Source organism: Pipistrellus kuhlii, unplaced genomic scaffold, assembly GCF_014108245.1.
Source record: "Pipistrellus kuhlii isolate mPipKuh1 unplaced genomic scaffold, mPipKuh1.p scaffold_m20_p_95, whole genome shotgun sequence".
NCBI lineage: Eukaryota > Metazoa > Chordata > Mammalia > Chiroptera > Vespertilionidae > Pipistrellus > Pipistrellus kuhlii.
In genome coordinates this window covers 499983-644161 of record NW_023425601.1, presented here as the reverse complement: position 1 = coordinate 644161, position 144179 = coordinate 499983, and the positions used below count along the sequence as shown (strand labels likewise).

The 144179-nt window shown below is 41.9% G+C and overlaps 2 protein-coding genes across 2 annotated transcripts; one reads left to right on the top strand and one right to left on the bottom strand.

Moving 5' to 3' along the window:
• Window positions 1-27216: 27216 nt before the first annotated feature.
• WNK3 (WNK lysine deficient protein kinase 3) lies at window positions 27217-136777 on the top strand. Its single transcript, XM_045578305.1, has 24 exons — window positions 27217-27580; window positions 52855-53499; window positions 64271-64443; window positions 66060-66280; window positions 67668-67825; window positions 69736-69824; window positions 75873-76092; window positions 81581-81875; window positions 83382-83572; window positions 83683-83823; window positions 104884-104948; window positions 105980-106124; window positions 108469-108585; window positions 111180-111335; window positions 111417-111468; window positions 113249-113386; window positions 114004-114944; window positions 124442-124532; window positions 125069-125199; window positions 127039-127613; window positions 129994-130208; window positions 131147-131260; window positions 132672-132874; window positions 135762-136777. The coding sequence occupies exons 2-24, from the start codon at window positions 52972-52974 to the stop codon at window positions 136095-136097; spliced, it is 5295 nt and encodes a 1764-aa protein (XP_045434261.1). The 5' UTR covers window positions 27217-27580; window positions 52855-52971; the 3' UTR covers window positions 136098-136777.
• LOC118714032 (40S ribosomal protein S15a-like) lies at window positions 133477-133968 on the bottom strand. The gene has a single exon (XM_036428886.2). The coding sequence runs from the start codon at window positions 133910-133912 to the stop codon at window positions 133529-133531; it is 384 nt and encodes a 127-aa protein (XP_036284779.2). The 5' UTR covers window positions 133913-133968; the 3' UTR covers window positions 133477-133528.
• Window positions 136778-144179: the final 7402 nt, after the last annotated feature.

Genomic DNA, 144179 nt, shown 5'->3' with positions numbered 1-144179 from the left:
TTGATGTAGACTGTGAAGGAAAGGGTGGTATCAAGGATGACTCCTGGGTTTCTAGTCAGAACAACTGGGAAAATGGAGTTGTCATTAACCAAGCTGGAGAATACTACAGGAGGAGCAGGGTTGGGGTGGTGGGAAAACCAAAATTCAATTTTAGATATGCTCAATTAGAGACATCCAAGTAGAAAGTTCAAGTAGGCCACTGAATTTACAAGGGTGAAGTTTAGGGTATGAGGCAAGGGATATCTATTTGGGAGTAATTCGTATAGATGATGGTATTTACAGAGTGAAGAACAGACGAGATTATCTGGAGAAATGTTTGAGGATATTTGGAGACTGGGGGGAAAACTGGAGTCAGCAAAAGGTAATGTGAAGGAGCGGCCAGTGAGATAAGAGGAAGACTATGAACTTTCAGTGCCATGAAGACTAAGAAAAGAAGTATTGTAAGCATAGAAGGGTTAACTCTGATGAATGTTCATGTTTTAGGTCCAACTGCTATAACAGAATAGCATAGACTGGAGGACTTATAAACAACAAAAATGTGGGTTTTTAAAAATATATATATTATTGATTTTGGAGAGGAAGGGAGAGGGAGAGAGAAATATCAATGATGAGAATCATGGATCAGCTGCCTCCTACATGCCCCCTATTAATCGAGCCCACAACCTGGGCATGTGCCCTTGACCGGAATCGAACCTGGAACCCTTCAGTCTGCAGGCCGATGCTCTATCCACTGGGCCAAACCGGTTAGGGAGCCATACAGATTAAGAGAACAGATTTTCAAGTCATATTGCCTGGTTCTGACTTAGCCAATTGCTAAGTAGTGGGATATTCCTAACATATCACACTCAAGCATTAGTAAAATAATCAACCCATAACAAGGTTCACTGAGAGCTCTCAAAACAGGGAGTCAAAGACCAGAAATTTGGCAGTAAATAATAGTGATACAATTGGTTATACATAAGAAAAAATAAAATTGGAGCCTTATATTATATCTCATACACTATATCATATAGAAAACCCAACTCAAGTCCTAACCGGTTTGGCCCAGTGGATAGAGCGTCGGCCTGTAGACTGAAAGGTCCCAGGTTCGATTCCGGTCAAGGGCATGTACCTGAATTGCAGGCACATCCTCATTAGGTGTGCAGCTGATTGATGTTTCTAACTCACTATCCCTTCTGCCTTCCTTTCTGTAAAAAATTAAAAAAAAATATTTTTTCAAAACCAACTCAAGATTTATTAGACACTTAAAAATAAAGGCACAACTTCAAGGAAGAAAACAAAGAGCAGCCCCTGACATTCAGAAGTTGACCTGGCACTCACATCTAGGCCATGTTATTCTCTTATTTAGACATAAACACAGAATACCAACCGCAGACAAGGTTACTGTGAGCCATAATAAATGGAGACAAAGCAAGGTCACTTCATAATTTTGTCTGTGCACTGTGCCACTCATTAAGTGCCAAACACCACTTCTCTTGGCCAAAATAAGTGACTTCTACTTCCTGACCAATTATAGCTGTAGCTTTAGACTTTTCTCTCCTTCCCACAAATAAGATTTATTGAGCTAACCAATCATAGAATTGTCCCCACTTCTGATGGTGTCCAATCTAGACCAGGTTTCCACTTTCTTAGACCCTCTTCCAAATCATTCAACCAAGGTTCAATTCCAATAAAAGGTTTTTTCTGTGCAGTCTTACTGAGACACCCCTTGGTTCCTCTTGGAGTGTGTTCTCCCTTGTACAGTGAGTAACAAACCCAACTTGTTCAATTACAGGTGTGTTAACAGTGGTCTTTGATAACTTACTAGTAAAAACATTTAGAAGACCCGGGTCAGGGCACATACCCAGATTGTGGGTTTGATTTCCAGTAGTGGCATGTATGGGGAGGCAACTGATCGATGTTTCTCTCTCTCCCTCCTCCTCCTCCTCCTCCTTCTTCTCCTCCTCCTCCCCCCCCCCCTTTTCTTTCTCAAATCAATAAAAACATATCCTCAAGTGAGGCTTAAAAAAAGCATTTAGAAGAAAATAATTGGAGAATGTATTTTTACTTTTAGGTAGGGAAGTATTTCTTAAGCAAGACACAAAAGTACTAAGCATATAAAATAAAATTGATATATTTGAATGTGTGGTAGGCAGCCTCTGAGGGTCCCAATGATCCCCCCTCCTCACAGTTTAATTTTATTTTTAAAAATATATTTTATTGGTTTTTTTGGTGGTTTTTTTTTTACAGAGAGGAAGAGAGAGTTAGAAACATCGATGAGAGAGAAACATCAATCAGCTGCCTCCTGCACACTCCCCACTGGGGATGTGTCCACAACCAAGGTACATGCCCTTGACTGGAATTAAACCGGGACCTCTCAGTCCACAGGTTGACGCTCTATCCACTGGGCCAAACCGGCCAGTGCCCCTCCTCACAGTTTTTACACTCCTGTAAAATCTCCCTCTTTGGACTGGCTGGTGTGGTTCAGTGGTTGAGCATTGAACTATGAACCAGGAGGTCAGAGTTCGATTCCCAGGCAGGGCACATACCAGGGTTGTGAGCTTGATCCCCAGTCAGTGGTGTGCAGGAGGCAGCCAATCAGTGTCTTTCTTACCATTGATGTTTCTATCTTTCCCCCTCTCCCTTCCTTTCTGAAATCAATAAAAAAAATTTAAAGAAATAAAAAATAAAATTCCCTCCTTGGAAGTAGGCTGGATGTAGTGACATATTTTTAATGAATATGATAGGGCAGAAGTGATAAGATGTTACTTCTGATATCAGGTCACAGATACAATGTGGCTTCTGTCTTGGATAGTGTCTGTCTGTCTCTCTGACTGACTGCTCATCCTGAGAGAAGCCAGTTACCATGTCATGAGATGACTCTAAAAACAGGCACTCAGCCCTAGTTGGTTTGGCTTAGTGGATAGAGTGTCAGCCTGCGGACTGAGGGGTCCCGGGTTCATTTCTGGTAGGGATACATGCCCAGGGTTGCAGGCTCGATCCCCAGTAGGGGATGTGCAGGAGGCAGCCACTCAATGATTTTCTCTCATCATTGATGTCTCTATCTTTCTCTCCCTCTCCCTTCCTCTCTGAAACCAATAAAAATATGTTTAAATAGAAGAAGAAGAAGAAGAAGAAGAAGAAGAAGAAGAAGAAGGAGGAGGAGGAGGAGGAGGAGGAGGAGGAGGAGGAGGAGGAGGAGGAGGAGGAGGAGGAGGAGGAGAATTTGGAAGTGCTTCTTCCCTCAGTCAATCCTTCTCCTGAGCCCCAGTCCACAGATTCACTGCAGCCTCCTCAGAGACCTTAGCCAGAGGCTAAAGCACGTTTGAATTCCTGACTCTCAGAAAATGCAAGATAAAAGTTCGTTGTTTTAAACGGTCACATTTCGAAGTAATCTGTTACGAAGTTGGTAAATAACTAACGCAAACCACATTACAATGAAGAACTCTGGTTCATCAGAAGACATGTAATTCAAGTGAAATCACCGTGCTGGGAACGGTGAAGAGAGTATTTGCCATATACACCCTTGATAAAGGACTGGTAGCTAGACTATAAATCAAGAACTCCACAGACCAAAATGGAAAAAATAAAAAAAGGAGTCAGTAGAAAAATGGACAAAAGACAAGGACAGGCATTTCAGAGAATGGGAAACAGGAATGTCAAATAAACATATGAAAGAACACTCAACCGCATCAGTAATAAGAAGGTGGTGAGTTCAGACCTCAATGAGATACCACTTTTACTCATTAGATTGCCCTAAGTTAGTAAGTCCACCAACACAGAATGACAGGGAGGAGAATGCTTATACTGGTATACTGCTGGTGGGAAGGTAAACTGGGAAATCACTTCAGAACACTGGTATTACCTAACTAATAAAATTGAGCGCACCCATATCTTTCAGCCTGAATGTTCCAGTTTTAGGTATATGCCCTGGAAAGTCTTTTATGTATGCACTAAAAGACATGCTCAGCCATGACTGGTTTGGCTCAGTGGATAGAGCGTCAGCCTGTGGACTGAAAGGTCCCAGGTTTGATTCCGGTCAAGGGCATGTACCTTGGTTGTGGGCACATCCCCAGTGGGGGGTGTGCAGGAGGCAGCTGATAGATGTTTGTAGCTTTCTATCCCTCTCCCCTCCTCTCAGTAAAAAGTCAATGAAATATATATTTTTTAAAATGACATGTTCATAGCCACATTTTTGGTGGTAGCAAAAACAAGAAAACAAGTCCAATGTCTCCTGAGAGAAAGATAAATTGTGATAGGTACACAGTAAAAACTATTATATATCTTTGGAAATGAGTGAACTGCAACTCTCTATAACAAAATAGTTGAATCTTAGAAACATAATGCTGAGTGAAAAGAGCAAGATGCATTTCTAACTCTCTATCCCTCTCCCTTCCTCTCTGTTAAAAAAAAAAAATCAATAAGATACATTTTTTTAAAAAAGAGCAAGCTGCAGAAGACTTAACTAGAGCACATTATATTTATAAAGTTTAAAGTAAATATAACTTCATAAATTCAAAATAAGAAAATATTAAGCAATGTATATATTTTTAAAACTTGTTATTTATTGAGAAGAAAGAGAAAGAGAGAGAGAGATCAATTTGTCATTCCACTTATTTATGCATTCATTGGTTGATTCTTATATGTGCCCTGACCGGGGATCAAACTGTGCCCTCCTCGTTCATAGGTTGATGCTCAACCACTGAGCCATAGCAGCTGGGCAGAATTTTTTAAACAAATGACAAATATAAAATTCAAAATAGTGGTTAGTTATGTAGAGAGACAGCTTTTGGGATGGACAGAAACATTCAGATAAATGCAAGTTACTAATAATATTCTAGTTTTTAAGTTGGGTGGTAGATTCATAGGTATTTATTTTATTAAGCTTTACAACAAAGTTACAAACATTATTTTGTATGCATGAAATTTACTTCCTTTAAAATATTTTACAGATGAATTGGTATTTTAATCTGTTATAATGTAAAATCAAGAGCATGTTTTTTCCATCCAACGAAAGCAACCAAGTTCATTTTGTCATAGAAAGGAAAAACACAGGAGGAAGAAAAGTTGGGTGAGCTCCTAAGAGGATCAAGAAAAGGAACAGAATTCAGGGAAAAAGAAAAAAAAATCTCCTGTTTTAAGCCATGTTATTATTTTAATCCTAGATCATTCAGGAAGCTATGCTGGCTGAAACTGGAATTTATTAAGAAGATTATACTTTCACCTGCGGTTCACTTCAAGTCATTTCCATCCATGTTCTGCATCTCGATCTTTAAATAGTTCATAATGCTCTCCATTCTCAAATTAATCTCAAACTTCAGAAACTGCCATATAAGGAAGTAGATAGAGCTACTTCTGTTGGGACTAGAGATGGGGGTGGGGTGGGTCAGTCTAAGTTATATTCTTGGTCTTCCTTGCCTGGTTCTGGGGTCTTATGCAATGCCAAGCCTTGGGTGGGGACTGAGAAGGACTCTCCCAGGTTATTACTGAGGAACATTGCCCAATGGGCAGCTACAGTCTGTGGCTTCTATGGCAGCCTTGGGTCCCAGAAAGTTCTTATAATGTTTGAAACCCCAGATCTTGCATCCCTGTCCCTCAAGTTCATTAAAGCAGCCATTCCTCTCTAGGGCCTCACCAGGAGGCTGTGGGAAGCAAGGTCAAGGTCCCAGCTGACTTCTCTCACCTTCTCTCCCCGCAGCTCAAGGGACATTTCTTTTGAATTTGGTGGGAGTCCCATTTGGTCGAAGAACACAATTCTCCTTAATGTGCTTGGGCTTTTAGAAAAGAATGTTCAAATATATATATTTGTATTGATTTCAGAGAGGAAGGGAGAGACAGAGAGAGCTAGAAACATCAATGATGAGAGAGAATCACTAATCGGCTGCCTCCTGCACAGTCCACAATGGGGATGGAGCTCATAACTGGGGTACGTGCTCTGACTAGGAATCCAATGGTGACCTCCTGGTTCATAGGTCGATGCTCAACCACTGAGTCATGCTGGCCAGGCAAGTTCAAATACCTTGCAATCTTATCTGCTTTCAGCTCAGCCACATACTTCCTAGAAAGCGATGAAGCAAAGAGTCTGCTATTTGTCAGAAAAGGAGAAAAGGAAAGGGTGAAATTCAGGAAGAAAAAATCATAATACTTTAAAATATTATCTAGAAATGAGCAGAAGTTTTAAAAATAAGACTCAATATGTGCTAACCATAGAGGGGAAAATCGAACTCATTAAAATAAAGAACCGTTATTTATCAAAAAATACTATTAAAAAAGTGAAAAGGCAAGACAAAAACAAGATATTTGAAATATGTATATCCAACAAAGGATTCATGTTAAGAACATCTTATAAGCCAATAAGAAAAATGTAGACAATACATTTGAAAATTGACTTAAAACCAGCACTTCACAAAGGAGAACATAAAATGGCCAATAAACATATGAAAGATTGTTCAACTTCATAAATCATCATGAAAATGCAACAGCACCACACACTTTACCGGTATGGTTAATGTGGAAAAGACAGACAATATCAGTTGGTGAAGATGTGGAATATTTTGATGGGAAACATAAAATAGTACAATTATCTTGGAAAACTGGCAATAACAACTAAAGCTAAAGCTAAACACACACATATCCAATGGCCCAGCAATTCCATTTCTAGATATATACCCAAGAGAATACATACATACATACATACATACATAGGGTGTTCCAAAAAGTGTATATACACATTTGAATAATTATAAAGGCAGTGTATTAAAACACATTTCATTTTCAAAATTGAACTATCAGCAGTTAAAGTGTGTATACATTTCTAGGGACACCCTGTACATAAGAATATCTGTGGCCCAGCTCGTGTAGCTCAATGGTTGAGCGTAGACACACTTGAACCAGGAGGTCCTGGTTTGATTTCCAGCCACTGCACATGCCCTGGTTGCAGGCTCAAACCCTAGTATGGGGTATGCAGGAGGCAGTCGATCAATGATTCTCTCTCATCATTGATGTTTCTCTCTCTCCCTCTCCTTTCCTTTCTGAAATCAATAAAAAAAATATTTTTTAAAAGAAGTGTTTGTGACAGCACTACTTATCATATTCCCAAATGGAAAGTACCCAAATGCTCATCAATGATAAAATAGTTAAGGTATATGGTAGTATATTCATACAATGGAATAACATACAACAACGAAAATGAGTAAACAATTTCTATATGAAACAACTTGAAAGACTCTTACCAATGCAACATTAAATGAAAGAAGCCAGATTTAACAGTATATTCCATATTATTCAATTTCTATATTTTTTTTAAAGAGGCAAAACTGACCGTTGGCCTTAGAAATCAGAATAGTGGTTCTCTTTGAGATGAGTAGTGACCAGGAGGGTACATTAGGAGGGTTCTGAGGGACCGGTCATGTTCTGTTTTGAGGTCTGCATGCTAGTGACACAACTATGTTCTCTTCATGAAAATTCATTAAACTTTACACTTAAGATATGTGTACTTTTCATGTTCATGTAATACTTCAATAAAATTTACCTAAAAACTTTTACCTAAAATGTACCCAGCCACATTGAACTGCAAGTCTGAGGGCCAGACTCTGAAATGTGATTCACGAAGGGCACAGATGTCACCAAGAAGCTTCTTTTCTTTCTTTCTTTCTTTCTTTCTTTCTTTCTTTTTTAAATCCTCACCTGAGGATATTTTTCCATTGATTTTTAGAGAGAGTGGAAGGGAAAGGGAAAGACAGAGAGCAAGAAACATCAATGTGAGAGAAACACATCGATTGGTTGCCTCCTGTGCAAGCCCAGATGAGGGCCCGGGCCTGGGAGAAGCCTGCAACCTATGTACATGCCCTGGAATTGAACCTGGGACCCTTCGGTCCTCAGGCCAATGCTCTATCCACTGAGCCAACCCAGCTAGGGCACCCCTGAAGCTTAAATACTTGTCCTGGTGATATCCCTGGGCAGGTTTTCCTGGAACAGAGGGGACTCAGCAAAATTTCTTCTATAAGTTCTGTTACCAGAATTCTGAATAAAGTAATCTAAGCACATATGTAGATTTTTAAAATATATATATTTTATTGATTTTAGAGAGGAAGGAAGATAGAGATAGAGAGATAGAAACATCAATGATGAGAATCATTGATTGGCTGCCTCCTGCATGCCCCTTACTGAGAATTGAGCTGGAAACTCAGGCACGTGCCCTTGGCCAGAATCGAACCCAGGACCCTTCAGTTCACAGCATGACGCTCCATCCATTGAGCCAAACCAGCAAGGGCCATATGTAGATTTTTATTAAACATGGTGGGCTATCACCCATGGGAAACTTGCTCTGTACCTACCTCAGCTGAGGGACAGCCGTTCATGAGCCTATGTGTCAAACTTTACTTGAAGGCAAATCTTACCCAGTGCTACAAATCCCACTGACCAGGAATAACCAGAGTTAACAGATTAATGAGTCACTCTACAGGATGTATTAAAACAGCAAAAAGGAAATATAAATGAGTAGCTAGGTAGTGAATGCATAGAGATAATTTTGTGAGCATTTAAGCTACAAATTGGGCGAAGATAAGTTGTTGTAAATATAATAGCAAAAAATTAATATCCAGTGTATATATAAAGAACTCTAATAATAAAAAATAAACAACTCAATTAAAAGGTGGCCAGCGTGGCTCAGTGGTTGAGCATCGACCTATGAACCAGGAGGTCATGGTTTGATTCCCGGTCAGGGCATATGCCTGGGCTGTGGGCTCGATCCAGAGTGGGGAGTAGTGCAGGAAGCAGCCGATCAATGATTCTCTCTCATCATTGATGTTTCTATCTCCCTCTCCCTTCCTCTATGAAATCAATAAAAAATATCTTTTCTAAAAAGTGGGAAGCTAATATGAAAATAATTTGCACAAAGAGAACCACAAAAGAGGCAATAAACATATGAAAAGGTGGCAAATATTACTAGTACAGTAATCAAGAAAATTAAAAGTAGAGTGACACAGAGTGAAAGAAATGGGACTTATTCCCACATCTATGCAATCTGGTTTTTAATACTTTACACCCACAAGGTTGGAAAATTTAATTAAATTTAAAAAATTAATTAGGTCTGGTAATACCAAGTATTATATTATTGGTGAGAATGGGAAGAAAGCCCTAACTGGTTTGGCTCAGAGGATAGAGCATTGGACTGAGGACTGAAGGGTCCCAGGTTCCATTCTGGTCAAGGGCACATACCCAGGTTGTGGCCTTGATCCCCAGTAGGGGGCGTGTAGGAGGCAACCAATCAATGATTCTCTCTCATCATTGATGTTTCTATCTCTTTCCCTCTCTCTTGCTCTCTGAAATCAATAATAATAATAAAAGAATGGGAAGAAAAAGGACCTCAGATATGAATGGTGGCAGTCTAACTCACTACAACTACTTCGCAGATTGATTCAGAAATAGAAAATGGAACTTAGCCCTACTTCTATGCATAACACAGCCTATCTCTTTAACACCTCAAAGATTGGAAGTACTGCAGCAAGAGACACACCCATAATACAGATGCTGTTCTCAGGATGTGTTAGCCACTCTTGGGAGTTGAGTTGTATGCCCAAAAAGGTATGTTGAAGTCCTAGCCCCCAGTACCTGTACCTGTGACCTTATTTGGAAATAGGGTGTTTGCAGATGCATTCAAGCTAAGATGAGGTCACACTGGATACTCCTCTCTCTTGCCCTTGCATGTTGCTAGGCATGTCAGAGAACAGTCAGAACTCCGCTGACCCAAATCCTTGGCTCCTGAAAGAGTTATGCTAAAAGCCCATTCCAAGTAACTGTGCCTCTATCTGCTCTTTTATAACCATGCACCTAATACAGTGAAATTTGAAAAAATTATCCCAATCTCTTTGATGTCATAAAGACTGTGAGTCACTCTGGGCAGATTTTTTTTATTCTAGAAAAAATAATTTGGCTAGTTCCCTCAGTCATGGACATGAAAGGCAGGAAGGCACTCTTAGCCAAGGCAGAACAGGATCTTTTTGCCGTGTTGTAGCAATGTTATTCAGAGTTCTGGAGAGTCCTGGGGAAGCGGCCGATCAATTTGCATAAGAATACGAGAGGATTTCTAAGAGTCCAATCAGCGCTTTCTACCCTCAAGTTTTAAAATTCTGTTAGGGTGGCAAGAAAGGGCCCCAGAGGTCCCCAAAGAGAAATGACCTGCCTGGAAGGCAGCAAGAAGCTAGCTGGGCAGCTTATCCGGTGTCAACACCAGGGCCTAAGGGTTCTTGGGGGTTGGGCTAGTTCTAAGGTTTGAAGTCCTAAGACTGAACCTGGCAGGCCCAGCGGTATGTTTTGAGGGTCAACAGCTAAACATAAAGAATTAACTCAAAGAGTCCCGGCTGGCATAGCTCCGTGGTTGAGCATCAACCTATGAGGTCACAGTCCTATTCCCTATCAGAACACATGCCTGGGTTGTGGGGGGGGGGGGGGAGCATGCAGGAGACGGCCGATCAGTGATTTCTCTCTCATCTCTATCTCTCTCTCCCTCTCCCTTCCTCTCTGAAGTCAATATATATATATTGTATTTTTAAAAAGAGTTAAAGACCCATAACCTTGGTACTCTGAATCCTTGCATTGTGCAGGACCAAAGAAGATGGCAAGAGAGCTATAAGGCCAGTGGACAGACTGGTATTTCCAGTTCTCTCTCCCTCTGCCTAGAGTTTTGAAATAGGACTCATCACCTGGGAATGAACAGCTACCTAGGTTATTTACCAAGTTAGGGGGGAACAGGGACTCCTATTAATAAAGGCAGATGATTCCTTACACGATTCATGGAGAGAGAAGACAGCCATCATTTATCCTCTTAAGTGGTAAAGCTGGCCATAACTTCATCAGCTGATTATTTATTGACTTCTCTTATGCACCAGGTACTACCAGACTCTAGGACTACGGGGGTGTGCAAAGGAGACATGGTTCCTGTGCTCTTTGACTTGATAATCTTGTAGAGGAGACAGATACTAAACAGACCGGATGAAGACTCCGTGTCTCCGCCAGCTCATCAATCAGTTCCTGTAGCCCAAATGTGGGCTGTAAAACTCCAAATGTGTATCCTTATCAGTCCGGAACCTGTAGCTAGCTCACTGGAGTGTCTGAGTTCCCTTCCAAAATCTTAGGGGCTCATCAGCTCAGCTTAGGTTAGGTGTCTGCATGGTCCAATCAGTTGCAGCCTGGAATGAGGTGACAGTGGCCTATTGCTCACTTAGTGGGGCTGTTAGAAAGTTCTGGAGGAGTATGGGGGGAGGGCAGTTGAAAACAATGGACATGGACCAGAGTGTGGAATCTCAGAGGGAAGGGTGGGGAAGGTGGGGGGAGAAGGTGGGGGAGAGGGTTTGGAGAGGGTAAGGGTGGGGGTGGGAGGTAAACAAGAACCTTGTAAGCATATATGCATGGCTCATTGACACAGATGAGGCCAGGGGGGCAGTGAGAGCCTGGGATGCAGGGGGGTGAGGGGGAAGGGGCAGGCTGGAGGGGACCAATGTGGGGGAAAGGGAAATATATGTAATATGTTCAACAATAAAGAATTAAAAAAAGAAAACAAGGGCCAAGACCTGTTTGGCTCAGTTGGTAGAGCGTCGGCCTGTAGACTGAAGGGTCCCGGGTTTGATTCTGGTCAAGGGCATGTACCTTGGTTGCAGGCACATCCCCAGGACGGGGTGTGCAGGAGGCAGCTGATCCATGTTTCTCTCTCATTGATGTTTCTAGTTCTCTATCCCTCTCCCTTCTTCTCTGTAAAAAATCAACAAAATATATATTTTTTAATAAAAGAAAGAAAACAAGGACATGTTGCCTAACTCTAAAACGCAGCTCTACATACCAGATCTCACCATGTGCATCCAGTAATTACAATGACCTATACAGTGCTCAACATAATTGAATAATATCAAGTCCTTTCCATCAGCAACAGAGGACTTCCTGCCCAAGGAAAAATTAAAGCCCAAATATATCCAAGACATCTTCTCTCTTCTCTCACTTTGTTCCATTTAGAGGAAACTAACGTGGGTACTGGTGGGGGCCTGAGTTCCTAAGTCTGTTGCTCTGGCCAGGCTGCCTCCCACTGATGTGTGTTGACTGACTCAGGAAGAGGCCAGGTCTGGCTCCTGCTGAGATGAAGCCGGGGTTGCCCCGGTATCTCCCATCCTGATATGTGCCAGATGGCAAGATCAACAAACTGGCCAGGGAGAGGTCATCATGCCCCCGTCCACGATCTCTGCCCACCCTCTACACCTCCGCAGGCTACTGAGAGGCATTCCCTGCCATTTCCCAGACAGTAAGCAGAGGTATTGGCATCATCGCATTGCATATGTATGTGCTTACCGCGGGTGCTGAGTCACAGTCTATGTTAATTGTGCTCTATGAGTAGAAGCTTTGCAATGCAAGATCAGCAAGGTCTGGAGATATAACTCCGATAAGAGGAACTGGAGTATGTGTGAGCAACAAGGAGTCTGAAAGGAATGATTCTTTCCAGCTTAAAATCCAAACTAGATACTGGCCTGTTACCTTCCTTGGTCCTTTCCTCTGGACCCACACTCTGGGTTCTGTCTCTCTCAATCTTATTACCCAGACTATGAGCAGTAAGAGGTGTAAAAAATCTTTCAGCCGAAACTGGTTTGGCTCAGTGGATAGAGCGCTGGTCTGTGGACTGAAAGGTCCTGGGTTCGATTCCAGTCAAGGGCATGTACCTTGGTTGCGGGCACATCCGGGTGTGCAGGAGGCAGCTGATCGATGTTTCTCTCTCATCGATGTTTCTAACTCTCTATCCCTCTCCCTTCCTCTCTGTGGAAAATCAATAAAATATATTATTTTTAAAAAAACTTTCAGAAGTCAACCAGCGGCAATGTTGTCCCTTTCCTCCATGTCCAGAGGACACGTGGTAATGCCTGGAGGTATTTTTGGTGGTCACAAATGTGTGTGTGTGTGTGTGTGTGTGTGTGTGTGTGTGTGTGTAGGGGAAGGTGATACTGGCATCTACTAGGTAGAAGTCAGGATGCTGCTAAACAGCCTACAATGCAAAGAATAGTCTCTACAACAATGAAAAATGCCCATAGTACTGCAGTTGAGAAGCTCTGGCTTAGAGTTCAGAGCGGAAAATGCCTCACTTCCTCTCCCCATTCATTCCACTCCTCATTAACAGGCCTCCAATCTCTTGGAATCCATCTGAATTCCCACTTAGCTACCTCAGTGAAGGACAGTAGTCTAGGAATGGACATTCTGCCCCATGACCTGCACAGAAAAAAAAGGCACAATCCACCGAAACCGGTTTGGCTCAGTGGACAGAGTTTCGGTCTGCGAACTGAAAGATCCCAGGTTCGATTCCGGTCAAGGGCATGTACCTTGGTTGTGAGCACATCCTCATTTGGAGTTGTGCAAGAGGCAGCTGATCGATATTTCTCTCTCATTGATGTTTCCAACTTTCTATCTCTCTCCCTTCCTCTCTGTAAAAAAATATCAATAAAATATATATATTTTTAAAAAAGGCACAATCCAACAGTTTAACTAGAGAGAGAGAAAGATGTCCAAGCAAGGGGAAGATCAAGAGATGCCAAAGGAGATATCTCCAAAGCAAAATTTTTAAATATATATATATATATATTTTTTAATTTAATAAATCTTTATTGTTCAGATTATTACAATTGTTTCTCTCCCTCCCCCCGAGACCCCCTCCACCCATTTCCCACCCTCTGCCCTTATTGTCCTTATCCTTAGGTGTACAATTTTTTAAAAAAAATTTTTAATATATTTTATTGATGTTTTACAGAGAGGAAGAGAGAGGGATAGAGAGTTAGAAACATCGATGAGAGAGAATCATCGATCAGCTGCCTCCTGCACCCCCCCCCACTGGGGATGTGCCTGCAAACCAAGGTACATGCCATTGACCGGAATCGAACCCGGGACCTCTCAGTCCGCAGGCCGACCCTCTATCCACTGAGCCAAACCGGCTTCGGCAATTTTTTAAATTTTTTTTATTAAAGTATTATATGTGTACATATCTTACCATCCCCCCCCTCCACTCCCATACATGCCCTCACTCCCCAGAGTTTTGCGTCCATTGGTTATGTTTATATGCATGCACACAACTCTTTCGGTTGATCTCTTTCTCCAGGTGTACGATTTTTGTCCAATCTCTTCCCGTACCCCCCACACCCCTTTCCCCCAAGAATTATCAATCCACTCCTATTCTATGCCCCTGATTCTATTATATTCACCAGTTTATTCTGTTCCTCAGATTTTTAATTCACTTGATTTTTAGATTCACTTGTTGATAGATATGTATTTGTTGTTCATAATTTTTAATCTTTACTTTTTTTCTTCTTCTTCCTCTTCTTAAAGAATACCCTTCCGCATTTCATATAATACTGGTTTGGTGGTGATGAACTCCTTTAGCTTTTTCTTGTCTGTGAAGCTCTTTATCTGCCCTTCAATTCTGAATGATAACTTCATACACATTACTTTCTACTTTGTATTCCGGTTATTTGATTTCACTGTAGGTTTTCAGTTTTTATACAATCGACTTTTACAAAATATCCAAATCATCTTTGGATATATTAATATATCCGAACCATCTTTGGACATATTAATATATCCGAACCATCTCTTGGGGGCTGAATTTTGACTTGAATACACCAGACAACAAACATTTCAAGCTATTGCCAGCCAACCCTCCAGTTCCTACAATGAAGCCATCTTGATAGAGCACATTTTGTGATTCAAACATTTTATTTCATTTTTTCTTATTATTTTCATAAAAATCCTAATGGGAAGCCAAACAAAGTGAAAGGGCTCATACTATAATTTAAACAAAGACTAATAACATTAAATGTATCAAAAGCAGTGGCTCTTGAGATAAGCATACTAGAGTAGATGGTCAACAGGAGATTGAATTGTGAAGGAAAACAAGGTAAAGGAATAAGTAGAGATGACTGAAAATACATCAGTGAAAAATTAGTCAATATATCTTTATGAACATATGTTTCCAAATTTTTCAGGTAGATACCCAGAAGAGGGATTTCTGAGTTATCTGGTAGTTCTATTCTTAATTTTTTTGAGGAAATTTTGTACTATTAACATAGCGGCTATAACAATTTATATTCCCACCAGCAGTGCATGAGGGTCCCTTTTCTTCACCGTCTCATTGGTAATAGCCAATCTAACGGATGTGAGGTGGTTTCTCACTGTAGTTTTGATTTGTATTTCCATAATAGCTAGGGAAGTTGAGAATCTTTTCAAATACCTATTGGCCATTTGTATGTCTTCTTGGGAGACTTGTCTGTTTAGGTCCTCTGGCCATTTTTTAATTGGATTGTTTGGGTTTTGTTGTTGAGTTGTCTGAGTTCCTTATGTATTTTGAATGATATATTGTTTGCAAATATCTTCTTCCATCCAGTAGGTTGTCTTTTTATTTTGTTAAGGTTTCTTTTATTGTGCAGAAGCTTTTTAGTTTGATGTAGTCCCATTCATTTATTTTTCTTTTACTTCCCTTGCCTTTGGGGTCAAATTCATAAAATCCTCTCTGAGACTAAGATCCATAAGTTTAGTATCTATGTTTTTTTTTTCTATGTGATTTATTGTTCCGGTCTTATATTTAGGTCTTTGGTAGATTTTTTAAGTTAATTTTTGTGTATGCTATCAAATAGCTGTCCAGTTTCAATAGCTGTTGCATGTGGCTTCCCAATTTTCCCAGCACCATTTATTGAAGAGGTCTTCTTTTCTCCACTATATGTACCCCTATGCTTATAGCAGCATTATTCATGGTAGCCAGTATATGGACACAACCTAAGTGTTCTTTGATGAATGATTAGATCAAGAAAGGTAGAGTACATATATTCAATGGAATACTACTCAGCCATTAAAAAGATGAAATACTGCCATTTGTGACAACATGGATAGATCTTTGGAATAAGCAAAGTAAGTCAAATGGAAAAGGGTAAGAACCATATGATTTCACTCATATGTCGGATATAAAACAGAAAGCAGCAAATGAATAAACAAATAAAACACATAGATACAGGCAATAATATGGTGGTTACCAAAAGGGAAGAAGAGTTGGTAGAGATTAAAGAGGGTAATTAGGGTCAAATACATGGTGATGGAAGGAGACTAAACTTTGGGTGGTGAGTATACATTGCAATATACAGATGGCGTATTATAGAACTGTGCACTTGAAACTTATATAATCTTATTAACCAATGTCACCCCAATTAATTAAAAAAAAAGAAAATTGAGTAAAAAAGTTACAGTGTAATGACAAAGGAAATGAAGTAATTTTATTTAGATTTTGGACTGATATATATATATTTCCAGAATCAGAGAAGCTCACAGCTCCACAGAGCTATTTTTTTAAATATATATTTCATTGATTTTTTTACAAAGAGGAAAGGACAGGTATAGAATGGATGAGAGAGAAACTTCGACCAGCTAGCTGCCTCCTGCACACCCCCTACTGGGAATGTGCCCGCAAGCAAGGTACATGCCCTTGACCAGAATCGAACCTGGTACCTTTCAGGTTCGGATCCTGAAACAGGTTTTGGCTCAATCCACTGAGCCAAACCGGTTTGGGCTCCATAGAGCTATTGATTGAGGTACAATTTATACATTGCTATCAAATGAAAAAGAAGGATGGTGTCAGACTTCCTTTGGACAAATTTGTCAAGAGAGTTCAAAGATACCTCAAAATCAACATAAAAATATCCTGTTTAATCTTTTGAAAGCCCTCATCTAATAAATGCTTCTTCCCAACATTTAAATGAAAAATGTTTGAAGAACAGTGCTCGCTTCGGCAGCACATATGCTAAAATCGGAATGATACAAAGAAAGAAAAAGAAGCTTGAAGAACTAATGGTCAACATTTTTCAAAATATGTTGAAAATTATAAAGTCACAGATCATTTGGGGGGGGGGGGCCTGATTAAACTGTCAGGTCAAATGTTGGGACTTGGCTTAACTTAGCCTTCTGTCCTGGCTTCTCACTTCAGCTGAGCACAGAATGTGTTAAAATGAATGCAATAAATAAATGAACCTCATTGTTTTCCAACAAATGTTTGCTAAGGTCTATGGAAGAGGGAGCATAGTTCTTGAAAGTAGGAAGTGTAAGGCTTACTGGGAAGGGAGCTTCTGTTCCTAGTAGGTTTTATTGTTTGAAAGGAGAAGTCTGCTGTCATCCTTATCATTGTTCTTTACCTAAAGGACAATAATTAAAAGCAAACTTCCTGGGCCTGTTCCTCCCGGGAGCACACCCTCGCTTTTCCCCTCCCCCTCTTCCACCCTTCTCTCTCCAGAGCTTCTAGGATCCTTCTGCGTCTGTAACTTGTTTCCTGAGCCTGTGTCTTTTACAGCTCACTTCTACCCCTGTGACTTTCTAAATAAACTTTCCCTTATAGTTTAAAAAATATTAACTACAATGTAAAATAAAAACAAGCTTCCTGGACCAATTTTCAACAAATTTTGAAAAATTTCAGCCAAGCCGAAACCAGTTTGGCTCAGTGGATAGAGCGTCGGCCTACGAACTGAAAGGTCCCGGGTTCAATTCTGGTCAAGGGCATGTACCTTGGTTGCGGGCACATCCCCAGTGGGGGGTGTGCCAGAGGCAGCTGATTGATGATTCTCTCTCATCGATGTTTCTAACTCTCTATCCTTCTCTCTTCCTCTCTGTAAAAAATCAATAAAATATGTATTTTATATTAAAAAATTTTTTTTCAGCCAATAGTTCTCCAAATTTTTTATGTCTCCTCTTTCTTTCTGGGACTCCAGTTATATGTATATTAAGGCCTCTTGAAGGTTTCTCACAACTCAATACTCTTCATTTTTTTTCAGTCTTTCAGTGTGTTTAACTCTGGATAGTTTCACCCAGTTGGCATGGCTCGGTGGCATGCTCACCTATGAACACAGAGATCAGGGTTCGATTTCTGGTGGGGACATATGCCCAGGCTGCAGGCTCGATCCCCAGTGCGGGGCATGCAGGAGGCAGCCGATCAATGATTCTCTCTCATCCTGGATGTTACTATCTCCCTCTACTTCTCCCTTCCTCTCTGAAATCAACAAAAATATATTTTAAACAATTCTGAATTTTTTTAAATACATGACTCAGATCTATGACTATGTTTTCAAGTTTATTTATCTTTCTTCTACAATGTCCAAGCAAATCGTAAAGCAGCTTGTTTTTAACAATATATTTATGTACAGAACAATGATAAGGATGGTAGGAGACTTCTGGTTGAAAACAACATAACATACTGGGAACAGAAGCTCCCTTCACAAGTAAACCTTCTACTTTCAAGGACTGTGTTGTCTCTCCTATGGACCATAGCAAATATTTGTTGGAAAATAATGGGGTTATTAATCCCATCTACTGTATTTTTCATCCCAATGAATTTTTCATCTTTAGAAGTGTAATGGGTCTTTAAAAAATATCATTCATCTTTCTCCTCAACATGCTCACTCTTTCCTCTACCCTCTTCAACATATAGAATATATTTATAATAGTGGTTTTAATGTTCTTTTCAATTAATTTTACCTTCTGTGTCATTTCTGGGTCTCTTTCTATTGATTAATTTTTCCCTTTTTTGGTTGTATTTTCCGGCCATTGTGCATGCATGATCATTTTTTTGTTTTGTTAATCCTCACCCAAGGATATTTTTCCATTGATTTTTTTTTTTTTTTAGAGAGAGAGACAGAAGGAGAAACATTGATGCGAGAGAGACACATCAATTGGTTGCCTCCCACACATGCATGCCCTGACCAGGGCTGGGGAGTGAGCCTTCAACCGAGGTATGTGCCCTTGATCGGGGTTGAACATGCCTGATCATTTCTTATTGGACCACAGACATGGTGAGGTTTACCAAGTTGGGTTCTGGATTTTATTTTTTACTCTTTTAAGAGATTCTGAGCTTTGTCTTCGGATACAGATAAGTTACTTGGAAACAATCTTATCCTTTAGAGGCTTGCTTTCAAACACTGTAGATGGGACAAACATAGTTTTTAGTCTAGGGCTAATCTGACCTTACTATTGAGGCAAGATGCCTCTTGGTACTCTTCCTGATGTGCCTGATGGGGAATGCGAATGATGCCAGCTCTGTGTGAGCACCAGAAATTTCCCCCTATGCTCTTTTCAGGTGATTCTTTCCTCAGCCTTGGGTAATCTCTTCACAAGCATGTGCTGACTAGTAGTCATCTGAAGATTAGAGAGGAATCCTCTGCAGGTCTCTGAGACCTTCCTCCGCGCAGCTCTCTACTCTCTCTGCAGCTCTCCCTTCCCTGGCATTTTGCTCTGTGAATCCTAGCCATCCTGTTTACCTGAATCCTCAGCTCCGCCCTTCAGCTCAGGGAGCCGAACATCAAGCTCCATTGGAGTCCCCTCTCTCTGTACTGGGGTCTGGAAGCGCTCTTCAGGGGTAAGCTGGGGCAATTGCAGAACTCACCTCATTTGTTTCCTATCTCTCAGGGCTGGCTTCTCTGTATTGGTTATTGGTGAACACCTGAAAACCTTTTTGTTCATATATTGTGTGTGTGTGTGTGTTAGTTGTTTTAGGCAGAGGGTAAATCTGGTCCTTGTTCTTTTATTGTGGGTGGAAGTCGATGGAAGGGTTGTGAGCAGGTTAAATGACATGGATGGGTCTATGGGTTAGAAGAATCATTGATGGCTGATGTGAGATGGGCTGGTGGTACTGGAACGTAACTGAGATATGGACCCCTACGCTCATTGTAGTGTTATTTACAACAGCTGAGATAGAGGAGCCACCTAAGAGCCCATTGATAGACTATTAGATAAAGAAAATGTACATCCCTGGCTGGGTAGCTTAGTGGGTTGGAGCATCATCCCGATACGCCAAGGTTTTGGGTTTGATCCCGGGTCAGGCGCATACAAGAAGCAACCAATGAATGCATAAATAAGTAGAACAATTGATCTCTCTCTCTCTCTCTCTCTCTCTCTCTCTCTCTCTCTCTCTCTCTTTCTCTCTCAAATCAATAAATTTTAAAAAATGATTTGGGACATATATACAATGGAATATTACTTGGCCTTAAAACAGAATGAAATCTTACCATTTACAATAGCATAAATGGACCTAGTCAAATTATGGGCTAAGTAAAATAAGTCAGCCAGAGAAAGACAAATACCATATGAATTTCACTCATATGTGGAACCTAAATAACAAAAATAAACGAACAAACAAAACAGAAACAGACTCATACATACAGAGAACAGGCTGATGGTTTCTGAGGGGAAGGAGAGTTGGGGGACTGGGTGGAAAAGGGATTAAGAAATACAAATTAGTAGTTACCCAGTAGTCATGGGGACATAGACTACAGCACAAGGAATATACTTAATAGTTAATAATATTGCAATAACTATGTATGGTGCCAGGTGGGTACTGGAAATATTGGGGGAACACTATGTAAAGTATGTGATTGTCTAACCACCATGCTGTACACCTGAAACTCATACAAAATGACACTGAATGCAAACTGTAATTGAAAATTAAAAAAATTAATTAAATTAAATAGAATCATAGACAATAAAGAAGATATAGCAAATGGTTAAGAGCATGAACTCTCAATTAAACTAACCAGATTCAATTCTAGCTCTGCCATGTAGTTGCTGTGCTATTCTGGGCAATTTTTTAACCTCTTTCTGACTTGGTTTACCAATTTTAAAAAATGGTGTTAATAATGGTACTTACCCCACAGGGTCCAATGAGTTTGTATAAAGCACATAGTAAATGTTCTTTAATGATTAGCTATTATTATTCATTTTTAAAATTATTCTACATCTTAGTGGCAGACTCTGATTCATTTCTGCTACATGAAGGATTTGCAGCAAGACTGTTTTTGAAAGATTATTATGGAATGTTGGAACAGATTCAGAGGGATTAGTGGAAGGGAGAGAGAGAAGGAGAGATAAGGAAAGAGAGGCAGTCAAATGCAGCCTGTTGCTATCCCAGGTGACTGAATTCTCTGATTCCCAGAAGAATATACTATATGTTCAACTGTACATTTCTTTTATTTAAAATATATTTTATTGATTTTTTACAGAGAGGATGAGAGAGAGAGAGAGTTAGAAACATCGATGAGAGAGAATCATCGATCAGCTGCCTCCTGCACAACCCCTCCTGGGGATGTGCCTGCAACCAAGATACATGCCCTTGACTGGAATCAAACCTGGGACCCTTCAGTCTGCAGACCGACACTCTATCCACTGAGCCAAACCGGTTTCGGCACATTTTTATTGATTTTTTAAGAGAGAGTGGACAGGAAAGGGAGACAGAGAAACATCTGATGTGAGAGAGATAAAATCCATCCGATGCCTCCTGCACCCACCTTGACTGGGGACCAAACCCGCAAACTGGGCATGTGCCCTGACTGGAAATTGAACTAGCGAACTTTGGATGCTCAGGACAACAATCGACTGACTGAGGCACACTGGGTGGGGCATGGGCTTACTGCTTTTAAAAAAATATATGTTTATTTTATTGATTTTTCATAGAGAAGAAGGGAGAGGGGTAGAGAATTCGAAACATGGATGAGAGAGGGGATGTGCCTGCAAGCAAGGTACATGCCCTTGACTGGAATCGAACTTGGGACCCTGGAGTCCGCAGGCTGACACTCCAGTTAGGGCAAGAGGTACATTTTCTTTGCTGAGATGCTAAGATAAGGTGACCAGACATCCGGATTTTTAACAATTTGGCCCGCGGCCCGCGGCATTTTAAAAAAGTCCCGATTTTTGTAAAGATTCTTTTAAATCTTTTGGACCTTTTCTTAAAACACCGCGGGACTCGGGACAAATTGTTAAAAATCCGGACGTCTGGTCACCTATGCTAAGACTTAATTGAGGGAGAATGTGGCTGCGATATTACTTTGAGATAGAAATGGATTTTTGTCTTTCCTGACTTTCCCCCTTTTCTCTGCACACACCCCCTCTTCAAAGTAGTCAGCTTGGTGGTGTATCTCAGGGAAAGGAGGTGGCAAGTCAGGAAAAACAAACACACAGGTCTGTTGCTTTTGTGTTCCAAAAGTATAAGCCTGCCCGGCCAGTGTGGCTCAGTGGTTGAGCCTCTACCTATGAACCAGGAGGTTATGATTCAATTCCCGATCAGATCACATGCCAAGACTGAAGGTTCCATTCTCAGATGGGGCATACAGGAGGCAGCGGATGAACGATTCTCTCCCATCATTGGTGTTTCTATCTCCCCCTCTCTCTCCCTTCCTCTCTGAAATCGATACAAATTTTAAAAGTATAAGCCTTAGGGAAGGGGGGTTAGGGTGCAGGGGCAGAGACAAAGTATCTTGGCCAGAAAACTAAAAGGAAGAAAGCTGCAAAGCCTATAAAAAGATTCTTCTCTTCATCACTCCCCCTCCTTCCCGCACCTTTGGGGAAAGAGGCAGAGAGCTCTGTGGGAGCTCAAGTGGCTCCTAAAAGCCGCCCTTGGCTGGCTGGAAGACTCCAGAGAGGAAGGGCTGGCCGAAACCAGTTTGGCTCAATGGATAGAGCGTTGGCCTGTGGACTGAAGGGTCCCGAGTTCGATTCTGGTCAAGCGCATGTACCTTGGTTGCGGGCACATCCCCAAGTAGGGGTGTGCAAGAGGCAGCTGGTCGATGTTTCTGGCTCTCTACCCCTCTTCCCTCCTCTCTGTAAAATATTAATAAAATATATTAAAAAAAAAAAAAAAAGGAAGGGCTGTGGGGAATGTCTAGGTATTTGGATCATCGGTTGACCTTGGCAATGAGTCCCATGCCCTAAGCGTGGCAGAGATGTTAAAGGGGACCACAGCACTTGAAAATACCCATGTGGGGAGAGGGCTCCGCAGTAACTGACAGAATCTAAGAACCTGCAAGCAGATACATTGAATCCGTCCACATGTCTGAGCACTACCTAAGATCCCCCAGACATGGCATCACCTGGGATAAGGGAAATGAACATCAAGAATGACTTACATCTTTCTTGAGCCGAAGTCGGTTTGGCTCAGTGGAAGAGCGTCGGCCTGGGGACTGGAGGGTCCTGGGTTCGATTCCGGTCAGGGGCATGTACATTGGTTGAGGGCACATCCTCAGTGGGGGGTGTGCGGGAAGTGGCTGGTCGATGTTTTTCTCTCATCGATGTTTCTAACTCTCTATTCCTCTCAATTCCTCTCTGTGTAAAATCAGTAGAGTATATTTAAAAAAAGAAAAAAGAATGACTTACATCTTTCTTGAAATATGAATGTTTATTCCATGTAAATTGCTAGTTATTTTGTATCTACAATCTGGTAATAGATTTATTTTGTATATTGTAAAAAAATAACAATACTGGTAAAAAAACAAAACAAAACAAAAAAAACCCGACTTACATTGTTTTCCTAGTAGCTTAGTCAAAGGAGTCAGAAACAGAGTTCTAGAAACAGTAACAACTCTACTCACGGCTGCAATTGTAAACTTTGAGGTTCATCTTGGTTCCATCTCGATAGAAGGAGTTACTATCCTCCGTTGTAAGAAAAGATCAACAGCTAGCAGGGCCATGAAACTACCCCCATGCCCACTCCTGCAGAATATGGGGGTCTAAAAATGGATCCAGTGCCAGGCTGGCATGGCTCAGCAGTTGAGTGTCAACCCTGCAACCAGGAGGTCACAGGTTCGATTCCCGGTCAGGGCACATGCCCGGGTTGCGGGCTCCATCCTCAGTGCGGGGCGTGCAGGAGGCAACCGATCAATGCTTCTCTCTCATCATTGATGTTCCTATCTCTTTCTCCCTCTTCCTTCCTCTCTGAAATAAATAAAAATATATTTTAAAAGAATATATAAAAAATAAAAATGGATTCAGTAAAGGCTTTTGTAATTTCTTGGCACCAGAGTCTTCAGGTAAGTTGAAGTAGATTATTGGAAGGAAGTTTTCATGGAATAATGTAAAGCCAAATATAACTGGTTAATATAAGTCAAATTTTCTATTTGATGACTACAAACAGTACACAAATTCCGTTTGAGAATCAGTGGAAACCAGTGGGTAAGAGGAGATGTTCTCTGTTGTATGTTTGCTGTTGACTATATATCATTGCCCATGCCTTTTTCTGCCTATAGGCATTTGTGCTGAGTTATGGACAGGTTGTTTCAAACACAAGAGCACATCTATACATATATAAAAAGTCAGCGACCAGAACGCCATAATGAAGGGTCATTATTATGCCCACTGAGGCCAGCAAATTGGCTGAATTGGGGGTGGGGTCAGCCGGCCAACCTCCCTCGGCCCCTCCCCCAGCCAGTCCCACCCCTGATCGGCCTTTCCCACCCCCATTAAGGGCTGGGCAGCTGGCCAACTTCTTCCTCCTGGGGCCTTTCACGCAGGCCTGCATCGCCCCTATCGCCCGCCCCACCATGATCTACCAGCAGCTCCTCCTCCCAGCCGACCTGCCCCTGATTGTCCCCCCACCCCAAGAGGGGGTGGGGCTGGCCAGCCAACCTCGTGCAGCCCCTTCCCTGGCTACCCTACCCCCATCAACCCCCACACCCCCACTCCCAGCGAGCCCCACCCAAAATCGCCCCCCTTACCCCAACAGAGGCTGGGGCCAACCAACTAGGGGTAGGGGCTGCAGGAGGTTGGCTGGCTGTCCCACCCCTGATGGGCCTCCACAACTCCAATAGGCCTCCCCCGACCCCCCTCCCCACACCAATCAGGGGCAGGGTCTGCTGACCAATCTCCCATAGTCCTTCCCCTAGCAGGCCCAGCCCTGATCAGGCCCTAATAGGGGTGGGTCGGCCAGACAGCCTCCTTCTGTCTCCTCCTCCCTACAGCCCCCCGACAATCCACCCCAATTGGGGCCAGTCAAGCCACACCCCACCAGTGCACAAATTCGTGCACTGGGCCTCTAGTATGTCAATAAAAGGCCTACATTGAGACGGCCTTTACTTAGATGGGGGGCGGACTTGTTTGATTTTCTAATCTCTAAAGTTTATAAAACTCACATGACTTTAGATTTATTTAGCAAATGTTTGCCTGTCAAAGAGGGACTTCTTAGATAGGTTCACCTCTGAACAGATTGAGGGGCTACTGCTTCCAAATACTGATCTGTGTTGATTAGATATCTTCAGGCTCAGAGACAAAGAAAAGAACAGGTGACTACTGAGGGAGGTACCTGTTGCTTTTCCTAAAGGTGGGTTGTATGTGGTGGTGGTGGGAGTAGAGTGACATTGAAAAATAAAAATGCGGACAGTTTCTAGTTACTGTCTCAGTGGGAGTGAGGACCTATAAAGACTTGGAATAACGTGGTAACCTTTAATATTGTTCCTAAGTGGTTATTTGGCTATGCATCCCAATTCCCCAATAATTTAACAGGGAAAAGGGACTATCTTCAGGAGCAAGTAAGTAAAGAAGGATTTGAGAGACCTCATCCATTCTACAGCTAATTTGGAATGCAGAGACCTCCAAGGTAGGGAGGTGGCACTATCTGGAGAAACTTGTTCTTCCAAGAAACTTGATCTTCTTATCCAGGAAGATCTCCACAGCTGGAATATATAACCCTGAATTTCATTCCCTCAGTTTCCCTCCATTGTCAAAATTGAGATATGGGGATTTCAATCTATTAAGGGCAAGGTCTGGTTTCCTTGCATGTTCTGGCAATATTGCGATTCAAATTCAACCTTTGAGAGGAAAGGTGCAGAGACAAGACGCAGGGCCACCATCCCACTCCATTTGGATTAGAAAGTTACGTTTATTGATAGTTTTTTTAAAGAGCTGAAAAGGGCTGAGGTTCTGAGGGCTACAGTAGGAAAAGAAAAAAAGTGTTGGAGATAAGAGGCTGGTAGAGCTTAGTGATAGGGCCCTTAGGCTACAGTTGAAATTATTAGCTCTGCATTTTCCAGCGTCTGCCCCTCAAGGCATCCTAAGGCTTAAAGGGGTCTTGAGAAAGCAATCCCGCCCTTAGGAGCTTTCCGTCTAGGGCAGTGACGCCAGACACACCTTGGGGGGTTGAGAAATGCCTGAGCTCTGGACTGAGCACACTTGGGTTCAAGTTCTGACTCTTCAATACATAGTTGTGTGAACTTGAGCAAGTCATGTGCATTTTCCTCTCCTGAGCCTCAGTTTCCTCTTCTGTGGAGCCAGGATTGTTCAGGTAAGAATGACAGAAACAATTCTGATACTTTGTAGGAAGCAGTCATAAACCAAGTAGCTGCCCGAGGTTAACATGTAGTGACTGCTCTAAGGAGGTAGTATTCATACCAACTAGTGGATCTGGGAGGAGGATGGTGGGAGATGGTGAGAGCCAGTCTCAGGGGGGGTGGAATGTAGCCTTTCCGCATGCGCACAGGCTAGGAGCCCTGCGGAGCAGCGAGGGGGGCGGGGCCAGGTTCTGAAAAGGTTGCTATGGCACCGTGGGGCCAGGGGAGGTTAACAGAACCCTTAAAACCTTACTCCCTCCCCCACTCGCCACCGCCTGGCCCGAGAGCCATTGTTCGTGGCAAAATGGCGTCGGTAATCCCCCTCCCGGCCCGAGGCCTAAGTAAGGCAGAGGGTGGGAGTGGACCTGGAGGTGGGAATAAAAACTACAATTCCCAGAGTACCCTGCACCTGCCCGCGAGGCGCAGGGCACGTGCCCAGGCCTAGCGGTTACAAGCCGTCAAAAATCCCTTTCATAGCTTCCCTCTCCCATCCCAGCTTTTGCTGCTGCTCAGCCCCCGGCGGGCGCGCACTGCAGTCACCGGGGGTGGGGGGTACATGCCGTGGCCGTTGCCCTCGCAACGTAACTGGGAGACCGGTATTTGTAAATCTGTGCTTCGACTTCTAATCCCAAAGCCGGCAGGTACGGGTCTCGCGAGAAGAGACGGGAGTTGGCAAAAAAGGGACTTCGGGGTGGTAGTTGGAAAGGTGCGGGCGGGTACCACCTCTCGGCGGGGCTCCCGCATTTACAGTCACGTGAAAAACTGAGAATGCATGGAGGGCGGCTAGCAAGTTGTGCGTGCTTGGGACTTTTTTTGTTCTCAGCAAGCAGCCGTGGAGAGAGGGCTTTTGCACCCACGGGAGGTGTCACGCGTGGCTCCTTACTGAGATCTTCCTCCCGGGAGCCTTTCTCCTCGACGCGCATCCCTGCCTCCCGCCGCGCCGAACGGGGCGGGGGAGGAGCGCGCACCCTCCCGCTGGCCGGGCCGCTCGGCACCTCGCCGCGTTCGGGGCCGCTCGGAGCCGGGGCCGCTCGCTCGGCTTTCTCCGCCCCTCCCCCTGCCCTCTCCTCCCCTCCCGTTCCCGCCCCCTCCGCCCCTCTCCCGGCTCCGACTCAATTCCCCGGCCGGAGTACGCGTGCGCTTGCTCAGCTCTCGGGCGAGCGCGAGCTCGGGCTCGCTCCCCGCGCTCCGAACCCCGCCCGCCCCACACCTACCGGCGGCGGCCGGCCCGGTGGGCTCGCGGGGAGACGCTCGCGCGCGCGCACGCGCACACGCCGCCGAGCGGAGCGCGAGCCGCCGCGGAGGGGAGTAAGTAGCATCGGAGGAGGCGTTAGCAGAGGAGGCGGCGTGTGCGTATGTGTATGCTCTATGGTGCGGCTCGTCGAGGGGCGAGCGGAGGCTTGGAAGGGGACGGAGGAGAAGCGAAAAAAGAGTCCGAGGCTCCATCTCCTAGAAGCTCTGGTCCGGTGAGGGTCCCGGGCCGGGCAGAGCGCCGGGAGAGAGGGAGGAGGCCGGGGGGCGTGTCTGGGATCGGGCTGCGAGATGAATGGGCCGGGGATGAATGGAGGGAGGCAGCGGCGGCCAGGAGTCTGTTCGGAGTAAAGCGCCCTAGCGGGGGGCGCTTTGACCCAGGCGAGGTGATTTCGCCGTCCCCCCCAAGAGGTGCGGGACGAGGCCGGGCTCGGGTCCTCGGGGTTGTCGGGCTCGGCGAACGGGCGGAGAGGAGGATGAAGAGGGGAAAAGTGGGCAAGGGCTGGTCCCGGGTGGAGGTGCGTCTTTTTTGTCTTGTTTGTTTTTGCTGGGGGGTGGCAACTTTGGGAGTTGATGGGAGACGAGGGGACGGGGAAGGTGAGGAGGATACGCGGCGGGGCGGGAGGCGGCTGACAAAGGGGCTGAGCGGTCCTTTAAGTTAGATCGAGGCTCCGGGCAGGGAAGATCGCTCCAGGTATGGGAAGTTGGCTTTCAGCGGGGAACGGGGTGGGGGCAAGCGGATTTCATTTCGAGATTCAGGGGATGCGTGCGGGTCCGGAGGACTGGATCGGGGCGAGGGATACTGCGGGCTCGTTGTGTAAGTGGGTTAGGTTCAAAGAGACTGCGATCTGGTAACTCGGGACCGGGTGGTGCGTTCTGTTGCTGACAGGTTCGGGGTGTGGAGGAGAACGGGCTAAGGGGGTCAGGAGAAAGCGGCGAGCTGGCTTCCCTGCGCCAAGAGCGGTGAAACATTTATGCAGCGGGCTATGGCCGGCAATCCTGCACGTGTGTCTCGGTGCCTTAGGAGTTGATGGACCTTGTTAAAATGAAATTGAACCCTCAAAACAGATGCGCGTGGTATGGCTGGTCCTTACGAGTTACCGTTGGCTGAAGCAGTTATTTGAATAATCGCCCTGAAAACTTGTGAAAATGTTCGGTACAAGAGTGATTGCATCCAGTTTGGGGAGGCATTGTCACCTGCTTTTTCATCCATAGTAAGTGGTAATACCAAGGGAACTTTTGAAGAGGTCTCGGTATATGACACAGAGCAGCAGGTGTCTTTCAGACAGTCTCTATACTCCGGGTTATCCAGTTTAAAAACTGTTTCAACTCAACAGCGCGAAGGAGGAGGTACCTTGCATTCAAGAGTAACTAAAACCGCTCGAGCTGATCTTGAGTGCCACAATCCTTCCTATATGATTTCTCCGGTGTCATTCTGAATTTGCCTGGTTTGCAAAATAGGAACTTGGTGTGTTTTTTTTTTTCTTTTTAATGTGAGTTTCAATGACAGCAGATTACTTGAACATTATGTTCTGGGGATACATTCCTTATCTGGTAAGGATGCCTTGTGATGGTCTCATTCTGTTCTGGGTCAAGATGAATACTTTATGGATTTTTAACTTTCCATGATTACTTTCGACCAACTTGATTGACATGCACCCATTTATCTGGGAAATATTGCGAACTGGAGGACATGCTTTCATTCCACTTCGATGTCGAGGCAATGTTCATAGCCTCTTAGATTAAAAGGAATACTACTTACTTATTAAGTGGCAGCCTGGAAATGGTGCACTCACTCTGGCAGGCCAAGGTAGTGTCCCCATTTTGAGCTGGATGTTCCTGGAGTGGAAGAACATTCCAGTATCGAGGCTGGTAAGAGTAAGCATTGTATATTTGGGGACTGGAATGAGATAAGGCTAGAGTCGGGGTGAAGGAGTCGGAGGTCGGAGTCAGGAGCCCTGGACCCTTAAAGAGAGGGAATGACATAAGCAGATTTGTGGTGGTCCTCTCACCACCTTGGCTTCTGAGCCCCTCCCCCCACCCCCAATTTGGAATGCTCTCTCTCCATTTCCCTTTGAATTTCAGTTCAATAGCTGTTTCTGAAAGTCTCGCCTGCTCCCATCTTTTTTCCTTTCCTCAGCATCCTATACTGTTAGATCCCTTTAGTGGGACCAGCCACCTAGAACATATTTTTTTTTTAAATGTATTTTATTGATTTTTTTTACAGAGAGGAAGGGAGAGAGAGAGAAAGCTAGAAACGTCGATGAGAGAGAAGCATTGACCAGCTGCCTCCTGCACACCCCCCATCGGGGACATGCCCGCAACCATTGTACATGCCCTTGGCAGGAATCGAACCCGGGACCCCTCAGTCCACAGACCGACGCTCTACCACTGAGCCAAACTGGCTTCGGCGTAGTACGTGTTTTTATTACTATACTTCTGCTGGGAGACAAGCAGGAAAGTTTTCCTTCTTATACCTGAGAGAGAAAAGAAAGCTCAGAAAAGATTTGCCCTAGCGAAGTAAGTGGTAGACCCTGGAGTTTTGACTTTTAGACCAATGTTGATCCTCATATCACAAGTCTACATGCATTGATATAATTATTCTGTAGTGTTTTAGGAGTTAAATTTCTGTACTGTGGACCGTGACTTTCTTCTGTAAAGTAGAGGGGTTTCTTTTTTATTAAGATGTCCCATCATTTAGCCAGTCAATGATGAAGGCAATGGTCGCAGTGTGCCAGAATCAGAAGTAAAGAAAATGGTCATAAGGTCCTGGTGGAATAGCTCAGTGGTTAGAGCATCTCCGCCATATGCCAAGGTTGTGGGTTCAATCCCCTGTCAGGGCACATACAAGAATCAGCCAATGAATGCATAAATAAATGGAACAATGAATTGATGCTTCTCTCCCTCTCTCTATAAAAATAAATCAATACTTTAATTAAAAAAAATATATATATATATTTTAAATTTTTTACAGAGAGGAAGGGAGAGGGATAGAGAGTTAAAAACATCTATGAGAGAGAAACATCTATCAGCTGCCTCTTGCACACCCCCTACTGGGGATGTGCCTGCAACCAAGGCACATGCCCTTGACCGAAATCGAACCAGCCAGGGCATTTAAAAAAATATTTTATATATATATATATATATATATATATATATATATATATATATATATATATATATATATATATATATTTTAGAGGAAGGGAGAGGGATAGAGAGTTAGAAACATTGATGAGAGAAACATCGATCAGCTGCCTCCTGCACACACACACCCCCCCCCACTGGGGATGTGCCCTCAACCAACGTACTTGCCCATGACTGGAATCGAACCTGGGACCCTTCAGTCCGCAGACCTACGCTCTATCCACTGAGCCAAACCAGTTAGGATTAGGGCATTTTTAGAGACAGAGGGAAGAAGGGAGAGAGGGAGACAGAGAAAGAAGGGAGGGAGGGAGGGAAAGAAGGAGGGAGGGGAAAAAATAATCGATGTGAAACATCAATCCATTGCCTCCCACGGGGCCTCAACCGGGCATACAACCCAAAGCTTTTTGGTCTGTGGGATAAGCATTCAACCAACCGAGCCGCACTGGCCAGGGCTCCTGAACTTTGGAAGACAGAAATGAAGCAACATTGTTTCCTATGGTTTTGCCTGGTAACTTTTTATTGCGATAAAATGCACATAGTATAAAAGTTACCATTTAGAGCTTACAGTGCCTGGCATGAAGCACCTTCATGATGTTGCATGTGTAGTTGCAAACGTTTTTATCCCTCCAAAAGCAGACCCTGTACCAATAAGCAGTGGCTCCCCGCTGCCCTTTCCCACCAGTCCCTGGCAACTGCTAACATGCTATCTCTATGGGTTTGCCTATTCTGGGTATTTTATATAAAGGAAATCATACAACACATGGCTTTTTTGTGTCTGGCTTCTTTCACTTTGCATGTTTTTGAGAGCGGCATATATCAATACTTCGTTCCTTTTTTATTGTTGAATAATACTGCATTGTATGTGTATACTGCATTTTGCTTATTCATTTGGGGTCTTAACATATTTTGACTTCTTTTGTTTCCAAGTATCTTAATTTTTCGAGTTTTAAGTTGTTATTTGCAAAAAAAAGATCACTAAAATACATAGAGATATGTTGTTCTCTTTTTTTGAAATATGCCATTTTCATTGGATTTTGTATATTTGATTAAAAACTGTTATGTTTATTTGTGAATTTAAATATCATATCTCTATTTTAAAAGTTTTCATTGTTGAAAGTATTACATATGTCCTCCCTTTCCCCTCCATTGATCCCTTCTAGCCTGCCCCCGCCCCAGACTTTCACAGCCCTATTGTCTGTGTCCATGGGCTATGCATATGTGCATACAAGTTCTGTGGTTGATCTCTTCCCACCCACCCACCCTCCTCCACCTTTCTTCTGAGATTCCGAAGTCTGTTCCATGTTTCTCTGTCCCTGGATCTATTTGTTCATCAGTTTATTTTGTTCATTAGATGCCCCATATGAGTAAGGTCATGTGATATTTGTCTTTGACTTATTTCACTTAGCATGATAGTCTCCAAGTCCCTCAAAGCTGTCTCAAAGGGTAAAAGATCCTTCTTTAAAAAAAAAAAAAAAGTATATATATATATATTTTATTGATTTCAGAGAGGAAGGGGGAGAAAGAGAGAGAGAGAAACATCAGTGATAAGATAATTTCTTTTTTTTTAATATATTTTATTGATTTTGTACAAAGAGGAAGGGAGAGAGACAGAGAGCTAGAAACATCGATGAGAGAGAGTCATCGATCAGTTGCCTCTTGCACCCCCCCCACTGGGGATGTGCCCGCAACCAAGGTACATGCCCTTGACCGGAATCGAACCCGGGTCCCTTCAGTCCCCAAGCCGACGCTCTATCCATTGAGCCAAACCGGTCCCAGCATGATAAGAGAGAATCATTGATCAGCTGCCTCCCGCACACCCACCTCCCCCACCCGGGCATATGTTCTTAACTGGAATCAAACTCAGAACCTTTCAGCCTGCAGGCCGACTCTATCCACTGAGCCAAACCAGCCAGGGCAAGATCCTTCTTTTTTACTGCTGCATACTATTCCATCATCTACTGATGGAAAAAAAACTTTAAAAAAATATATTTCATTGAGTTTTTATAGAGAGGAAGAGAGAGGGCTAGAGAGCTAGAAACATTGATGAGAGAGAAACATCGATCAGCTGCCTCCTGAACACGCAATACTGGGGATGTGCCCGCAACCAAGGTACATGCCCTTGACTGGAATCGAACCCAGGACCTTTCAGTCCACAGGCTGATGCTCTATCCAATGAGCCAAACTTGTTTCGGCAGAAAAAAACTATTTTATATTATGAATTGTAGTAACCAGATTAGGAAGTTTTCTGTCAGTTTTTCAGATAGGTTTGAAATTCCTTTCTCTCACTCTTCTCCTTCTGGCACCCCCCACCCCCATTTGAATGATGGTGTACTTGAAGCTGTCCCAGAAATTCTCATTTATAATATCCTCATTTTTTCCCTTTTTATTGAATGTGTTGGGTGATACTGGTTAACAAAATTATGTAGGTTTCAGCCCTAGCCAGTTTGGCTCAGTGGATAGAGCGTCGGCCTGAGGACTGAAGGGTCCCAGGTTCAATTCCGGTCAAGGGCACATGCCTGGGTTGCGGGCTCGATCCCACTAGGGGGCGTGCAGGAGGCAGCCGATCAATGATTCTCTCTCATCACTGATGTTTCCATCTCTCCCTCTTCCTTCTTCTCTGAAATCAATAAAGAAATATATTTTAGAAAATTATGTAAGTTTCAGGTGCACAATTCTACCACATATCATCTGTACACTGTACTGTGTGTTCACTACCCAAGTCAAGTCTCTGTCCATCACCATTTATATTCCCTATACCCTCCGCTCCCACCCACTACTATCCTCATTTTTTAATTTTCCTTTTTGCTGTTCTTATTGGGTGTTTTCTGTTTCCTTATCTTCCTCATCACTAATTTGTCCTCTGCTTCATCTGCTCTACTGTAGATTCCCTGTAATGTATTCTTCATTTCATTATTGTGTCCTTCCTTTCTGACTGGTTCTTTTTTTATGGCTTCTTTTTATCTCCATTTTTATGTTTCCTGTCTCTTTGTTGAAGTTCTCCCTGAGATCATTGACTATCCGTATAACCGGTGTTTTGAACTCTGCATTTGGTAGATTGCTTATCTATTTTGATGAATTCTTTTTCTGGAATTTGGTTCTTTGAGTTCATGTGGGGCATGTTTCTTTGTCTCCTCATTTTGACCGCCTCCCTGCAGAGTTCCTGTGTCTCCTGGTCTTGGCAGAGTGGTCTTACGTAGGAGGCGTCTGGCAGGGCTCAGCGGTGCAGCCTCGCTGGTCACGTGAGCTGGGTGCTCCAGGTGCTTTCACCATGTGGGCTGTATGCACCCTCCTGTTGCAGTTGAGCCTTGATTGGTGTTGGTGCACCAATGGGAGGGGTTTACCCCCAGGCTGATTGGCTATAAGAACTGGTCATGAAGCATATGCTGTGTAGGGATCAACCCCATGAAGCAGGACTGGCTTTAGTGAGACTGGTGCCTGCTGAGTCAGCCCCTTGAGTGTGTCGCTTGTGGAGGTGGTTGGGCTGTGGTTTGGCATGGTCTGAAGCTGTCCACTGTGCGCACCGGGTCCGGGGCCTCCTGGAAGGTGCAGGCTAAGGTCGGCCACCATCTGTGTCCTCCCTAGAGCCACCTGGCATGAGCTCCATAGCCACGTGCAGATGGCTACCACTTGTGCTGGGCTTGTAGTTGCCTGGGAGTGGTGTAGCTGCTAATCAAGGCCGGCTACCCACGAGGGGCTACTTAGCAAGAGGTACCGGGCATGTCAAGCCCAGATACTGCTTGTTTGAGAGATTTTAGGAAAGTCTGAAGCATGAACCAAGACAGGCCATTTATATAGAAAAGCCCCTGGCAGTGGCTTGGGTGGGCCCACGAGTTGGGTGGAGCAGGGTCTGAGGGAACCGCCATTGCAGGGCTAACGGTGTTATCCAGGTTGATAGAGACTCACATATGGCACCCGCCTGCCAGCAAAGGGATAATGGCTTCTGCCAATACTTTTGTCCGGGAGAAAGCTGCTCCTTCAGTCCTCACTGGACAATTCGGTTCTTCCCAGTAAGCTCCTGGCACCTTCCGAGTTACTGTGAGCCCAGGTACATCTTTGGGACAGGCCCCCTTTAAGAGGAATGCCTGGACTCCAACAGCCTCTGTCTCACAGTCAGCGTTAAAGGGACTTCCTGGCACTGGAACCCTGGGCTGGGGGCCTGGTGAGGGCTTGGGACCCCCGGGTCCTTAGAGGGGATCTCCACAGGCAAGTTATCCCTCCCAATTTTTATTTTTAATTGTTTTTCTTTTTAATCCCCGCCTAAGGATATATTTATTGATTTGAGAGATAGAGATAGATAAACATAAATGTGAGCGAGTAACATTGATCAGTTGCCTTTTGTACATGCCCCAACTGTAACCTGCAACATACCGTGTTTCCCCGAAAATAAGACATCCTCTGAAAATAAGACCTACTTACAGGTTTCCTTCTGAGTGAAATATAAGGCATCCCCCCCGCAGACAAGGCCCCTCCCCCCCAGGCTAAATGAGAGATTTGGTCTACTGATTCTGAAAGAAATGGAGTCACAAGAAACTCACCAGGAAATTCAGGAATTGGATTGTTATGATGATGTTCCAGAAGATGATGACATGATTGTCATTGAATAAATGAGTAAATTCTTGATACTGTAGGATTCAGTTTGTCTGGTTTGTGTTGACAACTAGCGTACTACCGTAACGTATACAGGGTAATAAATTTCCTTTATTTTCATTTAACAATAAATGTGTACTGTATTCTTCTTCGTGGAAAAATAAGACATCCCCTGAAAATAAGACCTAGTGCATCTTTGGGAGCAAAAATTAATATAAAACACTGTCTTATTTTTGGGGAAACAGGGTAGGTATGTGCCCTGACCAAGAAGAGAACCTGCAGCCTTTTTGGTGCACAGGACAATGCTCCAACCCACGGAGCAACCCAACCAGGACCTCCCTCCTGATTTTTTTTAAAAAATATATTTTTTATTGATTTTTTACAGGGAGGAAGGGAGAGGGATAGAGAGTTAGAAACATGGATGAGAAACATCGATCAGCTGCCTCTTGCACACCCCCAACTGGGTATGAGCCTGCAACCAAGGTACATGTCCTTGACCGGAATCGAACCTGGGACCCTTGAGTCCACAGGCCGACGCTCTATCCCCTGAGCCAAAGCGGTCAGGGCTCCCTCCTGATTTTTAAATTTCACACATGAGTGTGGGACCAGCCCATTCTGAGTCTCACCCATCTTATAAGTCTCAATGTGGCTTCTTTTTTTAATATGCTTATTTCTAGGACTCAGCTAAACTTCAGGTGGTGCTGAATGATGGCTTAGTAGTTTTCATTGTGATTTTCATGTGGTTGGGGGGCAGGGCGAGGACAGCGGTTACCTACCCTGCCATCTTGACCGGAAGCCTCCTTTTTTGGCTTTTGTGAATGCAGACAGCCCTCGGGTTACATCAGACTCAACGTACATCGTTTCATGGTTATGTCACCATATCCCATTTATTAAAAAAAAAAGTTCCATCATTCCGATATATGTACGTATGTGCTTTATGTTTTTTATTATTTACTTACCACCATTAAAGGTCAGGAATTGGTATCTCTCTTTTAATTTCCTTTTACTGTTTCACTCCATTACTGCTGTACCTGTGCTCCACGTGAGTGATGTAGGTGGACTCTGACTTATGGCAAAAATCGCGTTACGTCGTCATAACGGATCTCTGACATAACCCGAGGACTGCCTGTAATTCTGATATGAATATTTGTCCCAGGTTTGTTTGAAAACCTGCTTTTAACTTTGTTGGGTGTGTAGAATTTCTGGCTCATATTATGTTCTGCACCTAATTCCATGATTAACTTGTTAAAGACCCACAAAACTGTTTTTACATCGCAGATAACAATGTATCAGAGTATCAGAGTTCCAATTTTTCCACACCTTCACCAGCATTTGTTACAGTGTGTGTGTGTGTGTTTTGTGGCCATGCTGGTAGGCGTGAAGTGATACTTTATTGCTGTTTTGATTTGTAATTCTTTCATGACTAACGATGTTGAGCATCTTTGCATGTGCTTGTTGACTATATGAATTTCCGTTTTGGAGAAATGTTTATTTAAGTCATTTTCCCATTTTTATTATAAATCTGATTGCTCATCTCTTTATTGTCATTTAAGGAGTGGTTGCCAAATCTAAGGTTATGAAGACTTACTAATTCCTTTGTGGAGTTTTATCATTTTAGCTCTAACATTTAGTTCTTTGCTCTGTTTTGATTTCATTTTTGTATATGGGGTGTGTAAGGGTCCAGCTCCGTTGTTTTGCAAGTGGGTTAACTTCAAGTTTTTAAACTATAAAATACAGAGTACGCAATACTTACTATATGTAGTGTATTAGTTAAATGAAGCTATTTTGTGATGATATCTAGTCACTCTGAGCAGTTGTGGAGGAGAAAAGCATTTTTTAAGGTCACACCTGGTATTTGAAGTGAGAGACATTCTAAAGCTTTTTATGAGTCAGTGAGACTTTTATGATCAGGAAACTTGAATACAGCAAGCAAGACAATCTTTATGCTAAAGTTACATAAGTGATTTTTAAATAACGAGTATTATTTTTGTTTTCAAATTGTTTGTCAAGGGTAAAGTCCTTGCTTAAAACAAGAGAAAAAGCCCAGCCGGCGTGGCTCATTGGTTGAGTGTCCATCTGTGAACCAGGAAGGAGGTCACGGTTTGATTCCTGGTCAGGGCACATGCCTGGCTTGCAGGCTGGATCCCAGTGTGAGGCTTGTAGGAGGCAGCTGATCAGTGATTCTCTCTCATCATTGATGTTTCTATCTCCCTCTCCCTCTCCCTTCTTTTGGAAACTGTAAAGCAAGGTCTGATCAACTTTTTCCTATAAAGGACCAGGTAGTAAATATTTTAGGCTTTGCGTGCCATGGAGTCTCCGTTGCAAGCACTCAGCGGCTGTTGTAGCAGCCTTGGGCAATATGTAAATGAATGAGTATGGCTATATTCCCATAAAGCTATTTATGAACACTGAAATAATTAGTTTTGAATAACTTTCATGTGTCATAAAATATTCTTTTTCTTTTTCCCAACCATTAAAAGTGTAAAAGTCTTTCTCAGCTCACCTACTGCACAAAAACAGTTAGTTAGGGGAGCTGGCTTTGGCCTGGGCGCCATATGTATTAGTTTGGCTGCCACGTTTTATTTCAAACAAAACAAAACTGGATTCTTAAGTCCTTGTATGATTTTTGATGGGCTAAAGGAGAGAGGAGATGCACACATATGTCCTACCATGTTTCTATGCTCTTAGATTTCCTAAGAATTTGGGTTTCTCTGACTGCTCCTTTCAGAGAAAGTCATGGCTATCACTTTATCTATAGTCCCTACTTCAGTGATCTCATATAGTCTTACTAAAGGCCCACTGCACGAATTCGTGCACTGGGGGGGTCCCTCTGTGTGGCCTGCAGAAATCGGGCCAAAATCCGGGGTGCAATGCCACCTGCAGCTCCCACCTGCCGCACCCACTCATCCGGGCCCCACTGTGCCTGCCCTGGGCTCACACCCATTCAGTCCCAATCAAGAGAGGCAAAGTGCTGCAGCCATGTGCCCTGCGGCTGACAACCTCCCAAGGGGAGTGGTCTGAGGGATCGGGCTGAAACTGGCTCTCCGACATCCCCCAACGGGTCCCGGATTGTGAGAGGGCGCAGGCCAGGCTGAGGGACCCTCTCTGGTGGTCAGTGCACGTCATAGCAACTGGTCAAACAGTTGATTGTCTGCCCCTGGTGGTCAGTGCATATCATAGCGAGTGGTTGAGCATCCTTAGCATATCATTAGCATGTTACACTTTGATTGGTTGTTTGGTTCTGCCATTCGGTCTATTTGCATATTACCCTTTTATTACACAGGGTGGCATAACATACCGTTTCACACCAAATTCACATCTCCTGCCTAAACACCTATCTCATGAACTTCAGCCTTGTTCCTGACATTGGGCCTTTGCAACTGGCTGTTCCTTTAGACATTCTAACATCCTAACCTCATCTTTGCTAAAATGTTGCCTTTTTACTAAAGCCTATTCTGACCATGCTACTTAATGTTGTAATCTGTTTCTTACTCACAAACTGCAAATACTAGATATTTTATATATTCACTAGGGGCCCAGTGCATGAACTCGTACATCTTAAAAGGAACTGGGTTGCAAGGCTGCAGTAGTAGGCACAGGGGCAGCCCCCGCCTGGCCCCTCCCACCTCGGCCTCTGTCCCCTGTCTACCGGCAGCCCTGCTCCTGCCATAGCCACCGCTCCCACGCACTGACCCTGCTCGCACCTGCTGAAGGTGCGGAGCAATTGGGGCCAGTGCCAGCAGCGGGTGCGAGTGGCAGCTCTGGCGCTGGCTGTGGGTGCAAGTGGGGCCATTGCCTGCCGCTGGTGCAAGAGTTGGCTGACAGCCTCAATCTCTCCTCAGGAACAGGGGGAGGTGGAGAAGCCTTGAGGAGCGATTGGGGCACTGGCACTCGCATCTACTGATGGCACCGAGCGATCAGGGCTGGTGCTGGGCACTGGCAGTGTGTGTTAGCAGTGGCTCTGGTGCCAGCAGCAGTGCAAGCGGAGCCAGCGCCGGCAGCAGGTGCAAGCGCTGGGTGGGACCGAGGTGTGCGGGAGCCAAGGGTTTTCAGTAAGCACCAGAGTCTCATCTCGATGACAACTACTGGCACCCCTCTCCCCCCTTGGTCTGGCACCCCTTGCTCACCTGTTCCACCATCCTGCCGTGGCTGATACCTGCCATGTTCTGCACACGCCCCCTGGTGGTCATTTCATGTCACAGTGACCAGTTATTGTTTGGTTGTTCCAGTTCCACTCATTTGGTCTATTTGCATATTAGCCTTTTATTATGTAGGATTATGCTTATTGTTTCTCTTTACTAGTATTTAAGCTCTATGAGGGTAGGGATCTATTTTTTTAAATAATTCTTTATTGTTGAAAGTATTACATAGGTCCCCTTTTCCCCCATTGACCCTTTCCAGCCTGCCCCTGCCCCAAGCCCTCACTGCCCCATTGTCTATGGCCATGAACCATGCATATATGTATACAAGGATGATTACTTCCCACCCCCCCCTTCCCCTCTGAGATTCCACACTCTGTTCCATGCTTCCATGTCTCTGGATCCACTCCAGTCATCAGTTTATTTTGTTACTTAGATTCCGCATGATGAGTGCGATCATGTGATACTCGTCTTTCTCTGACTGGCTTACTTCACTTAGCATGATACTCTCCAGCTCCCTCCATGCCGTCTCAAAGGGTAAGACATCCTTTTTCAATGCTTCATAGTATTCCATTGTGTAAATGTACTACAGCTTTTTTATTTACTCATCTGCTGATGGGCACTTGGGCTGTTTCCAGATCTTGGCTATGGTGAATTGTGCTGCTATGAACATAGGGGGGCATACCTTCTTTCTGATTGGTGTTTCTGATTTCTTAGGATATATCCCTAGAAGTTGGCCACCACATTTTAATGGGTTAAGCAGAATAAGGTGTTAATTAAGGATTTGAGGGAAGGTGATTGGTAAATAGAAATTGTTTAATTTTGATGATGAAAAAAGATAGAGATGATTTCAACCCCTGTTCTAATTTGGATCCAGACATATTTTCACATAAAATGGGCATCTTTAATTGAAGAATTGACCTTGCCAAATCAAAGCTGGAGGATGGGAGTGAGGAAGAAGATGGTTTTAGTGTTGTAAACTGCCAAGGACTGTGATGGGGTTGTGCAGTATATGTACCTATGAACGTCAGGGTTGTGTCCAGTGTGTGCATTTGGCTCCAATTGATGCATGGTCTCCTGTTAGGAGTAGTTAAGATTGGACTGGGAGTCAAATGCCTGGGTTGAATTCTGGTCCTGGTTTTTACTAGCTGTGTAATTTAGTTAACTTAATTTTTTGAGCTTAGTTTCCTCATTTGTAAAATGAGAATAAAAATATTTACCTCAAGATTCTTGTGATTATTATATGAGAAAATGCCTGCAGTGCTGGGCACAAAGCATTCACTACATGTTAACTGATGGTATTCATTTGAATATATTTGTACATAATTATTAGTTTTGTCTTTCCTTTAGATATTGTAAGAAATTATAATATCCGTAACTGGTTCTCTTGTACAGGTTGTTGATGGATAGTTCCATTTTAAAGGGTTAAAGATAATATGGAAGTAGATTAAAACCTTAAGATTCCTCTTTACCCAATGTCCTGCCCTCTCAGCGGGTAACTGTTAAGAATTGACTGTGAGCCAAAACGGGTTTGGCTCAGTGGATAGAGCGTTGGCCTGCGGACCAAAGGGTCCCAGGTTCGATTCTGGTCAAGGTTGGTTGCGGGCCCATCCCCAGTGGGGGGTGTGCAGGAGGCCGCTGATCGATGACTCTCTCTGATCGATGTTTCTAGCTCTCTATCTCTCTCCCTTCCTCTCTCTAAAAAATCAATAAAATATATTTAAAAAAAAAAAAAGAATTGACTGTGAAATTGTGCAGTCTTTTTTCTCTCTCTCTCTGTGTGTGTGTGTGTGTGTGTGTGTGTGTATATATATATATATATATATATATATATATATATATGTTAATATGTATATGGCCACTTCATTCTTTTTAATGGATACACAGTATTTCATACTACATGCTTTTTGGTAAATAGAAATTGATTAAAATCATCTCTTTTTTCATCATCAAAATTAAACAATTTCTATTTACCAATCAGTTTTAGAGTAGTGGTCTGCAATCTGCGGCTCTCGAGCCACATGCGGCTCTTTGGCCCCTTGAGTGTGGCCCTTCCTCAAAATACCACGGCCTGGGTGAGTCTGTTTTGAAGAAGTGGCATTAGAAGAAGTTGAAGTTTAAAAAATTTGGCTCTCCAAAGAAATTTCAGTCGTTGTACTGTTGATATTTGGCTCTGTTGACTAATGAGTTTGCCGACCACTGGTTTAGAGCATATCCTGTCAGACATATAGAAATAAAAAGTTTTGGGGGGATTTTTACATAGATATGTATAGATGTAATGTATACATAGTACTAAAACTTGTTTTTCTCAGTACATATATGTAGATTTTTATATATTAGTATATATCCATCTCTCATTTTTAAACAGATACATTTTATTACATAGTACAGATATACCTCTGTTCATTTCACTATTCTCTTAAAGATAGATATTTAAGGTGTTTTTCTTTAATTCTTTATTGTTGAAAGTGTTACATATATCTTCTTATTTAAGGATTTTTTCAGAATTTTTTCAATTTCAAACCATGCTTCATTTAAAAAAATCCGTGTACATATATATTTGTACATATATAGGGATATTTCTCAGGTAAATACTAAGAAGTGGAATTGCTGGGTGACAAGTTTGCGCTAAACACTTGGAATTGGAATTGCTATATGAAAAGGCTATTCCAGTTTACCTGCTAACAGTGCGGGATTTCTCGCATACTTCCCAAAACATGGTATTAGCATATCTTCTTATTCTGCTCATCTGATGGACAAGAATGACATTGAATTTTTTGAATTTACCTCTCTCTGCTTGCTAATTAGTTTGAGCCATCTTTCTACCATCCATGTATTGGTCATTTGTATTTCTTCTTCCTGATTTTTTTTGTTCTTTATATATTCCGGATATTGATGCTTTGCTATACCTGTGGCAAATGCTGGTTCCCAGTCTGTTGCTTATTTTTTAACCTTGCTCATGGTCAAATGGCAAAATGTGTTAGCTTTTTCGTTAATGATCTCTGCATTTTGTCTTTTTCAGAAGGTCTTTCTTCGGGTTAGAAATATATTGTCATATTTTCTTTAATAATTGTAGTTTTGCTGTTTATGTTGAGCTTTTGAATCTACCTGGAATTTCTTTTTGTGACTGAGTTTTAAGTAGGGCTTTGACCCCTTTACCCCAAAGTGGGTAGCCAGTTATTCTGATACCATTAGAAATGCCATCTTTATCATGGACTACATCCCCATATATTGTGTCTGTTTCTGTACTCATTCTTTTTTTAATTAAAAAATTAATTTTTTTTATTGATTTCAGAGAGGGAGAGAGATATCGAAACATCAATGATGAGAGAGAATCATCGATCAGCTGCCTCCTGCACACTCCCTACTGGGGATGTGCCCACAACCAAAGTACATGCCCTTGACCGGAATCGAACCTGAGACCCTTCAGTCCACAGGCCGATGCTCTATCCACTGAGCTAAACCAGCGAGGGCTGATTCTTTTGTTTTATTCTTCATTGGAGGATATAGTCATTGACCCTAGAGAGAAGGGAAGGAGTTGGGGAGGGGGTGAGAGAGAGAAACATAGATGTGAGAGACAACATCAATTGGTTGCCTTCCAAATGTACCCTGACTGAAGATCAAACCCACAACCTTTTGGTGTATGGGACAACGCTCTAACCAATAGCATCAGGACTCTGTACTGATTTTTCTACTCTATTAGTCCATTTGTCTGTTTCTGTCTGAAACTACACTGTAATTTACCAGGTGTACTGGTTAATAACGCAGATTTTTGTAATCGAAGTAAACTCGATAATTTCCAGAGAAACACCAAAAGTGCTTTATTCAAAGTAATGACCATCGCTAGCTACACATTTTCCCATCTTTCAGGTAATTTGTGGATATCGTCCCAATAGAATAGAACTTTTCTTGTTTTGAGGCAAACCATTTAGAGGCTGCGATTTTCCACTTCTTTGTTTTGAAGAGCTGCTCAGAAAGTGCGTGTGACATCGATCGGAACAAGTGGTCATCTGAAGGAGCAAGGGCTGGTGAATACTGCGGGTGGATTAATACTTCCCAGGCGAGCCGAGACTGGTTTGGCTCAATGGATAGGCTTGGAGACTGAAGGGTCCTGGGTTTGATTCCGGTCAATGGCATGTACCTTGGTTGCGGGCATATCCCCAGTAGGGGGTGTGCAAGAGGCAGCTGATCGATGACTCTCATTGATGTTTCTAACTCTCTATCCCTCTCCCTCTCTGTACAAAATCAATAAAATATATTTAAAAAAATACTTCACAGGCAAGATCTTTTAACTTGTCTTTAACTGGTTTTGAAGTGTGTGATGGTGCAATATTAACCCGTACACCTAGTACTATAGCTGCATGTAGTATTTGGTAAGGCAAGTTCTCATTGTTTTCTTTTTCAAGATTTTCTTGTATTCTTTTAGAATCCGCTTTTCAATTTTGGACAAAAAATATCTTTGAGATTTTGATTGGGTTTGCATTGAACTTGGAATAATCTGGCGGGGGATATGAAGATGCTGATATTGAATCTTTTGACAAAGGAAAAGGGTTTTTCATGTACTTCAGTAAAATTGTACAGCTTTCTTTATATGTGTTGCATACTTCTTCCTGAGTTTATTCCCAGATGAATATTTTATAGCTTTGCAGCTCTTATGAACAGGATAGTTTTTTTTGTTTGTTTTGTTTTTTATTTATTTTTTTAAATGTATTTTATTGATTTCTTACAGAGAGGAAGGGAGAGAGTTAGAGAGCTAGAAACATCGATGAGAGAGAAACATCGACCAGCTGCCTCTTGCACACCCCCTACCGGGGATGTGCCCGCAACTGATGTACATGCCCTTGACCGGAATCAAACCTGGGACCTTTCAGTCTGCAGACCGACGCTCTACCACTGAGCCAAACCGACCTCGGCTTGTTTTTTTTTTAATAGCTCTTTTGCCCTAGCTGGTTTGGCTCAGTGGATAGAGCTTTGACTTGCGGACTGAAGAGTCCCAGGTTCAATTCCCCTCAAGGGCACATGCCTGGTTGCTGGCTCCAACCCCAGTGGGGGGCATGCAGGAGGCAGCCAATCAATGATTCTCTCTCACCATGGCTGTTTCTCTCTCTCTCCTTCTCCCTTCCTCTCTGAAGTCAATAAAAAGTATATTTTAATAAATAAGTAAATATATTTTAAAAAATCAACTGACTTGCCTTCCTTCCAGGGTACCCAGCTCTTCCTGCCCCACTTGAGGGGTTGCCTACCCCCGTGCTCTAGCCCTCACCTTAGTATAGTTTTCTTTTAAATTCCACGTAATTGATTATTGCTGATGTCTAGCAAAGCTGTTGCTTTGTTTGTTGATATTGTCTTTGGTTTTTCTGCTGAGCTCGGCTGTTTAGTTCTTATTATAGTTTTGTGGTTATTTTGCTTGGATTTTCTAGATAGATAATCATGTAGTCCTGAGTTTTGTCTCCGACTTTCCAATATTTGTAGGACTTGTTTTATTTCCTTAAAGTGGCAGCAGTGATAATAGGAATTCCTGCCTTATTCCTGACTTTAATTATTGTTTATGTGAAAGATGTTTAAGCTCACTCATAAGATAAATGCTAATTGAAACCATCCAGAGATTCCTTTATTAAATCTATCAGAGCGTTAAAAATCAAAACATTTGATCACACCCTTGTTATTGTGAAGGATGTGGGGTAAAAGATACTCTCACACATTGCAGGTGGGAGTTAAAATTGGTTCAGTGCCCGTGGAAGGCAGTTCGGCAGCATTATATAAAGATGCATTTGTATTATGTGTACTCTTCTGGATATATTAGGATGTTTCGATACAAGCTAAATATTCAAATTTCTTTTGATCCAGCAATCCCATTTCAGCGAATTTACATATATGTGTACACACATAGGCAAAATGAAATACGCAGTGTTATCTGACATAGCAAATCACTGAATACATCTATATAGTTAGTAAAAATAAGAATGAGGGACAGTTATGTATGGACAGGGAAAAACATACCCTAAAATATTGTGACTATAGCCTGGTAGCTCAGTTGATGAGAGCATCGTCCCTATATGCCAGGTTTGCATGTTCCATCCCCGATCAGGGCACACACAAAAATCAACCAATGAAGGCATACATAAGTGGGATAGCAAATCTTTTTCCCTTTCTCTCTCTCAAATAAATCAATAAAAATATTGTGACTATAAAAAATTTAATACATACTATGCTACTTTTTGTATAGAAAGGGGAGAGAGAACATGTATTTATATTCACTTATTTTTTCCTAAAGAAACTCTGGAGGGCTATAAGAATTGAGTAAGTGGTTACATGTTGGAGTGGGGGGAATTAAATGGCAAACAGGGTTAGGAGTGTCCATATATAACTCCCTCTTTCTTTCATTTTTGGATCTTCTATATATTTAAGCTTTTTTTCTTTTTATTGATTTTAGAGAGGGGAAGGGAGAGAAAGAGAGGTCGAGGGAAACATCAATGTGAAACATCAATTCTTTGCCTCCCACACGCACCCTGACTGTGGATAGCACTTGCGACCTGGATATGTGCCTGACTGGGAATTGAACCATGACCTCCTGGTTCATAGGTGAATGCTCAGCCACTGAGCCATGCTGACTGGGCTCAGGCCTGATTTTAAAAAATATATATATTTTTATTGATTGTTTACAGAGAGGAGGGAGAGGGATAGAGAGTTAGAAACATCGATGAGAGAGAAACATCATCAGCTGCCTCCTGCACATCTACTGGGGATGTGCCTGCAACCAAGGTACATGCCCTTGACCGGAATCGAACCTGGGACCTTTGAGTCCGCAGACCGACGCTGTTATCCACTGAGCCAAACTGGTTTCGGCTCAGGCCTGATTTTTGTAGACTATTTCACCGAGCTGTGTTTCTGCATTGCTGAATGTAGAAGAGATATTACTGTGGTCACTGAAGTATACCCCAGTAGCAATGCAACTGCAAAGCTTTAAAAGAATGCATTATATACTTTTTGGCCTTATTAAAAATAAATGCAATGTCCTGAAAATAATTTACTGTTTGGAGTATTGTTGAATAGTGCTTTAATATAGGGCTGCCACTAGGGGTTATTAAGAGATAGAGAATAAAGACTTCCATTTATTGATTATTATATTATGCCAGGCACCATGCTAAATAGCTTATATGTGTTTGTGTATCAGTCCTGTGAGATTTCACAAATGAAATCAGGGTTGAATGAGGTTAAGTAATTTGCCTCAGATCTCCTCTGCGAAGTGAGAGGCAGAGCCAATATTTGATTCCAGGTTTCTCGCACCCCAAAAACCTGTGTTCTGAAACTGTTTTCTGTTCCAGAAAGCTAGTGGATCCACAGTGAAAAGGCCCCAGATACACTCTGCGTAGTGAAGTTCTTGGCCTAGTTAATTTTTTTTCTTGTTCATTGTTTACCCTAAGGCTACCAGCTATTACATTTTATTGTTGTCAGTAGTTTCCCTTCAGAACAGCAATTCTCAACCCAGGAGGCCAGGCTAAGATAAAGAGAGTGGACAGAAGGGGGGTGGGTAGAGAGTATGGTTTTAGAAAGGCATATTTGATATTATGATTTTAGTAAAAATACTTTAGGATCATAAACAGGGATATCATATTTTATTGAGATATAATTTACATACCATAAAATTCACCAACATAAATGTCCATGATTTTTTAGCAAATTTATAGAGTTGTATATTCTTTTTAAAAAATATATATTTTATTGATTTTTCTTACAGAGAGGAAAGGAGAGAGATAGAGAGCTAGAAACGTCGATGAGAGAAACATCGACCAGCTGTCTCTTGCACACCCCCTACCGGGGATGTGCCCGCAACCAATGTACATGCCCTTGACCGGAATCGAACCTGGGACCCTTCAGTCCGCAGGCAGACGCTCTGTCCACTGAGCCAACTGGTTAGGGCAATAGAGTTGTATATTCTTCTTCTTTTTTTTTTTTTTAATATATTTTATTGATTTTGTACAGAGAGGAAGGGAGAGAGATAGAGAGTTAGAAACATCGATGAGAGAGAGTCATCGACCAGCTGCCTCTTGCACACCCCCTACTGGGGATATGCCCGCAACCACGGTACATGCCCTTGACCGGAATCGAACCCGGGACCCTTCAGTCCCCAAGCCGACGCTCTATCCATTGAGCCAAACCGGTTTCGGCTATATTCTTGATTACAATCTAATTTTAGAACATTTCCATCACCCCAGAAGATCCCCTGTACTGGTTTGCTGTCAGTGTTATTCCTGTGTCCCAGCCCCCGCCTCCAGGCAACAACCAATCTATTTTCTGCCTCTAGATTGGCATATGCTAAACATTTCATATAAAGGAACTCTACCGTGTCAGGCCTCTTCCTCTGGCTTCTTCCTCTTAGCATAATGTTCTCAAGGTTCATCCTTGTAGCGGGTTATTATACCTCATTCCCTTTTATTGTGTGAATAGTGTTCTATTTCCATTGCATGGATATAACGCATTTTGGTTAGCCATCAATTAATAGGCATTTGGATCGTTTCCACTTTTTGGCTATTGTGAACAGAGCCGCTGTGAACACTTGTGTACAAGTTTCTGTGTGGACATGTGTTTTCATTTCCCTTGGGTAGATGGTATCATATGGTAACTCTATGTTGCCTTGTTGAATAACTGCCAGATTATGTTCCGAAACAGCTGCAATGCTTTACATTCCCCCCAGCAATGCATGCGGGGCCATTTTCTCTCCATCCTCACCAACTTGTTGCTGTTCATCTTTTTATTGTAGCCAACCTCGTGGGTACAAAGTAGTCTTTCATTTTAGTTTTTGATTTGTGTTTACCTAATGAGCAATTATGTGGAACATTTTTTTTCATGTGTTTATTGGCCATTTGTATATCTTACTTTAGAAAATTTCTATTCAGATCTTCAACCCATTGGATTATTTATCTTTTCATTATTGACCTGTAAGAATTTTTTGTATGTTCTGAATACTAGTCTCTTATCAGAAAAATGATTTGCACATATTTTCTCCAAGGCTTTTGTGTTTCACTTCCATCTTTTATTTTTTTAATATGTCTTTATTGATTTCAGAGAGAGCAAGGGAGAGAGAGAGAGAGAGAAACATCAAAGATGAGGGAGAATCATCGATTGTCTGCCTTCTGCATGCCCCCTGCTGGGGATTGAGCCCATAACCTGGGCATGTGCCCTGACTGGGAATTGAACCCGGCAACCTCTGATGCATGGGACAATGCTCAACCAACTAAGCCATACCAGTCCGGCTCTTATCACTTTTAACTTAATGTATTTTGGGGCTTTGTTGTTAGATGTATTAATATATAATTTTACTAGAGGCCAGGTACACAAAATTCGTGCATGGGGGGGGGGTGTCCCTCAGCCCAGCCTGCACCCTCTCCAATCTGGGACTCCTTGAGTGATGTCCGACTGTCTGTTTAGGTCTGGTCCCTCCCAACTGCCCTCCCCTGCTGGCCAACTTGTGGTGGCCATCTTGTGTCCACATGGGGGCAGGATCTTTGAACACATGGGAGCAGCCATCTTGTGTGTTGGAGTAATGGTCAATTTGTATTTCACTCTTTTATTAGGATTATTCTAATGAATTAATCTTTTCATACTTATAAAATATCCCTCTTTGTCTCTAAAACATTTTTCGTCTTAAGATGTTTTGTTTTGTTTTTAAAGACTGAGGGAACACTCCTTTCCTCATCCCTCTTATTTTCTGCTGCTTATCCCATGGTTTGGAAAACCAGGTGACCAAACATGTTAAAATTATACTAGAGCAGGACAACTTGCCCCTCTATTTTTATATTAGGGTTCCAAGTAAGATTTCACTTTTTAAAAAGAATTTCTGCAGTTATTTAAGTTCTCTTATTTTACCTATGTTTTATCTTTTAAGAAGTCCTTTTGGCTTATGGATCTCTGTTCTTGAGGTTTCTGGATAATTGACCTTTAGCTAAGTGAAGTGAGTAATATTTTTAAGAATATCTCACCTAAAATGTTAACATTTGGGAAATTTAAGTGAAGGGTATATTGGATTCTTTGTGTACCTTTTTCCAAGTCCAAATTGTGTCAAAATAAGTTAAAGAAAAAAATCTTCACCTAAGTGAGGTGTTACTAGTTACCCTTTCTTACTTACAGGTAATACTAGTCTCGTTCATTGACTTTCGAAATACATTGATTTGGCAATGTAACCTCATAAAGCGGTTCATGAGTCCTTAGGTTGCAGTCATGCACCATTTAACAACAGGGATAGGTTCTGAGAAATGCATTGTTAGGTAATTCATCTATGTGAACATCATAGAGTATACTTACACAAGCCCAAATGGTATAGCCTACTAGACACATAGGCTGTATGGTGAATGTGGTCCGTCTTTGACCAAAATGTCATTGTGTGGTACATGGCTGTAATTCTTATCTATGTCCTAGTAGTGTTATAGGCAAATTTCTGAGGGTTATCATAGATCCTTCCTTTCCCCTCAAAACCATATTCACTCAGGCAATAAACCTCAAATTTAGAACTTCCTTTCTTGAATCTATCCCTCTTGCCAATATTTTCATTCACACATCAGCATCTCTTTCCTGGATTATTGCAGTAGATTTCTAACTGGTCTTATTTTATATCTGCTCTCTGTCTTCATCTGCCTGCTTCTAAAGTATGTGGTACCATTCATACACTTAATCCATGCTGTCTCATGACTTTGCTTGTGATCTTCCTTCTGCTTGCATCGGGGAATTTTCTTTCTTTGAGACTCAGTTCCAGCAACTCTTCCCGTAGACCTTCCTTAGAGTGTGGACTTCATTCTTTTGCATATAGATATTTGATGAAAAGAAGGTTCTTTCCCCATTGAAATGTCTTGGCACCCTTATTAAAGATCGATCATAAATATGTGGGTTTATTTCTGGGTTCTCTGTTTCATTCCATTTATTTTTACATCTATCCACATGCCAGTACCACTCTCTCTATATTTTTTTAATATATTTTATTGATATTTTACAGAGAGGAAGGGAGGCCTGAAACATCGATGAGAGAGAAACATCGACCAGCTGCCTCCTGCACACCCCCTACTGGGGATGTGCCCGCAACCAAGGCACATGCCCTTGACCGGAATCGAACCCGGGACCTTTCAGTCCACAGACCGACGCTCTACCACTGAGCCCAGCCGGTTTGGGCTGTACCACTCTATCTTAATACTGTAGCTTTGTGGTAGGTTTTAAAATTCGAAAGGATGAGTCCTCCAACTTTGTTCTCTTTTCAAGATTGTTTTGCCTTTGGCTATTCTGGTCCCTCAAAGTTTTATGAGTTTTAGGATCAATTTGTTAATTTCTGCAAAGAAACTAGGTGGATATTGATAGGATTTATGTTTAATATGTAAACAATTTAGGGTATTTCTCCCCATTTTGTTTTAGTTAAGGATTGTTATTCTCAGGTTTCAAATTTGATATTTCTCCGTATTTTTTTTTTATTGTGACAAAAAGTGCCTTCTAAGGTGTGTGACATAATAATAGACAGAACTTAACTTTGGGATGCATGTTTATGGTGAGAAGAGAAGAATTTTCTTTCTTTTTAAAAAAAATATATTTTATTGATTTTTTATAGGGAGGAAGGGAGAGGGATAGAGAGCTAGAAACGTCGATGAGAGAGAAACATCAACCAGCTGCCTCCTGCACACCCCCCCCCGCAACTGGGGATGTGCCCGCAACCAAGGTATATGCCCTTGACTGGAATCGAACCTGGGACCTTTCAGTCCGCAGACCTACACTCTATCCACTGAGCCAAACCAGTTTCGGCGAGAAGAATTGTCTTATTGGTAGTTAGACTATTCATTTGAAAAACCTTTTTCTTAGACGATCATGTACTTTACAAAGTGGTCCCTGAAATATTTTGCTATACACTTGAAACTAATGCAAAATAATATTGAATGTAAACTATAATTTTAAAATAAAATTTTAAAATAACTTTCTTTATATGTTCCACGTATTTCCACATATTCTTTGTGGAAAATGTAAAAAAATACAGAAAAGCAGAAAGTCCATAATTATACAATTCAGAATTAATATCATGTATGTATGTATATATGAAGGCTTATTGTATATATTTCATTTAACCATATAATATATAGATGTCTTTTAATATTAAAAGATAGTGGTTTTTAAAAAAATACTGTATCCATCTCATTTTGAGATATTTAATTAAATCCCTACTAGGTTTATGTTTAGTTACAGTTTTTTTCCAAATTATTAAGTGCTGTAATGAATGTCTTTATAATTAAATCTTTGCACAAATTGACTATTTTCTCAGGCAAGTTCCTGTAAGTAGAATTGCTGGTTCAAGAGAATGTGTATTTTAAAGTGTTTCTTAACAGATTTAGTATAGTGTTTTAATTTTTTCGTATTTTATGTTAATGTTTTACAGTAGTTTCTGCTAAAATCGAAGGCAAGCTCATAAACATGTATTTGTGTACCTCAAAGCTACAATTGGATGTTCATAGCAGCATTATTCATAGTATTCAAGAGGCGGGAACAGCCAAAACCGGTTTGGCTCAGTGGTAGAGCATCGGTCTGCGGACTGAAGGGTCCCCGGGTTCGATTCCGGTCAGGGGCATGTATGTTGGTTTCGGGCACATCCCCAGTAGGGGATGTGCAAGAGGCAGCTGGTCGATGTTTCTCTCTTATCGACGTTTCTAGCTCTCTATCTCTCTCCCTTCCTCTCTGTAAAAAATCAATAAAATATATATTTTTTTTAAAAGGAGGTGGAAACAGCCCAATCCATTGAGCAGATGAATGGATAAACAAAATGTGGCATACAGCATACACACAATGTAATATTGTCCAACCTTAGAAAGGAATGAGATTCTGATAATATGCTACAACATCAGCGAACCTTGCAAACATTTTGTTGAGTGAAGTAAACCAGACACAAAAGGACAAACACTATATGATTCCACTTAGATGTAGCACCTAGAATAAACAAATTCACAGAGACACAAAGTAGGATCGGGATTACTAGGGACTGGAGAGATGAAGAGTTATAGTTTAATGGACACAGTATTTCCATTTGGTATGATGAAGTGATCCAGGATGGAGAATTCTATTAATAGAAACAAATCATGGTGATGATTGTACAACATTGAGACTATACATAAAGCCACCGAAGTGTATGGTCAAAATAGTAAATTTGATATTAAGTATATTTTGCCACAATAAAAAGACTACCATCGGATTCCAGAATTTTAGACGAAAAACAATTACTGAGGAGCAATGTGCTTGTTTTAATTATCGTGTGTTACCTTTTACCTTGTAGCTAAGTGAACTCAGGTCTAGATACTTGTTTTAAATATGATGGATTGATAGATGGCACTGAGAACTAGGTTCCTAACCAGTATCCATTCAATCTGAAGACTTACTGAGCTGTATGCCAAGCAGCCTGCTAGGCACTGCAGGTTACAGTGGTAAACAAGATAAGACATAGTCCCTGGAGCCCGCTGGTTGCTAAGCTTGGACAGAAAAAAAAAAAAGAACAAACTTCTTATTAAGAAAAAATGGATTAAACAATCAGGTGACTTGTTTTCTCCTTAATGATTTCCTTTGTGAGGTAATTTTAAAATATCCCTTTTTCCCCCTTTCAGGTTACTATGGAAACGTGACCACATAAAAAGGAAGTCCATTCTGATCATTCTGATACCTGAGATGTAACTGGACTGAAGGACAGCGCAGGGAAATTTGCAGTGCCAACCTTAATTACCATGGCTACTGATTCAGGGGAGCCAGCCAGCACGGAGGATTCTGAGAAACCTGATGGGGTTTCGCTGGAAAACAGAGTCCATCAGATGGCAGCCACGCTGACCGTGGAGAGCAGACTGAAGGAGAAAGGCAGTGCCATCTCCGCCGGGGGCGAAACCGTCGAAAGGAAGAGATTCTTCCGAAAGAGCGTGGATGACAAAGTTGTGGATTCTCCCTCCAAGGATGCCGAGAAGGCGAAGACAGCAGCAGCTACTCCAGGAGGAGAGATGCTCCCCGCAAACGTGCTAAGAAGCGAAAAAGAAGCCAAATTCTCGCAAGGGTCAAAAGCAACCTCAGAAGCCTCCAAAGATTGTCCCAAGGAGAAAAATGAAAAGGAGATGGAAGAAGAGGCGGAGATGAAGGCCGTGGCTACTTCTCCTAGCGGCCGCTTCCTGAAATTCGACATCGAGCTGGGCAGAGGAGCATTTAAAACCGTGTACAAAGGCCTGGACACGGAGACCTGGGTTGAGGTCGCCTGGTGTGAGCTGCAGGTCGGTATATATAACCTTCCTGGTTTTAATCAATCCCAGCTTTAGTGAACCCGGTCTTCTGAGCGATCCAGGATCCAAACGCATCCGAGATTAAAATAAAATTAAGCGCTCATCTCCCCACCTCCCAAAAACGATGCCCTTTTCCTAGATCCTCTTAGAACCTCACGCCAACTATTTTTCTGTTCCATGGCTTTGCCCCCTGGTTTAACAAGGGAAAACGCCATGATGTCTTTCTGTGGGAAAATGCTCTGAATTTATCAACGTTAGGAAATTCCTGAAACTCTCATTTTTACAACTTCTTCCTAAATCTGTGCCTCCAGACTTGATATTCTAAGTGCTGGAGACTGTGGCATGTGAGCCATAGATTCTGCGATATCTCCCTTTCCTCTTAACACATTTTTGGGGGTTCGTGGACTGTTTTTTTAGAACAGGAAATGCTTTTCTTGGTTCTTGGAGGGCTTCTGTTAGTCTAAACTCCCACATGCCTTTGTGTTTTCCTTGAAGAGGATCTCTGGAAGAAATAATCAGCAGAATTCACTGAGGTTAGTCCAGTGCAATGTGCTTAGGAAGGAGAAACGAAAGCAACAGGACTGCAGTTGGATCAGCTTGATATTTGGTTCCGTAACAGATGTTTATGTGGACTTCTAACTCACGAATGACTACCGAGGGGGTCAAGTATCACAGAAGGAGTTATAATAACAGATGTAGGTCAAATATAAGGAAAACCTTTGTGACCTCCGTCATCTCCAGAGAAGTGGTCAGTTTTCACTGGAGATGTGTAAAATTAACAGAATAAAGCCAGTAATTCCAGGCAGGTGATTGTAGTTCAGATTCTAGTGGGTGTGTCTGATTTCCCCCTTTCTGAATATGCTACAGGTTGCCATTGAGATAGGTTTGAAATTTAAAGCTTTTTTGTTTAACACCAAGTTTCCAAACTGTACTCTTTGTGAAAGTCAATGATTGCTTCATATGCAGACTCAGGAGTTTATTGTCAGAGATTCAAATTCAGCAGGTCTAGGTGGAGCGCTAGACGGTAATTTTGGTTAAGGACTTTTACCTAGGTTGCAGGTTCAATCCCTAGCCCTGGGGCCCTGGTTGGGGCAGTTGTGACAGTAGATGTGTCTCTCTCAACTAGGTCTCTCCCTCCTTCTAGCTTTCTAGAAGTGCAGAGACTTACACAAAATCTCCAGGAGATGGGACCTAGGAAGTTACTCTCTCAACTAGGTCTCTCCTTCCTTCCTTCCCTCCCCCCTCCCTCCCTCCTTTCCCCTCTGTGTAAAAAAGCAATGGAAAAATAGCCTGGAGTGAGGATTAACAAAAACAAAGCAAAAAAACAAAGTGTTTTGAAAGTGGGAAATCCCTTGATGACTCTTTGGAATGCAAACAATTTAGCAGTAGAGCCGTTATAGTAGTTCCTGAAAAGTGCATGCAGGTAGGGGGTTTGCTTGAGTTTCTTCTCACCCCCTTTTTAATCCTTGAAGAATTTTATCAAGTCTGTGTCACAGTAGAAATATTAGATAATGCGAGGAAACAAACATGAAAACCACCTGAGGCCCTGGCCCGTGTTGCTCAGTTGGTTGAGCATCCTCCCATGTACCCAGAGAGTCCGCTCAGGGCATTCCTTACCCCCCACCCCAGCCAAAGGAAAGACAACCACCTTAAATTCTAGTACTCTGAGGACGCTTTAAACAATTTAGTATATTTTTCTGGACCCTTTTGCATAAATGTATATATGGCTTTTTGTGTATTTTTCTCTAGCACAAATTGGAATCAAACGATAAGCTTTTATAAAACCTTTTTAAAACCTATCACTGACATCTTTTCATTACCAGTAATTACACATTTACGTCATTATTTTACTAGGTGCCCTTATAAGTTATTTAATCAGTCCTCTATTATTGGACATTTAGATTTTTCTCCAGCGTTTTACCATTATAATCATGTTGTGGTCAACATCCATATATATTTATTGGGTATTACGTACATTTTAATCTCACCTCTGCATCTTCAGGGATACTCTGTAAATGGGGAAAGTCATTTCCATTCCCTTGGTAGCAGGCCATATAGTAAAGCTAGGTCAAGTTATTTTGCAAATTATGCATCTATCTATGCTAAAGGATGTTTAGGTAAAAGTTGAAGAAAATGTTCTAGCAGTAGACCTGCCTCCTATCATTCGCCTGGGGAAAGACTGAAAGATCCTATAAGTCTTCCTAGCAAAGCTTGTTGGAATTGTATGTTCCCAGGCCTCATTCCAGACCAATGAATCAGAATCTGCCGCTTAGTCACATCTGCAAATGATGAACTGCAGAGTTTGAAAAGCACTGAAATAAGGGACCAGTTCCAAGAATTAGCTGAATCAGAGGAGGAAATCCCTGAGTACACTTAACATGAGCTTTATATTTTATCCAATCCTAGAGGCCTAGTGCACAACATTTGTGTACTGGAGGTTGTCCCTTAGCCTGGCCTGCCCCCTCTCACAGTCCGTTTAGGGAGCGGGCCTCAGCCAGCAGGCGGACATCCCCCGAGGGGTCTTTAGCACTGCCACAGAGGTGGGAGAGGCTCTCACCACTGTGCTCCCCAGCTGTGAGCCCGGCTTCTGGCTAAGCGGGTTCCCTAATGGTCAGTGCAGGTCATAGTGACCAGTCATTCTGCCATTCAGTCTATTTGCATATTAGCTTTTATTACATAGGATACTGACTCCTGGCACTTACTCCAAACTTTCCAAATCAAAATCTCCAGGAGATGGGACCTAGGAAGTTACTTTTTTAAATATTTTTTTTTTATTGATTTAGAGAGAGAGGGGAAGGGAGAGAGAGACAAACGTTGATGAAACAGAAACTGATCAGCTGCCTCATGCACACCCTTACTGGGGATGAGCGCACAACCCAGGCATGTGCCCTGACTGGGAATTGAACCTTTGACCTCTCAGGTGCCTGGGATGATTCTCAGCCAACTGAGTCACAATGGCCAGGGCCCAAGAACTTATTTTTAAAATGTTCCCCAGGTACAATAAAGATTTAAAAAATAAATTAAAAGTTCCCTAGTAATTGGATACAAAGCCAGATTTGAGATTCTCTCATGTGCAGCAAATGTTATAAATTATATAAAATACATTCTAATTTAGACAGAGAACAATAATTGCAATTTTCTATTATGAAAGGAATGTCAGAATTAGTGAACTTAGTTGATAAAATTTTGGGATATTATTAATATTTCATTTCCTGCATATTTGGAACTAAGAAAAACTAACTTATTTTTTTTTAATTTCTTTATTGATTAAGGTATCACGTATGCCCCCATTCCAATCCCCCACCTCCCCCACTCATGCCCCACCCCCCTGTTGTCCTTGACCACTGGTTAGGCTCATATGTGTGCACATAAGTCCTTTGGTTGATCTCTCAAAACTAACTTATTTAGAATATCAGAAGGATATGCTTAATGATTTTTAGAGAGAGGGAAAGGAGAGAGAGAGAGAGAGAGAGAGAGAGAGAGAGAGAAAGAAAGAGAGAAACAGCAGTGTGGGTTGGTTGCCTTTCATACGTGCCCAGACCAGGGATCAAACCCCAACCTAGGTATGCGTCCTGACTGGGAATTGAACCCCCAGCCTTTTGGTTCAAGGTCGATGCTCCCACCCTGGCCGGGGTGGGGCATCACTTTTTAATTACTTTCCTGTGAGTACTCTGCAGTTTATAATGGATAATTTCTCATATTTAAAAAAAATAAAGTGTTCTTTATCATATAATTAAACCATTTTATAGAAAAACACCCCAGCTAGCGGTTTAAATTATTCTAGATTCTTTTCCATCTAAGTTTCTATATGTGTGTGTAATATAAAAAATTGGTATGTCCACTAACAACGTGGCATACACTGAGTGGCCAGCTTATTATGCGTTCAGAGGTCATCATAATCGGGCTACTGAGTGTATATTCTATTCACTAATATCATTTAAATTGTAAACCATATTACATTCACACCACCTCTTCTTATCCTTCTCCCCTGAAATTAGGCAATTCCGTTCTTTTTAAAAAAATTTTTATCTTTTGCATGTTTAATTTGAAATTCACAGATCAACAAAAAGTTTGTATACCTTTTCTCTTGGTGGCTTGTCCCCTTCCTGGTGGACATTTGAGCCTTGTGTGCAAATTCTTAAAAGCACCAGCCACATCCATTTGTTTAAACGACATGGGCTTTATGGCAGCGCCAAGAACCAGGAGAGAGATTTTTACTGCTGATACTTGACTCTCAGGATGTTAGAAACAAGCATGCAAACAAACAAACCCTTTGATGTAGGTCAGATGTAGGATTAGGCCATCCACAACTGCCTTTGAACAGTTTGTCATTTTTTAGGGTTTCCATTCTTGACTTTTTATGCATTCCCTGGAAACTTTGACCTATTGTTCTTTGTAAAGAACTTGCTAAATTACTTGGTAATTCCTTGGTAAATTGGTAATTTACTGCGAGTGAGGGCTTTAAGACCTACTTCCTGTTTACAATGCTATTTATCTAGTTCATGATATTGAATGACCTGGTCACATGTGGCTGAAACTGCTTAGTAACTCTCAGGAGGAGTCAATCACAGGTTGTTGTTTTTTTTAATTTCCTTTTTAAAAAAAATATATTTTATTGATTTTGTACAGAGAGGAAGGAAGAGAGGTAGAGAGTTAGAAACATCGATGAGAGAGAGTCTCTCTCATCTCTCTCATCATTGATGTTTCTATCTCTCACTCTCTCCCTTCCTCTGTGAAATCAATAGAAATATATTTTTAAAAAAGTATACACCAAAGGCAGATGCTTTCATAAAATGACAGTGTGAGAGCAGCAGGAGACAGACAGACTTGGTCTCTGAAATATTCATTTTCCCAGTTATATCAAAGGGTTAGTTTTGAGCTATCTGCTTGATAGATAACAAATTGATACATGTATTAGGCTGAATAATTGCACCTGAAAGATGTCTGTGTCCTAATCCCTGCAACCTATGAATATATTACCTTACAATGCAAAAAGGACTTGCCGAAACCAGTTACGCTCAGTGGATAGAGCGTCAGTCTGTGGACTGAAGGGTCCCAGGTTCGATTCCGGTCAGGGGCATGTGCCTTGGTTGCGGGCACATCCCCAGTGGGGGGTGTGCAAGAGGCAGCTGGTCGATGTTTCTCTCTCATCGATGTTTCTAGCTCTCTCTCCCTCTCTCTTCCTCTCTGTAAAAAATCAATAAAATATATGAAAATGCAAAAAGGACTTTGCAGTTGCAGTTAAATGAAAGATCTTGGTAGATTTCCCTGGGTTATCTGAGTTGGTCCCGTGTAATAACAAGGGTCCTTATAAGAGAGTGGGAAGGGAGGCCATAGTCAGAAGGAGATCTCATGATGGAAGTGATGCAGTTGTTGGAAGCAGGCAATGAGCCAAGGAATGTGAGCAACCTCTAAAAGCTGGAAAAGGCAAGGAAACAGATTCGTTCTTCCCTCAGGCATCCAGTGGGAATGCAGCCTTGCCAACACTTGACTTTGGTGAGATTCATTTTATTTATTTTTTATTTTTAAAAAATATATTTTATTGATTTTTTTACAGAGAGGAAGAGAGAGAGAGATGGAGAGTTAGAAACATGGATGAGAGAGAAACATTGATCAGCTGCCTCTTGCACACCCCTCACTGGGGATATGCCCGCAACCAAGGTACATGCCCTTGACCGGAATCGAACCTGGGACCTTTCAGTCCGCAGGTAGACGCTCTATCCGCTGAGCCAAACCGGTTTCAGCAGATGAGATTCATTTTAGACTTCTGATCTACACAACTGGAAGGTAGTAATACATTTGTGTTGTTGTAAGCAACCGAATTTGTGGTGATTTATTACAACAGCAATAGGAAATGAATAAAATGCACACAGCTGCCATTCATTCATTTGTTCATTCATTCATCAAATAAATATTTAGTGTCTGTAATGTGCCAAGACTGTGCTAAGTGCTAGGGACATAATGGAGAAAACCAGACCCATGCCCCATTTTTATCAAGTGTAAGTAGAGGGAGTTTATAATTGGTAAGAAGACAGTTTGGAGATTGGAATTAGTGAAAATCGGATGAAAGGGTTGTTAGAATATAGGTTTGTTGATGGAAATGGTAGGGTTGGGAGTAGCAGGCAACAGAGTAGCTCTCCATTACTACATGGTTTTCTCTCTTTAACTTTTTATTCTGAGATAATTTGCTACTAACAGAGGAGTTGCGAAGATAGTCTAGAAAGTTCCTGTGTGCCCTTCACTCAGTTTTCTCTTACGTTAATATCTTAACCAGAGACAGAAATTATTGTTAGTGCAATACTATTAACTCAAGTTAGAACTTATTTGGATTTCCCCAGTTTTTCCACTGATGTCCTTTTTTAAAAATATATATTTTTTGATTTTTTACAGAGAGGAAGGGAGAGGGAAAGAGTTAGAAACATTGATGAGCCGAAACTGGTTTGGCTCAGTGGATAGAGCATTGGCCTGCGGACTGAAAGGTCCCGGGTTCCATTCTGGTCAAGGGCATGTACCTTGGTTGTGGGCACATCCCCAGTAGGGGGTGTGCAAAGGCAGCTGATCGATGATTCTCTCTCATCGATGTTTCTAACTCTCTATCCCTCTCAATAAAATATATTTTTTTTAAAAAGAAACATTGATGAGTGAGGAATATCAATCACTGCCTCCTGCACACCCCACACCAGGTATCGAGCCTACAACCTGGGCATGTGCCCTGACTGGGAAAGAACCTCCTGGTTCATAGGTCAGTGCTCCACCACTGAGCCATGCTGGCTGGACCCACATTGCATTTAGTTATGTCCCCTTAGTCTCTTTCCTTGTGTTCCATGATCTTGAGCTTTTGAAGAGTATTGTTTAGCTATTTTGTAGAATGTCCCTTAATTTGGGTTTGTCTTATGGTTCCTCACGATTAGATGTCAGCTATGAATTATGGCATGGATTCCACAAGAGGGATAATGCCTCTCTCAGTGCATTATAGTAGTGGGTAGATAGTGTCGACTTGGATCACTTGGGTAGGGTAGCATATGATAGATTTTCTGTACTATTAAATGCATATTTTTATATTAATATCTTGGGGTATATACTTTGAAACTTTACAGATATCTGTTTCTCCTCAAACTTTCCCCTGTTATTTTGGCCCTCATTGGCGTATTTCCCTGTAGTGAGATTTACTGTGGTATTAGAACGGTGATTTTCTATTTCCCACATTCCTTCTACATTTATCTTTGGAATTACCTCTGTTTTATGTGGTCTCTTCCTAAATATGAAAGTTATTAAGATGCTTTCCTTTTATCATATACTAGAGGCCCGGTGCACGAAATTCGTGTGGGGAGGGTGTCCCTCAGCCCAGTCTGCATCCTCTTCAGTCTGGGTCCCCTTGAGGGATGTCCAGAATCGGACCTAAATGGCAGTTGGACAGCCCTCTCACAATCCAGGACTGCTGGTTCCAAACTGCTTGCCTGCCTGCCTGCCTGCCTGCCTGATTGCCCCTAACCACTTCTGCCTGCTGGCCCAATTGCCCCTAACTGCCCTCCCCTGCAAGCCTTCCCCCACAACCTCCCTCCCCTGCAGGCCTGGGTCCTCCCCTGAATGCCTGGTTGCCCCCAACTGCCCTCCCCTGCCTGTCCAGTCACCCCTAACTGCCCTCCCCTGTAGGCCTGGTCCCTCCCAACTGCCTTCCCCTGCCGGCCTGATCTCCCACAACTGCCCTCCCCTGCTGGCCGTCTTGTGGTGGCCATCTTGTGTCCACATGGGGATGGCCATCTTTGACCACATGGGGGAGGCCATCTTGTGTGTTGGAGTGATGGTCAATTTGCATATTACCTATTTGTTATATAGGATAGCCAGACTCTATTATATGCTGATTTCTTGATTAATTCTTTGGCGTTACCCTTTACTAACTGCCATTGCCCTTGTGTGTGTTTATTTCATTTGACTGTAGTTCTGGGGTGCTACTTAGTCTCTCCATGGCAAGTGGCTTGTGAGTGAGGTATCTGCAGTCCTTCTGTGAATATTGTTTCTGAGAGGCAGAGTGATCACCTGGAAAGTGCATGGGCTTCAGAACACGGCAGCCCTGGTTCCAACGTTGCCTTTCCCGTTTGGTACCCTGGACAAGCTAAGCTACTTAACATTTTGAAGCCCTAGTTTTTCCCTTAAAAAGAACGAATATTTCTAATATACAAAAATACTAAAGAATAACACAGTGCAGCTTGTGTACTTAATACTCAGCCTGAGAAACAAAATCTTAAGGGTTAGAGATAATGCTTATAAAGCCTGTGATACATGTCTGAGTGGTCATTAAATGACAGCGATAAAATACTGAGCAATGTCATATTTATCCAGGCTAGGCATTGACTGACTGCTTTGTAAAGTGAGTGGTGTGTTTTGAAGCCTTCGTAGTATTCATCCTCATTTGAACAAGTTCTTTTGTAGTACAGCCTTTAGAATATGTTGATTTCTCCCCCCTCTTGCGTTTGCAGAAACGTATCCATGTGCCCTCTGACCTGATTCTGTACTTCATTGTTGGTGTTTGCATTAAGACATAGCTGATAAGGCTAGAGTTTACCTTTTGGAAATGAAATGCTTCTTATCTTGAATAAATACATATGCAGGTTACTCATGTTGGTTTTGTGCCTTGCTTCAGGAAAGGTTTTGTGTACCTTTTAAGCATGCCATATATTATGATAGATTAAGTGTTTAGTTAACATTCATAGAAGGACAGTAATTCTTTTTAAAGTAGTGTTGGAGTAGTTGAAATCTATTCAGTGAATTTGTATTTGACCTCTTATTATATTTATCAGCCATATAAATTAATATCTATAACACTAAAACATTGATACTTTTTTTTTGGGGGGGGGTGAGGGCTGACATTACCTAGAGACAGTAAGATTAAAGGATCATTTTTGTAGACTGTAATTTTCCTAGCTTCTGACTATGTCAACTCCATTATCTTTCAGTGATCTCTCGTTTGCCATTTGTGGGTCATCATTTCTTTCTTGTGTAAGAACTCTTCATTGGCAGTGTGTGAAGGTTACTGATTAATGAGAGAGAGAGAGAGAGAGAGAGAGAGAGAGAGAGAGAGAGAGAGAGAGAGAGAGTTTGAGTTTAGAGGAGAATTATTATAGTAGCTGAAAGCACTCCTCTGGATTTGGGTGTGAATTTGACAGGTTTACTTTCCACTCTGAATTAGAATGGACCTTTGAAGACCTTGGCCATACCTTTTTTAAAGAAGATTTTTAAATTGATTTTTAGAGAGAGAGGAAGGGAGACGGAGAGAGAGAGAAACATCGATGTGAGAGCAGACAATGAACCCACTACCTTCTGCACACCCCCTACTTAGTCTCAAGCCCATAACCCGGTCACATGCCACGACTGGGAATCGAACTGGCAACTTTTCCTTGCACGGCAGGATGCCCAACCAACTGAGCTACACTGGCCAGGGTTTGGCTGTACCTCTTTAGTGGAATTTTACCTTTTGTAATATGTCTGAGACAGCAGTTACAATTTTGTAAAGTTGTTTACCCTGAATGCTGACTCCTTTAAATTCATAGGATCAAAGGATAAAGTGAAGTATGTAGCTTATCTTGGCACATGACTTGTGCTTGCTAATTTCATCAGAGGGCATCAAAATTTGTTCATTATTCTTCAGAGCAGATCTGCTGACCTAACACAATGGAAAGACTTCTAGCTAATTATAGGGACAGTGAGGACTTATTCGTCATGTTAGGTTAGACAGAAAATCATAAACACTTGTTTTTAGACACCTTCTAAGTTGAGCATTTCTTACTTTTCCTTTGAGTTCCTTAACTTTTTAAGTTTTTTTTTTCTTCCAGAAATACAATTGAAATATAATATTGACATATGATAAGCTTAAAGTGTACAGTGTATTGATGTAATATATTTATCTATTGCAGTATGATAGCCACCATAGCATTAGCTAACACCTCCATCATGTCACATAATTATCATTTTATTGTGTTGAGAACAGTGAAGATTTAGTCACTTACTAATTTTATTTTTAAAATGTTTAAGGCGTGAACTGGTTTGGCTCAGTGGATAAAGCGTCAGCCTGCGGACTCGAGGGTCCCAGGTTCGATTCCAGTCAGGCACATGTACCTTGGTTGCAGGCACATCCCCAGTAGGGTGTGTGCAGGGGGTAGCTGATTGATGTTTCTCTCTCATCAATGTTTCTAACTCTCCCCCTCCCTTCCTCTCTGTAAAAAAATTAATAAAATATACTTTTAAAAAATACTTAAGGAGCTTGTACAGTGTTTGTCTATGTCTGTCTAATTTATCTCACTTAGCATGCCTTCAAGATCTATCCATATTGTTGCAAATGGTAGGATTTCCTTCTTTCTTTTCCAGCAACAGAAATTTTATTTATTTTTACAGTTTTATTGAGATATAAATGACATATAACAATGTATAAGTTTAAGGTGTACAACCTAATGACTTGTTATATGTATATATTAAAAAATGATTACCATAAAAAGTTAACTTCCAAGATATGTTTTTCAAGGTATTGGTTTATTATGCAGGTGGGTTTATAACAGTTATTAAATGCAGCAACTGCTGCATTGCTGTATGGGAGGAGTCATAATCACTAACAAGGGATGTCTATCAGTGATTGTATAGAAAAGAATTGTCAGGCAAAAATAAGTACATATATCAATAAGTACAATAAAGTAAAGCACTCATTTGAGTGGTATTAAAAACGTGCATGAGAATTCCCACGCTTTAATTTGGAATTTATTTCTTCATTCAGGATCGGAAATTAACCAAAGCTGAGCAGCAGAGATTTAAGGAAGAAGCAGAGATGTTAAAGGGTCTCCAGCACCCCAATATAGTTCGATTTTATGATTCGTGGGAGTCTACGTTGAAAGGAAAGAAATGCATTGTATTGGTGACTGAACTTATGACATCAGGGACATTAAAGACGTAAGTTGATCCTGATAGTGTTAATGGTCATAGTTTTTGGAAATAATTTTCAGAACCATAAAAGTTGCTTGTAAAATAACAGTAATTGATTAAAGAATTTGTAGCCGAAACTGGTTTGGCTCAGTGGATAGAGCGTCTGCCTATGGACTGAAAGGTCCTGGGTTCGATTCTGGTCAAGGGCATGTACCTTGGTTGCGGGCACATCTCCAGTAGGGGGTGTGCAAGAGGCAGCTGATCGATGATTCTCTCTCACCGATATTTCTAATTCTCTATCCCTCTCTCTTCCTCTCTGTAAAAAAATCAATAATATATTTTAAAAAAAGAATTTGTAGAATCTGAATTTAGAGACTATGTATCAGAGCAGGTTAAAAATTATGATAATGAATTTTGTTAGAAAATACAATGTTGTGAAATTATTTGTGGGGTAGCATAGGATTTTAGAATTAGAAATCATAGAAATAATATAATGTGTAAAAGATACTGAAAAATTGGCCAGGTTCACATATCTAATGAGCTATTTACTATGTGATTATAGTCCATTGCTTTGTTTCTGGCTAGTTTTTCATTTGATGGTTTAATCACTTATTTGTAACTATTAAATGTGGGGTATACTTCCTCTGTTTCCTGGCATCCTTGCTCTAAAATTTTACATAGTTAAAGCCTCTAGTGATCTATATAAACAGTTATTAGGAAGTAGAAGTGGACTTTTCAATATATATAATTGATTTCAGAGATGAGGGGAGAGTGAGAGAGATACAAACATCAATGATGAGAGAGAATCATTGATTGAACCTGGGACTTTCAGTCCACAAGCTGAAACTTTATCCACTGAGCCAAACCAGCTAGGGCGAGACAGACTTTCTTTCTAAAATTGTGCTGCCATTTCACAAAAGGCCACTCTGCTTAGAATGATTCTTTTCTTTTTTTCTTTTTTTTAAATATTTTATTGATTTTTTACAGAGAGGAAGAGAGAGGTATAGAGAGTTACAAACATCGATAAGAGAGAATCATCAATCACCTGCCTCTTGCACACCCCCTACTGGGGATGTGCCCACAACCAAGGTACATGCCCTTGACTGGAATCGAACCCGGGACCTTTCAGTCCGCAGGCCGACGCTCAATCCACTGAGCCAAACTGGTTTCGGCTGATTCTTGTTTTGAATTAAAAATACTAAACTTGGTAGGATTCTTTTCTAAGAATGAGGCCTTAGATTTAGAATTTTCTTGCCATAATAAACAATAAAAAACAACTTGGTGCCCAGCGGCATGGCTCAGTAGTTGAGCGTTGACCTATGAACCAGGAGGTCACGGTTTGATTTCCAGTCAGGGCACATGCCTAGGTTGTGGGCTCGATCCCCATGCAGTAGCCAGCTGTTCAATGATTCTCTCTCATCATTGATGATTCTCTCTCTCCCTATCCTTTCCTCTCTGAAATTAAAAAAAAACAACACACAACTATATATTTTAAATAAATAAATAAAAAACCAACAACTTAGTGATGGTAATAGTAGTATGGCACATATAATTTCTGCTAGCTTAAGTGATTTACCCTAATACTGCTCATATAGTAAGTTAGTTATGTTTATTAACGTGTGGTCTTTTGTTTCTTTATATAGGTACTTAAAGCGATTTAAAGTCATGAAACCAAAGGTCCTAAGGAGCTGGTGCAGGCAAATCTTAAAGGGGTTGCAGTTCTTGCACACTAGGACTCCTCCTATTATCCACCGGGATCTCAAGTGTGACAATATTTTCATCACGGGACCTACTGGATCGGTGAAGATTGGTGATCTAGGCCTGGCTACCTTAATGCGCACATCATTTGCTAAAAGTGTCATTGGTGATTAACATTTTCTAGTTGATTGGTTGGGTAAAAAGAGTTGTTGATTGTATTTGTCTAGAACAGGGAGCAGCAAACTACAGCCCATGGGCCAAATTTGGCGCTGCTGCCTATTTTTATAGATAAAGCTCTATGGAGCACAGCTATACCCACTTGCTTGTGTATTGTCTGCGGCCGCTATTGTACTACAATGGCAGAATTAAGTAGGTGTCACAGAGACCGTATAATGGCAGAGCCTGAAATATTTACCATTTGTGTCTTAATGGAGCAGTTTGCTGCCCTCTGACCTAGTATGTGAATTTGTTTTGAAATATTATATATTGCCTTATTTTTGAGATATCCTACTGTATTTTTTCTTTTGTGAGATATATTTTAAATTATTGAAAGTTTCTAAGGACTTAAGAAAGCTAATTTTCTAATTTAATTATGAAAATTTTCAGTAACTAAAAAGGTTAGAAATGAAAACAAATTTTAGTGATCATGACCTAATCTTGAGCATTACAGATTGTACTTTATCAGTACACAAAATTAATGAAATTCTTTAAGTGCTTTATGTAGATACTAGAGGCCTGGTGCACAAAATTTGTGCACAGAGCGGGGGAGGGGGTGTCCCTCAGCCCAGCCTGCACCCTCTCCAATCTGGGACCCCTTGGGGGATGTCCCACTGCCGGTTTAGGCCCAAAACCAGGGATCCGGCCTAAACTGGCAGTGAGACATCCCTCTCACAATCCTAATCGCTCGCCTGCCTGCCTGGTTGCCCCTAACTGCCCCCTGCCAGCCTGATAGCCCCTCACTGCCACTGTGTGCTGGCCTGGTCACCCCTAACTGCCCCCTGCTGCTGATCAGGTCACCCCCAACTATCCCCGTTCTGCCCTGGTTGCCCGCAACTGCCCCCCTCTGCTGGCCTGGTAGCCCCTAATTGCCTCAACCCTCCCCCCCTACTGCCAGCCTGGTCGCCCCCAACTGCACCACCCCCTCCCCCGCCAGCCTGGTCACCCCTAACTGCCCCCCCCCCCTGCTGGCCTAGTCTCCCCTCACGGCCCCACTCCCCACCGACCTGATCACCCAATGCAGCCTGCTGTTCAGTCATTTGGTCATCCCTCACTAACCCCCCTGCTGGCCTGGTTGCCCCATGCAGCCTACTTGTTCAGTTGTTTAGTCATCCCTCACTAACCCCTCTGCCAGCCTGCTTGTAGGCAGCCATCTTGTGGGGGCACGAGGGTTAATTTGCATATTTTTATAGGATAACAAGTGTTCAACAAATTTTATATTTTTTAATTTTAGGAAGTAGAAATTAACTCAAGTAATTCTTTTTGCAAAGGGAAAGTAATTTGTGTGAACACATTTTTCTTTTTAATAAAAGTGTGGTTGTGGTATTACCTTGTAGGGACTCCTGAGTTTATGGCCCCAGAGATGTATGAAGAGCACTATGATGAATCTGTAGATGTCTATGCTTTTGGAATGTGTATGCTGGAAATGGCTACTTCGGAGTACCCTTATTCTGAGTGCCAAAATGCAGCTCAAATATACCGTAAAGTAACTAGTGTGGGTATCACTTTATTCCTTTTACTTCACAAACTGCCATATTTCATGATGAAGTTGGTTTAAGTAAACTGAGTAAAACCTAATTTTGGTTTAGTTCTGTATAACAGTGCTAAATTAAACACAATTGTAACAACAGAAGCTTTAGATATATGTTGTATATCTATATTCTATTGGGGTCATATAAAATGCTCTGTATTGGTATCATTGGGAAAACGTAGACATATCATCTATATCCATTTGTTTGTAAAGAATTTTTAGACACTTATTAGATGGTTCTTATTTTCCAAACCTAAATAATAAAGATTGGCTAAATAGTTCTGAGGGTCTCTTTCAGTTCTAAAAGCCTGATTAAGAAAGGGCATTCAAAATATAGTTCAACAGATACAGTATTTGATTCTTACTATGCATAAATTTTTAGAAATTGCAAGGAATGCAAAGATGAATAAGAAGTGTCTGCTACCCACAAAGAGCTTATATTTTTAGCAGGACAATAATATAAATTCACAAATAACTATAAAAATAACAGCATGGGAGTATTTATTCTAAGGGACATAAGGAAGGTAGAAGCAAAGTGTTAGAATTGTTCAAAAGAGGTCTACATCATATCCAATTAGTGACTCAGGATAGGCCAGTAGAGTGAGTGTTAGACTGTTTCCAGTAACTAATGCCAATAGGTACTGCTTTTAAATGTATGCTGTATGCCACATGCTTTCATCTTTATATCCCTACAAGATGGTGCTATCCTCAGTTTATAAATGATGAGACCGAGTATCAAGAGATTGTGACTTATCCACATTCACATTGCTACTACTAATGGATTTTTATTCTATTTCATTGATTTTTTTTTTTTTTTTTACAGAGAGGAAGGGAATGGGATAAAGAGTTAGAAACATCCGTGAGAGAGAAATATCTATCAGCTGCCTCCTGCATACCTCCTACTGGGGATGTGCCCCCAACCAAGGTACATACCTTTGATCGGAATCGAACCTGGGACCCTTGAGTCCGCAGGCCAATGCTCTGTCCACTGAGCCAAACCAGTCAGGGCACTACTAATGGATTTTGATCCCAAGTCTGATTTCAGAGGTTTGTGTAGGTAGACAATAAGAAATAATGCCAGCCCTGGCTGGTATAGCTTACTTGGTTTGAATAACACTGCATACACCAAAAGGTGGCAAGTTCCATTCTCAGGCAGGGCACGTACCCAGGTTGCTAGTGCCATCCCCAGCTGTGGTGTGTGTAGGAGGCAACTGATTGATGTTTCTCTCACATCAATGTTTCTCTCTCCCTCTCTCTAAAAAAGTCAGATTAAAAAAAAAAAAAGAAATAGGCCAATGTCCAGAATATGGGATATTCTATAGGAAAAATGACCTAGTTTCTCCAACAAATCATCAATTTGATTGTTTATTGTTTCTAGCCATTCTAGAAGACTTTGAAATAATATTGTTTTGGAATATTTGCAATAAAGCAGCCCTTCTTAGCTCTTTAATAACATTGAATGTTTTTCTGATTCAAAAAATATTTATTATATTTTGCTAATTGGGGTAGTACTATTTCTACATTTTGGGGTCTTGTTTTTTCCCTACTTAATGTTGCTGTGTGAGAATTTCCCATGTTAATAATTACTTTGAGAACAATTTTAATTTCTTTATAATATTGGCACATATATATTACATAATATGCAATTTTGGCTCTATTGTTGATTTAAGTTCTTTACAACTTTCACTGTTATCTGTAGAACTAGGACAAAATCCTTGTCAAAAAAAAGTTGTTAAAGACATGCTGTATGTATATATTATCTCATTTAAAACTTGAATATAGTTTAGGGTAAAAACCATTATTGTAATAAAAGTCATGTTGATTTGGGCTTTCAGTTGCTTCATTTGTAACTAGAAACCATTTTTTCCTCCCAGGGCATAAAACCAGCCAGTTTCAATAAAGTCACTGATCCTGAAGTGAAAGAAATCATCGAAGGTTGTATTCGTCAAAACAAATCTGAAAGGTGGGTACCAATTTAGTGAAATGACAAAACTGATGGATCCATTTTTCTCTTACCTTGCACTTGATCATTTTTTTGACTTTTGCATGGAAGCCAAACCCAAACCATACTGTCTTAGTAAAGTGTATCAGTGTATCTTGTTTGCCATTTTAGACTTTAATATCATCTGCTAAATTTTCTTTGAAGTAACATTTGGGGTGCTCGCACATGCGTGTGTGTGTGTGTGTGTGTGTGTGTGTGTGTGTTGTGACAAGCTTGAGGCATCAGTTTAAGTCAGTGGGTTCTTCCTCCCCCATTAACTTACTTCTGACAGTTGATTAAGTAGAGAACTTCTGTGCGTCACCTTCATGTAAGTACTTAAATGGTTTTTTAATGGTAGTTTTAAAAAAATGTGACCATCAACTCACCAGGTTTTTAAAATTTAATCCCATGTCCTTATAGTATGACTAGAGGCCCAGTGCACGGATTCGTGCACATTGAAAGGAAATTAATTAGAAGAAAAATTTTAATAGTGCTATTCGCCCTTTCTCTATAATGTATCAACCAAATTCATGATCAACAATGACAGATCAAAACACACATGTGCAGTTGGCACCAGCGAGAGCTTTATATGTATTGTGCATGCATGAGTCAACTTAGCCATTTATATACACACATGCTATATGTATAGATGGAATAAACTTGCTTAATTAGACATGCTTTCTGATTTAGCTAAACGTTTTCCAGCCCAGTGAAGCACCCCAACTTCTCTTTCTGATAATTGTCAGCAACACAGCAGGTTATTATTGTATATCACACAGGGAGAACAAAGGGTAAAATATTTAACTGCAGTAGTGTTTGACTGTATTCTGTGCAGTGAGAAAACCTGAAGTCAATTTCAAGGTCCATCATTTCTTACTTCTTTTCAGTTGGGTCAAGTTTCTAAACTTTCTAAATCTCTGTTTTCTGGCTAATGAAAAGAAAATAGGATTCCACTGAGTCTCCTATCTACCTACTCCAGGACTTGTGAGTATCAAATGAGATGAGGCACAGGAAAACGCTTCACAGACATTTGGTTAAAGTGTAAAATGTTTGCACCTGACTATAATGCAAGTCACGTTCCTGGGCTGAAGAAACTGCAAGGAGGCTAGTCAGTAGGGAGAGGAAGCTGGGTATTGCTACCTGACATTATCCCATGCCCACAGCAGCCGTTGCTGGGCTGGGCTGGGCTGGGCTGGGCTGTGGGCTGCAAGCACCATGGGTTCTTGGCAGCGTTTTTGCCATTTGGTGGGCTGTTGCTCTATGGTGGTGGCAGGGCCTCTAGAGGTCCCACTTAGGGGAAGCTGAGTGTTGCTTTGTCGGGCACCAAGTCCACAGTGCCATTTCTTTGTAAATGGCCAGTGCTTCATGACAGCTCTTATGTAGTGTCTGCCCTCTGGTGGTCAGTGCACATCATAGCAACTGATTGGATGGTCAGAGGGGCACTTAGCCTATTATATATTGTATATATAGTAAAGTTGTTAGGGCTGTTTTTGTTCAAGAATTGGTATTCTAGATCATTTCTATCACAGTTTCTGTTTTTCTTGTGGAAAACATCCTTTAGTTTTAGCTTATATTTCCCTTTCATTTGAGCTTTAGACAGTTGCTGACTTAAATTGAAAATTTAGTCATTTGATTTTTACCTCCTTATTGATTATGGTTAATAAAGATAACAGGTCCTGCCCTAGCTGGTGTGGCTCAGTAGGTGAGCATAAACCTATGAACCAGGAGATCATGGTTCAATTCCTGGTCAGGACACATGCCCAGGTTGTGGGCTCAATTCCCAATGGGGCTATGCAGGAAGCAGCCAATCAATGATTTTCCCTCATCATTGATGTTTCTTTCTCTCTCCCTTCCTCTCTGAAATCAATAAAAATATATTTTTTTAAAAAGTGATAGGTTATTTATAGAAATTATTTCCACCAGCATTTGATTGACAATTGCCTACTTTTATTACTTTTCCATCTAAGATTAATGTTGCTTATCTGAGAGTGCATAAAGCCATTAAGGTAAGGCCTGTGTAATTATAGCTTTATTACAGAATAATCTTTGTGTTTGTACCAACAAGCCATATCTAGGTATGTATTTGTTTTCATTATGGTAAAATTTATATAACATAAGGTTTACTATTTTAGTCCTTTTTGTGTGTTATAATTCAGTGGCATTAAGTACATTCACATTGTACAACCATCACCACTATTTCCAGAACTTTTTCAGCAACCCAACAGAAGCTCTGTACCCATTAAACAACTCCTAATTCCTTTTTCCTTCAACCCTTTGTAACCTCTCTTCTACTCTCTATCTCTATGAATTTGCTTATTCTAGTTACCTCATATAAATGAAACCATACAGTATTTCTCTTTTTGTTTCTGGCTTATTTCACTTAGCGTAGTTTTCAAGTTGTAGTATGTATCAGAATTTCCTTTTTAAGGCTGATTGATATTATAACACATGCATATATACACACACATAAACATGCTACATTTTGTTTATTCATGTATCTGCTGATGGACACAGGTTATTTCTACATTTGGTCTGTTATGATTACTTCATGAAAATTGGTATACAAATATTTGCTTGAATCTCTGCTTTCAATTTTTTTCAGTATAAACCTAGGAATGGAATTACTGGATAATATGGTAATATAACATTTAATTTAAAAAATATTTATTGATTTCAGAGAGGAAGAGAGGGATAGAGAGATATAAACATCAATGATGAGAGAGAATTATTGATTGGCTGCCTCCTGCCCGCCCCCTACTTTGGGGGAATAGAGGCCGAAACCCAGCCATGTGCTCTTGGCTGGAATCGAGCCTTTAGTCCACAGGCCGATGTTCTATTCCCTGAGTCAAACCAGCTAGGGCTACATTTATTTATTTATTTATTTATTTATTTATTTATTTTTATATTTTTATTGATTTTTTTTTACAGAGAGGAGGAGAGAGGGATAGAGAGCTAGAAACGTCGATGAGAGAGAAACATCAACCAGCTGCCTTTTGTACACCCCCTACCGGGGATGTGCCCACAACCAATGTACATGCCCTTGACCGGAATCGAACCTGGGACCTTTCAGTCTGCAGACCGACGCTCTACCATTGAGCCAAACCAGCTAGGGCTACATTTAATTTTTTGAAGAACCACCCAACTGTTTTCCACAGTGGCTGCACCATTTTGCATTCCCTACAGCAATGTAGGAAGGTCATAATTTCTCAACATCCTCACCAACCCTTATTTTCTGTTTGTTTGTTTGTATATTTGTTTCTATGATTTTTTATAATAGCCATCCTAGTGGGTGTGAAGTGGTATTTTATTGTGGTTTTTATTTGCATTTTCCTAATGAGTAATGATGCTGAGTATGTTTTCATGTGCTTATTGGTCATTTGCGTATCTTTGGAAAATTATCTATTTAAGTCCTTTGCCCTTTTTAAAATTGAGTTGTCTATTTTTGTTCTTTTTTGAGTTGTAGGAGTTTAGGCTTGCTCTTTTTAAGCAAGGCTAAAAATACTATATTGAAGTATCCATTTTAGTTTGGATTCTGATTATTGTTTGTACAGCATTTTAATTACGATTTATCACGAACAGTGGAATATTCAAAAGGATTCATGGCATATCAGTTTATTGGAAAGAGCACAGGCTTCAGTTTGAGACTAAAATTCAAATCTGGACTCACTTAATCGGTGTGATACTGATTTAACTGTTACTCAAAACAGGCATTGTTGCCGGGACTGATTTGGCTCAGTAGATAGCGCGTCGGCCTGCGGACTGAAGGGTCCCAGGTTCGATTCCGGTCAAGGGCATGTACCTTGGTTGTGGGCACATCCCCATTGGGGGGTATGCAGGAGGCAGCTGGTTGATGTTTCTCTCTCATCGACATTTCTAGCTCTCTGTCCCTCTTAATTCCTCTCTGTGTAAAATCAATAAAATATTTTTTTTAAAAAAAACAAAACAAAACAAAAAACCACAGGCATTGTTTTGATGATTAAAAAGATAATGAATGCATATAAAATACCTAACAGTGATATGTATTTAATGAATGGTATCTTCCGCGATTGCTATAATTATTCTTAATCAAATGGGCAAATTTTCCATTGAAGGCAGAGGTTTTAACTTGGCTGTGCTTTCTTACACACATTTCTCCTTAACCTTAAAACTAATTAGTCAGAGGAAGATTATTATTTTTATATCACTGCCTTAGTTACGTATTTGTTTTGTTTTTTTCTTTTTTCTTTATTGATTAAGGATTATTTGTCTTTTGATCACTAAATATGTAGAGGGTTTAAGTCCTTAATTTACAGGATAACGCTTTGTCAATATGCTTTATCTGTTTTAAATAGCACAGCAGAGGCTTTCTACGTAGACATTATGGAACACATCAATTTTAGTGCTCCCTGGCCTGTAATACAGATAGACTAGATATTACATATCTATTTTGGAAATTGATCAAAGGAAAGGAAATTAACTCCCCAGCTTGTAAAAGAATTTTTAGAACCACTGTACTTTTTTCTTTTTTTTCTTCAAAGATGGTTAATCCCTGATATTAGGCTAGTCTTGTATCCATTGTATGTATACTTTGGCCTCAAACACTAGACATAAATACTTCAAGAAAACCATGGGACTTTGCTGAACTAAATTATAAATTATAAATTTATAAATTAGCTTCGCCTGTGGCATGCTCTAAAGCTTGACATACACTGATTATGGCTAATGAAGCCTATGAGCTCTATTTTTTTTTTTTAATGTTCTTATTGATTTTAGAGAGAGAGAAAGCAAGAGGGAGAGAGAGAGATAGAAACATCGATGATGAGAGAGAATCATTGACTGGCTGCCTCCTGTATGACCCCTACTGGGGATCAAGCCTGCAACCAATGGCCAGGGCTATGAATTCTATTTATAACATTTCAAAGAATTTGAACTTCTCATTTACTTTAGAGTTTACATGTCTAGAAGAGTTTTTCATTTCCTTGGCAGACAATGTGTTGTTTGAGTCTTAAAAAATTTGAGCCAGTAGTTTTATTGCTAGCTTTACCCCGTGGCCGGATAAGTTTCTATTGAATGAGTACAAAAAAACGTTTTACATCAATGTTACAGGTACGCCTTAAAATTAAATACCCATTGCATTTTGAAGTTATTTATTACACGTTCTTATAAGATACTATCTTTTTATTTTTTATTATTTTAAAATATATTTTATTGATTTTTAGAGAGAAAGGGAGAGGGAGAGAGAGAGAGAAACATCAATGATGAGAGAGAATCATTGATTGACTGCTTCCTGCACACCTCCTACCTGGGATCGAGCCTGCAACCCGGGTATGTGCCCTTGGCCGGAATCAAACTTGGTCCTCAGGCTGATGCTCTATCCATTGAGCCAAACCAGCTAGGGCTATCTTTTTAAAGTATGATACTTTATAAAACACCGTCTAATATGAAAACACGAGAATTCGCATGATCCGTCTACAATGTGTTTTAATAACCTAAGCCAGTGGTTTAGGGAAACTACTCAATTCCCGTAACATGAATTGCAGCACTTCTCTAAATCTCTCTCTGTCTCTTTTAATAATTCCTTATTGTTCAAAGTATTACATATGCCCCCTTTTCTGCCATTCACCCCCTCCAGCCCACCTCCTCCTGCCCTAGGCCATCACCGCCCAGTTGTCTGTGTCCTTGGGCCATGCTAAAGGCATCCATGGTCCTTGGCTGATTACCTCCCCCTCACCCTCCCTCCACGATTCAGTCTCCAGCTTTCTTTAAGGCCTACTTCTAGGTATGTAAAACTTCAGTATCTATTAATAGATATGTTGCTAGTAATAATCTTTAATTAAGGCCCCTACGGATGCATGTTAGTTTGAAATTTTTTTGCATCCTTGGTAATAATAAGTTAGAGAAAACCTTTTGTGTTTATGACAAGGCAGATTAATAGTTTAATTAACAGAAAGTTTAATATAGACCGTTACTTTGATACAATCAGTTGGAAAGGTCCTATATGTTGTTTATGATTGGAAGGATTGCTAATGAGCTATGCATTTCGTTCATTAGGTTGTCCATCAAGAACCTACTAAACCACGCATTTTTTGCTGAGGATACAGGACTGAGGGTGGAGTTAGCAGAGGAGGATGATTCCTCAAATTCCTCTCTGGCTTTGCGGCTCTGGGTTGAAGATCCTAAAAAATTGAAAGGCAAGCACAAAGACAATGAAGCTATTGAATTCACTTTCAATTTAGAAAAAGATACCCCTGAGGAAGTAGCCTATGAAATGGTAAGTGAATCCTACTGCTATCCATCCCCCGCCCCTTTAGAAGTATCAGCATTGATTTCCTTTCGCATTACTTTCTTTTTTCATTTTCTCCTTTTCTTTGTTTAAATGGATATTGTACTATGAAATGCATTGCTACAGCAGAGTATATTAAATTTGCCCATACAGCATAAAGACGGATAATACACTACCTTTGTTGAGAAACAGAACGCAATTGGTATGTTAGAAGCCATCTGTGTGCCCTCCAGGTTGCATCTCCCTTGCTCATCACCACCAGCAATATCTCTTCTGACTTTTGTGTTGTTCATTCCTTTGCTTTTCATTGTGGTTTACCTAAGTAACACATGGTTTTGTTTAAAAGACCCGAGTGGCAAGCACACCCCCCGCTGGTTACTGAAGTTACTCCTAGGTGAAGCTGCTCAGGAGAGGAGGAGTGAACACAACCCCTCAGTCATTGTCTGGCTTCAGCTTCTCGTTTACAAGACTTCTGGGAAGTTAAGGGGTGAGGTCACGCGAGATTCCAGGGAACTAAACACGTGGCTCCCCGCAGTCAGTGCATTAGTGGGGCTGTTGTGTGGACCAGATGAGTTGTCTGGGTCCCCAAACAGGGCTGTTGCAGTGTTTGGAGGGAGGGTTTGCAGGAGCTTCATTCAGCAGCACGTGGTCAAGGTTAGTGAAGTACAGATTCTGGGAAGCAGGCTCATCTGGACATTCTGTTCTCAGGTTAAAAAGATGAATGAATCCTAGCCGGTTTCTCAGTGGTTAGAGCATCAGCCCCTTCTGGTCAAGGGCACACACACATACCCCAGTTTCAGGCTTGATCCCTGGCCACAGTCAGGGTGTGTGTTGGAGGCAACCAATCGATTTGTCTTTCTCACATCGATGTTTCTCTCTGTCTCTTCCCCTCCCTTCCATTCTCTATTCTAATCAAAGGAAAAAAATATCCTCTGTTAAGGATTAACTAAAAAAAGAAGAAGAATGGGACAGTGGTGGTGGAGATCTTGGAGACGACAGTTCTGTCTTTCTAGTCACACTTTAATCTGGAGTGACTGCCTTGAACATCTGGTGCGCAGCTCTCATCCTGGCATCTCCCTTCACTGTCCTCATAGACTTCTCTGCCTCTCTCCTGTATTGGACTTCATGTTCCCGAATCACACACCTTTCTCTCTCCCATGGCTTACTCTTTTGCTATGGTTTCATACTTCCTCTGTTAGCGTCTTCAGAAAAGGTACATGGGAGATAAATTCTTTTGTTCCTATCTTCATATTTAACCGATTATTTGGCTGGCTAAGACATTTTAGATTGGCAGTTAAAAAAATTAAGAGTCATCCTAACTGGTTTGGCTCAGTGGATAGAGCATCGGCCTGTGGACTGAAGGGTCCCTAGTTTGATTCTGGTCAAGGGCATGTACGTTGGTTGCGGGCACATCCCCAGCAGAGGGTGTGCAAGAGGCAGCTGATTGATGATTCTCTCAACGATGTTTCTAACTCTCTATCCCTCTCCCTTCCTCTCTGTAAAAAATCAATAAAATATATTTTTTAAAAATTAGAGTCATTGCTTTTCTAGCTTTCCATATTGATATTGAGAAGTGCAAAGTTGTTCTGTTTTCTGGATCTTTTGCATGTGATCCATTTTTCCTCTTTGGAAACTTCTAATATCTTGGCATTCTTCTCAGTATTCTAAAATTTCACAGTTATGTCTTGATTTGGGTCTATTTTCATTTACTGCCTTGGATACTCAGTGGACCCTCTCAATCTGTCAACTCAGAACCTTTATTTATTTTTAAACTTATTTATTGTTAATCCCCACCTGAGGATGTTTTTCCATCAGTTTTTAGAGAGAGTGGAAGGGAGGGGGAGAGACAGAGAAAGAAACACCGATGTGAGAGAGACACATCGATTGATTGCCTCCTGCATGCTCCCTGACCAGGGCTGGGGATCAAGCCTGCAACCGAGGTGTATGCCCTTGACTGGAATCAAACCTGGGACCCTTCAGTCTGAGGTCCTACCCTCTATACACTGAGCCAAACTGGCTAGGGTCAGCTCATACCCTTTAGTTTCTGGAAGGTTTCCTGAAGTATTTTACTGACGAATTCTTCCCCCTTGTTTTCCTCTTTCTGGAACTGTTATTATTTGGACGTCAGACCTCTTGAACTGTTTCTCCAATTTTCTTATCTTTTTTATGTTCTATCTTTTTGTCTTTTTATTTTGCTTTCTGGCAGTTATTATCAACTTTATCTTCTAACCTTTCCATTGAGTTTTTCATTTCTGCTATCATGTTTTAATTTTAAGAGTTCCTTTATACTTTGGTCTGTTTCTTTTTTAGAGTAAAAATCATGTTCTTTGTTGTGTTGATGCAATATTATCGCATCTTTCTGTAACCTTAGTAAATGCAGTGCTTTTGATATTTTTTCTCCCTGCATAATCTCTTGACTCCAATTTGCTGGTGTTTTTTTTTTTTTTTTTTTCCTTTGTTAGTTTTGTGCTCCATCTTCTTGTTAGAGGCTTTTCTCATATTTCTGGTAATTCTTGGCTGGCTGTTCATGATTAATAGTGGGAAAGTGTATGAGTTTTCTGTTGCTGTGTGACAAATGATCACCAACGTCTTAGTGGCTGAAAACAACGCTCATTGATCTCAGTTCTGTAGGTCAGAAGTCCTCGTGGGCTTCACTGGATTCTCTGCGTGGGGTTTCCCAGGCTGAAGTCAAGGCGTTGGCCACCAAGGCGCTTACGTGGAGGCTCTGGACAAGAATCTGCTTCCAGGCTCATCCAGCTTGTTGGCAGAATGTGATGCCGTGCAGCTTTAAGACCAAGGTCCCCATTTCCTCTCTGGCTGTTAGTCAGGGGCCACATTCTGTTCTTACAGTCCCTTCACCTGTCCCCACTTCTCTAAGTTAGCAATGGCATGTTAGATTCTTCTAGTGTCACCCCTTCCTTCATGTCAACTGTGCGTAGCACAGTGACATCTCATACGCTCAGGTTTGAGGATCAGGATGTGACATCTTCCAGGGGCCATCATTTTGCCAACCACAGAGACTGACAAGCTGATCACATCGTACGATTGCTTGTGTCAGACTTATTAACCTTGACCTCTACCACCAGGTATCTGGGTGGGCCATTAATTGGGGAATCTCTGACATCAATATTTGTAGGTTTTTCTTCTTGGATTGGTCAGATTCCCTAGAGAAGAACCTTTCAATGTCCTTCCTAGAAGGTAAGGGTCTGGTTACTGGCATTTTGGTAGCCAAGTGGGGAAGAGGGCTGGAAGTTTCTGCATATGGCGTTCGGCATGCATATAATCACTCAATTTTTTTTTTATAAGCTATATCCTCAACTGTGCCTGGTATTCCATAGTCCAGAGAACTAAACTAGACTCCTTGGGTAGGGGAGAAGCAGTCACTGAAAAGTATGGCATGGAGGGCAGGTACAGGATCTTACATATCTGCTTCTCAAAACCCTTTTCCTTAGTCTTTCTTATGTAGTCATCTCTTTGGATTATATCCAGTTTGGGAAGTACCCTGCACCTTGTGAGTAGTGTTGAGTGTTGAGTGTGAATGGGAATGAGTCTCAGCTTTCTCTAGTTTACCTTTTTGAGGTTTGCTAAGTCAATTATTATCTATTTGTTTTCCATATTCAAAAGACTCCCAACTATTGTTGCGTTTGTCTTTCTCTTATTCTCCCTCTCCTTGTGGGCTTATAACTTAAAAATCCATTTCCTATGGGGTTTGTTTGGGTGTTCTTTTAGCTTTCAAGGGAGTGAACTTAAATATATGAACTGCCGCCCTAACCCGTTTGGCTCAGTGGACTGAAAGGTCCCTAGTTGGATTCTGGTCCAGGACATGTACCTTGGTTGCGGGCACCCCCCCATTTGGAGGTGTGCAAGAGGCAACTGATCTATGTTTCTCTCTCATTGATGTTTCTAACACTCTTTCCCTCTCCCTCTCTGTAAAAAATCAATAAAATATATTTTTAAATCAATAAATATATGGACTCCGTCTCACATTTTAATCATCTTTCAACTATCATGAAATTCCCCCAAGTCTGCAGACTCCCAAGACATACCGTATTTTTCGGACCATAAGACGCACTTTTTCCCCCCCAGAAGTGGGGGGGAAAAGTCCCTGCGTCTTATGGTCCAAATATAGCCTACACATATACTTTAAAAAAAAAAGTTTTTTTACTTGCCCGGCTCTGTGTGGTCTCTGTGTGCTTGCCCGGCTCTAAAATGGTTCTAAATGCTGCTGTTTACTTTACAGGGTTGATTACATGTGTTTATGACTGTAATGTTGGGTTTTAATGCACATAAAATATTTTAGGACACTATTTGTTTCAGAATCTTTTTTTCTTCATTTCCCTTCTCTAAAAACTGGTGTGTCTTATGGTCCGGAGCGTCTTATAGTCCGAAAAATACGGTACTCTAAAATGCAGATAGCAGCCAAAACCGGTTTGGCTCAGTGGATAGAGCGTCAGCCTGCGGACTGAAGGGTCCCGGGTTCGATTCCTGTCAAGGGCATGTACCTTGGTTGCGGGCACATCCCCAGTAGGGGATGTGCAGGAGGCAGCTGATCGGTGTTTCTCTCTCATCTATGTTTCTAACTCTCTATCCCTCTCTCTTCCTCCCTGTAAAAAATCAATAAAATATATTTTAAAATGCAGATAGCAGGACTGAGAATGGCAGGCCATAGCCCCTCCCCAGGTCTTTTCTGCTCCTCAGCCCCGCTCCTCTCAGACAAGCCCTTAACTTCTCCTCACTCCTCTAACACCTAGCGAGCAGTTGTACTTTGCTGTTAGCATACCTCCCCAGGCCTGGAGTGTTGATCTGCAAACGTCATCTACACTCAACAGCCTGCCAAGTTCCTCTTTTGTTTGTTTGTTTTAATCCAGGTCAGAGTTTATCTTCTGTGACACTTTCTCTGCTTCCTCCCCATAGGCAGGTGCTCCTTTAGGGTTTTTACAGCAGCTGTTCCTGCCTCTGATTTCCTTTTAAGTTTGTATCTGTCCCTCAGCACCAGATCGTGTGCTCATGTAGGACAAAGGGCCAACTTAATCACCGCTCTGCCTCTAGAGCCCATTGTAGGCACTTAATGTTGCTGATTGTGCAAACCCTTTTAATGTCACAAAACAGGGCGGTCATAAATGCCCTGTAATAAGACTGCATGTACCGAAACATCAAGTTATTTGCTTGTTTGATTTAAGACCAAAATTCTTTGAACAATGCTTGGTGATAGTATTGTTTTCCTCATGTTGATTAAAGACTCTGACATTTACCTACGTCTAATTAAGAAAGAACATAGAAACTGTTATTTAATAGCATTTGGGACTTGGGGGCACTAAATAACTCCACTGGTTTTTTTTGTGTGTTTTTTTTTAAAGGTTAAAATCTTCAATGTTGGATGTGAGGGCAGATCTTGCCGCAACATCCCGTCACCCCATCATCGATCCCCAGGGTTAAACATTAAAGACACAGTTTGCTGTTTATGTTTTGTTTGTAGGTCAAGTCCGGATTCTTCCATGAAAGTGATTCCAAGGCTGTCGCTAAGTCCATCAGAGACCGGGTGACCCTGATAAAGAAGACGAGAGAGAAGAAGCCAGCCAGCTCTTCAGAAGAACGCAGGGATTCGCAGTGCAAGTCCGTGGGGAGCGCTCTCCCTCCACCCCTGAATCCAACTTTGCCCCCTGCTCCTGCTCCGCCCGCTGCGGCCGAATGTGAAGACACTGAAGCCGATCAACAAGTTCGGCAGCAGCTTCTGCAAAGACAACCACAGCAGCAATGCTCCTCTGTTACAGGTAACGTCCTTATGACTTTTACAAATAAGCAACGCCTGGCTGGTGTGGCTCAGTGGTTTTGGCCTCATCTCATGCATAGAAAGGTTGCTGGTTCGATTCCCAGTCAGGACACAAACCTGGGTTACGGGCTTGATCCCTGGTAGGGGGTGTGCAGGAAGCAGCCGATTGATGTTATGCGCTTACATTGATGTTTCTCTTCCTCTTCCTTAAAAAAAAGTAAAAAAATAAAAGCAAACAAATGTGTAATTATATTCCCTTATCTTTAGATACTACTTTTTTTATTTTTCAAAGTATTGTTATCTATTATTTTATCAGTCCTTTTACAAATTCCCTGAAATACAATAGATAAGCCAGCTAGTTTTATTTGAATCTGTTCTGTTACTGGACTTGCCCAAGGTACTACCCTGTTTCCCCGAAAATAAGACAGTGTCTTATATTAATTTTTGCTCCCAAAGATGCGCTAGGTCTTATTTTCAGGGGATGTCTTATTTTTCCATGAAGAAGAATACAGTACACATTTATTGTTAAATGAAAATAAAGGAAATTTACCTGTATACGGTACGGTAGTACAGTAGTTGTCAACACAAACCAGACAAACTGTGAATCCTACAGTATCAAGAATTTACTCATTTATTCAATGACAATCATGTCATCATCTTTAGGAACATCATCATAACAATCCAATTCCTGAATTTCCTGGTGAATTTCTTGTGACTCCATTTCTTTCAGAATCAGTGGGCCAAATCTCTCATGTTTAGCAATAGCATTCTGAGACAGAGCCTAGGGGGGCCTTATTTTCAGGGGGATGCCTTATATTTCACTCAGAAGGAAACCTGTACGTAGGTCTTATTTTCAGAGGATGTATTATTTTCGGGGAAACATAGTAGTGGCATAAGGATTATAATCTTTCTACTATTTTAGGGGACTAAAATAAGTCCTTTAATATAGAAAACTAGGAATTGAAGAGTATGATTTTTTTCTGTAAGAAGGAATTTTTCTATACTTTAAGACTCGTTATATTTTTACTCAAGTATAAAATTAACACAGTGCCTCTTAATTTTTCCATTGTAATGCGTTCTGTTTTCTAGAAGGACACAGCATTTTCATAGTAATAGCTAATTGTTGTATAATGACAATATTATTCTCTAGCTAAGTTCTAGGAGAATAAAAAAAGAATATGACATTTAGATTTCACTGAAACCCTATTGAAAAGTATAGGCTAGTTAGGGATATGCATGAAATGGCCAGCAAATGGATCTGGTTTTTTATGTGATTATTTGTTTTTAGCTTTTGCTTTACTAAGAAAAAATTTGCCATTCTACTATGTCAGCACAGAGCGTTCACACCGAGGGTTTTTGATTAATTCTGCATTGTGCATATTTTATTTGAAGCTGTCTCAGGTTGTCAGCGTAAAAGACAAAATGAGAGAAACACCATTTCCTATGCCATTTGGACCTGGTGCTTCAAGTTTTCACTTCCACCTGTTGCTTATTTTCTTTGTTCTAGGTGACAGTTTATCCGAGGCTGGAGCTGGATCAGTTCCACACTCAGATGCAAGTCAGCCCAGCAAAGGCTATTCCTCCGACCAGATGATGAGCTCTCAAATGATTTCTAACATCTCACAGGCTGAAATGAATGTTCCAGGGACGATTTACCCACCCCAGCAGCTAGTAGGACATTACCAGCAGATTTCAGGGGTGAGATGAGCTGTTATATTTTTAAATATATAATCAGTATATTTACTGTAAATGGGAGGGATTATCTTTAATCTGTGTGTGTGTGTTTTTTTCTTATTTGACTGTTACAGACGCAGCCACAGCTGACTCAGCCCCAAATTTTGCCCTTGGCTCAAGGTCAGTCCACTGTTTTGCCTGTACATGTCCTTGGACCACCAGTCTCACAACCCCTGGTGTCCCCATTAACTGTCCAGAAGGTCTCCCAGACAAAGGTAAGATACATTTTAGAAGCCCTGTATTCAGTTAAGCATATCTAACACTGCCTAGATTTTTCTGCTAGGCAAAGGCTCTCTTTCATAAACTCACCATCTCTCTATATAAAAGCCTAAATGCAAATTGTCCCTGCGGAAGTTCCACTGGGAGACCAATCACTCGCTATGATATGTGCTGACCACCAGGGGGCGGCGAGAATGAAGGCCCTAATTGGCCCTGATTGCTGACCAGGCCTAGGGACCCTACCTGTGCACTGGGCCTCTCGTGGTTTTTCTAAAAGTCACTGAAAGCCGAAAGTTTCTGCTTTCCTTCACCTATGACATTCTTCTTGAGGATGCACCTAAACTAACATTGTATAACGAGAATCTAGAGACATCGCTCATATAATTGCCAAAGAAACCACCCCGAAGCTTTGTGAAGCCATTCTTCCGCTCAGTATGTGAGTACAGCACAGCTCCCTTCTAGTTCCATTAAAGGCCATCAGCGGCCCATCGGGCTTCACAAAAGACACACTGAGTATGCCAGCCATACCCAGTGGCACATCAGGAGTCTCTAACTCCAGGTTCTTCTGTGCCACAAAATCAGATGATGCATTTGGAGAAGCCTTGTTTCCAAGCCTGTATTCAGCAGCAGCCATTAACTTGACAACCTAAGATTATGGCATCACCACAGAAAAATGTTCATCAGGGCTGTATTCTGCAAGAGTCTGAAGCTCATGCAACTCAGTGGCAGCCAAAGGGTGGTATTGAAAGCGTGATGCAGCCTCTGGAACAGCCATCTTACTCTGTCCAACCCGCTTATCCAGGACCATCGCAGAACTTCCATCCTTCTCCCCCCCCCCCTTTTTTTAAATATATATTTTATTGATTTTGTACAGAGAGGAAGAGAGAGGGTCAGAGAGTTAGAAACATCGATGAGAAAGAATCATCGATCAGCTGCCTCTTGCACACCCCCTACTGGGGATGTGCCCGCAACCAAGGTACAGGCCCCTGACCGGAATCGAACCTGGGACCTTTCAGTCTGCAGGCTGACACTCTATCCACTGAGCCAAACCGGTTTCGGCATTATCCTTCTTCCCTTGAAGACTCCTGGGCGGCTGCTCTTTGGGTTACATCCCCAGGAACAAGCTCATCATAGTCAGCTTCCCCAATCCAGGCTCCGGCACAGCCTGTTGATATACTGCCAGCCAGAGAGCATCCTCTTTACACTGTACAGCCATTGGGATAGCAGCCAGCTCATTCTTTGCAGCCTTCTTATCTATTCTCCCCCACTGGTACAACCCTCTCATTCAGGCCAGGCCAAGAGAAGCCTGCTTCTCCAGTGCAACTTCCAGTTCAGTCACCTTTTCCAGACCAGGGAGCATATAGGATCCAAGCAGCTTAACCCATGCAACCTCTGGAACAGCCCCCTTACCAGGCACCGTCTCTATAGCATGCCCCTTATTCAAGACAAACTTATTATACCGTGCAGACAACTTAACAGGCAACCTTTATAACCCAGCATGTATACACTGTAAACCCTTCTAATAGCAAGAAAACACACATTACAAATTCTGCAGGTCAGATGTTGTACTCGGCACCACCTTATGTAGCACAGACATCTGAACACAGCCTATTTAAGACCGCGTTAAGGTAATTCTTCAGCAAAAGACATTTAACATCAACCTTAGATACACAGGCTTATTCTTTTATATACACTGAGCGGCCAGATTATTATGATCTCTGAACGCATAATAATCTGGCCATTCGGTGTGTGTGTGTGTGTGTGTGTGCGCACGCATATATTACGTCTAGTAATAATGTCGTTTTCTAATACTTTTTTTTTAAATCGAATTTATTTAAACAATACAACAAAATTTAATCAACAATATAGTTGCCGTTGTTTTCTACTACTTGTGCCCAACGCTCAGGAAGCATTTTAATCCCTCTGTTGTAAAATTCTTGTGATTTTGATGCAAAAAATTCGGTCAGTGCATTTTTGAGGCATTCTTCATTATTAAATTTTTTTCCAAGAAGAAAGTTTTGCAAAGAACGAAACAAATGGTAATCGGAAGGGGCAATATCAGGAGAATATGCAGGTTGAGGGAGAACTTCCCATTCCAACTGGCGCAGTTTTTCAGCAGTGATTCTTGCAGTATGCGGTCGTGCGTTATCGTGGTGAAGAATTACGCCCTTCCGATTAATCAGCGCGGGTTCTTTTTCTCTTAAAGCTTGGGCTAACCTTTCCAGTTGGGCACTATACACTGCACTTGTAATGGTTTGGTTAGATGGTAAAAGTTCATAATGAAGAATTCCTTTAAAATTCCACCAAACACACAACATCACTTTTTTCGCATGCAAGTCAGGTTTTGGCGTGGGCTGCGGAGCCTCATTTTTGTCCAACCATTGAGGCCGCCTTTTCAAATTAACATACGGAACCCATTCTTCATCTCCGGTAACAATTTGCTCTAAAAACGGCAAACGGTTTTGACGAGAGAGGAGCGAACTGCAAATTGTGACTCTTTGATTACGGTTGTTGTCGGTCAATTCACGAGGAACCCATTTTCCAAACTTTTGGACTTTGCCAAGTGCACGCAATTGATTGGAAATTGTTTTTTGTGAACAATTTAAAGTTGTCGCAAGCTCTTGTTGGGTAATTTGAGGATTTTGCACCAAAAGAGCTTGAAGAGCTTCTTGATCAAAATTGGACACACGGCCTCGACCACTCTTGTCATCTAACGAAAAATTTCCCTCGCGAAATTTCTCAAACCAACGCTGGCATTTTCTGGTGCTAACTGCATCTTGACCAAGAGCACTACAGATGTTTTTTGCAGCCTCACTTGCTTTTCTTCCTAATTGGAACTCGTAAAGCATGCAGTGCCGAATATGCTCTTCATCCGCCATCTTCTTAGCCCTAGTTTTGCAACAAAAACCAAACCAAACACAAACTTTTTCAAGCAAAACTTGTTAATTGCACTTCACACGTTCTGTAGATACCACGTATTTGAAGGTTATGTCAATACAAGTCAACGCCAAGCAAGATTTTAAACGAATGTTTCAAAACGACATTAATTATTACTAGAACCGATATATATGGGGGAGAGGGGGGCGCGGTCCGGTGCACGAATTCGTGCATGGTGGGGTCCAGCCAGCCTAGCCAAGGAGAAGGGACATGGGTGGTTGGCCAGCCTGCCTGCTGGTCCAACTCCTGGTCAAGGAGACAATATGCATATTAGCCTTTTATTATATAGGATATACACTGAGTGGCCAGATTATTCCGCGTTCAGAGATCATAATATTCTGGCCACTCAGTGTATATACTAGTGACCCGGTGTATGGATTCGTGTACGTTGAAAGGAGATTAATATTTTTTTAAAATATATTTTATTGATTTTCTACAGAGAGGAAGGAAGAGGGACAGAGAGCCAGAAACATTGATGAAAGAGAAACATAGACCAGCTGCCTCCTGCACCCCCCCCCACCGGGGATGTGCCCACAACCAGTGCACATGCCCTTGATCGGAATCGAACCTGGGACCCCCTCAGTTCACAGACCGATGCTCTATCCACTGAGCCAAACCGGTTTTGGCGAAATGAGATTAATTAGAAGGTATTCAGCGGGCTGGGACTGGGCGAGAAGGACAGGACACGCCCTGGAACCAACCTCCTGCAGTCCCTCCCTGGCTGGCTGTATCTGTGGTGGCACCGTGGCTCAAAGGGCATCTGCGGAGTGAGCAGGGTCCCTCCGGCAGGTGGGGTCCCTTGGCCTGACCTGCAGGGATTGCCTGCAGGGATCAGGCTGAAATTGGCTTTCTGACCTCTCCCAAGGGGGCCTGGAGTGTGAGAGGGCACTCTGCAAAGTTGTTGTCATACAGGGTGTGGAATGCAAACGCAAGTGTGTGGTAAACCAGATTCGGGCAGACAATGCCCCAAGTTCAGCCATTACTAGGTATCCCAAGGGCCATTCCAAACACAGTCTAGATTACATGTCCTTGGCAAGAATAGTTGCAACCAGCAGCAATAGGACAACATGTACTACAACCTTTAGAGCAGCCTTAAGTGCTTCCAGCATTAGACAGCAGTCAGACTTTTCCCCTCAGAAACACCTACCACGGCACCAGCCGGCCTGGACTCGGCAGTGGTCTGCTGTCCAGCCACAGTGGCAGCCAGCTTCTGGCCCAGCACCTGTTTCTAGGTCATCAGAACCACAATTGCAACAGCAGACCCTCTATCATAGGGGTGTCGAACTCAATCAGAGAAGGGGCCAAAATCTAAAATCCAGCCTAAATCGCGGGCCGAATGGTTTACTGAACAGTCATAAACTGTCATTGTGATGGAAACGCAGCGGAGTGCAGTGATGACAGCGCAGTGCGGGCCACATTGCAAGGCCTGGCGGGACGGATCTGGCCCGCGGGCCTTGTGTTTGACACATGTGCTCTATCAGACTGCTGGGATAGCCTTTCCAAATCAACCAGCTTCTTCTGTTCATCTATCAACACCTGGGCTCCCAGTACAGACTCCCACTGCCTTTCAGATCATTTTCCTGAACAGACACAGCAGCATTTGCAAAGCCAAGAATTTCCCAAGGTAAATGCTCCCGGGAGAAGATAGTGGATGATTGTGATTTCCCTGTAATGTTCCAGGGTCAGAGAGAGAGCGAGCTGTGGTAGAAATGGCACTGAACTGGGAGTCCCAGTCCCTGCTTTGGCTCTTTTCCTTACTGAGTGGCCTCGAACCAAGTCTCTCTGGGTTTTCTTATCTGTCAAATGATGGGATGAGACCCGATGATGATAACAACAATTACTTGAGCATGAGCTTGGGACATGTCAGTTAATAAAAAACAAAAGTGCGTTCTGTCACTGAGTTCTGTTGCCTAATCGAAGGAAGACTCAATTGCCATCATAAAAAGTAAATTATGTAATGCAATACAAAGAGATCGGGGGAAATTGAGAGCAGGGTAAGGAGGAAAGTGGGTTGCAGTTGTCAGTAAGGTGGCGATCAGGTTAGGACTCATTGAGAAGGTGACATTGGAGGAGGCGAGGGAGTCCACAGTGTAGTTGTTAGTCCTAAAATGTTAGGAGCCTATTGAATTGTTCTACATTTATTATAAAGCATTACCTTTATGAAAGGACTAGAGGCCCCTTGCAGAAAGATTCCTGCAACAGGGCTTCCTGCCGCCGTCTCCACTGCCCCGCCTGCTCCCCTCCCTTCTCCGCAGCCACACTTGCTTGCTCCTCCCCAGCTTCGCTCCCTTCTGCAGTGCTTGGCTTCTTTCTACACCTTCGCTCTGGCCTGGATATGCAAATTAACCGCCAACTTGGTTGGGTTAAATTGCATACTTGCCCCGATTGGTTGGTGGGCGCAGTTTGTGGGTGTAGTGAAGGGACGGTCAATTTGAATGTTCCTCTTTTATTAGAGAGGATACTAACGATCACCACTGAGTGATTCCTAGGTGCCAAATGCTGTTTTCTAAGAGCCCAACATATACTGTCCTCATAACAATCCTATGAAGAGTAGCTGTCATTCCCCCCATTTTACAGGTGAGAAAACTGAGGCTCAGGAGTTTGAGTTACTTTCCCAATGACATACAGGAGGGCTAGGGTTTAAACCCCAATTTCCTGGCTGCAGAGGCTGAGCCCTTAATCGTGACACCATTCAGCCTCTTTGTAGGATAGCTGTCTTTTGTACTGGAAAGGAGAAAAGGGGGTATGATGACTTCAGTGAGATTTACTTAATGCAGGGATTGATTGAAATCATTGAAGGAAGGAACTAAGAATCCAGTTTATTCTTTTCTTGCTCTTCGGTTCTGCATTAGATATCTCTAACTTCCCTAAATTTGTTGAGTTTGGCTAATAAAAATGCTTTGAGCTTTTCAGTTTAAATGTACACTGCACTGTAAGGGTTTTCTAATTATGATATATTACTGTTCCAAAGAGCTATTATCTCAAGTATTATGTGTTTTATAAAATTCTCTCTTTGTCAAGGACATAAACCTTTTTCCTCTCATGGCACATAAAAACTAATTACTAAAATTCTGCAGCACAACAAAAATGTATTTTTTTACAATCTGTCAAAAAGTAGGTATAATTTTTTTGTTCACACTGGATAGCTATTATGTTAGCTGTTATCATTTTTTAATTTGACAATCTTTGGGAAAAGAGGTCAGTGTCCCTGACTAAACAGTCAGGTATTGCATGATTTAAAAATTCTTGTGCACACCAGACTGGTTCAAAATTGCTGGCATAAATGACAATCTTTTTTTGGTTAATTCTCACCCAAGGATATTTTCTCATTGATTTTTAGAGAGAGTGGAAGGGAGGGGGAGAGATAGAGACAGAGAAACATCGATGTGAGAGAGACACATTGATTGGTTGCCTCCTGCACATGCCTCGACCAGGGCCACGAATTGCACTTGCAACCAAGATACGTGCCCCTTACTGGAATTGAATCTGGAACCCTTTAGTTCACAGGCCAATGCGCTAACCACTGAGCAACTGGCTAGGGCTAATTCAATAAGTTTTAAAAAAAATAATTTTTATTGATTTCAGAGAGGAAGGGAGAGGGAGTGGGAGCTAGAAACATCAATGATGAGAGAGAATCGTTGACTGGCTGCCTCCTGCATGCCCCCTATTGGGGATTGAGTCTGCAACCCTAGCTTGTATTCTGACCAGGAATTGAACCTTGACCTTCTGGTTCATAGCCCATGCTTAACCACTGAGCCAAAGCAGTTAGAGCTAATTCAGTGAGTTTTGACACCTTTTTAACCTAAGCCATTATCAAAATATAAAACAGATGTTGGCAAACTTTTTTTGTTGTTGTTAAGCTTCACCCAAGGATATTTTCCATTATTTTTAGAGAGAGTAGAAAAGAGAGGGAGAGACACAGAAACATCAATTGGTTGCCTTCTGCATATGCTCTGACCAGAACCAGGATTGAGCCTGCAACTGAGGTATGTGCCCTTGACCGGAATCAAACCCAGGCCCTTCAGTCCAAAGCTCTATCCACTGAGCCAAACTGGCTAGGGCAGCAAACCTATTCTGTAAAGTTCTAGACAGTGACTATTCTAACCTTTGTGGGCTATTGAGTCTCTGTTGCAACAAGTCAACATTCATATTGCATGCAAGAAAACATCCACAGACAATAATTCAGAAGAACAGGCATGGCCATGTTCCAGTACAATTTTATTCACAAGAACATATGGTGTACCAGATTTGGCCTACACGCTGTATGTAACTTGCCCACGGGATATAGAATACTGCCATTACTGCAGAGTTCCAAATGCCCCTTCCCAGTCAGTCCTCATTACATCTCCCCATGGTCCACCATAGCTTTTTTCACCATAGATTAGCCTGTTGTACACCTACATATAAATGGAACCATACAGCCAAAGCCGGTTTGACTCAGTGGATAGAGCATCGGGCTGCGGACTGAAAGGTCCCGGGTTCGATTCCAGTCAAGGGCATGTACCTTGGTTGCGATCACATCCCCAGTGGGATGTGTGCAAGAGGCAGCTGATCGATGTTTCTCTCTCATCGATATTTCTAACTCTCTAGCCCTCTCTCTTCCTCCCTGTAAAAAATCAACAAACTATATATTTTTTTTAAATGGAACCATACAGTATGTACTCTTGTGTATAGCTTCTGTTACTTGACATGTTTTTTAGATTAATCTATGTTGTGTGTATCAGTAGATTGTTCTTTTTATTTTATTTTCACTGCAGAATAATATTCCATTTATTCATCATTTTACTATTCTTAAATTACCAGAGTTTTCTAGCTTTCTGTTCTTATGAATAAAACTGATATATTGCTTTCTGTGGCTTCAGAAACCTTTGCCGGCACCCACATTACAAAAATACTCTCCTGTTTTATGGTTTTAGGTTCTATGTTCAGATCTATAGTCCATTTTGAATTAATTTTTATGAATGGCATGAAGTAAGGGATCAAATTTCCTTTTTTATTTCTCTCCAGGAACATCCCATTGTTCAAGCTCTACTTGTTGAAAAGATTTCATTTTCCCATCCGGTTGTTTTGGTACTTTTGTCAGCAGTAAAATTTATATATAAAAGCCTAATATGCAAATTGTCCCCTCGCGAGTTCTGGGCGGGGGTGGGGGGGTGGGGGCGGAGGGGCGGGTTTGATCGCTCACAGTGATGTGCGCTAACCACCAGGGGGTGGCGCAGAATGAAGGAAGGCCCCGGCCAGCAGCCAGGAAGGCCCCAATCGGCCATGATCGCCAGCCAGGCCTAGGGATCCTATCTGTGCATGAATTTGGTGCACCAGGCCTCTAGTAACCATATAAATGTACATCTGTTTCTTGGCTACATAACCTATTGCATTGATGTAGTTGTCCATCCATAAGCCAAACCACAATGTCATGATTACTGTAACTTTATAGTAAGTCTTGAGGTTAGGTAGTACAAATCTTCCTACTTTGTTATGCTTTTCAAGATTTTTTGTATATTCAAGTCCTTTGCATTTCCACATAAATCTTAGAATCATATGGACTATTTCTACCAGAAAAAAATGACTAACAAAATTTTAATAGTGATTCTATAAAATTTTTATGATCCATGTGACCTGTGTTATTTTTTAATTTTTGTATAAGCTGTGAGGTTTAGATTGAGGGATTTTCTTTTTATTTTGCCTGTCCATGTATAGTTGATCTAGTGCCATAATATTTTTTGAAAAGACTATCCTGTTGAATTCTTTTTATACCTTTGTCAAAAATCAGTTCGGCATATTTGTGTGAGTCTTGTTCTGGGCTCTTTATTTTGTTTAGTGCATTTGTGTATGTCCCTCTCTTAATTACATATGGTCTTGATTATATAGTTATATAGAAAGTCTTAACATTGGGTAAGTGATTCCTCCCACTGCCTTCTTTTTTTAATTACTTTATTGATTAAGGTATTACATATTTGTCATCATCCCCCCCATTCCCATCCCAAACCCCTCCCCCACACATGCCCCACCCCCCTGTTGTCCATGACCACTAGTTTGGCTCATATGCATGCACACACGTCCTTTGTTTCATCTCCCTCTATTATTCCCACCCTCCCTTACCCTCCCTCTCTCTCTTTTTTTAAATATTACTTTAATTATTCTAGAACTTCTACCTTTCCATATAAATTTTAGTATAAACTTGTCTACAACAAATCCTGATGGGATTTTGATAGGAATTTGATTAACCCTATATATAAATTTGGGAGAATTGATATCTTTATTATGTTTACTTTTCCAGTACATGAACATAGTATGTTTCTCCATTTATTTAGATCTATTTTGATTGCTTTTATTGCCTGAGTTTATCCCTAAGTATTTAATTTTCTTTGGAGGGATTGTAAATGGTATTTTTTAATTTTAGTTTCTACGTGTTCATTGTTAGTATATAGAAAGCAAATTTATTTGTATGTGTCTGTATGTACTTGTATCCTATGCCCTCGCTGAATTTATTATTAGTTCTAGGAGGGTTCTCTATACAATCCTTGAAACTTGTTTTTGTGGACAATCATATAATCTCCAAAGTAGAGACAGTTTAACCTCTTTCTAAACTCTGCCATTTAGTTCTTAATTTTTCCTTTTATTGTGCTGGCTAGAATTTCGAGTACTGTGTAGAATAAGGGTGGTAAGAATGAATATGCTTTCTTTGTTCCAGTATTGGGGGAAAACATTAAGTCTTTCACCATTAAGATTATTATAAGATATAGATTTTTTTATACATGCTCTTTATCAAGTCGAGGTATTGCTCCATTATTCCGACTCCTGTGTTAATTAGTATGCTCATACTATTTTTATTTCACCTATTGATACATGTGTTATATTGACTGATTTGAAGGTTGAAACACCCTTGAATCAAACCCAATTGGTCATGATATATCATCCTTTTTGTTCATTATTGTATTCAATTTACTAATATTTTGATGAGGCCTTTTTTTTAAAATAAATATTTTATTGATTTTTTTACAGACAGGAAGAGAGAGGGATAGAGAGTTAGAAACATCGATGAGAGAGAAACATTGATCAGCTGCCTCCTGCACACCCCCCACTAGAGATGTACCTGCAACTAAGGTACATGCCCTTGACCGGAATCGAACCTGGGACCTTTCAGTCCGCAGGCCGATGCTCTATCCACTGAACCAAACCAGTTTTGGCTTGATGAGAACTTTTTGAATCTTAAGTTCATGAGAAACATTAGTTGGTAGTTCAGTTCTTCCATATCTTTCTAGTTTCCTGTCTAGAGGTTTGACCAGTTGCTGAGAGTAGGGTTAACGTTCCTAAATATAATTGTGGAGTTATGTATTTCTCCTTTCAGGTCAGTTGTTTTTAACTCATTTGTCTGTAGGCCTCTTGTGTGATGCATCCACATTTAGGATGCAGTGCCTTCTTGGTGGATTGATCTTTTTGTCATTATATTATGTCCCTCTTCATCCCTAGCAATTTTCTTTTTTCTGAAGTCTACATTATCTGATATTACAAATCTACTCCTGCTTTCTTTTGATTAATGTCAGCATATTTTTTTTATATCCTTCTTCTTTCAACCTATTTATCTTGTGTTGGAAGTGAGTTTCTTGTAGAAAGCATATAATTGTGTGTTTTTTATCCCCTCTGCCAGTGTCTCCCTTTTAATTGATATATTTAAACCGTTTCTGTTTAAAATAATTTTTGGTACCTTGGTATTTGCTTTTTGTTTCTTCCTTAAGTTTGTCTTTCCTAAAATAATTTTTGGCACCTTGGTATTTGCTTTTTGTTTCTTCCTTAAGTTTGTCTTTCCTCTGTTTCCCTTTCATTGTCTTCCTGTGAGCTACTTGCAAGTTTTTTAGGATTCTTTCCTATTAGATTTATACTGTTTTGAGTATATTGTAAGAATATGGATTTTCAGTCTTATAAGAATATGGATTTTTTTCTGAGTTTTAGCTTCTGTAGGGCCCTCCCTCAGGGAAAACGCCTAAAAACTGCAAACTCATCCATCCACTGTCCTTCCTTTCTTCCTTTGGCACCTTCCTATCAGCTTCTACCTGCTTTTGGTGGTTCTCTTATGCCTTCAGGCAGTTGTGTGTGTGTTTTTATATTTGTCCAGCACTTTTTTAAAAATATATTTTATTGATTTTTTACAGAGGAAGGGAGAGGAATAGAGAGCTAGAAACGTCGATGGGAGAGAAACATCGACCAGCTGCCTCTTGCACACCCCCTACCGGGGATGTGCCCGCAACCAATGTACATGCCCTTGACCAGAATTGAACCTGGGACCTTTCAGTCCGCAGACCGACGCTCTATCCACTGAGCCACACCGGTTTCGGCTGTCCAGCACTTTTTGTTGGTAACTACAGGGTTCTGGCGGGGTCCTTCCAGAAGTACAACCTCCCTTTCCTCATTTTCGTTGTTGCAAAATAGCATCCCTGACTTAATGGAGGCAAGTAACCACGATATGCCCATCTGTAAGCCCTGAAGAGTTAACGACAGAGGAATGGAGTGAATTTCTGCTGTTGGGCGGTTTTTCTCACTGCCTGGGTCAGTGGTTGGCAAACCCCGGCTCGCAAGCTACATGCAGCTCTTTGGCCCCTTGAGTGTGGCTCTTCCACAAAAGACCACGGCCTGGGCGAGTCTATGTTGAAGAAGTGGCGTTAGAAGAAGTTGAAGTTTCAAAAACTTGGCTCTCCAAAGAAATGTCAATTATTGTGCTGTTGGCTCTGTTGACTAATGAGTTTGCTGACCACTGGCCTAGGCCCTGCCCAGGCAGACGGGAAAGGACTCTTCAGCGAGGCCATATTGCAGGCAGTGCTTATATTTTGTGTCTGTGCCCCACTAAAACTGAAAATTCTTTGCAATGAGATCTGTACCTGATTTATCTCTATTCCTAGCACCTCAGCGGATAGAGCGTCGATCTGCGGACTGAAAGGTCCCAGGTTCGATTCCGGTCAGGGGCATGTACATTGGTTGCGGGCACATCCCCAGTAGGGGTGTGCAAGAGGCAGCTGGTCGATGTTTCTCTCTCATTGATGTTTCTAGCTCTCTATCCCTCTCCCTTCCTCTCTGTAAAAAAATCAATAAAATATATATTTTTTTAAAAACAACAAAAGAAAACAAATAGTTCCTTGTTAACATGTTTGTTGAATAAATTAATAAATAAGAATGACATCTAGCCAGTTTGGCTCAATGGATAGAGTGTCGGCCTGTGGACTGAAGGGTTCCGGGTTCAATTCCGATCGGGGGCACATGCCCAGGTTGTGAGCTTGATCCCATTGCGGGGTGTGGGGGAGGCAGCCAGTCGATGATTCTCATCATGGATGTTTCTTTCTCTCCCTTCCCTTCCTCTCTGAAATAAATAAAAATATATTTAAATAAATAAATAAATAAATAAATAAATAAATAAAACTGGCTGTGGATATTGCTATCAGCCTGCTCTCAATGGGAGACCAATCCTTTGTTTATGTCCAACATTCTTGTTGCCTAATCAGGACTTCTAAGTTGATAATGAACTTGTATTGGTGGACAACCTAAGATCCGTTATTTCTCCATTTTATTTCCCCACGTAGCAACAGGGCTTATGAGAGACAAAGCGGATCATGAGTTCAGATGTGTCGACTGTGCTTTTGATTATTTTACCCAGAAATAGGGGAAACCACTTATTCTGATTTTTATCTATCACTGCGGCCAGCACTTTTTACCTCCCGTTCTGTGCTGTGATAGTATTAGTGCATTAGTACTTTGGTGGTTGACATTAGTTCCTCTTCTGTTGACATTGTGGTCTAATCAAACATTTGTTTAGATGGTTTTATTTTAAGCCTCTGGAGAGAAATATTAAACCTCAGCATTTTTCTGTGCAGGTTTATTTCTACTCAGTACAGTGTTTGAATATCATTTTGATTCTCTACCACAATATTTGCATTCTTTTTTAAAAAATCTTTTTCTGATTAACTTAATTACTTAGGTAATAAGCCAATATACCTATACTCCTGGAAAAAATTTAAAACAAGGCAGAGAAGTCTCATTTGACCTCCCTATAGCCATGTCCCTTCTGTTTTCAGTTTGATTGTGTATCCTTCCAGATTAAAAATTTTTAAATATATTTTTATTGATTTTAGAGAGTAAGGGAGAGGGAGGGAAAGCGAGAGCTGGAAACATCAGTGATGAGAAAGAATCATTGATTGGCTGCCTCCTACACATCCCACATTGGGGATAGAGCCTACCACCCGAGCATGTGCCCTAACTGGTAATTGAACCGTGACCTCCTGGTTCATGGGTTGATGCACAACCACTGAGTCACACCAGCTGGGCATCCTTCCAGATTTGTTTTATAAGTGTAGTTACATACATAGATATGTACCCTTAGATGGTATAGTACTGTTTTCTGCTTTGGAATGGTTTTAAGCACAGAAAAAAGATCCTACCATATGTGTCACTTTGTATTTTTTTACTCAATTATATGTCCTGGAGATATGTCTCTGTTATTACATAGACATATACTTGCTTTTCTGTAATTGCCCTATAGTATTCAATTGTAAGACCACACTGCAATTTATTTAGCTCTTCCACCTACTGATGGACATTTTAACTGTTTCCAATTTTTCACTATTTAAACTAATGTTATAATTGTATTGTAGATCATGTTAGACGAGGCACTGGAGCGAAAATACTACACCATAAGTTCTACACATTTTTTATTTTTTTATTAAATTATTATCTTTGTACATTTTTTAATTTAATACATACTAGAGGCCTGGTACATGGGATTCATGCCCTGGTGGGGGCATGGCCTGCAAGGATCAGCCCACTGTAGGAGCACAGCTCATCCTGGTATGCAGAGCGGCTGTGGAGCCGGAGCACTCGCCTCTCCAGGGGAACTGGTCGGGGCTGGGCCCAGGGGCAATAGCTCTGAGAGGCAGTGGAATAGGCCTCAGTCCTGTGGTGGCCACCAACCCACCTCCCAGCCTCTGGGGTGCGGGCATCTGGAGGAAGTGGCAGAGAGCCAGGAGGATGAGCCTGGGGCGAGGAGGCAATGATTGAAGCCCAGGTTCCTGCCCATCCACCCAGGGTTCGCACTGGGAACAGCCACTCATCCCAGTCACCAAATGGTGCTCCCACTGTGGTAGCGCACTGAGCACCAGGGTGCAGCCCCTGCATTGAGCATCTGCCCACTGGTGGTCAGTGCATGTCATAGCGACTGGTCAACCAGTCCTCTGGTCATTCCGCTGTTTGGTCGCGGTGCTTTTATTATATAGGTCTGGTGGCCCCGGGCACGAAATTCATGCATGTCAGGGGGCTTCCCTCAGCCCAGCCTGTACCCTCTCCCAGTGGGGATCCCTTGGGGGATGTCCAACCACTGGTGTAGGCCCGATCCCACCGGACATCCCTCACAATCTGGGACCACTGGCCCCTAACCGTTCACTTCCCTGCCTGCCTGATCACCCCTAACTGCCCTCTCCTCCTGGCCTGATCTTGCCCCCAACTGCCCTCGCCTGCTGGCCTGATTGCTCCCTGCTGGCCTGATTGCTCCCTGCTGGCCTGATTTCATCCCAAATGTCCTCCCCCCCATTATCCTGATCTCATCCCCAGCTGCTCTCCCCTGCCAGCCTGTTCACCCCTAATGGCCTCTGCCTTGGCCCTCACCCTCATGGCTTTGTCTGGAAGGAAGTCGGATGTCCAGAAGATAGTCAGTTGATCCGGTCTAATTAGCATATTACCCTTTTAGTAGTATAGATTATATAGGATAGGATTGCTTAAATGGGGGGGAGCCTTTTTATCAGGAGGAGATGCTCTTGGCAGACAAAAATACATAATCCCTATATCTGGACTGATAGCCAGCCATATGCACCATACTGCCAAAACAGTCATTAAAAAGTTGAACCGCTTTCTTACACCTTACACCAAACAGCTGTTGCCCTTAAAACCCCTCCTCAGCCTCTACCTTAGGTTCTGCCTTTGCAGCTCACCCAGATTTGGTTCTGATTGGTTGGATTCTATGCCAGTCAGCGTCACCAGGCCTATCAACCGGCTTGATCAGAGAGGGGCTGATCAGCAGCCTCAGTGAAAGCCCGAGAGAAAGAGAGGTGAGGCTTCTGGCCAGGCCCCTAGAGAATGAGAGGCAAGAGCTGATCAACAGCTGCCATGGGGGCTTCGGATCAGATCCTGCCTCTTTCCCTGGGCCTTTCTTCAGGCCTAATCTGAAGCCCCCTCAGCAGTCAGTGCTGGGTCACCACCCGCGGTGGCAGGCAGTCCGCGCTGGGTTGCCATGGCAACCCAGCACTGACTTCCAGTTGGTCGAGCTGTTTTGGATGTTTCAGACCCTGGGTTTTTATATATTAGTGTTATAAAATTGTGTTCCCAAGGGACTAGACCAATTTAAAATTTCAACAGCTAGTGGTATAATCTTACTGTCAATGTTTGATAATTCGGATGTTTTTTGATAAGCTGATGAGTGAATTTCCTGAGTACTAGAGATGATTAGATCTTCATATGTTTATTTTTAACTTTTTATTTTGAAATGATTTTAGACTCACATAGAGATTGCTAAAAGAGTACAGAGTTCCCGTGTACCCTTCACTCAGCTTTCCTATATATATATATCCATAGTATAATAATTAAAACCAGGGAATTGACATTGGTACAATACTATTAACTAAACTATAAACCTTATTTGGTTTTTACCAATTTCTACATGTATTCATTTATTTTGTTGTCTATAGTTCTATTAATTTATTTCATGTATAGATTTATAGAATAATCACCACAATTAGTATATATAACAGTTTCATCACCCACAAAAACTCCTTTGAGCTATCCATTTACAGTCACACCCTCCATCCCCACCTCTAACTCCTGGCAATCACTGATCTGTTCTCCATCATGATAATTGTCTTTTCAAGAACCCTATATAATAAAAGCCTAATATGGCGAGTGTCTGACCATTCAACCAGTCATTGTAATACACACTGACCACCAGGGGGCAGACTTCCAACTGGTAGGTTAGCTTGCTGCTGTGGTTTAGTTCCATGGTTGGCAAACTGCGGCTTGCAAGCCACATGCGGCTCATGAGCCACAGTTTGCCACTCTGTTGCCTAATGAGTTTGCCGACCACTGTCATATACTACCCTTTACCTCTTTGCACACAATATGCTGCAATTGCCTAATCTTCACAGCTTCCAACTACATGGTAACATTTAGTCTAGTCCAATGGTCGTTAAACTCATTAGGCAACAGAGCGGCTAACCGCAGTTTTCGACCACTCGTCTAGTGGATTGGGTCTGTGTGAGAAGGGCCAGACACGCCCTGGAGCCCTCCTACAGTCCCTTCCCAGCACCTGTAGGGTCCCTCAGCCTGGCTTGCACCCTCTCACAATTTGGAACCCCTCAGGGGATGTCAGAGAGCCGGTTTCAGCCTGATCCCTGCAGAGGCCCAGTGCACTCCACCAATGCACAAATCCATGCACCGGGCCTCTAGTATTATATAAATAGAATCATACAATATATAAACTTTTGAGATTGACTTGAGATCCATTCAGGTTATGTGTATCAGTAGTTGCTTACTTTTTTATCCTTTTTTACTGTTGACACTATTACAGGTGCTTACATCCCCGCCCTCATTTGCCCACCTCCACCCAGCCCTTGCCCCAGCAGTTTTACTTCTTCCTATGTTTATTGAATACTTGTTATTCTTTGTAAATGCCATTCATATCTTTTTGTCCATTTGTCTATTGATGTCTTCCTCTTTTTCTCTTTGATTTCTTTACTAATCCTTTGTTAATTATATCACAATTACTTTCTCTAATTGTGTCCCTAATTTGCTTATAGAATCCTTTGTCATACAGAAGCATTTATCCTTTATACAATCAAATCGATTCACACACACACACCCTTTTTTTTTTTTTTTTTTGCTTATGGATTTGCATTTTGCTTAGGAAGGCTCATGAGCATAAAATATTCTTCTGTATTTTCTTCTGATACTGAAAATATTTTGCCTTTGTTTAGCTCTATATTCTATTTGGATTTTGTTTTTGTTTTTTTGTGGGCTGAGTGGGGTAGAGATCTAGCTGTGTTTTTTCAAAGTTATTAGACATTTTACCCCGACATTTTTATTAAACAGCCCATCAGTTCCACACTGATCTGAAATGCCATCTCTATCATAGCTGAAGTTACTATACATTCTTGGGTCATATCTCAACTGTCTGTATTGTTCCTTTGACTTTTATCCATTCTTATACCAATACTCGTGTTCTATTTACTTTATCTTTATTGATAAGAAATTTAAATTTTTTGCTTTGGTTTCCGCTTAAATACAAGTTGTTGTTTTGTGGTTTTTTTTAAATGATTATGAGTTTGTTTATTTTGATGCACCATCTATCTCAGATTTCGCTAGTGGATCCTCTTCAAGCTGGTGCCTTTGTCCTTTTGACATGTCCCCATCATTCTTTGAACTTATCTTTTACACAACAAGATGTACCAGGCACATCCTATTCGTCACTGCCCCAGCTTCCCAATCGGTCATATCTCAACAGGCCTTGGTGGAGAAGAATTGTTTTAATAGAGATACGATCTCATGTTTATAAAAGGAATGATTTAGGAGCGTGGGGGAAATATGGTGAGATAGGAGAATTACTGGAATGATGTCCTTGAGAAGGTGAGAGGAGCTAAAATTTAGTTTCTAGAGGGGGTGGCCTTAGCATAGAAGCCCAGACAGGTTTTTTTCCATAATAAAGGCAAAGGCAGAGAATATGGTCACAAATGCTGTGAGGTGAGCAGATCTCGTAGTGGGAGCTTATGGACATGCTCTTGTAGGTTTTTTTTAATTTTCTCGTAGAAATAGATAGAGAGCCATAATCTGAGCATGAGTTTGGGAAGGAAGTGGGCATTAAAAGTTTGAGGAAAGCCCAGGTGGCCTGGTCAGTGTTTGAGCTTAGACCTATGAGCCAGGAGGTCATGGTTCAATTCCCAGTCATGGCAAATGCCTGGGTTGCCAGCTGGATCTCCCAGTGTGGGACATGCAGGAGGCAGCTGATCAGTGATTCTCTCTCATCATTGATGTTTCCATCTCTCTCTCTCCCTCTCCCTTCCTCTCTGAAATCAATAAAATATATTTTACAAAGAAAAGTTGGAAGAAAGAGGCAGAGCTATACAATAGTTTTCTAGGAGAATGAACAGTAGTAAGATTGCCAAACAGCATTAAGTACCTACTTGAAATTCTTGTTCTAAAGAACTCACCTCTTTGTTGAATTTGGTGCTTATATTTTTCTAAACTTATGTTTTTTTACATAGATTTTTGTTTCCCTATGGATGTAATCCATTGGTTTCTGTTCCTTCGGAAATTCTCCACCATTTATGATTTGTGAATGGCACTCTCTTTTAGTTTACTGTAGTATTAGAGTGGGTTTATATATATTCCTTGTTATCATGTTGATTTAGTCTCTTAGAATTTTTTATCTGCATGAATAATGCGGATTAACATTATAAGAGAAAGGTGACTTTTTGTTGTTGTTAATGTTTGGTATTGACAACAAGAAGAAGGGGTTTTTGTTGATCCGTCTTTAGAAGCAGTGACAGAACTGACCAGATTGCAGACTTTGGATGTATCAGGAATCAATAAAATATTATCATGCATTAACTGTTTTCACAGATAAATCTATATATTAGCATATCTGAGTTGTCTATATATAAAATCACTCTGGAGATTGTGGTTCTTAGCAATTCCTATTTTTCTACTGTTTCCTAGCTGATCTCAGTGGAATAATTTTCAACTCTGCTTTCTTTTTTATAAATGTGTTTTTATTAGAGAGAGAGGAAGGGAGAAGGATAGAGAGATAGAAACATCAATGAGAGAGCAACATCAATCGGCTGCCTCCTGCACGCCCCCCACTGGGGATCAAGCTCACAACCCTGGAGAGCGCCCTGTCTGGGAATAAAACGGGACCTCCTGGTTCATGGGTCAACGACACTCAACCACTGAGCCACACCAGCCGGGCGGCTCCACTTTCTTAATCACTGAAGTACACACTATCTTTACACTTCAGACTTGGTGATTTTACAATAATTCTAACATGGAAAGGTGGTTACTGAAGATAACAGTGCCTTTTAGATGTTTACTTTGTCTCTCGTTACATCTCTATTGTTCTGTGTGGGGGTTTTTGTGGGTTTTTTAATATATTGCTTTCAGAGAGAAAGGGAGAGGGAGAGAGATACAAACATCAATGATGAGAGGGGCACGTGGTTTGGTTGCCTCCTGCATGCGCCCCAACTAGGGCTGGGGATCAAGCCTGCAACCGAGGTAATATGCCTTTGACTGGAATCGAATCCTGGACCTTTAAGGCCTCAGGCTGACGCTCTATCCACTGAGCCAAACCTGCCAGGGCTCGTCCACTGCTTTTAAGACAGTACAGAAGCTATATGAAGAATAGATGAAGTGTTGTTGATGTTTATAATGCTGTTATCAGTTGGCCAGAGAATCTGCAAGTTCAGTTTATTGAGAAACACCTGTGGGCTTACTAGGCATGAGTATGATTAAAACAATCAAGTTTATTCTGGTAAGGAAGGTTTCACTGTAACGTGAGTCCATTTTTCGGAAGCATTCTAACGGAGTAAATCTTACAGTCAGTGGACTGACCCCGAGAACCAAGCAAGCCACCTCATTTCATCTTCACCGTAACTTCCTTTATAATGCCGCTAATTCCATTAAATGAAAATCCTTTGTGTAAAAATTGAGAAAGTTATGACTGGTTTCTTTAGAAAGAGTGATTCTGGCTTTCAGGGCATTAAACCATTTATGTAAAAATGCTACTTAGCACAATAGTGGTTTTATGTGAAATTGCTGTACTGTAATTGAAGGGAAATTGGTCTAAGTAGTGGGTGTGTTTCCTGAACATTGTCAAAAAAAAATGTTCGCAAAAGGCACACACCGCTTTGTATAGCTTCATAATGTCCAAGGACATTCGTCATTTGGATTGATTTGCGGGGACATTATTCAGCCTTCTCCCCTTTGAATGTAAATTAGGTGATGCATGGAACATGTTGAAAGAATGAGGACCTGTCTAGTTGGTCTCATTCTCAATGGAAGGAACCAACCTGTAAAATAGCACAGCTGAAATCTTCAATTTGGCTGATGGGTGGAAGGAGATAAGAGAAAGATTACCTGTGGATTACTGCTATATAAAGTACTTAAGGAAAAGGCAAACTATTATTTCTGGGGGATAGTACGAACGGTATTTTTTATTTTATCATACCATACATTTTACATTTTCCGCTTTTATGTGTACAATTTTGAAACGCAGTTTTAATCACTTGGACTTAATACTGATTGCTAGTGTTAGGACGCAGAACCGGTTTTTATACCACAACCTAACTATCCTGGATGCTGAAATTTTGCTAAGTGCCTCTGTAGTTAGGAAAATGGGTTTGTGTAATTTTTCAAGGTTATTTTGGTGTGCTATTTTTGATCCTTTGGGTATGTGAAACTTACCTTTCACTGACATTCGTAAATGCAATATAAGTTGGGTAGAAAAAGTATCAGATTGCAACCTTTTCTTTCCTTCTACAAGATATTTTGTGCAGCCCTGGCCAGTTGGTTAGTTGTCCCAATACGGTAGTTGTGGGTTTGGTCCCTAGTCAGGGCACATACAAGAATCAACCAGTGAATACATAAATAGGTAGAACAACAAATTGATGTCTTTCTCCCCATCTCTTAAAGCAATCAATCCTTTTATTAACTATAAAGAAATATATTCTGACTCAACCGGCATGGCTCAGTGGTTGAGCATCAACCTATGAACCAGGAGGTCACTGTTCAATTCCTGGTCAGGGAACATGCCCTGGTTTTGGGCTTATTCCCCAGTAGGGGGCGTGCAGGAGGCAGCCTATTGATGATTCTCTCTCATCATTGAAGTTTCCATCTCTGTCTCCATCTCCATTCTACTCTGAAATCAATAAAATACAGATTTTCTTAAATGTGAGGTAAACATACAAAAGTGTAGATGTTCTTCCTGGTTATTGAATTAACCAAAATGTGGAATATAACATGTATGTTTTCTGAAATAACACCAAATTTCATCCTTAGCCTGAAGTTTGCTGTTAACCTAAGTGTTGTTTCTATACTATTCACAGCCTGTATCCCAACCAGTTGCAGCTGAACAACAAGCAGCAATTCTACAATCGGATTTACTACGAAGGTGAGTTTCTTCAAATTTAATACCATGGAAATGATAAGGGTATGTTGAAATATTTGCAGTCATTAAGGGCCCATTGTAGCATGACTGGAGGAAATTTTGTGTTCTTGAATTTATGTGTACGTTCAATACAAATGGTAGGTATTGTTTTTTACTTTTTTACTTTAATGAAACTCATGTATTGTGAAATTATTGACCATTTTCTTGCTCTCATAACATTTCTGTTTCTAAGAAAAACTTAGAAGAACTAATAAAGAAAAGAAATAGTATAGAGTAAAATTCCAACTAATGTAAAGAAATAAATTATAATGAGATAGATAATTGTGCTATTATTTGGTAGCTGTAAACTAATGTTTTACTGTGTTATTCAGATTGGATAATTCCTATTACTCTGTTTTCAAGTTCACTGAGTCTTTCTTTTGTCCTATTCATTCTGCTATTATGCCCATTCCAATGCATTGTTTTTCTGTGGTTGTACTTATAGTTCTATAATTTCCATTTTGATCTTTTTTAATATCTTCTATTTTTAATGAGATCTTTAAATTTTTTAATGTGCTTCAAGAGTATTTGTAATTACTTATTGAATAATTTTGCTTTAAAATCCTTGTCAGTTACTTCCAATATCTTATTCATTCTGGTGCTGGTGTCTGTTAACTGTCTTTCTGCATTCAAAGTGTGATTTTTCCAGGTTTTTGGTATGACAGAGAATTTTCATTTGTCTTCTGGACCTTTGGATATTATTTCAGGAGACTCTAGACTCTCTTTAAATATTGTAGTTTATGCCAAAACCGGTTTGGCTCAGTAGATAGAGCGTCGGCCTTCGGACTGAAGGGTCCTAGGTTCAATTCCAGTCAAGGGCATGTACCTTGGTTGCGGGCACTTCCCCAGTAGGGGGTGTGCAAGAGGCAGCTGATCAATGATTCTCTCTCATCGACGTTTCTAACTCTCTCTCTCTCTCTCCCTTCCTCTCTGTAAAAAATCAATAAAATATATTTTTTTAAAAAAGAAGTTGCTTTTGTGCTTTTAATTACTAGTTCGCAGCAAGACATGGCAGCTGTGAAGGATAACAACACCGCCGATAACCCAAGTGGAAATGGCAAACAGGATCGGACCAAACAGAGAAGAGTGTCCTGTCCTCGCCCAGAGAAGGGGACCAAGTTCCAGCTTACTGTCCTGCAGGTCAGTGTGTAAGCACGGGTGGGCTGCGTGCGCATAGAGGCCTGGGGAGTCAGGGAGGGGCAGTGTTACTGTGCAAGCGTGGGATTGTGAGACCCTCTAAATTAACCTTTCCTTCATTAAAAGTTTTTAATAATGAGAGCATCATGTATTGTTAAACACGGGAAATATAAGGAAAATAAAAAAACCACTTGTAGTGCCCTCGCTGGTTCTGCTCAGTGGATAGAGCATCAGCCTGTGGAGTGAAGGGTCCCAGATTCAATTCCCAATCAGGGCACATGCCCGGGCTAGGAGCTCAATTCCCAGTGGAGGGCGTGCAGGAGGCAGCTGATCAATGATTCTCTCTCATCACTGATGTTTCTATCTCTCTCTCTCCCTTCCTCTGTGAAATCAGTAAAAATATGTGTTTTTAAAAATTACTTGTACTCTCTTATATAATACCTGTTAATGTTTTAGTTTGTTTCATCTCTTTTATTCTGTATGTATGTATGTATGTATCACCTTTTACATTAAGATGGTAATAATACCAGTAATAGTGAAAATGTGTTGAACGATTTTGTGGTAGACACTCCAAATGTTACATATTTACTTTGTCATTTAATCCTTTGATAATCCTATGTGATACCCTGTTTCCCCGAAAATAAGACAGTGTCTTATATTAATTTTTGCTCCCAAAGATGCGCTAGGTCTTATTTTCAGGGGATGTCTTATTTTTCCATGAAGAAGAATACGGTACACATTTATTGTTAAATGAAAATAAAGGCAACTTATTACCTGAATACGGTACGGTAGTACGGTAGTTGTCAACACAAACCAGACATACTATGAATCCTACAGTTTCAAGAATTTACTCATTTATTCAATGACAATCATGTCATCATCTTCTGGAACATCATCATAACAATCCAATTCCTGAATTTCCTGGTGAATTTCTTGTGACTCCATTTCTTTCAGAATCAGTGGACCAAATCTCTCATGTTTAGCCTGGGGGGAGGGGGGGCTTATTTTCGGGGGATGCCTTATATTTCACTTAGAAGGAAACCTATAAGTAGGTCTTATTTTCAGAGGATGTCTTATTTTCGGGGAAACACGGTATTTGGTATTATACTTATCTTTACAAATGAGAATTAGAGAGGTTTAGTAATTTGCCCTAGGTCATTCGACCAGCAAGCCATAGTCAGACCTGAATCCAGATAAGACTAATCCCATATCTCTAATCAATAAAGTATAGGTTTTGGATGGATGCTAATAATTAAAAATTAAAAATATTTAATTTTATATCCGGCCATATATATATATATATATTAATTTTTACAGAGAGGAAGGGAGAGGGATAGAGCGCTAGAAATATCGATGAGAGAGAAACATCGATCAGCTGCCTCCTATACACCCCCCACCAGGGATGTGCCTGCAACCAAGGTACACGCCAACATTGCTCAGTGGTCGAACGTCAATCTATGAACCAGGAAGCAACAGTTCTATTCCTGGCCAGGGCACATTCCCGGGTTGCAGGTTCAATCTCCAGGAAGGAGTGTGCAGGATGCAGCCAATCAAGGATTCTCTCTCATCATTAATATTCTCTCTCTCTCTCTCTCTCTCTCTCTCTCTCTCTCTCTCTCTCTCCCCCCCCCTCCCTCCCTCCCCCCCTCCCCCCTCTCTCTCTTCCTCTCTGAAATCAATTTAAAAATATTTTTTAAAGAGAGTTTTGCAAATCAATGACCAAATTTAGGTTTTTGCATTGTACATAGTGATGCTGACTATTATAACCTGTTTTTGCCTTGTTATAAAAGTTCTGTTTTCACCTGGCTGGGATGGGTCAGTGGTTTGAGTGTTGACCCTTGAACCAAGAGGTCACCGGTTCAATTCCTGCTCAGAGCATATGCCAGAGTTGAGGGCTTGATCCTCTGTAGGGGGTGTGCAGGAAACAGCTCACCGATGTCCCTTCTCAAATCGATGTTTCTCTCTCTCCCTCTCTCTAAAAATCAATTTAAAATCTTTAAAAATATATATTTCTTGCCCTAGCCACTTTGGCTCAATAGGTAGAGTGTTGGCCCATGGACTGAAGGCTTCTGGGTTCAGTCTAGTCAAGGGCATGTACCTTGGTTGCAGGCTCGATCCACAGCCTTGGTTAGGCCACATGTGGGAGGCAACCAATCAATGAGACTCTCTCGCATCAATGTTTCTCTTGGGTGAGGATTAGCAATACATATATGCAAATATATAATTATTTTTTAAAATGCCATTTACATTTTGATGGAGATCACATTAAATCTGTATATTGCTCTGGGTAAGATAGCCATTTTAACTATGTTGATTCTTAATCTGGTAGTGAAATGTTTGTGCCCAGGTGTCAACCTCTGGAGACAACATGGTAGAGTGTCAGCTGGAGACACACAATAACAAGATGGTCACCTTCAAGTTTGATGTTGATGGCGATGCACCTGAGGATATTGCAGACTATATGGTAAGTACAGTAAAACCAAATGATTCTTCTTTCAGTGTTCTCTCTTTTCTTCCTGTGACTCTTCCCCCATTTATTCAGAGTCATCTTGTTCTTAGGATACTTTTTTTAAAATTTGTGCAGAGCTAAATTGGTTATGATCAAGAGAGAGCCAGTGCACCTCCTCTGGTTTCAGTTTATTTATTTATTTATTTATTTAATATATTTTATTGATTTTTTTTTACAGAGAGGAAGGGAGAGAGATAGCTAGAAATGTTGATGAGAGAGAAACATCGACCAGCTGCCTCTTGCACACCCCCTCCCGGGGATGTGCCTGCAACCAATATACATGCCCTTGACCGGAATCGAACCTGGGACCTTTCAGTCTGCAGACCGATGCTCTACCACTGAGCCAAACTGGCTTCGGCTGGTTTCAGTTTATTTATCTGCAAAATATGAAGGTGTTTCATTGAGAGATGTTTTAGGTCAATGGTTCTTTATCCCGGGCTGCATGTTAAAATCACCTGAAGAGGTTTTTTTTTGTTTTTTTGTTTTTTTGTTTTTGTTTTTTTTAAAATATATTTTATTGATTTTTTACAGAGAGGAAGAGAGAGGGATAGAGAGTTAGAAAGATCAATGAGAGAGAATCATCGATCAGCTGCCTCTTGCACACCCCCTACCGGGGATGTGCCCACAACCAAGGTACATGCCCTTGACCGGAATCGAACCTGGGACCTCTCAGTCCCCAGGCCGACGCTCTACCACTGAGCCAAACCAGTTTTAGCTGAAGAGGTTTTTTTTAAAAAAAAACAATTCCCTAGGTCCTTAATTAAATCAGTGTTTCGAGGTGAGGCCTAAGCATCAATCCTATATAATAAAACCCTAATATGCAAATTAACTGAACTGCAGAATGACTGGACTCTATGATGCACACTGACTACCAGGGGGCAGCTCCTGTGTTGAGTGCCCCCTGGTGGTCAGCACTGCTCAGCCAGAAGCCCGGGATATCCACCTGCCAGGAAGCAGGCCTTACCCAGCAGACTGACATCCCCCGAGGGCTCCTGGACTGTGAGAGGGCACAGGCAGGGCTGAGGGCGCCGTGCCCCCCCCCCCCCCAGTGCACAAATGTCATTCACTGTGCCTCTAGTAGTTTATGAAGTTCATCAGAATTTAATCTCCTTCCCAGGAGCATGCCTGTGCACACAAAACCTGCCCACACCAGCTTCTTTCCCCACAGGCATGCCTCTCCTAAACTCCATGAGGTTCCCCATGAGGTTTGCAACCAGAGCAGCAATGGGCAGTGGCGGCTCATCCCCGGCAGACACCCCGAGCCTGTCCCTGAGGTCCCCTTTTCCCTGACTTTTTAGTGAGCCTAAGTAACCCAGTCTAGGCTCATTTCCCCAGCCCTTCCTTGTTTCACTGTCCCCAGCTTAAATGAGTAAAAAAAGTTCACCCGTTAATTCTGATGTGTTAGCTATTGATATAACATGTTATATTTCAGTGTTTAAGTAATGTTTGTTACATCATTTAATTTTCTTATTTTTCTTGAATGGTTAGGCTTAAGTTAGTATTTTCCCATTTGTTTGTTTGTTTGTTTATTATTTTTTAAAAGAATGAATTATTGGTTTTTAAAGAGAGAGGAAGGGAGAAGAGAAAAACAGCATAACATTGATCAGCTGCCTCCTGCACGCAACCAGGATATGTGCCCTGATTGGGAATCAAACCGGAAACTCTCAGTGCTTGCCATGACATTCCACTGTGTCACACTGTAGAGGGCATATTTTTCCCTTTTTTAAAAATGGGGGTGTGCCCGGCTGGTTGTGGCTCAATGGAACAGGAGGTCAGGGTTTAATTCTGATCAGGGCACATGCACCCCTGCAGGCTCGATCCCCAATAGGAGATGTGCAGAAGGCAGCTGACCAATGATGCTCTCTCATTATTGATGTTTCTATCTCTCTCTCCCTTTCCCTTCCTCTCTGAAATCAATAAAAAATATTTTTTTAATAAAAATAAAAACCTATTTTTTAAAAATGGGGATGGGCTAAGGCAGTGGTCGGCAAACTCATTAATCAACAGAGCCAAATATCAACAGTACAACGATTGAGATTTCTTTTGAGAGCCACATTTTTAAACTTAAACTTCTTCTAACACCACTTCTTCAAAATAGACTCTCCCAGGCCGTGGTATTTTGTGGAAGAGCCACACTCAAGGGGCCAAAGAGCCGCAAGGGGGGCTTGCGAGCCACAGTTTGCCGACCACGGGGATAGGGTGACAGGAAGAGTGCACATGTTTTTGTTTCTGCCAGTTTTCTTTAGAGATAAATTCGTGGCCATTGCCTCAGTTGTATCCTTCAAATGACAATCAATTTATAGAATGCCAGATAGTTTTTCAAATGCTGGCTGCTTCTCTCCTCTGTAATGCCAACCTGACAAATGATAGTGGTCTCAAAATAGAACTAATAATTTAATACCTGGTCTTTGTTAATTCTGTTGCGGCATTTGGATGTAAATAATAAATTTTAATTTTCTTCCGGGTAGTAACCATTGATAGACATAATATTATCATTTGGAAGACATTAAATCCATTCTCGTAATTGGCTTACTTTTACTTTTGGACAGGTCGAAGATAACTTTGTGCTGGATAGTGAGAAAGAAAAATTTGTCGAGGAATTGAGGGCTATTGTCGGCCAAGCCCAGGAGATCCTTCACGTGCACTCTGCTGCAGACAGAGCCAGTGGAGTTGACGCTGTCGCCGTAGAACCCAACAGTGGCCAAGTAAGAGCAATTATTTAGCAAACAGGTCTTCTAGGATATGCGTCAGAAACTTCTTTATTTACCTATTCATTTTTAATTCAGACAGGGTCATCTGAACCAGCACAGATAAATTCTGCATCCACTCAAACCAGCAGTAAGTATATTTAATACACTTTGCCAGTTGGCATTTGAAACAAGACATTTGGAGACTTGAATTTACACATCTTCACTGAGAAAGATGTTAGCCAATAAAGGAATTAGATAAGTTGTTAATGTAGGATTTCCCACACTCTGAAAGAACTTGATAGCCCAGAAGAAAGTAGAATAAGAAGTAAAACTTTTCTCCAAATTTCCTTCAAGTGTTGGTGATTTATCTGGTTCATTTATTTCTGAGTTGCTGTATGGTATGCTACCAGAAAAGCAGTCATGGTACTGATGATCTTTAACGGTTTTATTATTTGAACTTGACTGCTAAGTCCGTCCCCTCCACCCCCCCACCACGTGAGGTGTGCATAAACGTTCTTAACTAAAATCATTATGTTCAAAATTTGCCTCGTGTTTTAATAGTCATTGATATGATTTCATTCCACTAATGATAAGCTTCTCCTTGCTCTGATCACTAAGTTTTTGTAAATCGGGTACCAGATAAATTTCCAGGGACTAAGTGGGGGAGGGGGTGGGTCTCTGTTTTCTCTGAAGATTTTCTCTCTCCATTCTTCTCAGCTCCGGTCATGGGTATATTTAGAGTCTCTGGGAGGGGAGAAAAGCCATAGACAAATGAGGACCTCTGAAGGAATTATAACGACACGAAGAAGCAACAGGTGGTGTGCGAGTTATGGAACCAGATAGCATTACCCTGAAATTCAGCTTGTGTTGGAATGCCGGGGTCCTTCTCCAGCTTCTTTTTCTCATTAGCAGGAGTCCGAACAGGTTTTTGGCTGGCACACTAGGGTAACGTTTAATAGAGAATTACTTATTACAGGAAGTTGGCAAAGGAGGGGTAAAGATGCAGGAGCTTATTTTACTTTATTTTTTGAAATTGTCATACAGTGACATTGACTTTTTCTTTTGGTATCCAGTCCTGGAAGTTGTATTACTTAGCGTAGATTTCTATAAGCACCATAATCAGGATACAGAACAGGAAATGTAGGCCTTAATGGTAAAAGTACTTCCTTCCTTCCTCCCCAGAAAAAGTGCTGGGCTTCTAACTACTAGTGATATGTTTGTTTCAGAAGAATCTTAAATCTTTCTCTGAAGTCATCTTATGTTTAATTCTTTTTAAAACAATTTTTAAGTTTTTATTGATTTTAGAGACAGAGGAAGGGAGAGGGAGATCGAACTATGAATGACAGAGAAACATCCATCAGCTGCCTCCTGCCCACCCCCTACTAGGGATTGAGTTTGCAACCCAGGCATGTGCCCTGACCGGGAAATGACCTCTTGGTGCATGGCACAAAGCTCAACCAACTGAGCCACACCGGCTGTGCTATTCTTTTTTTGTTGTTGTTAATCCTCACCCGAGGATATTTTTCCATTGATTTTTGAGAGAGTGGACGGGAGTGGGGAGAGACAGAGAGAGAAACATCGATGTGAAAGGGACAAATTGGTTGCCTCCCACACACATCCTGACCAGGACTGGAGATCTAGCCTGCAACTGAGGTATGTGCCCTTGACTAAAATCAAACCCGGGACCCTTCAGTCTGAAGGCCCATGGTTCACCCACTGTGCCAAACCAGCCAGGGCAGGGCCGGGCTATTCTTCTTAATTCTTGAGAGTATTTTTCAGGATTTGCGAGAAGGTCTGGTCTCATAAATTGCGCACATCCTAGTGTTGTTGGAAATGGAGGTACAAGAAAAATTGGTGATTTAACCTGGTTTCCTTAGTCAGTAAGGTAAACATGCTGACAGTTGCTTAGCATATTAAATTTTCCACAGATGAATCCGCTCCTCAGTCATCCCCAGTTGGTCGGTGGCGATTCTGTATCAATCAAACGATAAGAAACCGTGAGGCTCAATCTCCTCCTTCTCTTCAGCAATCCATATCTACAGTGCCTGGGCTATATCCACTTTCTAGTAAGCATTTATTCTCTGCCAACTTTATCCAGACTCGGAGGATAGGGGTGCAACATATGAACCGTATCTTTTTTTTTTTTTTAAGGTTTTTTAATTTGCTTTTTAGAGAGAGAGGAAGGGAGAGGCGGAGAGAGGGAGAGAGAGAGAAACTTCAATGTGAGAGTGAAACATCAATCACCTGCCTCCCGTACAACCCCTCCTGGGGATGGAGCCTGCAACCCAGGCATGTGCCCTGACCAGGAATCAAACCTGCAACCTCTCGGTGCACAGGATGACGCCCAGTGAACTGAGCCACACTGGCCAGGGGGCCGGACCATATTTTTAACTTGTCTGCATGCGCAATTTCGTGCTTGTGAGAATTTTCATAATCATTTTGGAAGATGTTAATACCAGTTACACTTAAGCCATTTTTATTGAATATTTATTTTTTTTTTAAAAAAGAAAAGGTTTTCTTTTCCTTCACAGGTAGAATTGTATATTCTGAGTCCTTTTTACAAAAGTACCTTCACACACGTTCTCGTTTGCCCCTTGATCTGCCTGTCCCCTTTGAGTTTGCGTAGTAGTCCATGCTTTGTGCTCACCAATACACGCTTACCCATTCTTTGTTATTGTTCCAGGTCCAAGGAAAACAAATAATAAGGAAATGTCACAGGACACACTGCTCACTCCAGAAAATGATCCATGCCAGCCTGCACTTTTAACCTCAGAACTCAAGGATGTGGTCGACGGTAAGAGCTCTGAATGTGCCAGTGTAGAAACGAAGCAGCCAGCTGTAGTCCATCAAGCGGAAGAGGACAGCCATAGAATGGCACCAGTTGTAAGTAGTTCTACTTACACTGCTTCTTCAGTTCCTGCAGTCCCCATGAAATGTGAGGGACCCACCAACGAAGCAGGAAAATTCCTACCTGTGCTTCCCTGTCACCAAGCTGCCAGTCAGGCTAATGTCCTCACGGCACCTCCTGGCGAGTCAACTCCAGTTGCTGGTAACTCTCTTGAAGCGTCAGCATTGCTGTCCGATCAAAGGCCTCAGTCCTTAGCAGTGCAGCAGGCAACTACGGACGCAGAGTTGATTTCCCAAGAAGGAGAGAAAACCGCAGCGAACACTGAAGCAAGTTCTCCTAAGAAGGTCATCCCCACTCAGACCCCCGGCCACGAACCGTCTCCCCTTCTACCCGCTACTATCCTGGAATCAGATGGGGAGAGACCTCCCAAAATGGAGTTTGCAGATAACCGAATTAAAACTCTGGATGAAAAACTAAGAAACTTGCTCTATCAGGAGCACAGCCTGACTAGCGTCTACCCTGACAGCCAGAAGGACACGCAGAGCATCGACTCTCCATTTTCTTCCTGTGCTGAAGATCCGCTCCCGGGCCCTGTGCCGGAAGTCATAGCCATCAGCCACTGTGGAGTTCAAGACAGTCCTGCGCAGTCCCCCGGTTCTCAGCAGACGGGCCCTAAGGTTCTGTCCAATGTGGCTGCCAGTCAGCCTGCTAACATATCAGTGTTCAAAAGTGACCTGAATGTGATTACTTCTGTGCCCAGCGAATTGTGTTTACATGTAAGTATGACTCTTTCTAAACAACTCCTTATCCTTGTGCTTTTAAAAAATGCATTCTTAAAAACACATGCTTTTATGGAGAGGAAGGGAGAGGGAGAGAGAGATAGCAGCTTCAATGATGAGAGAGAATCATTGATCAGCTGCCTCCTGCATACCCCTACCGGGGACCAATCGAACCGTGATTTCCTGGTTCATAAGTCAACCCTCAACCACTGAGCTACACCAGCCAGACAAAACATTCTTTGCTAAAGTTCTGTCCTTTGGAATGGTAATTGTCTGTGTCACAAGATTCTGAGGGCACAGGTATTTCAGAAGGCCATCTTAGTTGCAGGTGGCCAGAGATGGCAGACCTACTTATGGTAAGAGCGCCCTCTGGTGAATTAGTTAGGAACTTGCAAGCCACATCTGTTTTGTATTAATAACAAGAACAGGACTCATTGATTTTGTGGATAGGAAGAACTTGCTTTTAGATTTACAGCTAAAAATGTCTGTTGTTAGTTTCCTTTTCAAGGATTTCATGGTATTAACATAATCTTGTTTTTGTGGGGTTTCATTTATTTGTAATTTTTCTTTATAAGAAAAGTAAAAATCACACAATCTCATGACTTTCTTTTTTAGGTTACATAATGTACCAGTTTAATTTCCCTTTTCTGTCTCTTTAAATCACAGAAGTAATCATTATCTGATGTTTGTCTACTATTTGGTACTTAAGTTAGCCCTTCTTTTTTTAAAAATCATTATTGTTGAAAGTATTACATATGTCCCCTTTCCCCCTAACCCCCATGGACCCCTTCCAGCCCTCCCCTGCGCCACTCCCCCACCTGCCCCGGGCCTTCACCACCCTATTGTCTGTATCCGTGGAAAAGTTCTTTGGGTACTTTTTGGTGGGTACTTAACCCTTCTTGACTTCAGCTTACACAGATCTGTTTTCACACCTGGAATTTTTCACTCACAAAAATAGGATTGTGCTATATACATATTGATCTGCAACTTTATTTTTTCAATTTATAGTATATTATAGTCATGTTTCTAAATCTTTACCACTGTATCTATTGCTTTTATTATTATATTTAGGTGGCATTTGTGTGTATATATAGAGTAAAATCCATCCCACTTCCAAACCTATAGACATAGCTGTAAATAAATCTTTTCAGACATGTTTTAACTGACATACACATACTTGTTGACATATTTCTTTATATATGTCATACAGGGGTCCTCAAACTTTTTAAAGTGGGGGCCAGATCACGGTCCCTCAGAGAGCTGGAGGGCCGGACTATATGAACTACTAATTCCTACTGTAACACCTCGGCTGCGCTCACTGCCCAAAAAACCTGGCGGGCCGGATCAGACTCCTCTGCGGGCCGCATGTGGCCCGCGGGCCATAGTTTGAAGACCCCTGTATGGATACATATTATATATTTATTCATATACTAGAGGCCTGGTGCACCACTGAGGTCCCTCAGCCTGGCCTGTGAGAATTGGGCCAAAACCGGCTCTCTGACTTCCCCTGAGGAGTCCCAGATTGCGAGAGGGTGCAGGCCGGGCTGATGGACCCCACCGGTGTACGGATCTGTCCACCAGGCCTCTAGGCTGCATATAAGATCTTTGGTTAATCTCTTCCCACCCTCCCCCGTTCCCTCCAAGATTCGTCAGTCTGTTCCATGTTTCCATGCCTGTGCATTGAGTGTCTGCCCCCTGGTGGTCATTGTGTGTGTTGTAGCTACCGGCTGGTTGAATGGTCACTTAGGCTTTTTGATAAATACACACTTCTTTTTTTATGTTTTTATTGATGAGAGAGAGAGAGAGAGAGAGAGAGAGAGAGAGAGACATCGATTGGCTGCCTCCTGCACCCAATACTAGGGACCAAGCCCGAAACCCAGGCTTGTGTCCTGACCTAGAATCGAACTGGTGGCATTTTGTTGTATAAGGTTACCCTCAACTAATTGAAGTCATACCAGCCAGGGCTACATATACTTCTTTACATGGGTGGACTGGTTTGCATTTCTTAACAGTATATTTTTACTGATTTCAGAGAGTAAGGGGGAGAGAGATAGAAACATCAATAATGAGAGAGAATCATTGATTGGCTGCCTCTTACATGCCCCACACTGGGGACTGAGCTCGCAATCCAGGCATGGGTCCTGACCGGGAACCAAACCATGGCATGCTAGCCGAAACCGGTTTGCGTCAGTGGATGGAGCATTTGCCTGCAGACTGAGGGGTCCCGGGTTCGATTCCGGTCAGGGGCATGTGCCTTGGATGTGGGCACATCCCCAGTGGGGGGGGGGGTGCGGGAGGCAGCTGATCGATGTTTCTCTCTCATCAATGTTTCTAGCTCTCTGTCTCTCTCTCTCTCCCTCTCTGTAAAAAATCAATAAAATATATATTTTTTTAAACACAAACCTGTGACATCCTAGTTCACAGGTCGATGCTCAACCACTGAGCCACACTGGCCGGTGGATTGCATTTTCCCCAGTTATTTTGTACTATTCATATCAGTACACATAGTTCCACCTCACTTAAATTTTTAGAGCAATAGTAAAATATTTTATTGAATAGATATAATTTAAATATTTATTTTTTTTGTAGATAGCAATTTTAAATTACTCAATTAATACATAAACATGAAAGCAATTCAGAAGAATAGAGAATTTAAAGTAATTGTTTTGTTAACACCCTCCATTCCCCCATTGCACTCCCCAAACCCAGTTAAGTTCCTGATTTGGGGGTTTTGTTTTTTAATATATTTTTATTGATTTCAAAGAGGAAGGGAGAGAGGGAGTTAGAAGCATCAATGATGAGATAAAGCCATCAATCAGCTGCCTCCTGTATGCACCCCCCCTCCACACCGGGGATCAAACCCACAACCAGGTATGTGCCCTGCCTGGGAATCAAACCCTGACCTCCTGGTTCATAAGCTAATGCTCAAAACCTGAGCCACACTGGCTGTTCTAAGATCCTGTTTTATTTTTTTGTTTTTTAAATATATTTTTATGTATTTCAGTGAGGAAAAGAGGGGAAGAGAGATAGAAATATCAATGATGAGAGTGAACCATTGATGGGCTGCCTCCCGCACTCCCCCTACTGGGGATCCAGCTCACAACCTGGGCATGTGCCCTTGACTGGAATCCCAGCCCACAGGCTGACACTCTATCCACTGAGTCACACCGACTAGGATCTACGTTTCTGTTTTAATTCTTGTGCTCATCGGCCTTAATAACTAGTAAATAATATACTTATTTATTTTTTAATTTAGTAATTTCAAACAGTACTTATTGGCTTACTGCTATGAAGGGTGAGGAAATTATACTTTTTCTTTCCTCCATTTTTATTAATTATACTAGAGGCTTCCAATTTTTATTAATTATACTAGAGGCTCGATGCATGAAGATTCGTGCAAGAATGGACCTTCCTTCCCCTGGCTGCCGGCAGCGCCTTTGCTCTGGCCGGAGCCGCCTTTCCACTCCAGCTCGGAGCCACCGTTCTACCTTCCCACGCTGCCCAGAGGCCCAGAGCAGCTGGGGTGGTGCTGAATGCCTGCGTCATCACCATGGCAATGACACAGCATCCTGCCCCACCCCCAGCCGCTCAGTGCCAGTGTATGCAAATTAACCCACCATGTTTCTTAGGTTAATTTGCGTCCTCACTCCTGATTGGCTGGTGGGAGTTGCAAAGGTACAGTCAATTAGCATGTTACTCTTTTATTAGGTAGAGTCCCGGTGCACAAAATTCATGCACGGGGGTGTGTGTCCCTCAGCCCAGCCTGTACCCTCTCCAATCTGGGATCCCTCTCACAATCTAGGACTACTGGCTCCCAACTGCTCACCTTCCTGCCTTCCTGATTGCCTCTAACCACTCCCCTGCCAGCCTGATTGATGCCTAATTGCTCCCCTGCCAGCCTGTTTGACCCTAACTGCCCTCCCCTTCAGGTCTGGTCACCCCCAACTGCCCTTTCCTGCAGGCCCGGTCGCCCCCAACTCCCATCCTCTGCTAGCCTGGTCACCCCTACTGCTCTCCCATGCAGGCTTGATTGCCCCCAACTGCCCTCCCTTGCAGGCCTGGTACCTCCCAACTGCCCTCCCCTGCTGGCCATCTTGTGTCCACATGGGGGCAGCCATCTTGTTTTTTGGAATGATGGTCAATTTGCATATTATTCTTTTATTAGGTATGATTACTTTTTAATTTTGGTAAAGTTTAGCATCTATATATTTTCAGTAACTATTGGTTGTACTTTGTCTATAGTTTGATTTAAAGAATTAGAAATCAATAAACAGCATTTATATTATAAATGTTATCTAATGATCATATAACGTGATTAGGACTATAAAAAATGAAATATAGCCAAAACTGGTTAGAGCGTCGGTCTCCGGACTGAAGGTTCCCGGGTTCGATTCCGGTCAAGGGCATGTACATTGGTTGTGGGCAAATACCCAGTGGGGAGTGTGCAGGAGGCGGCTGATCGATGATTCTCTCTCATCGATGTTTCTAACTCTCTATCCCTCTCTCTTCCTCTCTGTAAAAAATCAATAATATATATATATTTTTTTTTAAATAAAAAAAATGAAATATAATTCTCTGTCATTTATACTTTGTTGTTTGAAGGAGACTTCTTCCAAGTGTTACTGTCAAATGGATTCTTTGGCTTCTTTTAAGTGCCCATTGCTTCATCTTGATCAAACTTACCTGCCATTGTTTCTGGTGTCCTAAAATTCCACCCTCCCTGAAATGTTTCTATGACTGATATTTTAAAATATGTTGCATGAGAGACGTGTGTGTGTGTGTGTGTGTGTGTGTCTTTTGGGTGATGGGAGCACGATGCAGTGTGAGATGATGTTTCGCCCAGTTGTACACTTGAAACCTGTATTGTTTTGTGAACCATGTCACCCCGGTAAATTCAGTTTTTAAAGACCCACTAAATGCCTGTCATGTGGGAGACCGGGGTTTGATTCCCCTACAGGGAGCCCCCCAAAAAACAAACAAACCATTAAACTGGATAGTTTAAATGGCTGAACTTTTGAATACGTGAAATATGTTTTGTTTTTTATAAAAAGCAATACCATGTTGAAATAATAATGTTTTTTAATGTCCAAATATGTCTTTATTTTCCTTCACACTTGATTAAGTACATACGGTAGGATCATTTTGAGTTAATTTTTATATATTGTATTAAGAAAGGTACAGCTTCAGTATTTTTTTAAAAATATATTTTATTGATTTTTTTACAGAGAGGAAAGGAGAGGGATAGAGAGCCAGAAACATCAATGAGAGAGAACTATTGATCAGCTGCCTCCTGCACACCCCTCACTGGGGATGTGCCCGCAACCCACATACATGCCCTTGACCGGAATCGAACCCGGGACCTTTCAGTCCGCAGGCCGACACTCTATCCACTGTGCCAAACTGGTTTCGGCCAGCTTCAGTATTTTGTATGTGGAGATCCAGTTGTTCCAGCACCACTTGCAATTCTTTGTTGTTATTACAAATGGAATTGTTTTCTTAATTTACTTTTAAGATTTTTTTCTTGCTAGTGTATAGAAATAGAACTAGTTTTTTTGGGTGTTACATTCTACAAGTTTGCTGAGTTTATTAGCTCTGACAGCTTTGGGTGTGTGATTTGGGATTTTCTATTTAGAATATAAGATCATATCATCTGTGAATAGAGATAGTTTTCTTTCATTTCCTGTTTTTCTTATCTATTAAGTTTTCATTTCACACTTTCATCTCTGTGCCTTTGCTTTCTGTACTGGGAGAATTCCTCAATTTTTAAGCTGTTTCCCATGTCCTATTCAGCTATTTTTTAATGTCGATGATTATGTTTTTAATTTCTAGTCATTGAAGGTCATTGTTTTTTCTTTTTTTCTTTTTGTTAAATATATTTTATTGATTTTTTACAGAGAGGAATGGAGAGGAATAGAGAGTTAGAAACATAGATGAAAGAGAAACATCAATCAGCTGCCTCCTGCATACTCCCTCCTGGGTATGTGCCCGCAACCAAGGTGCATGCCCTTGACCAGAATTGAACCTGGGACCCTTGAGTCCGCAGGCCAACGCTCTATCCATTGAGCCAGACCAGTTAGGGCTGTTTTTTCTTATAGATGTTGTAGATTCACACATCTTTTGAAGATATTAGTCTTATTTTATGTTACTAATGCTAGTTCCTTGGCTATTCTTCTGTTTGTTAAGTGTTTTTTTTATTGTGTTGATTTCCCATAAGTGTTTGGTGATTGATTCTTAGTTGTGTGCTCATCTTTTCTTTCTCCCCTTTAACATGTTGGTCCCTCATAAATACTACGCATCATTATTGTAGCCTGCCTCCAGTAAGTTGGAGGTAGGCATGGGCCATGCTTCCTGGCACTGGATTGCACCTTGTTTCTTTGCTGCCTAGAGCAGCAGTCACCAACCGGTGGTCCACGGACCACTGCTGGTCCGTGAGGTCCGAAAGGTTGGTGCCCACTGGCCTGGAGGGTGGCCCTGAAGACAAGCTTCCCCTTTTCCTGGATGTTGTCTCCTCCCTACACTGCTGACCTCTCTCTGGGCCACACACATTTTCCTCTTACCACCCATTTGGGAGCAGATGCCTCCCGCTGTCTTTTGCCTGCTGTGGAGGTGGAGAGAGAAGGACCAGATCTGCCTGGCTGTTCCTTTTTTGCTACCCCAAGCAGCTAACTCTTCCACTCAGCGAGCACTGAGTAAGCCAAGATCTCCCTTTCTGTGCCATTCACGTCCTAGTGGGGGAAAATGGGCCCTAAAAAGATACATAATTAAAGTAAAGGGCTCGGGGGGGGGGGCCAATGTTAAAATATGTACACAGATAATAATTTAATAAAAATGTAAAAAATAAAATAAAAATAAAGGGCTCTGAGAGAAAGACTCAGGATGACTCAGGTGGTCAAGGAAGGATTTGCGTTTGGCCGTGGCATTCACAGATGGAGACCCGTTTCAGGAACCAAAAGAAAGCCAGCACGTGGGAGGGTGTTATGATGTGATGCTGAAGAGGCAGAGAAGCCAGATCGTGTGGAACTTTGTCAGCGTTCTAGCCAACCGCTAATTATCTCGGTCGGCCAGGACTCTCCCACTGTCCATATCTGCCACTCGAATTCGCAGCGTTTTGTAACAGTTCCTGCATATGTCGTGGGCTGCTTTTTCCTCCTCTGATTATATATGCATATGTCTGCATCTGTTTATCCTGTGTGGCTGAGAATGTGGATTGGTAAAGGAGGCTAGAACGTGTATGTGATTTACCACATTGACCCACTTATTACTTATGAAAAATCTTGTCTGGAATTTCAGTGGGACCAATGCAACACTTTCTACGTTATAATATTACTGAGAATATTTTCCTCTTTTTTTACAAATATATTTTTATTGATTTCAGAGAGGAAGGGAGAGAGAGAGAGAGAGAAACATCAATGATGAGAGAGAATCCTTGATCGGCTGCCTCCTACACGCCCCGCACTGGGGATTGAGCCCACAACCTGGGCATTGCCGTGACCAGAACTCTAACCGGGACCCTTCAGACTGCAGGCCAATGCTCTATCCACTGAGCCACACCAGCTAGGGCTATTTTTCCTCTTCATGAAGGTAGTATTGTTACCATTCCAAATGAGATTTTGGAAAATTAACACTAATTGTTTAGAATTTTCTTTCCAATAAACTGCTAACCTGCCCCACGTGTTAAATCTTACCCAGGACGGCCATAGACTTAGTGCCACTTAGGCTGTCTTCCTTCAGACAAATGCTGAAACCCATTCCTTGAGCTTTTAAAGATTCCTTTAACTTTCTAGATTGGTATTGACCATTCTCATGTTTCCGAAAGTATTTTTGATTGTGTATTATATATTAATTTTTGTGTTAATTATTACAGGGAACTTATTTTTAAAGTGATGATTTAGAATACAGCAGGTAACTCTAGCTTTTTTTTAGGAGAGGGATAGCAGGTCAAGAAGAGGAAAGAGTGATTTTATTGCCAGCCTTATGCTAACAGTTTTTAGAGCATGAATTTGAAGTAATTTTGAGATCCATTGTCAATTTCTGTGTGCTTACATAAAGTAAAAAAAATTGATTTGGTAATATTTTCCTGTAAATCTACATGTCTAGGGAATAAGCATAAATAAAAATGTTCACTTTAAGAATATAGGGTTTTCCCCTGACCGGTTTTGCTCAGTGGATAGAGCGTCAGTCTGCAGACTGAAAGGTCCCAGGTTCGATTCTGGTCAAGGGCATGTACCTTGGTTGTGGGCACATCCCCAGTGGGGGGTGTGCAGGAGGCAGCTGATCAATGTTTCTCTCCCATCGACGTTTCTAGCTCTCTATCCCTCTCCCTTCCTCTCTGAAAAAAATCAATAAAATATATTTTAAAATCTATATAGGGTTTTGCCCAGCCAGTGTGGCTCAGTGGTTGAGCATCAACCTATGAAACAGGAGGTCACAGTTAGTTTCCTGGTCGGGGCACATGCCTGGGTTGTGGGCTCGATCCCCAGTAGGGGATGTGCAGGAGGCAGTTGATTGATGATTTTCTCTTATCATTGAAGTTTCTGTTTCTCCCTCTCTGAAATAATTTTTAAAACATTTTGATAATCTTAAAAAGAAAAAAATTATAGGGTTTTAGTAACCTTTTTTAGTAAATTAGTGCATACAAAGGAAATAATTTCAATTTTTCAAAGTTGCTATAAGGGAAAATATTCTAGGGTAGGAGATTCATATTCTGTTGTTTTATTTATCTGAAGTCTAAGTAATATATATTTTTCATTTACTGATTTTAGACAGGAAGGGGGAGAGAGAGAGGGAGACAGCCATTTGTTCCCCTTATTTATGCATTAATTGGTTGATTTTTTATATATGCCATGACCTGGCATTGAACCTACAGCCTTGGTGGATGGGGACAACACTCTAACCAAATGAGCTCTGCCAGTGTCTGACGTCTAAATAATATTTTTAAAGAAAGGGGAAGGCTTCCTTCCATAAGTTGCATACTTCAGGTTCTGTCTGAAATGGTGCTATTAATGCAAGTAGACATGGCATTTTTGTTTTTGACTAGAGGCCCAGTGCATGCACTGGAGGGGGTTCCCTCAGCCTGGCCTGCCCCCTCTCAGAGTCCGGGAGCCCTCAGGGACAGGAGGCGACCTGGCGATCAGGGAAAGGCGTTACCCCATCACACATCTGCTGCTGCCACTGCCAGCAGTGCAAGCCTTGGCCAGCCCTGGTTACCTGAGCCTCAGACCAGCCCTGGGCGGCTGGGCGGCTGGGGGGCTGAGGGGACTGGGGGACTCTGGAGGCAGGCATGCGGAGCAGCCAGGCCTGCCTGCCATCCTGGCAGGGCTGAGGTGACTATGCACTGCCATCTTGTGGCTGTGGGTGCCATCATCTTTGAGGACGGGGCAGTAAATTAGCATATTCCCTCTTTATTAGATAGGATTACCGATTCGTCCATACATGAAACTGCCATGGTATAACCAACTGCTACACCTTACCATTTTGATTTTTGTCTCGATCAGGAGATGTCCCCAGATGCCTCACTTCCAGGGGATCCAGAGGCCCATCCTGCTGCCGTGCCAAGCAGTGGAGCCACTCGTCTGCACACAGGAGGTGGATATTTTGGCCTAAGCTTTACTTGTCCTAGTCTCAAAAATCCTATTAGCAAGAAATCCTGGACTCGCAAATTAAAAAGCTGGGCATACAGGCTACGGCAGTCAACCAGCTTTTTCAAGAGATCAAAAGTCCGTCAAGGTAGTGTGCTTACAGTCAGGGACCTAGACTAGGTAACATCACTTTTCATTTCCTTCAGTTCGGTTTTCGGTTTTTCTTTCCTCATACCCAAATGTTGCCACTTTTTTCCACGTAGCCCATGTATGTGACACATCCCATTAATGTCATCGCCATTTGATTTTTTTCCTTCTGTAAGTAATTTGATTTTAGAGTTTTTCATTTCATATAGATACTAAGTCGGGATAAAGCTTGCAATGTCTGGTTGAGAGTTAGGGCAACACTTTTTAATTGTCTAGCCGGAGTTAAGCTTTTTTTTTTTTGCTTTTTTTTCTGCTTTTCTTCATTTTTGGTAATGCAAACAAATTTAGCCTTAACCAATTTTCTCTTCTCTCTTTACAACTTGGCGAAACTCACAGTGGAAACAGATGATATGATATCCACAGTTGCTCCTGGTTCCAATCCTCTGACAGGAGAGTTTGCAGCTGAGAGTAGGCCTTTGAGTAGATGCAAATCGATGAGTGGACCCTTTCAGCGGGGCCGCTTCCAGGTTTGTGCTTTTGATTCAATCCTTATTTACAATGCATTGTAACAGGCACAGCGTTGAAGACGGTGTAGATCAGTGGTCGGCAAACCGGCTCGCGAGCCACATGCGGCTCTTTGGCCCCTTGAGTGTGGCTCTTCCACAAAATACCACACGCAAGCGCGCACGTACAGTGGATTGAAACTTCATGGCCCATACGCAGAAGTCGGTTTTCGGCCTGGGCGAGTCTATTTTGAAGAAGTGGTGTTAGGACACTCAAGGGGCCAAAGAGCCGCATGTGGCTCATGAGCCGGGGTTTGCCAACCGCTGGTGTAGATCATTGTCATATTTAATTTGCATCCCTTCACCTTTTGAAGCCATCCAGTAAAGGCGTCTAAAGCAATGGGGATTACTATAGGGGGGATAAATAGTGATGGAAAATGAATGAGGGAATGAATGGCATCCTTAAAAGAAAAAAAAGGAAATGGACTTTAGTAGCTGGAAGAGAACACAGCAAGGGATCATTATTTTGTGGTGAGGAAGCATTCATTTTATATAAAAACTGCTGTTTGAAATTATAACCCTGCTATTTTGGCTTTGGTAAATGCTTGCTTGCTTAAATAATAAGGAAAATAAGACTACTCCCATTTCAGAGAGGCCATTAAACCTTCCCCAGACGACGTTATCAGTGCTGGCACCAGGCCAAACCTTTGGTTGAGGTCTCAAGGCCCCAACATATACGGGCTTTTTAAGAACTTGCAAAGGGACCGGAAAACCCCATATTTGGGGGAGAGAGAGGGTAAAAAGGTATAAAAACAGGAAACTTCCTGTGTGACTTCGCCCAGAATTCTAGACATTTTTCTCTAGGCCTGCGAGGAATAATAATAATGAATGTAACTCCATCTCTCTAAGCGTGGCTTGGTTCTTCTCCGTTCTTCTGTAGCAGTGGGAGGCTGGGTCACCTGTTTTTATAAATCCCATTTCATGTCTTTTAGTACCTTGGCATCTTTAATTATGGACTTTTTTTAATTGTGGAATTTTATTTGAGCAATCAACGCCAAGGCTCTTATCCCAAGGGGACCCGTTGAAGGTATTTGAAGCCCTGGTGGGTAGGTAGCTCAGTTGGTTAGAGCCTTGTTCCCATACGCTGAGGTTATAGGGTCAATCCCCTGTCAGAGCACACACAAGAGTCAACCAATGAATGCATGAATAAGTGGAACAATGTCTCTCTCTCTCTCTCTCTCTCTCTCTCTCTCTCTCTCTCTCTCTCCCCCCCCCCCCCTACAATGAATGCATGAACAAGTGGAACAATGTCTCTCCTTCTCTCTCTCTATCTCCCCCAATGAATGCATGAATAAGTGGAACAATGTCTCTCTCTCTCTCTCTCTCCCCCTCTCTCTCTCTCAACCAATGAATGCATGAATAAGTGGAACAATATTTCTCTCTCCCTCTTTCTCTTTCTCCCTCTCTCTCTCTCTCTCTCTCTCTCTCTCTCTCTCTACCAATGAATGCATGAATAAGTGGAACAGTATTTCTCTCTCTCTCTCTCTCTCTCTCTCTCTCTCTCTCAACCAATGAATGCATGAATAAGTGGAACAATGATTCTCTCACTCTCCCTCCTTCCCTCCCTCCCTCCCCCCCTCTTCTTCCTTCCATCTCTCCTACCCCCCTTTGTCTCTTTAAAATGAACAAATAACAAAATTAAATAGAAAGACTCCCAATATGGGGAGCTGCACGGGGTGTTAAAGCTTTGGTATTATCAATGTGCACATCACAAGCAGAGCAGCCGCTTGTCTGTGCCACATGTTGATCCTGAATTTCTCTGTGTGTTTGCTCTTTAGCCACTCTTGCCTTTTTGTGCCTCAGGTGATCACAGTCCCTCAGTCGGAGAAAGTGGCAGGTACCGGAGTCAGACACCGCCCAGCCTTCAGCGACAAGCCAAGCCATTCCAGCGGGGAAGCCCCAGCCTTCACTGCGACAGCCAGGGCGCAGGTAGTAGGAGTAGAGCCCGCCACGCGCAGTCCCGAGACTGCATTCTCTCCCCAGAGCCTAGAAGCTCTTCATGGAACCTTCCAGAAGGGTAAACCAGTCCCCAAACCGGGAGACAGTTCATCGGAGAAGGAGCTGGAAGGAAGCTCGGCCACGGGAAGTAGCCTGCAGTCTGGCTCCCAACTGCGGCCCAAAGGGAGAGAGAGGCTCGCTGCTGAGAAACAGCGGTGCTCTGCCGGATTGGCAGCCGCCCTGCCTGGCAGAGGGCACTCCCCGGCGGGGAGTAATCCGGGGAGCAGCGATCAGAGCCTACGGCGGGAAGGAAAAGCCCAAGCCCGTGCTCAGACCGGGAGCTCGCTCTTCTACTCACCCTCTTCCCCGATGAGCAGCGACAATGAGTCCGAACTGGAGGACGAGGACTTGAAGGTGGAGCTTCAGAAATTACGAGAAAAGTAAGAACTGTTTCTCTTTTGTCCCCTAGCTAGTTACCCTGGGTTTAGCTTTGGTGCGTGTGTTTGTTTAAAAATATATTTTTTTATTGACTTCAGAGAGGAAGGAAGGGAGCGGGAGAAAGAGATAGCAGCATCATTGATGAATCATAGATCAGCTGCCTCCTGCACACCCCCAACGGGGATTGAGCCCACAACCCAGGCATGTGCCCTGACTGAAATCACACCGGTACCCTTCAGTCGCAGGCTGACACTGTATCTGTATCCACTGGAACAAACCAGCTAGGGTGCCCTGGGTTTTATAGAACTGTTAGGTTGCTAACTAATTTAGGACTGATGGCATTTTAAATATATCTATATCTATCTATCTGTATGTATGGATGGATGTACATCGATGTGAGAGTGGGACATTGATCTGCTGCTTCCTGCATGCCCCACACTGGGGACTGAGCCCACAATCCGGGCATGTGCCCTGACTAGGAATTGAACCATGAATTCCTGGTTCATAGGTCAACGCTCAACCAGTGAGCCACACCAGCCGGGCAGGACTGATGACATTGTAATGGTTGAAAACTTTTTTTATGATTGAAAGCATCAGATCCCACTGGTTATGAACTCAGTCCTACATGACTGCCCCCCCCCCGCCCCCATGCCAATCACAAGTCCAGGTGGTGTTACCTATGCTTCTGACTAGCCTGTTCTAAGCTGGAGGTTTCCTCCAAAGGATGCAACTCAAGAACAGCCAAATGGCAAGGTCTGGGGGAAGGAACACGGAACTTCCATGCACACTCTTGAGTGCCACTCCGACCAACCTGGAAACTCTCCGGACCTTTAATACAGAAATTTTTATGGAATCTTCATCGAGAGAGGTGTGACTGAGTGAATCATTAACCATTGGTGATTAATTTAATCCCCAGCCGCACCACTCATCAGAGGTTCGGGGGAGGAGCTAAAAATCCTCATCCTGTCATCACTCAGCTGGTTCCCCTGGGAATTTTACACGTCACTTGATTGACCTAGACACCACCTTTATAATTCTGGAACTACTTGAAGATACAAGACCAAATATACAACAAACGATTCTCCCATTGCTCTTATCAGTTAGGAAATCACAAAAATCCATCTCCTATTTCTCACGCCCTAATATAATTTCTCAACCACTGCGACCTGTTTCATTTACAAATACATAAGTTTTTGCTTTTGACAAGTGTTATATGATACACATGCTGCAATTTTCACTTAACTCTGTCACCTATGTATATTCATGTTTGCACAAATAATCTGTATTCCATACACTGAAATAGCTTGTCACCATTGAAAGTTTATTGAATCTCTCCTTAATGGACATTTCCGTTTTATCCCGTGTTTTGCTTGAAGTGAACATCCTTATTTGTTATACAGTTATGCAAGTGTTTTTGTAGGATCAATACCTAAAAGTAGAATTGCTGGGTTAAAAGATATGTCCATTTTAAATTCCATAGATATTGCTATTATCAAAAGTGGCTATACCATTTTGCGCAGCAAACTAAAGTATATGAAAGTGCCTATTTTACCACTTCTTAACAACATTGGGCTGGACATTATTGATCCTTTTAGTTTTATTCCAGATGAATTCATTTTTTAAAAATTGTATTATCTTAACTAAAAGTGAGGATGTGCATCATCTCATTTATTGGTTACTTGTATTTATTTTTCTTTGGAGTCACCTTTTCATATTCGTTCCCTCTTTTCTAAAAGATAGTTTCTTTTTTTTCTTACTGATTTTTAGGAATTATTTACATATTCTAAATATTAATCTTTTCTATATAATGCAGAAACTTTTTTTCTTGTTTAAACCTGCATCGTATAATAAAGAAAAAATTGATATTATCAATGCTCTGTGACTTTCCAACTTTGTTTTGCTGTTTTTCACTATATTGAAGTTTTAGAAATTTATTCCTGTCAGTTTGTTGTCCTTTCTTCTTTATGTCTGATTAGTTTAATGGTATACTTAAGAAGACATTTCCCATTTTAAAATTGTGAAAACATTCTGTATATCCACATTCTTTTTTAAAAAAATATATTTTGCTGATTTTTTACAGAGAAGAAGGAAGAGGGAGAGTCAGAAGCATGGATGAGAGAGAAACATCAATGAGCTGCCTCCGGCACACCCCCTACTGGGGATGTGCCCGCAACCAAGGTGCATGCCCTTGACCAGAATCAAACCTGGGACCCTTGTGTCCACAGGCCAACGCTCTATCCACTGAGCCACACCAGCTAGGGCTATATCCACATTCTTAATCTAAATTCCTTGTTAAACTTCACTTGTACTGTTGTGACATTTTTGAGCTCATCCGTATGGAACCAGCACCATTCAAACGCTCTCTGCCTCATTTTTATGTAGGCATATTCGGGAGGTGATAACTCTCCAAACCCAGCAGAATAAGGAGCTGCAGGAACTCTATGATCGCCTCCAGGCAATCAGAGATGGCAAACCCCAGCCAACTGAGGTTCCTCTGCCATCCGCATCCCCACTGCGCCGGCCAAGATCGCTCAGAAGCAAACTTCGAAGCCGCCCCCAGTCCTTGACCCAGGTGGACAGTGATTCAGCTGCCCCAGGTACACCGACTCCAAAAGTGGTTTTTCAAAACTGGGCCAATGATCAGCAAAATGAGAAAAAGAATGACCGTGTATTTTTTATTCAACTAAGATAATTTGAAAATGTGCACATTCTGAGATTCTTTTCTACCTTTCTTGGTGTTCAGTGTTCTTTTTTTTTTTTAATATATTTTATTGATTTTTTTTATAGAGAAGAAGGGAGAGGGATAGAGAGCCAGAAACGTTGATGAGAGAGAATCATCAACCAGCTGCCTCTTGCACACCCCCCACCGGGGATGTGCCCGCAACCAAGGTACATGCCCCTGACCGGAATCGAACCTGGGACCCCTCAGTCTGTAGACCGACGCTCTACTGCTGAGCCAAACCGGTTTCGGCAATGTGTTCAGTGTTCTTTTATGAAATAATGATGAGGATAAATGAGAGATTTGGGAGAGCAGATGAATGTATTTCATGTTTTTATTTGGAAAATAAATACCTGAAGTCTCAATTTCAGTCCCCAAGTACTTTTTATTTTTTATTTATTTATTTTTAATATATTTTATTGATTTTTTACAGAGAGGAAGGAAGAGGCATAGAGAGTTAGAAATATTGATGAGAGAGAAACATCGGCCAGCTGCCTCTTGCACACCCCCTACTGGGGATGTGCCCGCAACCAAGGTACATGCCCTTGACCGGAATCGAACCCAGGACCTTTCAGTCCGCAGACCGACGCTCTACCACTGAGCCAAACCAGTTTCGGCCCCAAGTACTTTTTGAAATTTTAGCAATTAATGGAAACTACTGATCTACATTTAGTTTGTTGTTTGTTGCCAACAAAGATAATCTTAAAAATATAGTCATGTTCTATCTGATACAAGATCTTTATTATTTATGAGAATATTAGAAAATGTACTTGTTTTTGTTAATCCTCACTTGGCATTTTTCCCATTGGTTTTTAGAGAGCCTGGAAGAAAGGGAAAAAGAAAACGAGGAACATGAACATGAGAGACGCATAGATTGGTTGTCTCCAGCCCCCTCCCGGCCCAGGGCTGGGAATGCAGCCCGCAACCGAGGTAAGTACCCTTGACCGCAATCAGACCCATGACCATTAGGTTAGAGGGCCAACACTACCCACTGAGAAAAACAAGCTAGTGGTGTACTTTTTTTTAAGGGTCAGTCTCTATTTAACTAATAAAGAAGTTGGCAAAGTGGAATTGAGGGTGTAGATGGAATTAAGGGTGTTCATTAGCGGATTTTATTTTATTTCATTTTATTATTTTATTTTATTTTATTTTATTATTTTATTTATTTTTTGTTATTTATTTTATTTTTTTATTTATTTTATTTTATTTTATTTTTTTTATTTATTTCATTTCATTTATTTTATTTTATTTTTTTTTTTTATTTTTTTATTTTTTATTTTTTTATTTTTTATTTTATTTATTTTATTTATTTTATTTTATTTTATTATTTTATTTTATTTTTTATTTTATTTTATTTTATTTTTTATTTTATTTTATTTATTTTTTGCTAATCCTCACTCAAGTATATTTTTCCATTGGTTTTCAGAGAGAGTGGACGGGAGGGGGAGAGACGGAGAGAGAGAGAAACATCGATGTGGAAGAGGAACATGGATGAGTTTCCTCCCACACATTGTAGCATGGGAACAGGCCTGCAACCGAAGTACATGCCCTTGATCAGAATCGAACCTAGGACCCTTCAGTTTGCGGGCCAATGCTCTATCTGCTGAGCCAAACAAACCAGGGCTCAATGAACTTTAAAACAGGGAGATTTTTGCCGAAACCGGTTTGGCTCACTGGTAGACCGTCGGTCTGCGGACTGAAAGGTCCCGGGTTTGATTCCAGTCAAGGACATGTACATTGGTTGCGGGCACATCCCCGGTAGGGGGTGTGCAGGAGGCAGCTGGTTGATGTTTCTCTCTCATCGACGTTTCTAGCTCTCTGTCTCTCTCCCTTCCTCTCTGTAAAAAATCAATAAAATATTTAAAAAAAAAAAAAAAAAAAACAACAACAAAAAGGGAGATTTTCCCTCAGTGGTGGGGGGTGGTGCAGGAGGCAATGATTCTCATCTTTGATGTTTCTATCTCTCTTTCTCCCTTCCTCTCTGAAATCAATAAAAATACATTAAAAAAAAAAAAGATAGGGAGGTTTTCCTGAGCCAAACCGGTTTCGGCTGTGATTGTTTTTTAACTCTAAGTATTCTCTGAGGATTAGGGTTGATGCTAATTTTTTAAGCGATACTACTGTTTATTATACTTGATTCATACCTAAGGTGAACATATAATTTGCGATCCAGACAAGAGGAAACGTTTGAGAACGAAAGGAGTATGGCTAGTAATTACTTCAGGACAACAGCTTTAAGCCAGAACTACCCCAGATAAACTTACTCTGTCAATTGCATTGGTGTTCAAATCAGAGTATCAGTTCTAATTCCTTTTCATGGCCTCCCTGGTTTTCCTTATAGACCCACTGGGTGTGGAGAGTAATACAGCATCGAGCCAGCAATCTCCAGCGAGTAAAAAAGGGATGTTCACAGATGATTTACACAAATTGGTAGATGACTGGACAAAGGAAACGGTTGGAAATTCTCTTATCAAGCCAAGTTTAAACCAACTTAAACAGAGTCAACACAAATTAGAGACTGAAAACTGGAACAAAGTACATGAAGTAAGTTGTTTATACCTAATTCTCTTTACTTATAAGAATTAAAACCCAGGCTAGTGTAGCTCAGTGGTTTGAGGGTCATCCTGTACACCTAGGGGTCCTGGTCAGGGCACATGTTTGATATGTAGAGAATGGAAGGGATTGGGAAGAGAGAGAAACATTGATGTGAGACACACATATCCATCAATTGCCTCCACATGTGTCCCAACTAGGGCCAGGGATCGAATCTACAACCCAGCTATGTCCCCTTGATTGGGAATCCAACCTGCGACCCTTTGGTGCACAGGCCAACACTAACCATTGAGCAATACCGGCCAGGGCCTGAGATACTTTTGAAGTATCCAGTTCAATCCTTTAAAAATAAAAGTCAGCCGAAGCCGATTTGGCTCAGTGGTAGAGCGTCGGTCTGCGGACTGAAAGGTCCCAGGTTTGATTCCGGTCAGGGGCATGTACCTTGGTTGCGGGCACATCCCCGGTAGGGGGGTGTGCGGGAGGTGGCTGGTCGATGTTTCTCTCTCATCGACGTTTCTGGCTCTCTCTCTCTCTCTCTCTCTTTCTCTCTGTTAAAAAAATCAATAAAATATATATATATATATATATATATATTTTTTTTTTTTTTTCCTGTGAGGCATTTTATTTCACAAATGTATTACATCCCTAGAAAAAGAATCCCAGGATTTTCCCTCCTGTGTGTTTTCGTCTTGCTTCTTCATGGTCCATGATGCCCGCTGAGGTTGTCAGTACAATGAAACCAAACTGACGGGATGGAAGCAAGTTGTTCTGCCATTTTTCTAGATCTTTGAGTTGCACATCAAATCTGGGGCTGATTACTCCACACTTGTTCAACCTGCCTGTGAGGTTCACAACTATTTTCCCAGCTCTGTGGTCATCAATAATTTCAAATTCGCCAATGTAACCATGCTTCATCATCACGGTCAGAAACCGGACGATGACTTTGGAGCACGGCCTAATGAGGACCTGGCGTTTGCCTCGCTTTTCGGCATTGTTGATACTCTTCAGAGCATCAGCCAGGACATTCATGCGCACCACTGTGGCGGCACAGACCGATGGCGGAAAGAGCCAATAAAATATATTTTAAAAATAAAAGTCACATTATTGTTTATAAAATGCTTGTTATATAATTTAATCAATGTGGAAAACTACAAAATTTAAAATACTGCCTTCAAATCCCACCACCCAGATATAATTGTCACTAGCTTTAGATAAACACCATTTCAGGTATCTTTCTATGTCTGTATATGGATACATGGAAATCCTATATAATGACAGTGTAGTATGCAAATTGTCGACCTGGACTTGTCCAGGAATTTGACCAGGGGGTGGGGCCGGCTGGGGGAAGGGAGGGAGTCTCCAACCAGCAGCCGTAGAGACGCTACCAGTGCATGAATTTTGTGCACTGGGCCTCTAGTGTACCGTATGTTTAAAAAATGCAGTCATACTGTATGTGCTCTTCTGAATCAGAAGTGTTAAATTCAGTTTTACTTTAACAGAACAAAAACACTGATATGAAGAAGGGATTGCTGAAACTTAAGCACATGTGTGAGGGTTTTTTCACCTCAAGAGATATTGTCATTTATTCTTGAGTCAAGCTCAAAAACTTGACCCTAACTTTACCTTGAAACTTTTAGTTTAGTTGAAATGGTTTTAACTTGACCATTCATTTTAGAAGAACTAAGCATTTGGGACTGATACTAATCTCTCCTTTGAGAATTTTTTTTTTTTCTTTCAGAAATAGGTAACCTATTTCTTTTTCTTTTTGTTTTTTTAAATATATTTTATTGATATTTTACAGAGAGGAGAAAGGGAGAGAGATAGTTAAAAACGTCGATGAGAGAGAAACATCGACCAGCTGCCTCCTGCACACCCCCTACTGGGGATGTGCCCGCAACCAATGTACACGCCCTGGATCGGAATCGAACCTGGTACCTTTCAGTCCACAGACCGACGCTCTACCACTGAGCCAAACCGGTTTCGGAGCCTTTGAGAATTTTTAAAATATATATATTTTATTGATATTTTTTTTTACAGAGAGGAAGAGAGAGGGATAGAGAGTTAGAAACATCGATGAGAGAGAAGCATCGATCAGCTGCCTCTTGCACACCCCCTACTGGGGATGTACCTGCAACCAAGGTACATGCCCTTGACCAGAATCAAACCCGGGTCCTTTTAGTCTGCAGGCCGACGCTCTATCCATTGAGCCAAACCGGTTTCAGTGAGAATTATTCACTTCCATTAGACTTACTAGTCACCATGTGCATAAGATTTCAGTAATCTTTATACATAGGCTTAATCACAATACAATATGATAAGAAGAATCAGACAGGAATATATTTTCTCAATACTGCCAAAAGCATAATTGTCTTGAGTTGATATTTCCAAAAATAGAACAGAAATTTATTTAAAGACAGTAAGTGGAAACGGGGTAGGGAGATGACACTTATTGAGCACCTACTGTATCCGAATCATGCTCCTCTGTCCTCAGAGAATCATGTAATACAGTAAGATGGGCTGTCGTGTGTGGTGCTGAGTAAGAGAATGCCCAGGACTGGCAGGAGGAAATAAAAAGAGGAGAGGAATGCCAGCATGGGGACAGGAGACACTAAACCCAACAGAGATTCCGCAGGCCCTCAGTTACCTGGAACATTGTTCGAACCCTCAGCTCACTAGGAATGTGCTCAGCGTGTCAGCTGTTAGCAATTTTGAGCTGCTTTTTCCACATCTGCAAATGCCTGCCTCGCAGGGCAGTTATGAAGATGAAATGGAAAAGGCATGTAACTGTGCTCAGCACACAGAACGGTGCTGTAAAAACGGTGGCCAAACGCATCTGCCAAATAAACTGATCTTTTGTTTTCCTTTTTGTTTTCGTTAGACTACTCCAACTACTCTGAGCTTCACGCCAACATGGATCTCTTCTCTGCCCCAAATCCGGGCGGCCATCCCGACCTCCTCACCCCAAGGCCTCCCACTCGCTACGTACCCCGGGCCATTGCCAGCGTACGGAATGCCCCATGTGTGTCAGTACAGTGCCGTGGGGGCGCCCGGGTACCCGGTCCAGTGGGTAGGAATCCCCGGACCAGGACCAGTTCCACAGCCCGTGGTCCTCCCTGCCCCACCAGGGCCGCCGTTCCCGCCAGCAATCAACTTGCCCATGTTTCCATCGTCCTCGCTGCAGAACCCCTCCACGAACCCTCCTGGCCCCAAATGAATCAGCGTAAACGCCGAGCGAAGAAAGGGGAGCTTTTCTTCCGAATTGTTCCCGGGCCCCCTACGCTATAAAACCTTCTTCTCCTTGGGTTCTGCCATCTCCTCATTTGAGTTTACTCTCCACTGTATTTTCCGGGGGGTTCCGATGTAGTCTTTGACATAGCTCGTCGTCCTGTAGGACTGTGCAGTCTGTACATAGAACACTGCGCACAGACATGTTTTTTCACTTCAAATCCTATCCTCTTTGATACTTGATTTTTTAAAAATACTGTTCAGAATGCTTTAAAGGAGCTCGCCTCGAGCGTCACCATTTCCAGGACACTCACCATGAATTGCTGAGAAGCCTCTGTTTTTTTACTGCTGCCACCCGCAGCTGGATGATCCTTTTCTTTAAGATGTATAGAAACTATTTAAATCGCTATCCCCCCCCCCCGCCCCCCCAACGTGGACAAAGTGAGATCCTCCGACAGCCGCAGTCCTGTGGGATCCTTCACACGTCTGTCTTAGGTTTACCGCTCCCAGGAGGCAGGGTAATGCTGCAGGACATGTTTTGGTGTATAAACTTAGGATCCCTCTGGTCGACTCATGTAGAACACAAGCCCTTTTTAATGTGATTTTTCTTCCCGTCTTCACAGCTCGCAGGAGCGAAGCCTTGTTCTAGGTGAGGCGGAGAGAAAGGATGAAAACAGAACTGTAACAGTTCCTTGATTCTGCAGATAATGTAGCTGTTTTAGGATTCCCATAGTAATTCAAAGCAGCTGTCTCCTTGTTTCTCACGTGCACACCGTGTTGTTTTTGAGCATCTGAGAGGCATGGGTTTGGCTTGCATTCTTTCGCAAGGGATATAGTTCAGCTGATCTGAACCTCGGGGGGGAATCTTTGGATTCCCAGGCAAGGGGATTCAAGTCACACCTCTCTGACCCGTTCTTCGGAAGTGAAATGTACTTGACACAGTAGGTTTTGTAGGTTTCAAGACTTACACGCGAAACACTGGCTTTCCAGGGTTCTGAGAGATGTGGGGTATATGCTGTCCTGCAGTGAACTAGTAGGCCCTTGAAGTATACTATTTAATTGCCCTTAGCTTTTTTTTATTGCCTTTTTTTTTTTTTAGTTGTTATAATTTCTAGTCTCCGTAGCCTGTTTTTTAGAGCTTAGATTATTTTCGCAACCTCTTTAGAATCTGCGAGAGGTCACTGTCAAGTTGCACTTTACTGGGTTTATCCAGTCGGAGGAGGAGGGAAGGCATGTCAAAACATACCCTTTTGGTTCTCAAAGGTTCACTGTTATTATCTGAAAAGGCCGGGCACAGTTACCTACTGAAACCCGGGGCAAATCCGTAAACGATATTTACGGACCGCCACATAGACACGTTGAAAATACCTTTCACCCTTGCCAAGTTCAAGGTGGTTCCTAGTGCACGTTTACCTTCAGAACAAGTTCGGCCTGCCGGGAAACATTCCAAATTCTCACCCACTATTTCCGTGAACAGATAGATCTTCTTCCATATTCCACTGCAAACCTTAGCCCATGAGCCTGCCAGGTAATGAAGCAAAGTTAATGGGTGTAGTTTTGTTTTTTTGTGTTTTGTTTTTTGCACCGTTTACTTTGTGACATTCAGTGCCCCTTCTAAAAAGACCTCTGTCTTATACTGCCTGCCCGAGGATTGCCCTCGCCATGGTGAAGATTCTGTCTCTGGCAGGGAGGGGAGCATTTTGAGAATTGCTATTGGTAAGAGCCAAAGTTTCCTTGCCTATAACATGCTAGTTTGGATGAGTCTTCCTAAATCTTAATCTTAGGGACGCATTCTTCAAATTCCTCATGCAGTATTGCTCTGCGAGTTGAAGTGATTGTAGGACGGTAGTGGGATGCAAATGCTTGCACCGCAGTGTTTACCACCTCTATAAAAACAACGTGCCTGAAATCTGGAATTCTTTCACAACGCTCGTGTTGCATTAAAAGATTCGGATTTGTGTGATTACACTGAGACTTAGAACCTATAACAGCGGTCGCCAAGCTTTCAGACCTCTCTGGTTAGCGATCGCTGACCCAGAAAGTGAAAATACTGGTTTTAAGGTCCCTTCTCCTCTAGTCAAAATCTTCTTTTTTTTTTTTTTTTTACTTTTTAATTTTTGGAGGAAGAGAGAGTAGGAGAGACATCTATGGGCTGCCTCCTGTATGCTCCCTGACTGCAGATGGAACCCGGGTACGTGCCCTCATCCAGACTCGAATCTGCCACCTTGCAGTGTCCAGGACAACGGTCCAACCACTGAGCCACACCAGCCAGGGCTCCAGCCACAACCCTTTTCAACAGTGTACCTACCCCAAGATGGAAAAGCTCCGTGGACATGCACAATTACCCCGGTAATCACATGCCCCACCTTTGGCCGCCACCTCTGTTTCATGTTCGATTCATCATTTGTTTGCCTGCAGACTTTTGCAGTGCCTTGTAGTGTTTAGGATCTTTTCAGATTTTTTGCTGGAAAGAAAAGTAGTCTTCTAAAGTTTGAAGATGGTGACTAGTGTACTGCCGCGTCCATGCTGACTGCAGTGGTTGGGTTCACATATATGTTATGTATACATTGTGTATATGTAACGTGTGTGCAAGTTTTAAAAAAAAAAACAGTGACTTTGTGCAGAAATGAAGAAAACAGTGTTATTCGCGTCACTGTGGGGTTTTTTATTTATTTTTTCCCATTACTTAAATGTTTGATCCAGCTTAGAGTCACTTTGACTGTACATATTGGCTAGTTTTATATATAGGGGTTTTGCATTATTTCCTAACTTTTTGCTAAATCACATGATAGTGCTGTTTGCATCCTTGCTGAGGTACTTTTCCAACCCAGAAATAGTTAATTCTTGAGGTAAAGCTCAGAAGCTCCCTTCTTTCTTAACCAAGAGCCTACTGTATGTATCACAAGGGCCTTCTACCCACTTCCCCAAAACAAACTGTCCCCTTCATTTTCCTTCTCGTGGAGAAAAGGGTTGTATTATGTCATCAGCTTATGACGTCTGTTGGGAGATAGTCTGTCTGTCCAGCCGCCATGTTTACTTCTCCAAGTGCAAGTCTGACGAATAGTACTGTACCTCCACACGTGCTAATGTGAGCATCTCTTCGTGAATTACCTGCTGCTATGTGTGTGAAGTCAGGCGTAACATCTTCAGAACATGAAGCCAGTATTGGTGTAAATCTAATGGAAAATTACCCTCTATATATCTGTAGCAGTCTTGAAGCTCTGTTTAAGGTAATTTGCTGTAATATAACCAATCTCCATCCTGTTTCTCATCCCCTTCTTGCCAGTTTTTATAGCGAGCATGAATTCTCATGGTTTGACAGCAAAATTATCTGTGGAAGTTTAAAAGGCACTTTCCCCGCTGCGATGTTGAGACTGAGCGTTGAGTGTTTTGAGTGGAGAGTATGATGGGATGTATCATTTGAGAACCCCAGGTTTAATTCCAGCCCAGTTGCTTTTGTTAATCTACCTCGTTTTCAGTGCTGTTTGGGGGTGCACGAGTAAACACTGCCTGTGAAACTTGCTTTTTTTTTTTTTTTTTTTTGCCTTGATTCTCAGTATTCTTTCAGGTTACTAACCTAGCCTGCCTCTTTGTCCCAGCATTAACTCTGAGTTTGTGATGCCACCGATCTGTGTTTAAGTGGCGAGAGCCACACGCATCTCTGAAATAAGCTTTGGGGGTTGTGGGAGGGGAGCAGATAAAGAAATCCAGCTTGTGGCAATATCAGAATTCGTTGTAGGAATTAGCTGTCAAAGGAGCAAATGATAAGCAAGCACCCCAATGAGACAGTTCAGTGCCTGTAGCTTTGTGTCTTTCATCAGACATGCATTTCTTATCTGTGTTCCCAAAGGTCTATGGGTGAAACTGGTTTAACTAACTACCACAGAGAAAGAGCTTGACAAGTCCTCCAGCGGCAGCCTGTCACTCAGCATATTAGCATCTGCAAGATCATTTGCAGCGATGTTTTGTTATCCAGAATCGGCTGTAAGCTTTCACTTACATTGTAATTGGTGAGAACTTGGTCCAATCGCTGAAGTTTATTGGAGACATCGACTCTCTCTGCTGTCTTTTCCAAGTGATGAAGATGATGCATTCCTTTTTCCCAAAAAAGACTCAGCGAATGTTTGTAAGCCGCCTGGACCCTGCTCCACATGTTCACCGCGTGCAACACGACAGCATATGTCATGGTAACAAACACTGTCTTTCAGGCTCCGTGCACAGGTACATTCCTGAGGCATATGTGCCATCCGTTTGGGATTGTGTTTCTTCATCTGTAGACTGTTCACATTTCATTCTGTTCATTGGCGACCTGTTTCCCCACCCGATGAACCGGAAAGGGGGGAGGGGCATAGAAAAGACAATTAATTGATTTGGTAAATGTAATTTCTGGGATTGACATTTTAACAAAAAACAAAAAAAGACTATAAAATGGCAACAGTCAAACTTGCTCAAATCCTTTGAAGTGAAATTAGCATGAAACTTTAATGGAGCCAAATGCTTTCAGGTCACCCCGGAGATAGTTTTACATGTGAAGGATGAACACGAACATTGGTCAAGACTTGACAGCCGACTTAGGCAGGGGGCCTGGGATAGTGACTGGGTTACACTGGAGTTATTTTTAACTGAGATCGCTACCAGAGTGTACACACCACCGGCTCTCATTCTGGAAGGTTTTCTGTTCCTTTTTAAAAAGTCCAAAAGGCTGAACGTCAAGCAAGAAGGGAAGAGAGAAACTGGGCTCTTGAGAGGAAAAAAGTGCCAGTGTAAAATAAATTCCTAATTGTGTGCTTGCCATCCTTCCAGTTTGTTTGTTTGTGGTTGGTTTTTTTTTTTTTTTTTTTTAGTTGCATTTCCTTTTTCACTACATTTTAAGATTTCAGATTGCGGTTTGTGGTCCAGAACATACCTTCAGCAGGAATGGTGACTGATCAGAAAGTGCAGTTGTTCAAGGTCTGCCATGCTCAATCACCTAAAGCTTTGTTTGATATGAATATTAAGCATGTAGACCTAGATCAGCATGGGAGCCACTCAGGAAGTTTATGCAACTAATAAACTTTCATGCATAATTTACTATGAAGCATACAGACTTTCAGTCACATCTCTACATTTAACATTTAGTTGTATATGTGAATTTTTTTTCATTAATTTTCTTTAAGAGAGAGGAAGGGGGAGAGAGAGAGAGAGAGAGAGAGAGAGAGAGAGAGAGAGAGAGAGAGAGAGAAGAACATCGATCGGTTGCCTCCAGTACACTCCCCAACCGGAGATTGAACCTGACCCGGAATCCAACCTACCACCTGTTAGTGTACAGGACAATGCTCCAACCAACTGAGCCACACCGGCCAGGGCTGAACTCTCTTTTCTTAATTGGGGAATGTAGCGTTATATAGAATGTTGTTAAATTTCATTTTAATCCTTGACCTTAACTTTTTTTTTTTTTTTTTTTTTTTTTTGTAAACCAAGTGATCTGCCTTTCAGCAATTGTCTATTTTGGTTATTTGAAACTGTGATTTTTATTTCCTTTATACCCAACCATTGTATTTTGTTTCCTGGAAATTTTGTTTTCAAACAGAAAATAAAGGCTGTGTTAAAATGAGTATGTCATCTTATTAAAATACTGTCGGAGTCACTGCAGTCATCTGGCTTAAACTAGTTCTTCACTTACCAAATTTAATTCGGCAGATATTTAAAATCAAGTCCTGTAGAGTACACTGGCTGATCAGACCAACCAAGCTGTGTTATCTCTCGATTTATAGCCCCAACAAATTTTGAGTCGGACCTCTTTTCCACATTGTCAATCAGCGCTGAGTGTCAGAGTCACTGATTTACTGAGCACCTACTATGCTAGGGAGGCTTTTATCTGATATTTTTTTAAAATATATTTTTATTGATTTTGTACAGAGAGGAAGGGAGAGAGATAGAGAGTTAGAAACATCGATGAGAGAGAATCATCGATCAGCTGCCTCTTGCACACCCCCTACTGGGGATGTGCCCGCAACCAAGGTACATGCCCTTGAGCGGAATCGAACCCGGGGACCCTTCAGTCCCCAAGCCGACGCTCTATCCATTGAGCCAAACCGGTCTTGGCTATCTGATATTTTAACTCATAAAACAATCCTATAAACTAGGTCTATTACTATCTACACTTTTCAGAGAAAACTGGAGAATCACAGAGATTAAAGAATTCACCAAGGTAACGAGAGCTAGGAAATGGTGAAGCCTAGATCCAAACCCAGGTCGCTCTGGCTCTAAAGCTCACGGGAAAAATCCCGAGCCGTACTGTCAGATGTACTACATGTAACATAATCCAGCTGAAACCGGTTTGGCTCAATGGATAGAGCATCGGCTTGAGGACTGAAAGGTCCCGGGTTCGATTCCGGTTTGTCAAGGGCATGTACCTTGGTTGCAGGCATATCTCCGGTGAGGGGTGTGCAAGAGGCAGTTGATCGATGACTCTCTCTAATTGATGTTTCTATCTCTCTCCCTTCCTTTCTGTACAAAATCAATAAAATATATATTTTTTAAAAAAGTAAAATCCAAATACATTTACAGTAGGTTTTCATCAAATTAGAGGATTAGTATGTATTCTTTTACACATCTTACAGTTCTATCTAGTACTTGTCTCATAATCTCAGCTGTAGTATATGTAGTACAAGAAAATTCAAAATATGCCCTCTGCACATACTTATTTCTTTTCATATTGACTGATTATGGTCCACCTTTAGAAAAAAAAGTACATTGGGCTATGTCCCTCCCACATCTTTTAAAAAACATATTTATAGAGAGAAACAGCAATGAGAGAGAATCATCGATCAGCTGCTTCCTGCACACTCCCCACCGGGGATGTGCCCACAACCAAGGTACATGCCCTTGACTGGAATCGAACCTGGGACCCTTCAGTCCACAGGCCAATGCTCTACCCACTGAGGCAACCCGCTTAGGGACCATCTAATCTTCTGAGATAGCTATCATTACCGTCTCCTTTCTAAGGTCCTTGACAGTCTTGAAAACTACTTTTTCTTCCAGTGCCTAGCTTTATTCCTGTTAAATAAATTGATGAGTCCCTATGTCACAGATCCAGTAAGGGGTCAAAAGGTTCAGTAACATGTTAAAGGGGGTGAACTAGTATTGGAACCCAGATCTTGCATCCAAAGCACAAACTTAAAAAAAAATTTAAAACATATAGCCAAGACCGGTTTGGCTCAGTGGATAGAGCGTCAACTTGCGGACTGAAAAGTCCCGGGTTCGATTCCAGTCAAAGGCATGTATCTTGGTTGCGGGCACATCCCCAGTAGAGATGGTTCAAGAGGCAGCTGATCGATTCTCTCTCATCGATGTTTCTAACTCTCTATCCCTCTCTCTTCCTCTCTGTAAAAAATCAATAAAATATATATTTTTTAAAATTTTATTTCAGAGAAAAAGGGAGAGGGAGAGAGAGTTAGAAACATGATTATGAGAGAGAATCATCCATCAGCTACCTCCTGCACACCCCATACTGGGGATTGAGCCCAAAACCCAGGCATGGGCTCTGACTGGGAATCGAATCTTGACCTCCTGGGTCATAGCTCGATGCCCAACCACTGAGCCATGCCAGCTGAGCAAAGCTTACACTTAAAAAAATTATATCTTTATTGAAGGTATCACATATGTCCCCTTTCCCCCCATTGACCCCTTCTAGCCTGCCCCCATCCCTGCCCCAGGCCTTCACCTTTCTACTGTCTGTATCCATGGGTTATGCAAATATGCATACAAGCATACAAGTTCTTTGCTTGATCTCTTCCCACCCACTCTGATCCACCTTCCCTCAGATTCTGCAGTCTGTTCCATACTTCTGTGTCTCTGGATCTATTTTGTTCATCAGTTTATTTTGTTCATTCGATTCCACATATGAATGAGATCATGCAAAGCACACACTTTTGCCCAGCCGGTGTGGCTCAGTGGTCGAGCATCGACCTATGAACCAGGAGGTCACGGTTTGATTCCAGGTCAAGGGCACATGCCCGGGTTGCAGGGTCTATCTTAGTGCGGGGCGTGCAGGAGGCAGCCGATCAGTGATTCTCATTATTGTTTCTAT

Coding starts and splice junctions, on each gene's coding strand:
- WNK3 (XM_045578305.1), top strand. CDS start 52,972: ATGGCTACTGATTCAGGGGAGCCAGCCAGCACGGAGGATTCTGAGAAA. Junction 104,949..105,979: donor CAATCGGATTTACTACGAAG/GTGAGTTTCTTC, acceptor TTTAATTACTAG/TTCGCAGCAAGACATGGCAG. Junction 130,209..131,146: donor CAGTGATTCAGCTGCCCCAG/GTACACCGACTC, acceptor ATTGGTTTTTAG/AGAGCCTGGAAGAAAGGGAA.
- LOC118714032 (XM_036428886.2), bottom strand. CDS start 133,912: ATGAATGTCCTGGCTGATGCTCTGAAGAGTATCAACAATGCCGAAAAG.